Source organism: Netta rufina, assembly GCF_964035555.1.
Source record: "Netta rufina genome assembly, chromosome: 4".
NCBI lineage: Eukaryota > Metazoa > Chordata > Aves > Anseriformes > Anatidae > Netta > Netta rufina.
Genome location: NC_140127.1, coordinates 53,960,369 through 54,104,547, shown reverse-complemented (window position 1 = coordinate 54,104,547; position 144,179 = coordinate 53,960,369). Strand labels below are relative to the sequence as shown.

The window sequence follows — 144,179 nt, the reverse complement described above, 5'->3', positions numbered from 1 at the left end:
AGACTAGGAAAAATAAACAAGTAAAGCACTCTGTTATTCCATTCATTCTCCTGGTTATAGCCTGTAAGTGTAAATAAAGGCCTTTATTCTCTAAAGCACAATAAAACATGTGCTAAAGGTTATTGCAAACTGAAATCTAAAATTCTTGGCTGTTTTAAGTGAAAAACCTCAGTGATAGCAGAGCCATGTCAGTTTTCAGCAGTTAAAAATATGATTGAGGTATTTAGGATTTAGAATTACTCTTTCAGAGTCTGCACTTATAAGATAAGGAATCTTCAAGACAGCTTTTTCTAGAGACTACAAATCTCTATGGATGCATAGCTTTCAGTTGAAATATCAATTCATATACTTCCCTCTTTCAGCATTATTAATAATCAGAGACAGTCTGCTAACATTTAGCAGCCTTTTGGGTTTGTTCACATCAGATTAACATATCTTTAAGGAGAGCACTACATCATATTATTATTTCCAGCTAATGAATTCCTGGTTAGTAACAGCTTCTTTTATTTAGCTTCTTCGTTTAGCTCAATAAGCTAAACATTTCATAGTATACTTAACTACTTATTTATAGCATCTTTTTATTTGCTCAGTGATCAGTTTTGTACGATTCCTAACGCTTCTTCACACAACTCTTCACATTCCCTTCTGCACTGAAGATAGTCCATTTACATATATATGCAAGTTATTTTATAAACTTAAAAATAATATTTCCACATGGTCTGCAAACAAGCCTTAATTCTACTCATCAGCATTAATGTTTATATTCGTTTTTATTCACATCTTTTCCCTTCTCATAGGTACGGTACCATATGGTATGGTACCATAGCCCCCGTGGTGTCTCACAACAGGTGTTCAGCAGTGCCTGAGAGATCTGGTATTCCGGATAGAAACTTTTGCCTTTCCAAGTTTTTCCTTCATTTAAGGATAAAATTTTTAAGGTAGGCATGCTTAATGTGCTTGGATTTTTTTTTTAAAACCTGAATTTTCACAATGCAACATTTCAGGAAAAAAAAATCAGGCCTAAGGAAATTTAGGTTCTATGTGGAACCTTGATCTGCAGAAGGAACAAGTTGAAAAACCTTACTATGAGGGAGTACAAAATAAAAGTTACGTGCAAAATGCGGGGAGAAAAATTCAAGTTAGACTACTAACAGAGGTATCATCCTGCAAGTGGCATTCACACTGTAAACCAAGGTTATAACATTTGGTGCCTTCTTCAGTGATATTCCATATATACACAGTCTCAGCCTCGATCAGTAGCTCTATAGTAGTATTAATTAGAACTGATTGACAACTTCTGTTTTTTAAATGATGCATTTCAGTGCCAGGGCTGTGGAGGGTCAAGTCTCTAAAGAGAAACACACAGGAGCTGTCATAGGCATGTCTCCTGTTCCTGTCCTACAGCATCCAGATGCTGTCTCCCACAAGTGGTTTAACACTCCTCTCAGATTTGATTTCTCACTGCCTTTTCACAACACAATGACAGTGGATGATTAAAGAGTGGGACACATACACCTACCTTCCCAACCTTTTGGTTTGCAGGCGAACACTTGAACACCAATGAAGAACATTAACCCTCTATAACCCACAGCAAAGGCCATACAGATAATCCATTACAGTAAGCTGTAAACATGCACAGAAGTTCAAATCAGGCATAAGAGGAATGATTTCCACCTAGCAGAGCAAGAAGCTCCCTTCTGTCCAGTGCTAGATATTTATAGGGGGCATTTTGAACATTTAAAGTTATCTGTTTCTATTGTCTGAAAAAAAGTTTTCACTGTTCTCTAAACTGAAAACATGGGAACACAACCAAGAGAGTGTAAAAAACTTAAGCTGAATAAGAAACATTGCAACTGATTAGTTTTTCATGATCACAGCCCAGGCAAGCTCTGGAAGCTGTTCTGTGTGTTGGTCACCTCAGAGCTAACAGCTTCTGCCCAGGAATGTAGTATGTGGTAATAAGAAATGTAAATTCAGTCTGAATAATTGACAACTTTTTTTTTTTTTTTTAAAACCTCAGGCCAGCGATTCAAAACCATCCCAGCTTGTTAGGGGACAGAAGTTGTTTTAATTTACCATCTGTTGAGTGGCTTTCCTGAAGCATGTCAGTGATCTCTATTGAATTCAAAGCTGATGTGTCTGCATCACAGCACGCTCAGATGCCATTTGACAAAGCATCTTGTTGCCAGACACAGGCACAATAGGTATTTCAGGTTCTTCTTTTCCTTCACTAACTCTTACAAATAAGAAAGGGTAAATATAACCGAAATACGCATGCAAAGCTGGTACAGTGGGTGTCCAATTTTCTTTGGTTTCAGAGGAATATAAAGCACAAAGCATCAATTCATCACTGTTACCTGTGTGGTGCCCAAGAATCCAGGCAAGGGGGTTGTTCTAGTTGTCATCCTCATGTTCAAGGGGGTGCACAGTGTCAGGCCATTCCCAGCCCTCATCTGACTTCAAGTGCCCCTGGGGTACAAGACTCAAGGTCATACCCTGTAACCCTTTGGAATAACTCAAAGTTCACTTTAAAAAACTCACATACACAAAGTCCCAATGAAATCACCTGGTAAGATTCGATGGTTTCCTAACACTATTTTAAAATGTATCCTTAATGGAATATTACAGTATGTAATCAAATAAAAGGCACCTCTTAAGGTTTGCTAAAAGCCTTTGGTTGTTTTCCCAGAAAAGGAGATAGATACATTTTCCAAGTTTATTTGGCTGTCTTCAGTCACTTTCCATTTAAACCATATTTTAAATTGCATCAGGTTTATTTATGTCAAGAAATGGAATCAGATAAACAACACAGCTATGTGTATTCAAATTAAATAGCAGAAGTATCTAACTCAAGGAAGTAGTTGGAATAGTAGGCTGTTCTGAGCTCTGAAGATCTTGAAAAAGAAAACAAAGGGAAAAGTATGTAAGACCTTAAGATCTGAGTAGTAAAAACACAGATAATTAGGTACAGAAAAAGCAAACAATAGTAAATATCTGAGCTAAGTGTTGCCTCAGCTGCAGTGTGTTCAGGGTCTTCCAACTTTTCTTCCAGAAAACCTTCTGTTTTTATTTTTTCAGAGGCAGATTTGCACATAACCACTAACACCACACAGAGCTTTGATAAATAGCACTTCTGTATCACCCTACATGCAGGTCTTTAGATGTACATTGAGCTGCTTGACAGTTTGAGACAGAGGTAAATCACCCAGCTGATATTTCTGATACAGAGCTTTAACATCCTTCAAGTGCAGAAAGGGAAGGCCCAGATAGCAAGAATACCTATTTTCTTGTCCTTCACTTGAGCTGTTGGCCTTAGAAAGAATAATCCACAGTTAAATACCAGGGAGTCTGATGCAGGGTCACTGACAGCCTGTGCATATCCTACATGCCTGGCACCAACAAGGATCCAAGACTGCCCAGTTCTGGTGCAGATTCCTTAGGAGGCCCTAGATACCTGAACAGAATCTCCATGCAATTCTAGTGGACCAAAGGTCCACTATATGGACTCACTGTTCTAATCCTGCAAAAAGAAGTTGGAGCAGATTTTTTCCCATCACCTTCCAGAAATCTGAGCCTATGAGAACTACAGCCCTGAAGCTGCCTACAGACTTCATAATAAACCAGAGTACACTTTTCAGGTCTTCAATATTTCAAAAGCTACAGGAGTTATAATTATAATAATTGAAAGGTAAACAGCATCAAAAACACAGTATTTGTTTTAATACAAGATATTGTTGTCTTCATTCTCACATCCAGGACAGATCAAAACAAAAAGGGAAAAAAGTCAAGGAAAGAATAGACAACTGAGATACTAGAAAGGTGAGGTAGGTGACAATGGCTGCTGGGCAGCAGAATACAAGTCAGCTTTTGTTATAGCTTTGTCCTAAGTTTTGTCCTAAGTTGTGACAAGTTTGATGTTTCTCACTACTTGTGTCTCACTTCTCACTCTCACGTGAGAGTCTATCTGCTTTACACCTCCAATTCTTGATGTTCTCACACCTGTCAGTTCAGCCTTCTCTCCTTTGTCAACTGGCACATATTTTCAATGAGTGATAGCCAGCTAAATTTCAGTACAGACAAAATAGACCTATTTCTCCACCAGCAGCACCTTCTACATTTTTCTCCATGTTACTTTTTGACAAACCTTTTTTCATTATTCACTCCTGCAGCAAAACATACCCTTGTGTTTTATATCGTATCTAGTAAATTCTTGCTAACATAAAGGCTAACACTTTGTCTCATGGACAGTAGCAATCATTTTCTAATCATAACTTAATCTCAGTATCATTGGTTTCTAGTAATCAGCTGTTCAACCAGTCTTTGTTCAAACCACATCCATTTTTTTAATTTTTTTTTTTTTTTTTTTTTTTTTTTTTTACTGTCTACAGTACTTTTCCCTGCATTACAATATCAGGTTAGGTTTGGTCTTAAAGGCTTACCATCCTAAATTATTTCTTGGACCTCGCCTTCTGTCACGACAGCTTACTCAGAAATGCCTCTTTGCCTCCTTCTCCTGCTACTTTCACACTTCCTCCACACTGCCCACTTCGCAAAGAGAAAGCCTTCCACTCCAGTATGCCATCCCCCTCCCACACACATTCTCATTCAAATTCCTCCTGAGAGCTATTTTTGGTCAACCTTAAATAAGTCACATTGCTTCAAGCCCAATATTTAGCTGAGAAAATGCTGAAGATTAACATGAAAATCCAGCCACAATTACATTCCTATTTCTCCTCTAACAGAGTTCCTCCCTGTAGTCAGCTTCCCAAAAACCACTGCTGCTTCTTCCTGCCCTCTGAATGATACATTTCTTGCTTCTATGTAGTCACTACTCTGCCAATGCATGAATCTGTCTAAAAAAAAAAAAAATAAAAATATTGCTGTCAAGCTGCTTATTCCATCTCAAAAGTGATTTGTGATTTATTTACAAATCGTTGTAGAGCTCACTCGCAGCATTGGTACTGAAAGTTCTCAAAGCAGAGACAATTCCCTACATCTGCTGATGTAGGGAATCGCATCAGCAGATGTAGGGAATTGTCTCTGCTACATCAGATAGAGGAAAAGTTCATTCCAAGTCATTCAGGCCTACTCTTCATTTTTACACTGTACTTTTAAAAAAGTTTAATAATATCTAAACATTTATTACATAAATAAACCAAGAGAAATGAGATTCTCTAGCTGCAGAGGTAGATGCCTTTTAAAAAAAATCAGACTCATGAATGTTTCAAAAAAGGTAACAGAAACAAGTAAATGCTCCTTCAGGAAAGGGTAGACAGTGGGTTTAGTAGCTATATATTTGATTTTAAACCAGAATAAAAATATTTCAGTATGTGGAAAACTGATCAATGAGAACTGTAAGATCTTCTGTTGTACTACATGTGCAGACAGTAAGTTTTGTTTTCTTAGCCTTCCAATGTGAAGGCTGCATATGTCTACTCAGAGACAAGTGAAAGAAGTCCCTTCTCATTTGCATTGTAAATGCACATAGCCTACTCCCACAATGAACACCAAGAGCAAACCTTATATAGCAATCCCGAACAGATTTCCTTGCCATAGCAAATTCAGTGCCTGCTGTCACTGCAGCACTTCAGAGAAACAAGTTTGAAGCGTTACTCAAATAAGTTACAATCCATTTTAATACAAGAAATCTTACTACACTACAGTTAAAGTTCAGTAGTTCATTGTTCTATCACTTTATGAATTTCTTAATTCAAATGAATAGAAATTGCTTGCCTGTTTAACACCAGCAAGATGTCCTCCCACTAGTCCTCTAGGGAGGTAGAAGAGGGGCTACCCCACAAGAACATTACTATTTCTCCTTCCTGGATGGACAGCTTTTTGGTACTGAATTAAAAATAAATACAGACCAAGCAGGGTGTTCCAAAGAAAGGATTTCATAAATGTTTAGTTATATGATGACACAAGTGTGTTTCTTTTGATCCTGTGTATAAATAAATGCTATTAACTCACCACTCGTGGACTTTAGCTCAGAAGAGCTGCTGACTCCTTATTCAGTCTCAGCAGGATCTGTTCTTATGTATCACAAAAGCTCTGCAGTGAAAAAAAGTATAATGCAAGGACTAAAAAAAAAAAAAAAATCTAATGTCGTATATCACCTGTCCTCAGAGAAGTAGTATCTGCATGTTTTCCTTCACTCCTAAAACTATGCACACAGCATCTCATAAAGCATAGATTTTTTTTTTAATTTGTTGTTGCACAGAAACCATTGGTGTCTCACAGCAGCTACCATTTTGACACTACCTGAATACAAAGGAACACACTGCAGTTTTCTGCAGCTGTTGGACCACTTTTAAGAGGTCTCCATGAAGAACACAGATTCAATACACAAATCTAATCTCATTTTTACAGATACTCAGAAGTAACAGACCTATTCTAAACCAAAACTAATGCAAGTTGGGGTTTGACTTCATTTCATAGCTATTACAGCCCATTTGGGTGCACCCAAGCATTTAGTTGAGGAACAGATACTATTTCTCATGGACATATGCAAAGCATGTTTTCCAGGCTACTCTTCCATCATTAAAATGGAAGTTTGCAGTGTGTAAGCTGCCTACCTCCTAAACCCCTTGGTAGCATGGCAAGGCACAAGACGCCAGCCAAGCTGTCGGACTGATTCTTTACCCATTTACAGCCTCTTCTGAGGTGCAGGAAAGTCAAGTGTAAGGGCCATAATTCTGAGGAGACTTTCTAGTAGAATAAGTCATTATCCACAGAGGGAGAACGTACAGTTCTATGACTGGGATCACTAGGTTCAACACACCATAATAAATAAAAGCAGAAACTTCAACTGCTCACCAAAAAAAAAAAAAAAAAAAAAAAAAAAAAAGGAAAACCTTCCTGCTCAAATCCATTTACAGAAAATAGGGTTTAATTAATCTTTTTTTAATTAAAGTGCAAGAAGCTGATTTTTATTTATTTTGAAGACTGTGTGAAAGCTTTTGTGAGGTGAGTGGCTCTTAAAAGGGCATGAATGCAGCAGGCAGTAAGGTCAGAGTGACCTGATCTCCCACAGCCACCAGCATGCAAGAACATAAAATAGCATAAAAAACACTGTAGTGTCCAACCTACAACATTAGAACAACAAATCTGTTAGTGCAATCAAAGCCAGGCAACTTCAGTTCGAGAGGTTCTGCAGCTCCTCAGGTGCTCTGACTTCAGTGATGCTGGGGAAGATAGCACTAAAGACAGAGCCACCACCATTCTTGGAAGTTGATGGCTGTATGCAAGATCGCATGTTCAATCAGAGAAGGCAACATTAACAAGCTAGAACACAAACTAAAAATTGGGACCATTTACCATGGGCTAAGAAAATTAGCACATGTGGCCTGAGCCATGCGAGATGGTTTAATTGCCTTCGGCTGTGGCATGGGGAGCTAACAGCACGTCAATGAACAACTGCTGAACATTTCTCCAGACAGCATAATTTGATCTTGAGGTGAGGTCTGTAAAAGATGGACCAACCTTCCACAGTAATTTTTACTTGAAATATTTGAATTTATTAATAATGTAAACTATATTTTATTCTCTCTGCAATGCCTGAGGCACCCGTTGGAGGACAACACTCAGCAACAGTGACATGCCACAGTAACTCTACTGATGTTGCAGATTGCACGTTTTATAAAGACATTGTGTAACATCGCTCATGGCAACAGACAGCAAAATCTATATCACATGCCTGGAGTCACATCCTGTAACCACTGGAATATAAGAAAAACAGAAAATAAGAAGTTGTCAGACAGCTACTGCCACAGCTCACATCACACAAACAAATGCCGCCTGATGTCAGTGGATCTCTTGTACGAGGAAGATTACACTGTAGGGATAATTTCAAATGGCTTTCATATCTTACAGCAAATGTATTGGGCTCAACTCAAAAGCTACTGGGAAAGTAGCTTCTCTTCAGCTTCATTATGTGTAAATAGAAGTTATAAACCAGGACTTCAAAAACCTTTTTATTGGCTTTTTAGCTGTTGCAGCAAGAGCACTTGGCATCAGCCAATACTGCTTCTCTATTGCCTTGTGTATCACTTTGAAGAGGTCTGCAGAGCACTAACAATATAATTTTTCTTACCCAGGAACTTCTATTTTCAGCTTCAAATTCATATCTATTCCCATCCTCACAACTCATCTCATATTGCATAAATTCAGTAAAAAAAAAAAAAAATAGACAGGACTTGCTCTCCCCCAGCTGATGTAAACCCATGAGAGGTTTGTATCCTATGCAGGTCTGAATTCAGAGCTGCAAAGCATACACATGGCAGAAGGGGCACTGCCTTCATGAGGAACACTAAATTCTCTTGCCTGGTTGTATTGTTCAGACTAGCTACCAACAATCTCCCAAACCAACATATTTTTACAAATGCCTTTATGAAATTTGCAACTTGAATGAATGCATCCACATCTTTCTTCATCCCCTCCATATTCTGTATTCAGCACTTCACCTTACTCCTTCTCATAGGATTTTCCAGTTTAGCAATATTATTGAATTCCAAAGATCTTAAAAATCTTTATCATTACAATCAAGTCATCTTGCTGTAGACACTGGGAAAAACAATATAATGACAGATATACTGATTATGTCAGCCTAACCTTTCCATCAGATGCTTCAAACCACCCTTATTAGTCACCCTTTATTTCTGATCATAATAAAAATTAATTCTCAGAATGTTTATATGTTCCACCATTTTGCTCCTGTGAGCTGCTCTTCCTTTTTCTTTTTTCAATCTGTGGAAGCTTCACCTTAAAATTTTAGGTTCAGAAGATTTTTATTTTTATTTTCCTTTTTTAACTGCAATCCTTCCCCTCCCATTCCTCACCTTAATTGCTATGCCCTATCTGCAAGGCACATGTTTTGGGCATTTTCAGACAAAGTCTGTTCATACAACATAGTAGACTGAGATGCTTTTTGCATTTGTTATAAAACAAGTGACACATTTTAATAAGACTAAACTAGAAAAACCGTAAACAAATCTTAGTCAATTTGGCTTAAGAAAACTGTGTAAGAGGAATAATGTCTATTAAGAACATAACCTGATTAAACTATTCAACCTGAAGTAAGTATAGCAGGGACCATAACATGAATCAAGAATGCAAGTTAAAAAAAGAAGAACAGAAAGAAGGTTATAGGAGCTGAAGTCCCTGAAGTCCTGAGGGCTCTAGGGCATGATAAATATTTGGCCTGACATAAAGTATCTGTTCTCTGAGTTGAGGTTATTCAAAGTGCAGACTGGGAGAGTAGTAGACTGGAGTTCATACTATTGAAATACAGTACACATTCATTACAGTTATAGTTTTGTATTAGTTCAAACATTCTTTATATTTTTATTCTGAAAAGCCTTGTATTTTTCAAAGAAAGCCCATACTCACTAGTATCGCAAATTCCAGTCAATTTTTCAAATGATTAGAGCTGATAATAGACAGCAGCTCTACCACCAGCTCCACTACCAAAGCAAAGCCATAGTACTATAGGATGCAGCAGAGTGATTTTTCATGAGCAGTGAGGTTAATATATATATTTTAAAACTAATAGTAACTCATTAAGTTTGCCTGGGCCCTCCCAAACATTAAGAAATACTTGTACATTCTTCCATGCAGAAGACTTGGAGACTGTTCTATCTTGTATAAACATAGATATGAACTTAGGTGCATTTAGATACTTAGCAGGGAAAATGTTTAAGTATCTGATATCTATCTACAGATACACTTTGCAGTAGAACCAATACATACCTTTGGTTGCAAAATCAGTATGGTCATGACCAAACATGGCTATCCAATGCCTAAAATGCTGTTGCCTTAGCTTTATATCGTATGCACATTTTGTGTTGCATGTTTCTGTTATCCTGCTTTCTAGAAGTTGGGTTTTTGTTTAAGATGCAATTATGTGACAGTTACATAAGCGGAAGGTATAGAGAAGACTGACCCAGACTCTTTTGCAAAGCGTATAGAAACGGGCAAATTGTAACAAGGGAAGTTCTGTTTATGTATAAAAACTTTACCATGACAGTGGTCAAATATTGGAATTGATTGCCCACAGTGGCTGTGGAAACTCTCCTTGGAAATAGTCAGAATTCACCTGTGCAAACACCAGATTGTTCAGGGGAGAGTTTTGAGCATCTCCAACTTCCTGCTTGACACCCAAAGCGACCTCCACAGGTGTTTCAAGCTAAATTAGCTGTCAGTTATTGAATCAGATATGATCAAAGGACCATTTTAGCCCATAAATATATCAAATGGCTGCAATCTAAGCAAAGAGCAGGCTACAAATTACCAATTCTTCTTTTATGTTGGGCACTCCTGAAAACATGCTGCATCTTTTTCATAATCCTTCAAGGAGTAGCACATGCAAACCATTATCACAATCTGAAATAAGGCCATAAGGCTTGTTTTCCTGATCAATTATCTTTCATTTAAGCTTCTGTGATATTCTTAGTGATATATTCTTAGTGATATAAGAAACTATTCTACAGCTTTTTAACAGCATAAGTTCCAAGTGCCTTGCAGATACTGTTGGTTATTTTAATTCACGTTTGCTTTCCATGATATAGATGTTGATAATTCCTCATCAGTTTGCAGCAATGATCCCTGTAAAGATATAAGGTCTTACGTACATAGCACCTACATAATTCCTAATACTATTGTTAGGCACATGGTGAGGTTGTTTATACCACAAAGCATTTCAGCAGCCAGAAAAAGTCAGTTGTACCAGAGTTCTCTCCTAAGTTAAGCAACGCTGTGCAAGTACAATGCCTAGAAGAGATAAAACTGAAAACAAATCCTCAAGCACACAACTGGGACCAGAGGGTGAGCACCTGCACTCTAGAAATCAGCTACAGGAAAGCCATAGGGTGTTTTCTCGATCTGTATTTCTTTTTCTTCAAGGCCAATATTGTATATTTTACTAGAATTGGAACAATTATTATGTCATAAATTCCAAAGCATGAAGAGATTTAATCCACATTTTCCAATCTCTGAAAGTAGAAAGGAAGTTTTTATTCTCAGCATGAGTAGAGAGTAATAATAAAATTCAACTGACAAAGCACAACACATAAGTATGACTTGTATTAGCACCTGGTGACTTCAAAAAGTTATCTGTGATTGTTCCAGTTTGAATTTTAAAATTTGTCTCCTAAATCTATTTACACCAAAAAGCTGCTTAGGAATATTTAACAGATTCTTTTTTCTTTTAAATTATTTCACTTCTTTCCAACCTGGGATGAGAAACCCCTCAAGAGTTGAAACATTGAGGAAAATGTTTCTGTAACTTTCTCTTAAGTTCTTTTCTAGAAGTTGATTGAATTTAAGAGGCTAAGAGAAACAAAATACCAAGTTACTCCATACACACACTTCAAGCTCCTTCTAATATTTTTGTCTAAGCTTCAATGATAGGCGTGCCTAGCCAACTAGCTGAGCCTTTTTCTTTCACACCACCATAGAAATTAAGTTTGAGAGCACGCCAGTCTCCCCACTTGCTTTTGCTGAGCAATGCTGCTAAGGCAGCCAGTTGGCTCAAAGTTAAAGCCGAAGGCCAATGTGCAGATAATACAAATTCAATGTAATTTGGGTTAATTGCAAGTTGAAGCTAATGTACTAAGACAAATGAAGTATTTGAATCTGTTCCCCTTATACTTCAGCTCATTTTTCTGAGCACAATGGTCCCAGTCAGCTTGAGCAGAGACACAGCCCAACAGACCACACTTTTCTTCCAGATTCACATCTCCTCCATCCCTCTGGGAGGACTGACAACAATGCCCTTGTTGATTGGGATTCGCTTCAGCTAACTCTCAGACAAAGAGATGCCTCTGGTGTAAACTTCAGCGTTCCCCTTACCCACTTGTACCTACCAAAACAATGAAGTGAATCATAGTGTTTTCCTTTTTTCTTTTTTAAAGGGGTGATGAAAGAGGAGATATAAACTACTCAACCTCTGACTTTAGAAGGGGTGGCCTAACTCCTGCTTCTTCAAAACCTGACATTGGATGAGCTAGATCCCACCTTATAGAGTTGTCGTATGTCAAACTCAAAAGATGAAGGTAAAACCACATCCACATGAGGACAGAAGTGATGAGGAATCTGTCTTCCTGTAAGCTCCCCAAAGCAACTCAGTGAGGAGAGAGTGTGCCCCTTGAATAGTAAAGTGGGAGAAGAGGATCATGACAGCTCCATGGGCTCCTGTCAGCTCCAGTAACCTTCAGAAAGTAACTTAAGACAGAAAACCTCCCCATCCTCCCATTGCATACTGGTTGCCACTTTCTCACAGCCCTTCCACAGAGCTATCTGGACTCTGTGTTTAGGCATTTATTCTTTGTAGCTTCAAGTCCACAGTATTCTTGGCAATTGTTGACCATTGTTAAGGCCGCCAGCAGGTAAAAGGGCTCTAGGGAAACATTCTTTATTCCCTGCATCTGAAGTGTTGTGATACGCATTTAGTTACAACACATATGATAGTTGTCTGCTTTTTTGGTAACTGAAATCATTATCAGCAAAAATAACACAAGAAAGGCAAGAAATGAATAAATCACTGATTGCAAACCAGCACAAAGCCAAAAATACTATTCCGTTTTTCCCTTTAGGATCACGATTAAAATCCCCACTTCCATATGGGGGGGGACCAAATTTACTAACTTTGGGAATGTTAACAGAAAACTGTTGGAAGGATTAAATGCTCAAACATAAAATGAATTTACTGTAAGTGACTCATGCTTGCACTTCAGGAAGCTTAGGTAATATCTTAACTCATTTCTCATTTGGAAGTGAACTTTTTTGCTTATGAGATAATTATGAAAGTAGAACTATAATCCTAATGATGCTGATCCTAATCTTAGGGGGGTTATTTTGAGCATCTCCAAATCTGATTGCATTCAAATCTTTAGACCATTAAAGCAACCATTAATTTCACTCTATATTTAGGTCCAGATTTTTTGAAAAAAATTTTTTCCCCTTCTCCACCAGTTCTGGAAAAATAAAACTCTAAAGCAACCTGCATCAAATGGCACTTTTTCAGCTTTTTTTTTTTTTTTTTCAAATCATCTAAGCAATGACACCTATATACAAATATGGATTGGTTTATTTTACAGACATTTAACTTACACACAGGCACCGGGATTGAATGCACTAAGTCAACGCAACAGCCCCACTAACCATTTTCATATTAAGTGATCCCTAAGCAATGAATTAATTCCACCCCCCACGACTTCCATTAAAATTACTCCGAAGACTACGCTTCTATACATACCTAACAAATAAAAGGCTTCCACTTCTAACTTCAAATCCATCAACAATTATTTGGATCAGACATGCATGTATTATTCCTCAGCAAAGCTGTCAGGATAGGGACAGCTTCCCTATTTGCAATATCACGCAAAATAATAGCAATTGCTAAATACTGTGGCTATTGCGAAGAACAGAGAACACAGACATGCTTAGCACTTAGAACTTCCCTAAAAAGAAGCAGGTTCCAGCCTAAACCCAGCACAGGAGTCTTCACTGATTTAAAAGAAGAAACACAGTGGGTGAAGCAGCTGTTCTGCCTTTTTAGTAACACCTGTGATGTGTTATCTTTTTCCAGACACTGACATTTAGGCTGTATCTGAGAGCATATCCATACAATATGATGCAGTGCCTCTGTAAATCTGTGTGAGGGTGCTTAGATTATCACACAATTACAGATGCATCACAGGAGTATAGCATTGGGGATAAATAGCCCTGTTGAAAAGCAGAAGGTATTATTCACAGGACTGTTGGCTCCTTGTTCAGCAGATATGCCCTAAACCTGGATAATATTTAAAATACATTGCTTCTCCTTATCAGCCAAGAAGCTAACATTTTGCTAGCAGTTTCCACAAATCTTTCATTGAAAATCTGATCTAACAAAAGCATTAAATCCAGCTTTAACTTAGAAGATCAACTTTTAGAGCACCTTTGGTACCACTTTCTTAAAAAAAAAAAAAAAGAAAAAAAGCAGCAAATATTTTGGTTGTTGTTCCTGCTGTGAACCAAGGCCCTCTTGTGCTTTTAAGAAAGGCCATGCGAGTGCCAGGGATGTGTTTTCTATTGATGAGCAAACCCTCATTTCTGGTTATGTTTTACTAAGTGATATTTTTTTTCCATTCATACATGACATGAGACAATTAGAAAACCTTGTTTCTACTTGTACTAAATGGATCGACTCCACAAGCAAATAGATTTACTAAGGTCACCTCTTCCTGGCAAAATGTTGTATATGCATTTAAAATGTTTTTCAATCAAAAAAATCCATATCAAATTGTGAGTGATCTTAGCACCTTTGAGTTATTATCAAAATTACTTGGTGCAATCTGGAAATGGTATTGCTAGCAACATGAGAATAAAAAAATGGACAACTGATATGGCTGCAAATAAGTTCTGATTATAGATAATAAAGTTTGATTTAACATGTAAATATATTCCTACAAATAAAGTTCATCTGGGCTACTTGAGCTAGATTGTACCTATATAGCTAATCTATTTTCATGCTAAACTCCTTACTACAGTATTGAAACAAATGGAAGGTTGGCTTATCTAGTATTATGTTGAAATATACCCGTCCTTTATTGTATGTTTCCTCATAGCTTAAGAAATTCACACACAAAAAAGGCAGCAGGGACTACAGCTACTGAATCCTGCATGCATACTGCTCAGCACCTGCACACCAACGAGGAGATATAGCTGGCCTGTAGCTGCTGCATCGCATCCCTGACCTCTGGCACCTATCCCACATTTCTGTTAGCATGCAGGGCTAATTTTCAAAGAATTTCAGGGATATTTACACCATTAAAAAAGACAAGTCCGAAGAATTAAAGTTCGTGTCCCACATTCCCCCTGTATCCCCTCCCAACTTCTTTGCTGTGGCATATCCCTTCCACTTCAATCCACAGTTCCACTCCAGGGTGGAAGTAACCCACAGCAGAAGGTGGGAATATTTTGGATAGAAAAGCTTCTGTGGTTTTTTTGTTTTGTGTTTTTGTTGTTGTTTTTTAACTATGTGTTCTTTCAGGTTTTGTTTGGTTGCTTTTTTTGCTATGTAAACATATTAGAAAAGTGCCCAGCCCTAAAATTTATGCAGATACAAGAGTCAAGTCAGGGGAAAGAATGGATTGCCTCACACCCCTTCTTTACACAAGCATTTATGAACATTTACTACAGTATATCTGAAAGATGACTGAAAACAGACACAGCTCCTCCTGCTTGGACAGGATCCTACAATAATACAAATAAACTAGGAGTTGAATCCTCTACACAGCTCACACTCCTGACTGAAGCACAGCAGTGCTGCATTTCCTGCAGTTAAAAACTAATAGGAACTGGCAACCCTACTCCTTCTGGGTAGTTGAATTTTTATTGCCTCTAAAAGTTTGCTTGTCCGTTTGCCTCTGACATGACTTTCATACAGCTGAGGTTTGTACCTTCTTCCCCCTCCACACCCAGCAGCATTTACAACTAGTTCTGGGACAACCCAGCCACGATATCATCATGCATAAGAACCCTGATGCTTGGATTTTGCTCACATATCTGAAAATATTTTTTTGTCCTGATACTGATGAGTTTCCACCAGGTACATGAAAGCCCTCACTGAAGTGGGAATTTTGCTTTCCAAATTCTCTACAAACTCAACTTGTTTGTAGGCACCAATTCGATAGATGAAAATAACAATAATCTTGGGAACTAAGGAATACGACAAAAAGGTGGTACAAAGAACCAACATTTGATTTTTCCCTTACTATACTTTGTATTATTGATCCTTCTGCTGTTATTTGCTCCAGGGCTTTTGCAGAACAGTCCCATTGACCTACTGAATAGTTAAACTTTTTTGTTTTAATTAAAAACACTTCCAAGTCCACTGTCATTGAATTAACTGTTTGGTTTGTTTGTTTGTTTTTACTACTTAATTTATTCACAGCAACAAGAAAACAGGCCATGTTAAAATATCTGTGAGTAATTTTGTTGTTTTTCCCCTTATACACGCTTGCATGGTTTTCTAGCCTTTGTGAAAGCCTTGACCTCCCAGGAGGCTATGAGGCTTCTTCAAAAACTAGCCACTTATTCAAGCAACAATAGCAGCTGGAGTTATACTAATGATAGGAAGTGACAGGAGCTAGCCATATCTAGAATTAGGTAATTTCTGACTCAGCTGTGACAAGTTCATAAGTTCTTAGAAAAATATTACATAATGCCATGGGTACAAGTACAATCAAAGACAACTAATGCCTCCCTAAAGTAGCTAGTCATTGCCACTTAATTTTTAGTCCTAGACATGATTCAGGACACATCTGTTAGGCACTAGACAAACAGAATTAAATTCACCATGCAACCCACAATGAAGGGAAATTTTAACTGTTAAGAAGAATTTGGTAGTAATTGTGGCAGCAAACTGCCACTCAGTTTTGCTCAGTGCAATTAGATTTACTCATGTAAAGGTCAAGTCACCTTACACAAACTCATGAACCACTTCTACCTGTGCAGATGGACTGTGCTGTAAACTTATCAAAGCAACAGAGGCAAATATCCACTTTAACTTCTACTTAGATGAGTACCAGGTGCCATCAGATGAAGAACTAGGCTCATGATCTCTAGTGGTACCTTCTTTATTCGGTAATACTACAGAACTGTAATCCTTGCTTTTTTCTGCATGATGAAAAAAGTAGGGTGACATCTTCAAGCCAGCTCTCTTCACAATTCAGTTTCTGAAGATGGTCACTTCAGCAGATAATATGATCTGTGAAAAATAGCCTCTTAAGTGAGAGTTGTCAACAGCTCCTGTGAGAAATTAACTCCTTAGCAGATAACATTAGCATGAATACACACACAGCATAGATATTATTCTGCAGTCCTATTTTCTTTAGTTTTATCAGAAACGCTTCAGAGCAGATATTTCCCAGTGCTTTGAGCATCCATGATGTACAAATAGAATTTGAAGTACACATTAATATTTAGTCAGAAAAGACCATGCATTCTAACTAAACAGTACTTCTGGAAATATGGGAAGGGGGTACATTGCTTGCAGTGAAGGAATTTGAACTGTCATCCCCTGCATACTTTTCAGTAGGCTGCTAAATCTTTCACATGATCACTTAGATTTCAATGTGACAATTTATTATACAGAGGAAAATAAAAAAAAAAAAGGTAAAAAATCCCCCACGTTCTTCAAACGCCCTTCCTGGGAAATTATTCAGTAGCCAGTGGAGTTTGTCCTGAAACAGCTTCATTCCCAAGAAAAATGGCATCACTACTTCAGTTTTTTCCTATATCCTTTCCACAACTGCAGATTACATCTGAAAATTACGTCAGCTGAAAGCCATTTAAAATACAGAATTCAAATGCTGCCTTCATCCAACCTGAAGATTAAATTTGCTTGTTATTCAAATGCTACTCTTATAAAAAAAAAAAAGCACCACTGGAAGAAATCTTGCATTTTTCCCACACATCCTGTTTAATGCCTATAAGGTTATTTTTTTTACTGCAAAATGGAAGATTAAAATGGAAGCTTTACTGTAGCTTTGGACATGTATTAAAAAGGACTACTCTGCCAACAGATTCTTCATCTGGTCATAAGCATAATACTGCTAATTCAGTTATTAACTTTAGCTGTTCCAGCTAGCCAGGACCATGAGTTCAGGGACTTACAAATTAATTCATGCAACATCTGAGAGGACTCAAATTCTACTTCAGCTCCAGTTTAGATTAACATAAAAAAGCTTTGAGAGGTCTTAGAGTTATATAAAGTTCTACCTACAGAGATCTCCCTTAATTTATTTGGAGGGCTTGTAGCACTGCTCATGTTAGACCTGTTGTCTCAAATCTGTTCTTGTTTACAGTTGCTCTCATAGAAGCGTGTTTGCAACTGACAAACCATACATGCTTTGGTACTTGCCTCTCTTCAGTCCTAATCCTAAAAGTGAATCGAACGCAGTAATCCTTCAGTTCAAAAGCTGCCTCATACAAGCTCATAGGTTTCCCTACAGACGGGAATATTCTCTATTAATCTTCTGGTGGCTTCAGGACATTAAAGAAAATAACCTGCTTGTGTACCTGTCAGGCAGCAGCCTGATTCCCTGGCAGATACAAGCAGCTTTCAGTGTATGGCTTGAAAAGTCAGGATCTGCTCCCCTAGAGTTAAGGGACTCTCACACAGCATGAAGCTGGCTATTTCATTCATAACACATCCTTCACTAAAATCAGCACATTTTCTAAGAGATAGAAAAAATAAACAGAACGCTTAAGGAAAAGTTACTCTCAACATCTGTTGACAGTGTTTAAAATAAAAAAAAAAAAGTAAACCTTGGAGCCCTAACCAATTTCAATTGGCAAAGTAGAGCTGTCTCAGCAAACTTAAGTCCCTTCAAGCTTCAGGAAAGTCAACAGAAAGGTAAGTCTAATTCTCTGCTGAGCCTTCTGCCCCCAAAAAAGTCCTTTTTTAGGGCTTCTGACAGAATCAGAAAGCCCTAAACTTAGAACAGTTGTTGGGTATGTTACTCTTCAGGTAGAAGGCAGACCAAATCGGATGCAGTATACATTGTTGGGGTGAGAAGTTATGGGGACTACTAGAAACACAAAAAAAATGAGAGCATGGAAGCGCAGTCTTCATGGGGTTGCAGATTGCACTGTAGAGTTAAAGGATCTTTTAGTTGCAGCAGAAGGAACTGAACGCAAGAAGGAAGTGTAGAGCACTTAAGAAACCTCAGGAAGGGTCTCTTCATCCACCAGAGAGAAGGGCAGCAGAGAACTTGAGGTTAGCTTTTGGTAGTTGCACTTCTCAGAGGACTTTCATAGATGCTTTACAATAGCATAGAAGGAATCTTTAATTATGTCCAAAAGTAATTCAGCAAGAAACATCAGGAAAGAGTATATCCTATGAACATGTATGAAGAATCCACAATTTCATTTTTCCCTCACCAGTGAGGGAAAAAAATCAATACAAACAGATTTATAGCACAAGACTGCAGAGTAAGTCACTGCAAGGGCAATAGTGTTTGCATTAGTGAAATCAAGAGAGCACAGACCTTGCAAGGAAACAAAAGAACATAGAAGAGAGACAACCAGCTGAAATACACGTTGTCTTCCTGCAAAACTCTGAACAATTTAGCACAAAAATCTAAGTATAACATGAATATAAACAACAGATTATTGCTGTCTGATCCAACTGTAATAAGTTAACTTCATTTTTGATTTATAGCCTCCAAGTGCTTACATATGCAGTAAGCATCCTTTCATGCACTCAGGAGTGCTGTCTTACCAGCTAGAGTTCTTCAGGTGCAAGAGTATTCAGAAATCAGTGGATTTCCCCCCACTGATCTTGGCACAACATCAGCTGCACAAAGTCATGACTTTAGTTGCTAGAAAGCAAGCACACCTGCTTTATTACTCCAGCTACCAAAAAAAAAAAAAAAAACAAAGGCACTTTTAAACACAACTAGCTTCACCCCTAGCTAATTTACTGTAGAGTAAGTTAATATTTCAGAGCTAGCCAACCATGCACCTATCAGCACTGTGGCTGGTTACTCTAGATTTATTTACACGTTTATATCAAGACTGATGTGGCCCATCTTTTTTTTTTTTTTTTTAAATGACTAGCTGCTTGTGATGAGAGCTTATTTTCTTCATAGAAATACTGTATTTCATAGGCTACCCATTTGGCCCTGTTAAGGCAGCCTCACAGAAATACAGAGATATGGAAGTAAAGCTATATTTCATGGCTTAGGCCCATAGCACGAATTAAAGTTGAAACTGCTTATTCTACTCTTGAAGCTGTTTTTGAAAATATTTATCCCAACATGCACATTACTCATCATTTATAAGGCATTACACTAAAATGAGATTTTATTCTCTGTTAGGTGATGGCATCTTGTGACAAAATGTTCTCCAGCTACCAGAGAGTGGTTGTTATTCTATCTTGAATACCTGGCTTGGTAACTGACATTGGGAGCATTTGACATGAATATGTAGATATGTGAAAAAGCTGTGTTCAAAACAAGACAGACTACGATAAAAAGGTCAAGCTTGACAGGCTAGAAAAAGCCTTAAGGCTCCTCTTCAAATCAGGTTTGAGTTTTCTACAAAGGTCACTGTCACTGTGAACTATTTCAATTTTCTTCATTAACAGGCCTCAGGAACACTTCAAAATATTATTGCTCTAAGCATTTGAGGAAATCCTTAGAAGAGATGGAAATTTATCATTGCATCACCAACACAACACAGCCTCCATAGCATGTCAGCTCCTGAGATCAGAGTCTTTTCTGTATCATACATCTTTGTGTGAAAACCTAAAAGAATGTCTGAATGTTCCAAAAAACACCCTATAAATATGTTCAGTTTAATGAATGCTGCAAGTATGATGCAAGACTTTTATAATCAACATTCCAAATACTCTGGTATTTTTTAGTTATGAAATAAGGCAATGACTCTTATACTCCCAGAATACACCAATCAATGGTCATTACAGCACTCACAAGAGAAATCAAGATCCTACTTCTATTTTTGACTGCTTTTCTTTTTTCCTAAGAGACTTCTTCAAACATCCTGCTAAGATGGCACCCTGCCTCTTCAAGTCTAGTATAACAACTGGCATCACAGGTGAGATCTATAGCTATCAAGTAAAGGTAGCAATGAGTCATTTCCAAAAAATAACAAGATACAAATTTGTGTAAAAAAGCCTTTGATACCGATGTGTCAGCTTAGGAAGAACTACACTGATTCAATATCAGATTAGTCAGAAGTCTGGATAATAGAAAAAGAAGTCAACTGGTAGCTTATAACAACAGCTTGACAAGATAGTACTTACTGATCACTCATTTCTTTGCTCTTAGATGCCTACTTCAAATACACTGACACCAAAGTCAGCCATCACACCAAGTATGACCAGCATGAAGACTTCACAGATGTCCATTTCAACCAGCCACCAGGAAGAGGTTTTTGTGCCAAAGTCAGCATCCAAGACCATGTGATTGGATTTCATAAGCTGAATGCACTGCCATCATACCAGAAATAGCAAGACACTTTCTAAATAAACCAGATTTTCCTGAACTGTTCTTATGTGCTTCAGCCTGACTACCTTGAGTAGTCATACTTTACGTTGTGGAGGGAAGAAGCGCACTTAGATCACAAATTAACAGTCAATGAACTCATTGGAGGGGAAGAAGAAACGAAAAGACTGTTTGGACTTTTGAGCTTACTATGCCTGTTTGTCTGAAGACAATAACCTGAGCGAAGACCTTAACTCTCAACAGTTCACATGGTGGATGCAGCAGAACAGCCACTTCTCCAGACAGGTCCAGCTCAAAGTCTGTTTCCTCCACTGAAGCATGAAATGAGTATATCAAATATTTATGAGGAAGTTATGAAAAATCTGTTTCAGTATGAAGCTAATTTCTCTTTCATGTTATAAGTAACTGCAGAGTTCATTTTAGATCTCAGGAGCCTCTCATTAAAGTTGAAGTCTTCAAACTACTTTTATTTCAATTATTCCATATTGCGTTAAAAACACTAAAATCATCGATTCCCTTGAAATAACAGGAAGAGGTGGAAAGATACAGTAGGCATGCATGAAAAAACTAAGCCCTTCCCTAGAAGCCAATTAAACAGAAATTGAGTCTAATGATTTTACCCCCTTCTATAAACCTATTTAGGAAAGGATCTAACGCAGTTCACATTCCTACCCAGTTCAGCATCCTGGAAGCATGATAAAACTACTGGAATAGCTGCAGAGTAATACAAGTTAAAGAGCTTCCACTTCATCTACCTTAATAAATAAATATCAGTTATGTATTTGCTCACCCTGACAAAAGTAAAAGTTTATGGCAGGTGTCTCCACATAGGCCTAACATTCTGTGCTTTGTTCTAAGGCCCAAAAATCATACAAGATTTTTATTGAAACAAGAAAGACAATATGATATACTACCTTTTTTTCCCCTGTATTATTTACCTTCAAAAAGTATACAGCTCCTATGAAAATTAAGGGATGAAGTTCTTTATCAGTAATATGCATCTCAACTAGATAATAAAACATTAAAGTTCATGATCACCATACTCCCTGATGTACTGAATATAGTTCATCCCTTAATCTAGGAAGAATATTCATACTATATATACTGCAATAAGCTTATAAAAGTAGCATTTGGATGCTTTGCAGCTTCACAGAAGTTGCACAAAGGTTGAGATAAATGTTTGTATTAACGGTAGAATTGCAGAGTACAATTTAATACAAGATGGCTTTAATCACTCTGTCTGTAAGAGTTAGACTATACATCTAAACAGTAATGTCTCCACCTCCCACTAAGGAATAATTTTTTCTGTCTTCCAATCAAGTTCATTTGGGGACAGCACCTCTTTGCTTCCTACCTGGCTAATTTTAACACACTTGTTGCAAAACAGTTCCCCACACCATCCTGTTACATCAACAACATATGGTAGACACAGGAAAGCTATTACAGCAAGAAAACTAATTATTCCTCAGTTCAGATACCTGTGGACCACACAAAGCTATTTCACAGATATAGAAGAGATGTGGGAAAAGGATGGACATTCACAGACAACATATGCAACCAAGGGTTTGTTTGCTGGAGCTGGAAGTTCTGCTTGCAACAAAGTACCTTCTCCAAAAACATGGGGCAGTCCTCAGCAAGTTGCTGCAACTTCATTCTATATAACTTAAAACATTATCTCTATTCTTTCTTCCATGATCCAACCTCTAGATTCAGAGAGTCAGACATATGGCAGGCACACAGAGCAAACAGGACAAGCAAAGCACTTATACTAGAGGAGGGTTTACCGTACCTGCTTAGGAATCAAAATATCCTGAGTTGGAAGGGACCCATAAGGATCATTGGGTCCAACTCCTGGCACGACACAGGCCCACCCAAAAATCCAGACCATATGCCTAAGAGCACAGTCCAAACACTTCTTAAACTCCAACAGGCTTGGTGCCATGACTACATCCCTGGAGAGCCTGTTCCAGTGTGTGACAACCCTCTCATTGAAGGGCCTCTTCCTATGTCTAGCCTAAACCTCCCCTACCTCAGCTTGACACCATTCCCTTGGGTTCTATCACTGGTCACTAAGGAGAACAAATTGGCACCTGCCCCTCTGCTCCCCCTCGTGAGGGAGCTGTAGACTGATGAGGTGTCCTCTCAGCCTCCTCTTTTCCAGGCTGAACATGCCAGGTGACCTCAGCCACTCCTCTCTAGGCTCCACTCTTCCCCTCTAGGCCCTTCACCATCTTTATAGCCCTAGACAGAGGAAATCTGGACTTCAGCATAAAGTAAAATGTGCTGAATTAGAAGAGCTACCAGAAAGAAGTACACAAGGATTTCATTTCAAAGTTGTGTGAGGATAACTGGCTAGCCAGCATAACTCAGTATTCATTAAACTTGGTTTATAACCAAGCAAGTCCTCCTCTCCCTCACTGTCTCCTCCTGCTGGAGGAGGAGTTTTCTCTTCCATAGCACACAAAGAAGCTGCAATCATACCACAGAGTTAAATTCACTTAAACAGAAACTCTTCTTGCTAGTGGGATTAGGGAATTTCAAGGTCATCTCACCATGGTTCCAACAAAGCAGAGTGCCAGCACAAGAAGATGATGTTGTTCAATACCCCACAGTTTACTGAGATTCCCAGTCATTAAGGGACAATAGTAGACATGTTAGCAAAAAACAACACCAGAGGCTCCTCACATATAAATAAGATACTATAGCTCTAGTTGTTGTTTAAAGAAAGAAAGAAAAAAAAAAAAAAGAAGAAAAGAAAAAAAAAAAGCAGATTTTTTGGACTGAATTGCCTACTTGCATAGACTTACCTGTCTAAATTGGGACAATACTGCTAGTAGTACCACATAAAGACATCAGATTCATAGTCATATAACCCCTTTTTATTAAAGGATAACTATTTTACAAAGCCCATAAACCAGATATTCCATTTTTAGAACACCCTTTTAATTTATTCCTGTAAAAGGCCATTATTATCATTAAGTGATTTTACCTCAAACTGGAAATAATGAAAACTTTGTCCAGGAACACCTTTAGAGGCCTCCACTCTGGCCTGCTTCCTCTACTTCCACAGAAAGCCCCTCATCAGAGCCCAGCAGCTGACACTTACTTTATCACAAATGAGCTACAGCTTTTCTCACATAGCTCCATACTTAATTACATATCTCCCTGACTTCTCTTAATGGAGTCAGGTACTACCTCTTAATTTATCTGAAGATGAGAGTCACATGTTATTTTACCATTGACATACTGCTGGCTTATTCCCCACATTCCTCTAAGCCTCTGAAGTAGCATGGACATCCACGAAATACCTCTGCATCCTTCAGAAGCATGTATCAGAATATTCCTATACATACAACAGCAACATAAATATCCCTATAGTTTCATGATCCCCTATCCTTTTAATTATGCTTTTCTGAGCCTCTCTCCTAGAGCCTTTCTCAGTAAGAAAGCCGCACCCCCTACCTAGCAATTCCTGTCTACTTCTTTACCTTGCCCATGTTATGGAGAGATCAGTGAGCTCCCACTCATCCTTTTCTTCCTCAAGGGACATCTAACAAGCACACAGAAATTTCTGCCCCATCAAAAAAAAAACAAAGCCTGCAAAACTTACCTTTGTGAATGCAGGAGAGCCAAAAAGCATGAGGTAACCCTCAGGAAACCATACGAGTGGCACCAGGCCTTTCTTCTTGTTTCTAGGTGCCACCTCACACACCCACCTCGTCAGGGCTAGATGGGGAACACCTGTCCCATGGGGCAGCTGGAAGGGCTGCTTCTATTTTTCTATTCAGGCAGTAAGTCCACAACAGTTTCATTTTTGTGAGTGTCTAAGAAAGATCTGGAATGTCAGTAATAATCACTTTAATAAAATCCTGCCTTGTTTCCATAGGTATTTCACTTACAACGGAGGAAGCTGATGGTGATCTTTTTTAAAAAATGCTTGTATTAAATATATATATATATATATATATATTCTGGACCAAAGAGCTAATCTATGGTGTTTCCATGTGCCAGAAAGGGCTGAATAGTCTTCTTTTACTGATTTAAACCTTTCATAGATCCTGAAAACTTTGAAGATCTGTAAATAGTTTATGAAACTTGAGATACCAGAAAGGAATTGAAGGAATAAGACTTAGCTATGAAAACATGATGTGCTAGCATCAGGGCAAGTTAATCCAAATCAAGTCTAACCATCTAAACAGATGGCCTGAGCCACTTCTAACTGTAATTGGACCTCAGTGTTGTAGTTTCAGCTGAACTATGGTTTTGTGGTCTCTTCCTTCAGCCAAAGCAAGGCACTTACACGGGTCATTTCATTTTGTGTACCTCTCAAAAGATAATTAAAACAAAATAATAAAAAATAATAATAATAAAAAAGCATTTTGTAGTTATGAATGTGTTTTAGCAATCCTTGACTTAAAAATGCACAATCTTTATACACCATGGTCCAACTGGCAGCCCTGGCTTGCTTCCTCGTGCCCAGGGAGGAGGAAAGCATCTTGTCCAGTGAACTGAGCTGTAACTCCTCCTGGTTCTCCACCAGCAGCAGTTGGCCACAGGGTGCAGCGTAGCAGCTGCTGTGGTCAGGAAGCCTCGTGCCCCTAGGCACCAGCCCAGCTTCCTCCACAAGCCAGCAAGGCAAACCAGCTCTTTGCATTAGTTCTCCCACTCCCAGCAGTGAGAACCAAACACAGCCCACAAGGCATCCTAAAACCCAATCTGTCCCTCGCAGCTGACAAAATTGGACCACCCTACAGATAGGAAAGGAACACATTCAATGTGGAAGTGCCGGATATCTTTCCGTTAGATAACATACGTTTGGGGTTGTTGGGAAATGTTGCTTCTTCACTTCCTTGCGAGAAGCCTAGCTACCATATGTGCATTGACGTTATCTTATTGCCAGAAGCTAAAAAAGTGTGGGTGCCAGTGTGCAAATACCAAATAATAAAGGAATCCCCCAGAGACGTCTGATTCAATTTCCTCGGTAATACAAGACAAACATGAAAATTCATTGTCTTGATTAGCTTTAGTGCAGGGAAACATCTTTCACAGCTGATTGTAAATCTTCCGAACAGTCTCATTTAGCTTTTAACCTTCCTCTCTTTTTCATCCATGTGCAGATTATTCCAGCCCAGACATTCATTTATTTGAATAGCCTAAGACGTGTATGTTGGCTCCAGTCAGAATAAGAAGCCTCTGAAGTACACAAATAAGACCAAGAACATTGTGAACATACTTCAGAGTATCTTAGTACAAATGCATACTGCAGATACATCTTCGAAATAAAATGTCCCCATCACAAATAAAATACATTTTCTTTCCTTAACACTGCAAGTGTTCAAACCAAGGAGTGATGAAATATTTTAAAAACTGAAAAACGCATGCTGTGCTTTAAATCACCTTTCTAGGACCTTCATGTCACCACGATAACATAAAAACTAGTATGTGCTGCAAGCAGTGCCACTGGTGGTCACAGAAACAGGGGATGAGTGTTGTGCTTGAACAAGATACTTGCAGCACATACATACAGCTGCATTATTCCTGTAGTCATTGCATCTTGTCTGTCAGTGCCAACTTCTCTGCCCTTCTATTGTTTCCTCTGTGATTTTTGTCCTACAGTTACCAGAGGAATTCTTCAGATGTCGAGGACTGTTATTACCAACAAAGAAATCATTATTAATATGTTTTTCCAGATTTCTGTTAATGCAAATGATCGTGGAAATTACTGATCTGACTTCAAAAGGCATATGGGAGATTAAAACACAAACACAGTGCCATTATCTCACTCTGGTTCCTATCAGTATTCCTCCTCATAGGCTGGAAAATTTAAAATCAAATTGTGACATTCTTCACAAATGTGAAGGCAAAAGATAAGGAATCAAAATCTCACAAGATATAGTTCTGCCTTAGATATTCTTTGGCCTTAATCATGTTTTAGAAACATCTGTTAGCTATAAAGTTTAAAGACTCTTCATGAAATAACTAAACATTTTCATCTCAGTGATTCAAAACACCCCCAAAAAATCAGATTTTTTTTTCCACCATCTCTTCCTGATAAAAGTAAGAGGCAACAAAGATCAGCAGGAATATTTTGTTTCTGTGTACTTTGTTGACACACTTTTCCCACACGATCTTAGAAGAACTGCGAAAATTAATGCCTGCCTACAATTGTATTTTAAAGATAAAGATTCATGTTGTCTTACTTTAATTCTTCAAATTCAGATCTAATTTGATAGTCCCTCTGATGTCTGTGGGGAGACATGGGTATGTTAAACCAGCTATTCAATTCACCTATCCTAAACTCTCTCAGGTTGGGACATACAATCTGTGGAGATATTTTCTTTCATCATAAACAACAGCTCAAATAATTAATTTAAGTAAGAAATCTAACTCTGAAAAAACTAAGCCTACAAAAAAAAACTACCTAAACACTTCATCTTAGATTTTCCATAAAACTTCCCAGAGGGAAGAAATAATTAGCAAACAAACATTATCACCAGTACATAGTCCGTGTGTCACCACAGAGGTACATATTTGGACAGTTTTGTTAGCCGGCTGGCATTCAGACACCATGCTGACACATCCATTACAACTGCACAGACTGACCACCATTCCTCCAGAAAAAAAAATAAATAAATAGGAAATCATTGCATGATGTGTTTTTGGATAGTTTTAATTGCATTAAAAATAATGAATATTTAACAACAAAAGAACAAGTAAATCAGTTTTTAATGTTTTGTGTGTGTGTTTTTATGAATGCATCGTACATACCATTGTCCAGAACTTCCAACCAGAGGCAGAGGAACATTCCCATGCTCCTTAGGGAAAACAGAACAAAACTTCTGATCCAGTTTTCAGCATGGACTGGGATTGTTAGCAAAGGGCTCAAAGTGAAGTAGGACTCAATCTTCAAAACAAATCCTCTTTTGGGCGATTCTTTCAATTCATAACAAAGGTCACAACTTAATTTCTTATACATTTTGTCTTCTTCCAGCTCTTTTATTATCAAATCAATAATACAGAATACCAACGGTATTGGCACAGCCTGAAAATCCATCTCTAGACATCCACCAACAATTGTACAAGCATATCAATGCCTCAATGCGTATCAGTGCCACATATCTGGTCAACCTACATCATAGGACAAGTGTAGAGGGAATCAAGTGAAGGCTGCCACCTCTTGGTGAATTAAATAGCACAAAAATTGGTTTATCTGCTGGAAAATGACACACTGTGTGTATTGAATTGACACTTATTCATCTGAAAGTATGCAATCAGTAACAGGTCTTTTATGTCATACCACTGTAGGTTTTATTGTCATTAAAAAATATGTAAAATTATCTAGAAACTTCAGTGAAAGCCAAGATTACAAAATTCCCAAAAGATACGAGCTTCATGAATTTCCATCCTGAAGCATATCTAGAACTGTCAAATGGTAGTACTTGTGGTGATGTCTTGTGTTCTAAACAGACGATACACAGTGAACATCATTAAAACAGTCCACATAAATTTTGTATACATAGCATATCAAATGCATAAGTCAGAAATACTCCCTTTATCTGATCTAATGTCTAATGTGAAGTCATTGGTAAACTCCCCTTCAATTTGCTCTCTGTAAAAATAACCTTTAAGAGGTGACAATAAATGACTTTATATAGCATGCTTAGCACATACTCAAGCATGCTAGCATTTTTTTCTTTCCTTAATTGAAGTATAAGATTGATTTGTAAAAAGTTGACAATTCCTGTTTACTTTGGTTTATTTTCATCTATTTCAACACCCTGAGTTGACTGCTCCAGCCTTTTATTTTCCTTGGCAAAAGTTCTGGAGCTTTCCTAAAAGTTCTGTAACATTCATAAAATCCCCAAGTCAGCAACAGCACTGCAAGAGTTGCTGCTGCTGTTTCTATAACGTCCTTTATATTGAGTTAAACCTAATGATGACTCTGCAACATCTCAATAAATATCAGCATGTATTTGAAGTAACATTTATCTTGTATTTTACTTATATTACCTTAATCCAGTTTGTCTTCACACCTTGCCATGGACAGCAATCCGACAGCAACATAATCCATGTACTTTTTCCTCAGGTAAAATCAAGTAAATACAAAGTTGGTGCATCCAAATGCTATTTAACTTCATTTCTGTAATATTTCTGCTAGACGAAGAAATGATACATTTATTCATCTGACCAATACTAAGATCAAATTAAAATGCAGCTTCTATTTTATTGTAAAGCAAGAGCACTATGCATTTATTAGCATGTAAATATAATTACCACAAAGATACTGCTTCTGCTGACACTCTGTATTTTATCTTAAGGAGACGGAGACATAAATTCTGCCTGGTGACTGGATAAATCCCATTCCAGGAAACCTGAAAGAGTACAGTTTCCCCATCTGCACTTCTTCCCCTGATTTTGGGATATTGGAACAGGGGGAAGGAAGAAGGTTTAGTCTAGTTTGGGGAGGAAAAAGAGATGCTGTACTTCAATATCCACTGAAATTAATGAGAACCTCTCAGAAGAAGGTCAGCTGAGTCCTACATGTTGGCTAAAGTGGAAACTCAGTTCCTGCTTTATCTTTAATGCCCTTTCAGGTAATCCTAAAGGCCCAGCTCTTGCAGAGGTCAGTGCAGTTGGGGATTTGGGTCGAGACAGAAATGGTGGCTAAATGCTCAGGTAAATGCTAGAACAGCACTATGCTCACTGTTCTGCTGGGATTAGCTCTGCTAGAAGTCTCTGAAACAAAATTTAAAAAATTATCCATTATCTCTGATAAATCCATCTGTGGAAATGAAAAATTTATGTTGGGCCTCTGTTGACAGGTCTTTTAATAGGCCTACACAATGTATTAAAGAAAATTTTATCAAAATAATTGCTTTGAAGAAGGAACACTTTGACATCACTCATCATCTCTAAATTCAGAGCTCACAATGTCACATTAAGCAGTATATCCCACTTCAGTTCAGAATAAGCACCACCAGATATTTATGGAATAAAGAAAAATGTTTTAGTATAAAAGAAGTATTTAAGTCTTTAATGGGATGGATTACCAGCTCTATCTCAGAAGAGGTGTTCAGGCAGATACAAAAAAATTGTTGCTAAACTGACATTGAAGAATTATTCCTACTATAGGCATGTCCTGCAGAATAGAATTGATCTGCTCATAGTGCAAATATTTTTGCTTTTAACTACAGGCCTCATTTAAGCAGTACGGTAAGTTCTGGAGCTAATTTTTCATAGAAGGTCTGCACAGTATGATTTAGCTCAACAATACCCAACTCACCAACATTTTTTTCTTCTGAAGAGCTTTCTGGCTTCTAAAGAAAGTTTGCACTCAAAATTACATTTAGTGTACAGAAAAGAAACTTGGGTGTCAACATGGAGACTTTGGTTTCATAACAGCAAAGATAGTCCTAGGAGAATGAAACATTCTTGTAGCTTCTTAAATTCTGTTTTCTGTACTACAGAGTGTGAATTACTTCCACAGACATAGACTATATAGAGTATACCCCTTACATGTCATTTTCATATTATTTATAGATTTATACCTATATGTATAGGTTTGGCCTATACATACAGAGCTTACCTCAATGCAAGTTCAAGAAACACCCTTTCATTTGTATTGTATGCTCTTCCTCTTCCTTTCCTTGTATTGTATGCTAGTTTCTCACAACTAATTGTATCACAACTCCAAAATCGTATGTACTTACCAGAGTTAATAGTGTTACCACACACTGGCCTTGGAGTCATCTGAGCACACAGTAAAAAACATGATGCAGTATGAAAACTTTGTTGAGATCAAAACAGCTTGTTCTTCATCCAGCATTTGGCCTCCAGCATATTTGTGACTTGCCCTAAAGGCACATAATAAATCTTTTCCATCCTGTTTCATAACTTCTTGACAAGGCTAACATACTTCCTGTTAAAGGCCTACATATTTTTTGCCACACAGGCAGGCTATAACTACTCAGTAGGTATCTGTTTTAAACAGATTGATATATTAGGGGCAATTATAAAGAGTAACAACCAGGGCATGCATGTAGTTTTAGTTCAATCACCTTCTTCAAAAACTTGCTCTAACACATGGACCCATTCCATCTGGAATCAGCTGATTTGAGTTTGGGTGGAACAGATTGCTTCTGAGAGGTCAACAGGTTCCTGGATGGAAATGAGGGTGTTCAGGGATTTGGCAGGAGGAACTACTTCTATCTTCAGAGCAAAATGAGTTTTCAGTGTAGAGATATGAGAAGTAAATGTATCATTCATATCTGAACAGGTGTTTAAAATCTTATCCTCCAAGCAATATAGTAAAGTAGCTATGCTATTATGTCAGGCTGTGCTCCCACAGCAGAATCACATCCACAAGAGGCAATTCTGAAACATCGCTATCTCTATTTTAAAATAATCTAGCATGGAATCAGAGCGGGAGCTAGGGATGTTGTCACCAACAATTTGTGGTGTCTAGGTGGGTGAGGCAAAGATAATCCACATGGCAGTGATAACACAATATGGAACTTAAGCTTAATTCCCTAGAAAACCTACAGCTATCTACTATAAAAGTATTAAAAAATCTGATTTTAGGTGCCTCAAGGAAATATATGTTTGAATTACTGTCTACATCATTTATAATTAATTCAACAAAGAATTATCCTTGTTCATAAGCTGCGTTCTGAATACTGGAACATTCTGAATAATTTTTGTTGGACATTTCAAGGTCACTTTTCTCATAAAACTTGCATTCAATTCCAACAAGACAAAGCCACGTAAATCAGTCCAAAGTCATAGTGCAGTGGTTTTCTATATATATGTAAAATATGTAACTTGAATAGATAATAAAAGTGCCTTCACAAATATTCAGGATAATTACATGACATATTACCAATTCACTGGCCATTTTAGCCACTGCTCAGTAATTTTTAATATTAGCTTCTCTTGTACTTCAGCTAGCTATAAGCTGCCTGAACTAACAATAGCAGAGAGGATATTAATTTAGCACTGAAGATGCATGCTGTAGTTTGACCCAAATATATCCTATTGTTGTAGGAATGCTTGGTGAAATATTATGGCTCCTGTTACTCAGCAATTAAACTCACCGGATACATTTGGATGAATACTTGTCAGAAAATGTGGAACAAACTGTTTTAGTAAAAATACCTATGGATTGATGAGCTTTTGCCAAATGCTAAACAAGTGCTCTAAGGCATGCAACTCAGTGCAACCAAGAGTCCTCGATGGCCCAGATGTGCCCATCACTGGGACCTTCCCAAAGTCAGGAGCTTTTTTTTTTTTTTTTGATGTCCACACCTTCAGGGTGGATCTTTGGACGAATAAACCCAAGACTCTATCTCTGGAATCTCAAATCCCTACCTCTAGCCAAAAACATAAACCCTGGGATTTTAGACAGCAGTTCATTGAATTCAACATTCTTTTTATTGGCCACCACAAATTTGGCAAGAGTTTTGATTTCACACAATAGCTCCAAAGTATAACAAGCAAATTTAATCCTGAAAATACATTAATGTTTTTAAGAAATTGCATAGAAAATTTCAAAAAACATAATGGTTCCAGTCCAGTTCTTAATGTAGATTTAAAAGATTAGTCTGGGAATGGAGATCTGGTAGTACCTACCTCTAACACAGACTTTTTCATCAGCTGAAGCAAGCTGGTTGGTACATCAGTTTCTCACAGTCCAAAATGACAGCAGACATCCAGAAGTCACAGGAGCTAAGGAAAATATCCATTAGAAATGCAGAAAATGCAAAATATCCAGAGAAATGCAGAGTGCCCATGAGATGTAATAAATCAGCTTCTGAGTACTTTGTAAATAGGTGGTGTATTAAAGAAAACTATCCTCACACAATGCAATAACTAAGCAGTCTTAGAGCCAATTCTTGTAGTTTTCATCATTCCTGTGTTTAGAAATAATTTATCAAACTCAAAGATATTAAGACAGTGGAAAGAAAAATCAGGATTGGAAGAGAAACATGACAGATGTAGCAATCAAAACAGGTCACACACTTAACACAACATTGTTTTTTTCCCCCAGTCTCACTCAGAACCACTGCAGACTTACAATATGTTATATAATAAAAATGAAGCCTCTGTTCTGTAATTTAGCTCTATTAGCAAGAACATTAGATCTGCTGTCAAGAGCTTAAATATACAAAATCTCTGAATAAAAACTGTTGCTCAAAAGAAATAATTCTATGCCACTTCCTCTAAAAAAATCACAGTAGACACGTGACTTTTGCTTCAGACAACCAAAAGCGACCAGTCTCCAGCTCACCCTCCGTGAGGGCTAGGTGTGCCCCCTCCCTGTTTAATACCCGGATGGCCTCAGATTGAGCCTTTGTCTCTGGTGCCTCCTTCATCCTCAAGCTGCTCTTTGGCAGGAGCCCTGCTCCTCCCTCGCATCAACTTGTAAAGTCCCTCGGGAGTCTTCCTTTAGACACCACTCTGGTATCTGACAGCAGCCACCTTTCAATGCAAGGTTGTTAAGCAGGGAGGGAAAATCATCTCAGCGTTACCAGATGGGAAGTAGTTGTGGGATCAGGACACGACCTCCCTGCAGTTTTTACACTGTAGGAAGGTTGCTGCTACCTCCTAAGTCTCTGCAGGCAGAATGCCTCTAGGCAGTACTATTATGGATGTAGTAGACAAAATAGATCCTTGACTTCCATTCATACATAGCTGTTGTTTGTAACTTAGCTAAATGCTTCTGTGTCTCAATCATGGAGCTCCTGTGCATTCCTGTGCATTCAGCTATCTTTGTCCTGCCACAGCCATGGCCTCTTTTCTTCTCCATGACCTTCTCTTGCTTGACTTTGCTTGTTAAATTAATTCTTTTTCTCTTTTTTGACATCCTTCCTTCTCATTGACATCCAAGGAATCATTAGTATTTTCTGCTCTCACATGAAGCCCCTTAACTCCAATTTCTCTCTTCAGCCTTCGTTCCTACAATTCTTATCACTTGGACTGAGTGTGATGCTTTTAGGAAACAAATCCAAAATACATTTGTGATTCCCCTTCATGTTAAAAAACAAAACAAAACAAAACTTGAAAAGGTCATTAGCCTCTATTATACTCTCCTTTATGTTGTTTCAATACCTTTCTGGAACACTTCCAGCACACACCCGACATTGGCTGTGGAGAGCCACTTAATGTTACACGTTGATGTAAGAATAGAGCATGTCTGTAAATAGTTGAATGCTGGTGTAGAAATAAGTGTTGCAATAACAATATCCTCTTCAGCAGGATATTAAGTACAAGATGACATATGAGAGATCTCCTTGCATTTTTATAGATTTTTTTCCAAAACATTCAGGAGTTACTGGATGCAAAAATATTAAAAATTAATTCCAATTCTTATTCTCCACACAACATCACTATCCTAATTAAATGGCTCAAGAGTGAGAATCTCAACATGAAAAGGTGCTAGCTCATTGCCACCTGCAAGTGACAGACACAATGAAAAATGTTAGAGAAAAATGATTTTTTTAGGAAGCTCCTTTGAGTTATGGTAAAATATATGTGCACAAAAAAAACTTGTTCCGAAATCTTCCAGCATTTAACTGTCACCTCCGTGACCAGGGTGTTAGGCAGTCACCTAACCAGCTTGCACAACAGGGTCTCATTAAATAGATTCCAGACATTCCTTCAAACGTAAGCCAAAACAAGACTCTGGGCAACACCAGCCCCTTCTCATAAAAGTTACATAGAAGTGGGCCAATCAGTTAGTATAAGGAGCAACATGATATAGCTACAAGACTATCAGGAAGGATATTAGCAGACACAAATTCTTCAAGAAAACAATATCTAGAACAGTCATGGGCCATGGGGAGAGCCCTGAAGTTAGCAAAGACTGAGCAAAATGTCCAAATGTCCCAGAAATGGCTCACGCAGTTCATGTGCTCCAGTGCATGGCCCCTGCATCCTTTCATGGTCACTGCTGTAAATTCTAACAACCACATGGAACTAACAGATGGCTTCTCGTTACACCACCATCTCATTTTACATCACCAGTTAAATGCCATCATTTAACAATTGCCTTATTGTTATTGCCTGTGCAAAAAGACTAATTAGGCTCCAGGAAACTTTTCCTGTAGAAAACAGGACAGCTTGTTTCCTGGCACTTCTCAAGTTCTGCCTAGAAATGAAAGGAAACTACATTATGTGAGGTGTCAGATGAGACAGTAGTCCACAAAACTGAAGGAAAGGTTCTTCTATTCTCCTGAAGAGAATCTGAAACAATATCCTCCCTCCGCTTATCTCCATGACATAGAGCTGCAGAATGTGCAGTTCAGCAAACAAACTGAAACCTACTCTTTGAAAAGTGCTTATTTATTTTGGGCACTTGTTTTTCATTGCCCAGCTTGAGAAGACTGGAGTTAGTTTTCAGCTTGACATTTGCCACTCCGATTTGCTCAGTCCTGTAAAATTACAGACCTGATTTTGCAAGTATGCAGGGTCTCCCACAACCACCAGGATGCCCATGGAGAAGAGTCACTCTGTGAAGGCAGCTAGCCAGTGCTACATGATTCATGCTGCTATAGGGCGTCAGTATGCTGCGATAGGGTGCTCAGTTTTGTTTCTGGAATCCTGCCCAATAATTTCTGACAAGCTGGTTATAGTGTAATGCAACTAAAAATTAGGAGGTTTTGCATCAGTTTCTACAAATTTAGAAACATTGAGCCCTGTTGTTTTCTATGCCCCCGAGAAAAGTCCACCATGAAATCTACAGATCACACTACTCAAATGGTAAATTCTCCCTTTTATTTGGGCAAATAGCCAGGCAATGAAGCCTTTCTTATCCAGAAGAACTAACGGCTGCCTCTGTCACCTTTTCACTTCAATTATTTAGACTTCCCCCACACTCAGGCTGGCTTCCTGCTGGCAGCACTGTGGACTGTGTCTATTAATCATTAACTGTCATTGTGTTTTAAAAGAAGGAAAGTGAAAAGATTGCTCAAGAATAATAATAGATTTTTCCTTTTTTTTTTCCTGACAAATAAATGACAGCTTTATGCTACCTGGCTTTACAGTGTCTTCAAATATGCTTTCCTGTTTTTCAAGGAAAAAAATTAGCATTCTAGACACACAGAGCAAATTGTCTGTTCCCAGTAAGCCCATGTTTCAGGGCTACCTTTCTCCTGTCATATCAAGGTTTGGTAGCCTCTGTTAAAGCTTTGGAGTCCTTCTCTGCCACCACCGCCACATGACTATCAGGGGATGAGGACTATGTTCACAATGTAGTGCTGGAGACTTAGCCTCCTAAATCAATAGGATACCAGCAGTAAACCTGACCTGCTTTACTGTTTCCCAGGAATCCTTCCAGCTGTATGTATTCTTAAACCATCTCTCTTGTCCTTGCCAAAACAGACCTCTTTTAGACCATAGTCCAGATCTTCGTCTGCAAGTCCTCCCAGGTGGCCTTCTCTCTGAGGAGCCCATAAGGAGGTCCAAGGTCAAGAGTCTGTTTTCCTGAAAACTTGGATTTACCCCAGCTTGTTTTCCTGACAGGTCTTCCTCTTCCTCAGTCATGTGTTCATCTTCTGAAAACTGCAGGCACAGCTGAATGCCTGGCTGTACTGAAACAGACACCTCATAATAAGAGTATTTCCTAAGCCTTGTGCTTTAAAGACACATAAAGCTCATATCAACTCAGAAAATAGGAAAACACTTGAGCTTCTACTTCAATATATACTCTCAGTTTTGCTTTTTAGAGACTGAAAAGCCACTACAAGCAGAAAATCATATCAAACTGCTTCTATTCATTGCACACCGTTTTGCACTTACAATAAACTATTGCCACATGCCTGACCCAGTCACTCCAAAAATAATTCATGACATATCTCACTCTGATGCTTTCCTGTGGGGTACAAGAAAAGAGGGTTTCAGAGAAAATAACACGTCCTATAAAGAAATGGCCTTTTGAGTAATCATAATGAAAATACTCCTTGAGATGCAATACATCCTGCCAGACACAGAAGCCAGCCCCAGTAAGGCAGATGCTAGGACTCAAAGGAGCTGAAATTATATGGCCAAAATGTTTTGAAGTCAATGAAACAGTGGTTTATTTGGACCTAGGGAACAAATTTGCTCTTGCCTTATGAAGAATTAAACATACAGACTACACTTTCTCTGCATTTTGTTCTGTAGACACCCCATTACAGCGTGTACAAGGTGAAAGTTTTATGAAAAAGAATCCATTTGCCATTTGTAAGGCCTAACATTGACTTTATTCTCTGCAATATATTGGATTGATGTCATCAATCAGTATGGATTAGTCCTATGTGTATATCATAAACGTATATACAAGTGTGTGCATGCAGTTGTGTATTATGTAGTCCTCATCACCTAGTTTATCACCTATGTTTATCACAGCTGTAAGCAGACAATGCACATAGCTGGGCTGCACAGAACCATTATTCCATAAGTTTCATTATAGGTGATTTTGTTTGTCGTGAACAGTGAAACAGAGGAAACTAAAATTAAAAAAGTCAAAGGCGCTGACAACACAATGGTCACATTTTCAATCAAAAACTGATTATCTAGCAGTAGAGAGAAACTGGAGCAGCAGATTAAACTATTTCCTGGCATTCTTATTTCTGATCTTTCAATTGCACAAGAATTCAAATAGTGCAAGTTAAATAAATCAGCAATAATGCATAAGAATGCTATTTCTGTTCTGACTACTGAAAAAATACAAATCTCGAAGTCTCTGTGTCACTCTATAGATGAGGGATACTTTCTGTTCCCTGCTACCTGGAAATCATCAATAAAAAAAGCCTGTACTTTTCGCTACATTAGCAAGTAGTGTGGATGAAAAGCAGTAGGTCCATAGATTAAAACTGTTGATGCAGAAGATTTGATACCAACAGCACACACATTTTAGATTTTGGTACTTAACTTCAGACTATCTGGCCCCATGGGCTGAATGCCACAGCTTGCTGTTCAGTTTAGTATCACCTGAAAGGATTCCAATTCCTGCACCCCGAGACTTCTGACAATGCCAGCCCAAACCCAGGAAGTGGGGACAACTGGGAGAGATATCTCAAAACTGCAGTTGAGTTCAGACTGAAGCAAGAACATAGGTGAGCCCACCATAACATAGGGGTGCCTGCCCTTCTGCTGCTGCCACTTCCAGGTTGCAAAGTTAATTCACACCACATAAGAAAAGGCATCTCTGTTCCTAAGCATCCACTGGTTTGTTAACTATAGCATGGCTGTTTATTTGCAAGAGAAAGCAGGGCAGGTGGGACCAGAAGATATTGATTTAAGTATCCATTGAGACATTAATTAAATTATAGCGCAGGTATGACAGCAAAATAACTCACACTTAAGAAAACTACAGTTGATTAAACCTAATCCTGTTTATATGGAATACACATAAAATTAAATGTCTATGACTAAGAGAAAAAAAATGTCTCCATTGATCATTTGAGTGCTTCCTGGAAACATTCAGCAAGACTGAAATGTAGTAGCTGTGAGGTGCCACCTATTTCTGTATTGGTGCAAAATGCTACAAAAGCTCTTAAGTAAAGGGTATAGAATTAAAGAGCTTCATGCATTTGACTGTCATACCTGACTGTCATACCTGAGTCTGTAACTTCTGAGATTGAATTTTGTGAGATTTTACCATGCTCAGATGTTTCCAGTGATGTTTTCTCCTAACAGTCATGGTATCACGGCAGTCTGAAGGCAAAGCCAATTATTTGCTCAATGGATTATTTGGCAGAGAGCTTTTATCTCCTGCACAGTTCAGCTGCCTGTCTCCTCTGGAGATCAGCAAGCGACCTTTGTGATATCCTTAATATGAAGAGTGAAACTTTAATTCATTCCTAAATCCAGGAAAGCCCTTTGGGGAGCTACTGGCTTCCCGAAATGCCATCAGACTGTGCCCACGTTACTTGCCAAGCAGCTCCTCAGAGGCCGACAGAAGCAGCAATGCCGATAGCCTCAGCACCTGGGTCAGGCCCACACGTTCACACAGGAAGCTTGTGTCTTCAGAGGAAAAGGGGTGATCTGAAAAGCTCGGATTTGGTGTTATATCTGAGAACAACACAAACAAACCAAAAAGGAACACCATTAATACAAACGCACTGTCCCTGGAAGTGGTGTGTGTACTCACATGAGAGACACCGCTCCTCAAGGGAACCATGAGGTAAATCGCCCAGGAGGTGCCATGGTAACTTGTAGTGCCTATCTGCTCTCACTGATTCAATGCCACAGGATGAATTTAGCACAGCATATGGACTGAAATGCTGTTTTCCAGGTGAAAACCTAAATGACATCTTATGCACTTGTATTACAAGAGTATCAAAAGCAATCATCTTGAAAGTAGTAGATTTAAATCCACTGTCTTGGCTAAACTCTGACTTGGTAACTTAGATTATTTCAGTTTTAGTTAAATTCTTCTTTTTTATAGATCACAGTCATTGAACTCTGTAAGGACATACAGAAGTACCCAGAGGTAACACACTTCTGCCCAGAAAGGGACTCACGCTTACCTTTTCCTCATGATCTCTAATGCTTCCTGCACCCCTGTGGGGTGAGGAGGTACTACAGCTTGTATGTTAGTACCCTCACAGCTCATGAATAAGGAAACTATATAAGCTTACTCCTAAAGCTACTTAGCCCTCAGTCCCACCTTTAACCCCCTGGCTCCTGAAAATTCATGGGAAGAATTATTTTCTTGGGAATTTTACTCTCAGAAATCATACAGCTGAGTGACCGAAATTAGCAATTACAGAATAAAGGATTAAGCAGCAGCTGAAGAAGGATCGTCCTCACCTGGAGTTATAGCCTTAAATTTCTCTGCAGATCTAGTCCTAATGGACTTGCTTAGTCATTGCACAGGGAAACTCTGACAGGCCTGGAAATTAAATCCAAGGCTCCCGACACCCTGACCATGCCTCATTCAGTAGACTATTCTCTTAGTGAGCCGAAGAAAATACATAGTACATATTTGGAGCAAAGAAAACCTAAAAGGAAATCCATTTTACTGTCTACTTTATTATTACACACAATAACATATTTTTTTCAACTCCAGTAACAATCTGCAACCTGAATACTTTGTACAAAACTACAAAGCCATAAAAACTGACTCAGATTTAGCAATTCGTTTAACTGAATGTGCAAAAGCAAGATACAACCTAGCAGGAGGCTGAGGGCTTCATCCCAGCTCTAGCTGTGCTCCATCTCCTAAAGAAATCAACGGGGCTGCTCATGGCCTCTGAGGAAGGCACTTTTCCTAAGCCTGCATGATTTTTATGTGCTTTCATGAATAAAGGAATTTAGGCTGTATGATAAAAGGCTGTGAGCTCCTTTCACTCATTCTTCTTTATTTTTTTTTTAACAGAAAAAGGGTAAGAACTGAACTTGAGTTTCAGCCACTTCCATTAAGATTCATGAATGTGGGGCTTGGCTCCCAGACATGCCCCAAACATCCCTGGATGCTCAGCATCCCCAGGCCCCCCTCCTGCCAACAGAAGAGGGCCACAGAAGAGCCCGTAAAGCAAGTTGGTGAGCAGGCACCAGACATAATTTATTATTTTTAGGCTTTGTGGGTAGTTGGACACCTTAAAACAAAGCTTTTACTTGAAGAAGCACTTTATGAAAGATTTAAAGCTGTCCAAACAGTTTAAGCTGGCACCCAGACAAACAGAAGAAAGCAGCGCCTCTTGCAAAACCAGCTGCCAACCATCTCATGCAGGAAGCCTCAAAAAGGAGTGACTGCACCCACCAGACAGCCCAGACAAGAGAAGAAGATACTATCAAATCGCATGCTCAGCACACTTACCTGCTTGGAGCACATTTCACAAAGTGGGATCCAGATGCTTGTGCCTGAAGGAAGCAGGCGGTGAGTTTTGGAGCACTCGTCCCCATTTGGTGCCCACTGCTGCTCCCATCTAGCCCCAAACACAAAGATTTTCTTCATGAGAAAAGCACAAGAGAAGATCCCACACTGACAGCAACCTTTGATACAACCGGGAGCATGCAGCTGGGTCTCTGAAGCTTTTTTGGATGTGCAGTTTTGCACGTTGGTGAAAGGGCAGATTCTGGAGCCATTCCTTATAACAAGGCATACAGAACTCAAGAAACAGGCTAACTGAGTTATTGAAGTGGCTTACCAAAAATGATTAGCTGCTAACAATAAGTCTCAACTATTCCTGCTTCTGTAGGAAAAAAAAAAAATAATAATCATTCTACGGCAACAGTGACCCAAATGGCAGGTTTTATTTGAGAATAAAGCCTATTTCAAATTAAAACTCCCCCCCACATGATGATAGTTGTCTTCACGATTCTTCACCAAATGTTTTTACATTCGGGCTGCCCGAGGGCCTTCATAACACTTCAGAGCACAGCACTGTGCAACTGTGGCATGGCAGTGGTTACAAAACATGTCTGTGATGGCATTTGGTAATAGGGTACTGCATGCTCCATCAGCTTACAGAAATCAGTATTAGCTACAGTAGACTAGAGACAGAAATCCACTGCCATTATTTCTGCGACAGAGCAACTAGATTCACACAGAGAAACTCCCTTTTGCTTTCAGTGCTTGTCTCCAAGATTAAGCACTTTGTTCTGGACTTGGAGCAGGTGGAGAGCTTCCTTTTCCCCCAGCATAGCTGCAGTATCAATTCGGGAGCACGATGAAAAATGATGGCATATATTAAATAAGACTAAAAAAAGTGACAGCTGCTCCTTCAGAACCCCTGCAGGTAAAACAAAGCTCTGCAAGCTTTTTTTTTTTTTTTTTTTTTCTTCCTTCTTAGCGCTGAGATGACAAATTAATGTTACTACTGCAATCCCACTCTCCTGGGTCTTCATATGTCTTCATATGTCTAAAATAAACTTGCCATGTCAATAAATCCCATAAAATCACATTAACAATGGAGTGCAAATGGGTCTATTTTCTATTAGCACAAACAAATCAGAGTGGTGATTTTATTTGTCATGTAATGTGCACAAATAAATATATAAATTTCTATAATCAGATTGGTAAGCCTTATTCATCAACAACCTTGCAGCAGGAATATTTTGACTCTTCTATTTCAAATTTAATTACCACGTGCAGCAGGTGTAGTTCACTTAGAAAACACTCTCAAAATGCTGCACAGCAGATGGCCCTCTCTCAACTCTGCTGCAGACATGTACATGCTCACTTGATTCAGCCTCCCCCTAATTGCTGCTTTGAACATGAGTCCAAGATTACTTGCCACAACAATCTCTGCAAAGCAGTGGCACAGAAACTTGGACCGACTCTCAGAGAAACATCCCGGCCTTCTGTCCCTCCTCCTCCTTTACGTTCTGGCTTTTCTTTGGATTTCATTTCCTCAGAGGGAGTGTAATATTCTTTGCTGCCATAAGCATTTTCTAGATCTAGAAGCCATTCGGTATAATATCGAGAGTTCTCACCATGTGGAACTTTAGCTTGCATGTCACCACCACCGATACATATTTTTGGAAGACCAGAGCTCATCTTTTAGATGCTAGAAGCATCTACCAGGGAGCAGCATGGGCAGCAGCCATTCCACCACCCCCCTGCCAGGGAGCAGAGCAGGCGAAGGGGAAGGGGAAGGCTGATGGGGACCTGGAAGAGGAGCTCAAAACAACCAAGCAAAGCAATGACAAATAAAAAGCGCAGAGACAAAAAATCCAGGAGTGAGTGGCTGGCCAAAAAGATGAAGACAAGGGTCAGGACAAGAGGCAATGGACACAACCTGGAACACAGAAGGTTCCCTCCTTCTGTGGGAAATGTGGAAAGATCTGTGATGCTGAGCTGAGGAGGGAAATTACAGTTTATTGAATAAGAAGTTAAAAATGCATGGGAGGATATTTTGCCTGTTCTGTTGTAACTATGTAACCTTTAAGGATGAGGCAGGACTTTAAAACTAAGCAGATTGCTGTCAAAGGACCATGATTTATTTTTAGCTGAGGTTAGGAGGTGCAGCAATGAGGCAAGGAATTACAGGAAAGGAAAAAATCATTTCATGGCTAAGAAAGTGAATATTGCTCCAGAGAAAGGAGGGAATTTCCTTCCTTCCTAGCTTCCACCATGGACTTCCTAGGATGCTAATTACATCTTTTAAATTTTTCATGGGTGATCATTAATTGTAGGCTCTTAGTTTTCTGAGCACCTGACTTGAAAGTCTGAAGCTTAGAACACAAATAACCCGAACACTCTCAGCTACAGCTGATGGGGACAAAAATTGCTACTTGCACTTGGTATCTAATACCAGTTACTTTGAAAAAAAAAAAAAAAAAAGCAGTCCTTGGTATCTCAGAAAGGGCATCCAAAATTAACAGATACTTTTGGTATTAATGAGTGTGCTTTAGTAATGAACCTTTCTTTGGCTTGGGTGTTATGAGAATGAGTTCATATTTTGGAAGGGCTTATGTACTTACTATCTTTACTATCTTGGGAAAAGACATGAAAGAGCTGAGGAGAAAAAGGCTGTATCTATCTGCAGACGGGGTCTGAACAGTGAGCAGCAAGTATGCCACTGAGCACATGCTGACTGAGAGCTGAACACAGTAAGGAACCCCTCTTTTGCACTGAGTTATATCAAAGGGTGCTAAAACAGAGTACTGGGCCAGCTAGTTAAGGACTGCTATAATGTATATGTGCAACAAGGCAAAATTTAAAGTTACATGAACAAAGTCAAAAGACTATCTTTGCAATCTTAACATTGCATATCTCTTGTGTGAATTTAGCAATACATACGTCCTTTTGTGTCTTTTGAGCGTGTGTGGGCATTTGTGCACGTATGTATCCCTGGGGAGCGTACATCTATGTATGAGGATTCTGTGTGAGAAAGCAGGTTTCTTTTAAGCTTCCAGGAGAAAGTAAGACAAAAATAATTTCCATGCCTTCATCATGTTATTTTAGCTGCAAAGAACCCTTCAATCAAGTGTGACATAAGAGATAAAAATAAAGATGTGGTGTGGTGCAGCCACTTGTAATGTTTTAATAGAAAAGGCTATGTTTGCTTTGCTAGGTTGCAGAGTTTCTACAGAACCTCAAAAAGAAGAAAATGAAAGAAAAGCAAACCTCTCATATCCAGACCATTGTCGTTACAGGGGTTAAGCCAGGCTCCTGGTGGTGCACTGTTTTTAGGATAAAGTAGAAGTCCTTTTGCCGATGCCAGCTGGCAAGTCAGACTGGGACTTGGAGGTGAGAATGAAGTACTCCTGTGCTTACAAAGACACAAAACTAACCAGCTTGGAGGTATTATCTTCCCTTTTTCCTTGAAATATAAATTACTCTGTATACTGTACAAGTGCATAATTACACCACATGGCAGCTCCTGAAAACCAGGACTGTTCTTACACCTCTCTGTTTGGAAATTCTTACTCCAGGTTAGAGTTCCCTCCTCAGCACTTATGGAAATGATGTGGTTTGAAGGCTGAAATATCATGCTGGTAAGAACACAGAGAGATCCACCAATGGTGTAACAATGGCATACAAGGAAATATAAAGAAAACTCTGATGTGGAAAAAAATAAAGGAAGGATATTTGTCTCTTAATTGCAGGACATCCAGCTTCCTCCCTGCAACTGGAAATACAGTCTCAGCTGAGGCCAGTAAAAAAAGAGTATTTTGCACTGCAGTGATCAAAAAGCCTGTTTCTGATTCTCCACACTCCATGCCCTTCCTACTTTGAGAGCTGCCAGTCTCTGACCTCCTCCTAATTCCTTTTAACACTTACTATCATGCAGGAAACTTCAATCCACCATCTATTACAATACTTCCAAAAATGGCTTCTTCTACTCCAGCTTTTAAGAAAGATTGGAAGAAAATATTCACCCCGAATCCTGTAGGTTTTCAGATTGTATAACCAGTTGAGTCAGTGGCAAAACTCCCACTGCCTTCAACAAAATCAGGAGCTCATGCCCATTTTCTACTTAAGTTCAGGGTAGCTACTTTTGTACCTAGATATGTGCGTGTATGCAGACTTTCTAGAAGAAACCAAATGCCGGATGCTACATCCTTGTATTACATGTTCCATATCCTTATTTGAGTAGTCACCACCATCATGAAGTTTTGTATCCTTAAAACTTCAGGTAGACAAAACCTTATGCGCCTACGTCCAAAATCCAAATTTATTGGCAGAAAAATATAGGAAGCAACATTGGAGCTATGTCACTTGTACAATCCAGAAATTATTTTATGACACATATTCTGTATTGTATATTCAAAATACAAATGAGCAAAATGGAAAGGGAAAACTTTTTTTAGTATTACTATACTGTGCAGAGAACATAGAGGAAGAAGTTACCAGGATTTCATTACAGACTCACTTAGAGGAAAAATGTATTTGTGGGCTAAAAATGCACAAACTCAAACTTGTTCTCATTTTATGAGACCAAAGCCTATGTAGTTTAGCATCTTCTTTTGGATGTTGTCAACCAGCTGTTTCAGAGAAAGCTGAAGAACATTGCAGTGGGCCGATGTGGGCCAATTTGCCTCTCACAGCTCTCCTCATGATGTGAGGCAGCAACTGACTAAAGTTGCAAAATCTAACAAAATTGAACATACACGTATTTTCGGCACTCAGAACTACGTAGAAATGGGAAGTATAAATCAAGTAGAGTTAACTGAGCCCCGAAATGGCTATAAAAGGTCCTTACGGGAACCCAGTACCATGTAAGATCTGCTAGGGCATATCTTATTTCTTGCAATCAGCTTCTTGACATAAATATAAACCCAGTAAGCTTAGGCAGCCTGTCATTCCTAATTTGCAAGGATAATAATAACAGGGTTTTTTTTAGTGAAGCATGAATCCTATGAGCTCTCATCTCAGCACATCTGCCCCTGCTCTCCTGCCAATCCAACCACCCTTGCAAAAGCAACACAGCCCTGTTAAGAAGAAGGTGCAGAGAAGGAACACAGAAAGTTTCTCCCCTCAGTTTCAGCAGCAGCAAGCTAAAGCAGAGATGAGAACAAATAGCTGGGATGTTCAAACAACATGACCGTGGCCACGGTTCCTGTGGTGAGGAGCTCGCTCGGCCTTGGCACCTCGGCAGCTTGGGGAGGATGATGCCTGGGGGATGCACCGAGCCCTCATTAAACAGGCAGGAACACGCGCAGAGTCACAGGGTCTCTTTCTTGCTTAAAATGTGATTTTATTGCCTCCTTTCGTCTGTTGCTCTAGGCAACTGCCTGCTCCTAAAACTGGGCCAGCTTGCTAGGGAGCTGCAAAAACCGCTCAGCTTTAAGTTAGTATTCACTAAGAGGATGCAACTCTGTGCAGGAGTCCCTCAGCTTCTGCATGCAAGCGGTCAATGTGCTGATTCCTACACTTGGATCTTTGACTTGACCTCAAACTTTGCCCTGCCAGGCACTGCAAATAACTAGAGTTTGGGAAAGAAGGCAGTAGGAAGGCTGAACATGCTGCCCCTGGCAGATCCAGGCACTAAACACCTGAGGGAGTATTTTAAGTACCTAGGTCTTAGCTCAGCGGTTGTATTTTAGTGCAGGGCAAAGCGCTCCATTTGAAAGATGCCATAAAAAACTCAGCTATTATGACCCCGTTACATACAGAAGTGGTGACTGTAGGTCTGCCTCCACCTCAGCAGAACTGCTGAGCATGTCCCTGCTGACTCCTGTGAGAGTGAAACCAGACCACTGCTGAACACTTTTCAACACCCCACAACACACACTGAAGTACATATGCACAAGAACATAAATTCAGCTTGCAGGCAGAATAAATCAGTTCCTCACAGCTATTGCAACCCTACCCATAGCATATCGCCCAGGTTACTGCCCAAGCTCTTCAGATTACTAGAGCTGACCCTATAGTGCTCAATTTTACACAAAACCGATCTCAGAATGCCACGCTACCTCAGACAGCCGTCTGTAAGCTTATTCATGCTAGGTTTAAGCCAAACAACTTGGTGCATTTCGTATTGATCTCTGTGGATCAGTACTACTGAGCTACACTTGCCTCTGGGACTTCGCAAGAGGTAAAGCGCTGCGCAGTGTGAATTAATGCAGGATCAGGCCATCAGGAAACAAAATAGCTCGATTGTTCCCATGTGTTTTACCAAGGCAAGCTTTCTGTAGCTTTATTCAGACATATCTGAACTTGGAAGAAATAAGGCCAGAATGATAACCAAGAAACATTCAGGTAAAAGGGGAAGATGCATTCTGAATGCACACCAGTAGAGATCCTCTGCCACTTGGCTGATCTATGTTTTCTCAGGATCAAGCCAGTAGTCATGGGTGTTTATACACAGGCTCTTGCAGAATTACAGGTCTAGTTTTATTCCTGTTCGGCACAATGGTGAGCCATCAACCTCAATGTCAGACCCTAAAGACCTGCTCCATGACAATAAGGTCAGTGGGGAAGCCTGGGGACCAAGCCTCCAGGCAATGCTTTCAATGGTTCCTAAAGGATGCAAATCTGTGCTCATGCAGCTTCCTCTTAACCACTTCGGGACTCAGACACAAACACTGGCTCTAAAATGTGTCTTGTAAAGTAGTATATTTTGCTGAACTATAAAATGTAGAAAATCTGTTATTCAATATGCAATTTAATAAGATATTTTTGATGTATGCTTTTATAGCAAACACAGGAGGATCCTCTTAATGATTTGTATTTGAATGTGAAGGACATTCCTGAATATTCTTTTTGTTGAATTGAAAAAAGTTTTTATTTTTTAAGAGAAGCTACCAACTAATCTCCAAACTGAGTTAGCCTGGAGTGCCTTTATACTGGCAAAGTCTCAGGTGAAGCAGTAAATTAGTTTCTCTGTACTCATTTCTTTGCCCTCTCTGTTTCAGCCTCACAGTGCTTCCTTCCCGGCATTATATATACTCCAAGGGGCCAAATTGCAGGGTGCTGAGCCCTGACAGCAGGCGGGCTGAGGCTGGGCAGCTGAGGAGATGACCACCCTGAGGCACCTGCCTACTTCAGCCTTCACAGCAGTGGAAGCTACCACGGCAGGAAGCTGAGTCATGCATAAAGGCAACCCACTTTACAGTTTACAGCTCAAAATGGCAATTTTGGGATTAGCACAGGTTTGGAGCCACACGGCAGGAGCCTGCAAGCTGCAAGGACTGGTTGCTTCATATGCAGTACAGCTGTCCCTGCCATGGGAGCTGGCGACTGGGTGGAAATGATGAGCCTGGTCCCTCTTCATCCAACCTGGGCTTGTGGGATGATAACACTCAGTTAAGAGCCAGTGCTATTGTCAGTGATGTCAAAGACAAAATTCCAAAGGAATCCACATGATGCAAGCTCAAGTTTTCAACTTAGTAAAAATGACTGCCAAAAAGAGTTCCCAAAACCCACTGAGTTATGGCTGGCAAGGTAAAGGGGCAGCCCAAGGAGTCCAAAGAAGCTGCCTGAGAAATTTGTTGGTGACAGCTCTAAGGCAGCAGCTATATGAAGTGAGAGTGTGCGTCCTTACCAGGGGCTGCTTCCCCCAAGAAATTTGTATTTAGGGACTGCCTGGTACGTTGTGCCAGAGGAGCAAGGCAGATAGCCCAGCCAATAGTCAGTCCCAGCAAAGTACGTAAGATGTAATTCAGCCTACGCTATAAATCATTTCCTTCATGCATTCATTAACTGTCTGCAGCCTCAAGGAGCTGCTTTTCAGCTCTGTATTAAAGAAATTACCTGTTAGTGACACAAGCCAGAAAAAGGCACGTCTAAGCACAGTGGCTACACAAAGGGTAAGCGAAGCGCAGATAAGCCCGATAGTTGTGTAAACAGTGACATATATGAAGCCTCATTTCCTAGGGAATTGCATCTCATGACTGTCAGATTTTTTAACTGAATTATACCAAAGCTTCAGGCTTGTCTGATATGGAGCATCAGGCAATCCACAGAGGAGGGAAATACGCACGCCTACCACAAAAGGCTTCAAGTGAGATTTTATCCTTATTGGACACCCCAGAATCCTACAGGAATAGGCTTTTTGATTGAAAGGGGGATTTTCCAATTCCTAGGCACTCTGAAATTGTTCCACGACTCCACCACGGGCTTTCTGTCCGGTGACACTGCAATACTAATGGCTGAGATGTTCACTGTATACTTTTTCTCTTTGCACATAAATGCACTCTCCTGCCCAGCCAAGCTCCCAGGAACGTTACCTGAGAGTTAATATCTTAAAATTTGCCCCTCGGTTGAAATTGGCCCCGAATGTGCTGGGTGCGGAACTGATAAAGAGCGAGCAAGCAGCAGCATTTCTCCCTTGCATGCACACATGCAAACACACACGGTGTGCAACTTTGCACGCCCTGCAGAAACCAGGGTGAACGAGGGTTGTGCTCAGTGCCCCGGGCACCCCACGGCCCCCACGTCCATTCCCCAAGGAGAGCCGAGTTCTTTGCTCCCCTAGTCCGGGGGTTGCTGAGGGTTGCCCTGGGGGTCCCAGCAGGGCAGGGCCGGGTGGGGAAGGGGCCGTGCCTTGAAGCAGCGCTCAGCCGGGCACCCACCACGCTCGGTCCGTAGCACGCCACGCACCGCGCCCGCTCTGCCACACGCGCTGCTGTCCGTGCACAGGCTCCGTGCGGCGCTGCCCACGTGCGGTGGGCTATATAGGCAGCACCGCCCGCCTCGCACACTTCTCCCTCCAGCCCCTCCAGCGCGCTCAGGCGCCTCCACAGCCGCCTGCCCAGGCGGCACTGCTGGGACCGGGACCCCCCGCATCTCCCCGACCCCAACTCAACCCCAACCTATCCCAAACCCATCCCCGACCCTAACCCTTCCCCAGCCCGGCCGGGCCCCTCCCCGGGCGGTCCCTGCGCTGTGCAGCCCGGCCCGGGCCCGCCGCCCCCCCGCCGCCCGCCCCTGGGCGCCGCCCGACGGGACGCCCCGCCGCCCGCTGCTGCTGCACGGGGGCCGCCCGGCGCCTCTCGCTGCGACCGGCCCCTTTCATTCTTCAGAGCAGTCGTGCCGATTAAATAACTGATTAAAAAGGCAAAGAACAAAAGGAAGGGGGAAGCAGCACGAGCATCCTGCCGTTGTACCTCCGTAGCTGGGACTCCTGCGCGGGCGGCTCCAGAAGACGCAAGGAGGGCGCTGAACTCTTGCGAGCCCGGAGGATGCGCCGCCGGCACTTTCCCTATAAAAATCCGGCCCGGGGGCCCTGAAGCGCTCGGAGGAGAGCGGGCGCCGCGGGGCTGCCCGCAGCCCACCCCGCCGGGACGAGACGCGCCGCCGCCGGGCTCGGCCGCCAAACTTTCTCCCCGTCGCCGAGGAGGAGGCAGCGCAGGGGCCGCATGGCCGCCGCCAGCATCATCATCATCAGCAGCAGCAGCAGCAGCAGCACGGGCCGGGGACTGCCGTGAGCCCTGCGGCGCGGCGCCATGTGGGCGGCCGGGGCGGGCGGCAGGCTGCCCTGCCCGCGGGACGCCGCTCTGCGGCGGGCGGCCTTCGCCGGCAACCTGGCGGCGCTGCCGGCCCACCTGGTGCCGAGCGGCAGGAGCGTCCGCGTCTTCATCAGCGCCAACCCCGAAGGTAACCCGGCCGCCCGGCTCGGCACGGCACGGCTCGGCCCCGCCGCAGCTCCCCCTGCCGCCCGCCGGCCCCTCGGCCCCCGTGTCCCGGCCCCGGGGGGGTTCCTCGACATCCCGTCCCCAAAGGAGCCGGGAGGGCCCGCAGGGGTGGTGGTGGTGGTGGTGTTAGTGGTGGTGTTGGTGCTGGTTGTGTTGGTGCTACTGGTTGTGGTATTGGGGAGGCTCTTTTGGCCAGAGCAGTTCTAGTGCCATGAAGTCAGGGTCACATATTAGACCTAATTAGCTGCCGAAAGCCTTTTTTTTAAGGTTAGCCGTGGTACCAGCTGTTTGCATGCGCTCAGGAGGTGTTGTCCCACCCGTAAGGATGAAGTTGCCGGAGCGTATTGCCACCCGGCGCGAGGAAACCATCACTCAGGCAGTGGCACCTCTGACATTTCTTGCCTCTAAAGATAAGCCGGCTGTGTTCACAATTCTCCCTCACACCACCACCCACCACCGTCCCCCCCAGCGCTTCTAATTCAACAGCGTTGTCACCCTCTGTGCAAACACCGCAGATCTGAAAATCATGCCTGCAATGACAAAAACCTTTGATTTCCGAAGTGAAAATTGCCTTGGCACGAATACTTAAATGAGCAAAAAAAGTGGGCATCGCACCGGCTTGAGTTAATCCCACACCTCCAGCTCTCCCAGGTTGCTCTCACATCCAAGATCCCTGCGTGCTTTAAGAGCCCTTCCTTTAAGGAGGGCATTAAAATGCTTGCAGCTCATTGTTGCAAGCTAAGCAAAGATATAACTAGTGATAATCTGGGAAAATGTTTAATTGGCTCCGAAAGAAAACTGGTGTGAATTTTTAGAAGGGATGTTACTCATTGGAGATGGGATTTCTGCCAGCATTCCCTCCACGGTGCCGATGCCTCCGTATTTGACGTGAATGGCATTTATCGGCAGGTTAGCTTGGTATGTTGGCTGCATACTTGTGAAGCTAAAAAAACACTAAACTCATTCTGAAAGTGCAGTTTTGAAGCCATGTATATCCATTTGTAGGATTTTACCCTGGTGGTGTCATTTCCAAATTTTAACCTGAGAAAACCCTAAGAGGCAGGAAATAACTCAGTCGCCTGAGAATTATTTGCACTGGCTTCTTTGTAGCCTCGCATGGTCACAGCGATCAACACCCCTCATTTCCCAAATGTTATCTGCAGTGTTCCTCCTGCTTTTAGAAATTATAGTGTGGGATAGAAATTTCAGAGTGGGTATGGATTTTAATTACCAAAATGAGACACTTGGGCAAGGAATTAGGGGCTGCAAGGCATGAGGAGCAGCTATGGCTATTTATCAGTGATAGCACTGACGCAGAAGTATTACTAACTGCATGTGACCTTATGAAAAGACTGTATTGATAAACGAGCAAAAGTGATCTACGATGGGAATTAGGTATTATCTAGTAAACTACTTTGAAGCAGAAGTGCTCCTTGCAAAAAATCACGAAGAGTTGAAAATGCAAGAGTGCTGGGGGAAATAAAAAGGTTAAATTCTTCCTACTCGGTAAAGCATCTAGCATACTCGAGCTACAGCAAATGCCTCCGAAGCCTTCCTTGTTAATTTTCAGCCCATCAGTGCCTTGGTGCCCATTCCTTGTGGCACTGAGGGTGGCAGGACAGAAGGAGGGGGCTGCCGGCCCCCCACCTCCATCGGCAGCTGTGCGCGGCAGTGCCGGAGGAGCTCGGGGACTAACACTGCTGCCGCTCGCAGGAAGACTTCCAAGTTTGCACAGACTTACAATAACACCTCTCTTGAATTGTATCCGTTTAATAAGTGGATATTGGAGAACTCTGATGAATTAGGGCTTGGTCCGTTCTTTAAGGGCAGGCTTTAGTATGACTTAAATATATTTTTATAATGCAAGTAGGAAAGTGGTTATTTGTAAAATAGAACAGAAAAAAATAAATAAGAAATCCTTAAAAACAAAAAGCAACAGTGAGCATGACTAATAGGAACAGAATTACTTCATTTTACAGTCTCTTGTTTTCTAAACCAAATTTTGTAGATAAGTGAAACGGTGTTTTTCTCTAGCAATTAACAGTATTTTCTTGCTCAAATTGTTGGCATTAATTAACCATCCTCCATATCACTGAAGATGATTGGATCCTTAGAAACACTAAAGCTCCTGTATTATTTGAATATAAATAGGTCTGTTTTCTTGATTCAGTAGATATAAGCAATCAGGCATATTTTAAATACATATTTTGGCTGAGAGACATTGAAGATTTTGCTTTAAATAATCTATCGCTTGTCGTAAGATATTTTGGTTGCTTCAAGCTGAGAGGGGAAGTAAGTTACATTCGTCTGATTGTAATAAGTGCTTTTAGTGTTTCCTGTCGGAATCTGTGGACTGTCACGGCAATCAGATAATGTCCGCTTATTTACTGCTCAGTAGTGCCTATGTGATGCCTTCCACTGATGTACAGCTCATGTTAAGTCTGACAGGTGCAAACTTCCAGACGGCCCCCCTTATACTGAGCGGTGACAGCAGCACTGTATGGATTCAGACCATCCCGGTGACTCTTGTCACTGCTTGAAGCAGAAAATCAAGCTGTTTAGAGAAATTATGTGAGGGTAGAAGGTAATGCAAGTCCTGGTTGAAACTGACGCCTTCAGCAGAGTTAGGGATTTCCCTTTTGGAAATGAAGTCCTGTGAATTGGGACATGCAGTCAAATTCAGATCATTTTAACTCCTTGTGGATCTTCTGGCAGCAGGGAAGTTAGCCCTTTGTTGGTTCTAGTTAGGGTCTAGTTACTACTTTAATTAGTTAAGGCATCAGTCATTTTTTACTTCAAGCTCTTTATGTTTTAGTTGGGAAGGAGCCTTTCATGTCTGGGAAGACTGTAATATAGTAGAGAGAAATGAATACATTAAAGAGGGGTGTGTGTAAAGCCAAATGCTACACACAGGTGGTTTCACAGAAGACAGATTAATAATGCCTTCATGTAGCATCTGAATATGTCCTGACATAGGTGGTGTCAGCTACGCTTACCTGACAGTGTAGGTAGGGCTAACTTGCACCCAGCACTTCACGTGGGAAGGATGCTGACTTTTCCATCTATTCGTCCAGCTGAACACAGCTCTCTTCTCCGTGCAGCTCCTCTGAATACTCCATTTCTAAGTTCCAACATGGGATTTCTTTTTTTCTGGGTCTGCTGCTTTTTCAAAACATTTTGTCTATAGCAACAGAAGCAATTGTGTTGAGATCATGAACAAACTTTATTTTAAGTACTTTTTTTTAATGCAGAAAGGCTATGCTCATGGGTTCTGTTCCTCCCAGAGCCATTTAAAGTTTCAAATATTAAAATTATTTATAAAGTTAGAGGGGTAATAATAGATTGCCAAAGTTCTTTAATGCCTTTGTACAAACACACTATAAAACTAATCTGTACAGTTTGAATTTCACCAGTTTCCCCTTAGACTGTCTGAAATTTCCTTGTGTTACACTATTGAATGAGTTTGAGTTTCTTGAGTTATTACAAGTTGTCCAACTTGGCTTATTTTCCAGTGATTCGCTTAATCCAGGACATTGTATTAATATGAAAAACACTTTGTTGGAATAAAACACAAATGTTCAGTGCCCAATTTATGTATTTTCTCATGATACATAAGGCAAAATTCTCACCTGCAGTTAGTTTTGTTGACTAGACGAGGATCATTCCTCTAACTGATGACTGCAGAAATGAGTCTTAGTAATGTTTTTGTTTGGACCTATTGTTACAGGCTGCTTTGCAGGAATTACATGTATTTTTACGCATGTTGATGTACACAGGAAAGGAAAACTAAAATGTTGTGTGCGTTTGTGGTTCACTGTTAGTGAACATAAGGGTGCATAACTCATAACAGATGAAGAATTGTGCTTGCTTTTATTGCTATGTAATTGCCATATGTGGTAAGAGAAAGGTATAACTTATAACTGATTCTTAGCATATTCCAGGCACATTATGTTATCTTTACCTGAAATCTTGTGCTTCTCATAAGAAAAATATAACTAAGGCAATGGTAATGTTAATACTCCAAAGCCAGAATAATACCATTAATGATGGTCCATTTTGTCCAGCCCCAAAATACCATATGGTGTCCCTGCTTGGATACGTTGCATGAAGATCTTTTTATAAAGACAATTTTATATAATCTGGGTGGAATTTATTCCTTAGCTAAATTAAAACACAGATGTTCAAGTGTATGAAATTGCAAGGGAGGTGTTGCGGAGATGTGGAGACAAATAACTCCAGGACTTTTTTTACGCAAAGTGTTAGTTCTGGTTACCTAACTTAGTACCTATTTATGGTGTTACGTGACACACATCACTGCAGTGTTTGAGAGCTACAAACCCAGCTACACTTGGAAAAAAAAAATCAACACTTTTAAAGGCAAACTTGAGTAGATATCTCAGTGTTAAGGAGAGCAACATGATTCAAGTATCTGGTTTTGGTACGGGCCCTGATTGAAGTATGCCTTACTTAAGGAGGCCCTGTGGTCAGACACCTGCAGTTCAGTAGGCTTGGAAAAGAGCTGGCCATTTTTAGTATTTCTACTTCTATACGAACTTTTATCTTTTTCTCTTAATGCCGCAGAACCACCTTTGTTGTCAGCATGGTTGAGCAGAAAGCAAGGTCTGGCTCTCCTTCTGGTTGTAGGACCAGGTCTCACATCAGCTATAACTCTTGCAAGGCAGGGGAGGTAGATCTGAACCAGACCCAGTACTAGACAGTCTTTTGCTGAGCAAAACTACCAGAAAACCAGTCATTTTCCTGCTAAGCAGCATCCGATATTCTAAGCTCCAAAAGTTTACATTAGGTATTTACCCCACCCAGGTAAAAAAAAAAAAAAAAAAAAAAAAAAAAAAAAAAAACAGGACTTAACATTTTTAACCCCATGACAGTTATTTAAATACATTGAAAAAAATACTTAACTTTTTTTTTTTTCTATGCAATCATATAAAGTGTATAAAATGGTATGAATGTATGTACAAAAACACAGACCTCACTGTTGTGGGCAGTTTTCAAACTTGCTGCCAGCACGTGAGAACTAGGTATTTATGTTCAAAAGGCAACACTCACAGCTGTAATACTAGCAGTACTGAAGAACAGACTGGGTTGTGTTAAATGCTGTTGTAGCAGTAAGAGCCTTACAGATGAGTTTAGATTTTATCCAGAAGGACACTTGTAAACCTTCAGGTTTGTATGCATTTCCAGCTTAGGTTCTATAACTATTTTGTGTGCCATTGAAGAAATCATATTAAAACAGAGCAGAACCTACCATTACTTTTTATACTTTGTAACTTTACTAATACTGTTTTATTTCTTTGGATATCTTTGCATGATCAGTTCCATTTGTTGTATGCCCACATCCTTTTATTAAACAAGAATACAGCACAGTCAAGGTGCCTGTAGGACACTGGAGCTACTGTTGAGCAGAATGGTCACCCTTGCCATGACAGGTGACGAGGAGCTTGAGGCCCCTGTATTCTTCATGCAGTTTGTAAGTAGAGTGAGGGAATATGAAATGTGGGCAGAAGTTCTGTGTGATACTGTTACCTCAAATGCTATATTAGGTGATGGACTACATCAGTATGGAGTGGAGCTGTTGCTGTGAGCCTCTCCCCCAGTGAGGTGTGAGACCTGGCGGGAGACGAGAGGCAGTGATGCGCAGGCAGCATCGTGCCACCTTTCCTGGTCTGCACCGAGCAGCTCCTCTGCTGCCCGGCCAGGGGCAGCGGGTTGGCCTTCAGCTGAGCAGCAGCCTGCTGTGCAGCAGGCCTGCAGGGATTTCTACGGCTTGCTTCTAAGAAGACCACATGTCTTCTGTGGTGAGATTTATGTCCCACCAGGACGAGAACAATTTATCGCAATGGGTACCGCATTTGGTGTCCTCTCTCTGAAGCCATGCACTGAAATAATTCCGGTTAGTAATCCTACATGTTTGTCTGCGTGGGCACATGCATGTTCACAAAGTGTGAACACACGAGACAAAATCCTGCACTAGACTTTAAATACTTACTACAGAAAGAAAACTTCACATCAAGAAGTTACTGAGCTTCTAACTCAAGCTATGACAGTAGGTTTTTTCATGTGAAACAAAGGAAATTTCTTTGACTTTTTCATCTGAGTGTTTTATGATAGGATATCCTTTCAGGCTGCAGTCATACTACACTACCAATATTTAGCCACCAATAATTTACGGTTTTCGTATACTGAATGTGGTAGGTATAATGTAGTTGTAGACAGTCACATGTAAGGAATACAGAAAATTCTGGCAGTTTTTAATGCAGGCAGTGGGGTTCAAGACAGCTGCTTTATCCCCTTACTGGAATTTTAATTAAAGAAGGATAATAACAGATAGAATTAGAAAACCCAATTTAATCATGGTTGTACCAGTGCAACTCTAAAATAACTCCACTGGCCTGATGCTAATCTTATTAATTTAGGTCTTGTATCAAAGAGAGGCTCTTACTTCCAAAATCTTTAGCCAAAAGCAGAGTAGGGCTAAATCAGTGGCAGCAGAAAGCGGGGAGTGCAGTGGGGTAATGTGGAGGGAGCCCCGCATCTGTGCAGGTTGTGGTGTGTGTGCCTCTGCATCAGGCAACAAGACGTGCCACACACCCCTCTTGCAACACCCCAACACCACCACGATCACCTGTCCCTCATCCACCTGCTCTTAAACTGACTCTGTGATCATGGGACTGATCACATAGCTGATGAGATGAGATTTCAAATTGTCAGAGGCTGGAAAATAGGATTGTACAACCTGCTTGTTGTGTTTGCTTGGGTGGCATAGCTGCAGTCTTCAGTATAGTAACATGCACCTGTAGTATAGTTAAATAGTCAAAAATGTTTATTAATAGAGTCCATCTCACTCTTAACAGCAATTAGGCTCATCAAACAAGGCTCATCTCTGCATTGTAAATTTCCAGCTTTGTCCACCAGCCCTCTGTTACTCTTCCTGAAGCAGGTATTGAGACACACCTCAGTGCAGTGCATATATGATGCATAGCAATGTTATTTATAAGATGAATATTTAGAGTCTATAATGAGTAACATTTTACAAAACATTAAGATGAAATGAGAATTAATGACTGAGAGCCCTGTCTGGACAGCCTTCATTTCAAGCAATTCCCCAGCTGTAGCGTTGCCTCTTGGCCAGGCAGTGCTGACACCTACACCCTTCGATGTGTTTGTGTTATTTATTACAGAGCAGTTGCATTTCTTAGAAGCCACAGCATGCACTTCATAAAAGTACCAAATAGGCATTCAGAAACATACATGTAAAGTACAAATTTTTAAAAAATGGCAAACTCGATGTCTTGTGCAAAGCCTCCAAACCCCCTCTTTAGGATGGTGGTTCCAATATATATTATCTGGTAGTTAGTATTATTTATTTGTGTTGTACAAGGCTGATGCCTGACCGTGCAACATAGGCACTTCAGGGTGAACCTAACAGAAACCCTGACACTGCCTCAGTTTGCACATGTATTCACAACTGATCTCACCGACTGGGTTTTATTAGATTGAGATTACTTTTAAGATGGAGAGCTATTAAATAACCATGTGGGTTTAATACTCATAGATGAGACAGTTTATCCATGTTTGTAGTTATGCACATCAGCTATTCTAAGATAAACAAGAAGCAAATGCAGTAAGATCAGGCATAGTGAGCCCAATGGAGCCTGCTATTCTTCCTGACAGTTTCAGATGCACAACAGTAGAAAATGAGATCACAGGGACAAAATGACAAGGATCTTTGTGTTTAATAATCCGTGAGATCCTTTCCTTCCATGAGTTTGTCTAATTGCTTCACTAATTAGTCAATAGTCTTGGTGTTAGCAACAACCTTTGAAATGTTGGAAGTTTTGAAACAGTCTGTTGTTCTGAAATGCCTTACCCTACTCACTTCAGTGCGAATTTTGTACAAGCATGACAGTGCATATTCAGCCAGAGAAGAGATCTCAAAATACAGAAGTAGAAATATCTGTGGAGTAGGCGTACCTAAAAACAAATCTCCCTAAGAGAGTAATTCTTTCCACAAGCATCATTGTAAATGATCCATTTTTGTCTATCTTTACATAGGGAGCGAGGTTAATTGTAAAGACCTCGTTATCTGAATGTTCTTATTTCCATATACAAAAATGTAGCCATACTAAGAAATAGGTAAGGAAATTACAGTGTTCAATAATGTCAGGAGTCTAAGGTACAGAGTCTGATCTAAAGGAGTCCAGTGTGTTGTGTAGGAATCAAATCTAAGGGTTATTTTGTTCCTAAGTTTTCCTCACCTTCCTGTGCCAGCATGAGACATCTGGAGGATCCTGCCGTTCCGTGATCATCAAACATAACATAAATCATGTGTGACTGCTTTATAAATGCTTTCCTTAAAATGAGATTCATCTTTTTATTTTTTCATACCTGCTGTGGTTTAATAAAGGCCGTGTGAATTCTAGAAATCAGAGGGAAAATATTTTCTACCTTGATAAATAATCCTGGTGGCTAGAGTCATACAGAATTGTCTATAGTGTTCTGGCAAGACTGTTTTTTTGTTTTGTTTTGTTTTGTTTTGTTTTAAAAAAAAAAAAAAAACAGCTGTTTTTCTTCTTCATTTTCCACCCCATCATATTTGCAATAGCTCAGACACCAAGACCAGTGAACAGTAAGCAGTGTCTTTCTTTTTGGTTTTCAGATTCCTTTTTAGTTACTGATAAATGTTAGGAGAATGATGAGATCCCGTTACAGTTTGGTAATGGTCTTGATTTACTTATATATTTATTGGATTACATTTAAAAGTGATGAAGATTTATGCAGTGTTGTTGAAGCATTTCTATTTATGTAATCCTGTATTTGGCATATCAAGGCAGTAGCAAAGTCTGTATGATGATTTACTTTGAAATACAAGTTATTTACAACATGGGATTATAAAGAACTAAGCATTCTGTGGTGAGCAAAATGAACGCAGTTGAGGTACATGACATGCCATTTTAACCAGAAATAGGACCACAGCACCATAGCAGAGGTTAAAGGACTTCTGTTACAAGGACAGAGGACCCCAGGCAGAGGACAGAGGGCCCCAGGCTGTTCTTTTGTTATGCAGCTATTTATTGTTTTACAAATCTTAGAAGAGGAGACTGGAAGGGACCTCTTGTGGCCTTTGGATTTCTCCTCCAGCCTGCGGCAGGTTCAAATATACCTGTGCCATTCCTCACAGAAGATGGTCTAACTTTTCATGACAGCTCCACTGTCTCCACACCAGTTAAGGAAATACACAGGAAAATGAACTATGCAGTGTACAGCTGCACTGTTTCTTCCATAGCACTACTGGTAGTGCTTATAGCAACATGTACAGGCACAAAATAGGCTCATTAGTCAGTAAAAACTACCAAAAATAAAAAAATTCCCTGAAAATTTCCTTGCTTGGAATGAATTTCATTACCTTTCACTAGTGAATGTCATTATTCATAAATTTTTCAAATCCAGTTTCTGCCTGTGCATTATTTTACCATGTCAGGAAGTGGGTCTATGCATCCAAGCAAAATATAGATAATAATATAAAGCAATAATCTGCCATAAAGATTATTTTACCACAGATGTATGTCCTGCAGTGGACTGCATGTTTCAGGTGAAGGTTTCCCTCAATTGAGACATTTTTGAAGTGTCTAATAGTTCCTGTTACAGCTTTTCCTTTGATGGGTTCATTTACAAATGGGAGTAGGAGACTCATTTACAGGATTTCTCTTATTTAGCTGATGGTCTGTTCTTATCTAGGATCTTCATAATATTTGGGATTCGTATCATTTTGTCAGGTCTGTAATCAGTCAATGAGTTAAAAACATTTTTACAAAAGACAATGGAAGAAGCGTGTAGAAAAGAGATCATCATATATTCTTCCTTCCTTTAGAAAACAGAGGTAAAAATGATCTCCTTATACACCACCTGTTTTAATTATGGATTTTCTGTTTTATGCTTTCTATAATCAACTGTGCATAATACTATGTAATTCCATTGAGCACTTTCACCGCTCGTGTATTATTCTAGCATTAATACCAGTCAGCTCCTCATAGTCATTATGCAAATTCAGAATCATTTCAAATAAAAGATATGAGATCCCAAGTTGTGGGCTTGACTGTGGTTAACCGTATGTGGGTGCAGAAGGAAAATATGACTTGCACATTGTCTTTTTATCTATTCTGTGGCCAAGGTACAAATACCTTCACAGATTGTGTTGAAGACTGTTAGTGTCTGGCGGTGCTAGAAATGGAAATGAAGTCGAGTCTATCCTTTCAACCATCTCCCACACTGCTGTTGAGAGTATAGCATCATAAAAGATCTTTATCCTCCTTTAAAGGTCATTGTGGCTCATGGGGTAGCATCCATCAAAATTCCCCAGTCAAAATATTCTGTGTGAATAGGTCGGTGTGCATCTCAGCGCTAACTGCTGCGTTTCTTTCACAACTCCTTCTGTTTGTAATGGTTTTCCTGTCTGTTTCAAAGGACTTTTGGATTACAGTGCCTTCGCTTGTCTTTCTTATGCTTCTGCACAGATTGTGAGTTAATGGGATTGTTTTCTGTATGGGAAACATAACATTTTTGCTCACATCATTTTGACACAAAGGGGCTTAGCAGAAAACTTGAATTTGTGTTATATGGTGCACGGAACGTGCTGCATGACATTCCTGCTGCAGTGCAGTTGTGATGTCGTGGAGGGGCACAAAACACCCGTAGCAGCAGAGGGACCGAACGCACCAACCTGTGTGCACTGAAGCATGACTGTCCATGTGCCTTCTTTACATCCCCTTGAGTTACTGCAAACAAGACCATTGTGAAAAATACAGTCTGAGTACTTTCACGTTCCCCTCTTTAAGAATAATAGTCAATATTCATATCATTATTTTCAAAATATAAGCAAAAAGCTGGGAAAGACAGCTAAAGCCTTTCCAAAGCACTAGTTTGGAAGGTAGCCTGGAGTTTCATCACTGAGTAATCAACTTGGTATGCCACCTCTAGATGTTCTTCAGTTGTTATATTCTATATTGCACTTGTGAAAGGTAAATAAATACCTTTGGGAGGTGTTTGAGACAAGTTGAACTTAGTTGTTTTGATTACATCTTCTCAAAAGGAGCAAGTGATTGGTACACATACTGTTCTTTTTCAGTTGCTAACTCCTCAAGACTATTAAAGTACAAATTTGCTCTTATCTTAATATGTCATCAACTAACTGTGGGTAGCAAGAAAAATTAATAAAATCAGGGAGAAAACAAAATCGACTCACAAAAATAGTGTAATCATAAAAACAGATGCATTAGGAAAAATATTAAAAACGTCCCTTCCAGCCAGATTGTATAATCTTCACAAAAGATCATGCCTAAATGAATCATGAGAATTGAAAGGAGGGAATGGGGGCAGAAGTCAGTCCATCCTGCTGTGTCTGTCACTCGCTGGGTGCCTTTCAGGGCTTGCACCCCGTGTCGGGGGGAGGCAGCTGTGTGGGGTTCTGGGTCTTGGTGGCCTCTGCCACTGGCCCTGCCTGGAGTTCTTGGCCTCAAAGCTGGGCGTTGTCATACGGCACCGGCATGGGGGTGGCAGAACTTGGCTGTGTGCATGGGGAACAAGGGCAGGAGAAACAGACTGAGACACTCTCCTCTAGACAAGGCGTGGCTGAATTTTGACCCCCCCCCCAGGCCTGTTGTCTTGCAGCTGCTCCCCCTTGCCAGCAGTGTTGGGTGGTTTCTTCATCTTCAGTAACTGCTTCTGTCGCAGCCATGTACTGCTCTTAATGTGCTGTGATGTTACTTGCTAGTCCTCTCTGCATAGTATTAAGAAAAGAACTGCTGCAGAAAGAAAACTCCTGCTTTATTGATGTAGGCCTACCTCATAGGTAGCGAGTGTCACTTCTGTGGGTATCTCAGTGCCATCACTCTTGAAGCCCCACGGTCAGCTAGATTTGTCCACCTCACTTTCCCAACTGGCCCACCAGGCTGCAGCCACGTTGTAGTGACCATTTTCTCCAACCTGAGGTCAACAAGTTCAGAGAAGAAGGGGCGCAGCTTTACCAAAGGGCTCACAGGGCTCGTCCTTAGCCTCATGGTGCCAGGTGTAAAGCCACGCAGGAGCGTTTATAGGAATTTCTTCAAAATAAGATGTACGTAATGGTCCTGTACTGGTCTGTACCTTGAAACGTATGTGTGGCTCTTACTTTCACTTGGTTTTGGTTTTGTTGTTTTTATGGCTCTCCTGTTTCATGCCTTCTCAAACCCTGCAACACAGTATTTTGTTTGCCTCCAGCACTTGACTCTGCAGGGTGGTGAGGAGACTAAATGTCTATGAGTTCCCATGGTCATATCGATCGCCACCACATCCTTCCCTCAAGCACTTCGGTAACATACCCTGATCGGTTTCTCTTGGGTCTAGTGATGGCAGATAGAATCGGTACAGCTACCACTGCACACACAACGTAGTTGTTTAAAACATTTTCCAGTATTGTACAGCCTTTTTTTTTTCCTGTTGTGGAGGTAATTCCATAACTTGTTTTGCTATGATGGATGAGTAGGGTTTTTGCATATATCTTTGTTACTGCACTGGTCCTTTGTATGTGTTCTGCTACGCAGCTTTGTGCAGTTCACTCAGAGGTCCTCTTTTATATTTCAGAAGTTTTTCTTTGACATTAATTTTGATTATAGTTGCAAATTCCTGTCCTTGCAGGCTTTGCTGTTTTCCACTGCTTAGTTGTAATAAGCTTTGGTGTTCTGCAGAGGTAATTTTCAGACTTAATTTTGGTGTCTCTAAATGTGCTGTGTCTTCAGTTTCTCCTGTCACATCATTTAATTGTATGACAATAATTGCTTGTAAATTGTCATGTTTTCAAGAGCCTTTCCTAGTTTGCATTATTAAATGAAAGAATTAGATTTTGTTGAATTCTTCCACTTGTGCAGTTTGCAGAATGCAGCATTCTCCCTCCTGGAGAGATTCTGCCTTCAGCCCATGGTGCTGCTAAAGCTCCCACTGTGCTTTGGCATCTGCATGCAAATATTTGCATTTGCACGGTTTGCTACACGTCATTTCTGAGGGATGTAAGGATGCTTAGGCACCCAAGCTACAATACAGAAACTGTTTGCACGATCTGGAAAGGATTGCTGGGCAACCTCTTTTTTTTTTTCTTTACTTTAAGAACATGGAAGGGCAGCTCTGTCTCCCAGGGGTAATTCAGCTTCAGAGTCCTCACCAATACCATACCCACTAGATTTCTTGTTTATTTATTTTTTTTTATGAATCAAAGGGTTTAATCCAAACTCTTCGGGAGTCAGTAAGATATCAAAAGGTTTTGGATTCCAATTTGTGCCACAAGTACAGAACCTCATATAGGATTCACTGAGACTAACAGATCTTTCCATTAACTTCACTGACCTTTGGATCAGGCTCCAAATTTATTGCGTGTAAGCATATTACACCCATAACAAAACTTAGAACTCTCAGCAAACAAACATTTGTTTTACATTAGAACATTATCTTGTGTGAATAATAAGTATATTAGTGTTGAAAGACTGCTGGTATTTGGATATAGGAACAGCTTTTCCCTTTTTTCATGTGAGTTCCATACTGATATTTCCCTTGAATTCTGTATTTTAACATGGGTCTTGACCTCTTGTATTTTACTAATTGCCTCCTTTTTTAATATATATAAATTGACAGCTGGGTGTAATTGCTAAACCAATAGGTGGCACTGGTTAATCACATTAACAATCAAGATGCCGGGTATTCTGTAAGTAAGATGTCACTGTGAAGTGTAGCCAACTATTAAAGTGTATATTTTAAAAATTAATAAATAAATGTTCTACATATGTTTTAAATTTCTCAATTCACAGAACTGATAGAAGGGAAAATTTCAAACAAATATGTTTAAAAACTGCATCTCAGTATAAAGGGTCATAGTTTGATGTGGGGCTAAAAAAGAAGAGCTTCCTTTTGGGAGACCTGAAGGTAGACACCTGAAGCTTGGTGGTGGTGTTTGGGAAGGGGACACTGGAAGAAATAACTGAGACCAATCTGTTCCCTTCCCAGTCTACCTAAACAGTCTTGAGGAGCTTTGCATGTTTATTGTAATGTTCTCTACACACAGAAATCCCAAGGGAAGCAAATGCCAACAGTGTTTAGTGTTAATTTTCTAGGAAGTCAGGATGCTGGGAAACTCAAGTCATTTTTCCCTCTCTTAGCAGCTACATGATTCAAACTCATTGTTTGCAAAGTGCTCTGAGATTCTCAGATGAAAGGCACTATAGAAATGCAAATAAGTTATTATTATGGTATTATTTTCAGAGACAAGGTTTCCATAATATTTAGGGACATTTGTTACCTATTGGTATTCAAAGCTTTTAGTTACAGGGGTAATACACAATGCTATTGTGCAGTATTAGTGAAAAAAAAAAAAAAGGCAGTTTAAAAGGAATAATTCAGTTGAATAGTTGTATGTGACAAGAGCATACTAGCATTAAGAGGTTTGGCAGCCACTTCCTTGCTTGGTATGGCTGCTAAGTAATTTTTAACCTTATTTGCATCACATCCTTAGATAATTCTCGTACAGAAATTCTCACTGCAGTTAGTAGACAAAGGTTATAAAACACACATTTTTAATATCATAATGCATTTAAAAATTCCCATGGCAAGAATCCATCCTGCCCACCCAGCAAATGTAAGCAATTAGAATACTTCAAGGAAGAGAATAGAAGGTTTCTTAGTGGGTATGCATTTAGGACTGCTTCCAAGATGCCCTCTGCTCATCCAGGGTTTCAGACCTATGTGGATGCACAACAGATCCCAACACTGTGTTAAAATAAACTTATTTGTGTGCATTTACACCAGCAACTAAGCTAGCAAAGAAGTAGGCTGTGAAGGAAGTGAGGTCAGGATCTCCATGCAAGCTTTGGTACTGATGCATTGCAAAACGCTGGGACACTGAGCACAGAGAAATGACACAGGAATTGTTTCTTTAGGTACGTGCAAAGGTTCAAAGGAGCAAGCAGCTCTTCCCTGGGTGACCAGAGGTGTAACGATAGTGTGCAAACACATGGTAACAGGATGGGGCTGAGCAACCTCCTTACAGAGCTGTGTCAAGCCTTGGTTGGATGGAAGTCATATATGTTTTGGAATTATCTTCAGCTGGGCTATCTTCCATGACATATTTTATCCCAGAGATTAATGTTCGGCAACTGTTTGTACATACACATCATCTGTTTACTAACACGAGAATGTAATATGTACTTTCCCTATTAAAAATAAAAGTGACTTTAATAGGAAAACAGCTTGTGTTTGAAGGTCAGACTTTAGCATGGAAATAGTTCACACTGAGAAGGAGCACCCTGGAGTACTATAATGAAAATTGGCAGTGATTTGACTGAGCTGCAAGCCTTCAGAAATCACACCTCACACAGTCCTGCTTAAACAGTGATTGCCTATTATTTGGCAGAAAGGCTATAAATGTGTACGTGGCTAATTTGGTGCTGTCCTCAGAACTCTATTAGGGATGCACAGAGAGCAGGAAGGCCCTGATGGTGGTCTCAGCTCAGCATTCAGCCTCATCAAAGCATCTGGTTTCTAAGGGTCTCCAGTAGGTCTAACCCCACTGGAGCCAGCTGTCATTTTTCATTGTCTATACAGCACGTCAGGAAGAGCCTGTCTTCTACCTAAAAGTAGTCAAGAAAAAAATAAAACAGATTTCAGATCAGCTTTCTAATCACGAGCACTGACAAAAGGTTAACTGCAGCTGAGGCAAAGTGCAGGACAGGTAGGCAGGACAGCGTGGCGGTAGACTGGCTTATGAGGCAGCAGTCAGCAAGAGCTAGCACCTGTGGGAAAGGTGTGTGCTCACCAAGACACTGTCTTACTTGAGACAATGCCATTTTTGTGGTTGCTTTCAACACTGGAGATGATCTTAGGGTTATTATTTTTATGCCTTGACTTACAAGTTTGCAGATACAGTTTCATTACCACAGTTTGTTGTGGGCCATCAATTGGATTTCAGAGCATCCAAATTACCATTAGAAGGTGCATAAAGCTCATCTCGCAGCTCCTGTCTCATGTTGTCTGCTAGAAGAATGTCATTCAGCTAATCCGTTCATCTGTAGCAGCAGCCTGGAAGCTGGAATTTGCCTGCGTGACATTCTTGTTGTTGGGAACTGCCAGCTTCACAGATTTGCTGTCACTGTAAATCAGGTTAGATTTTATTTAATTAAACCAGCTTATCTGCCATCCATACTAATTATTGTAGCTCTTCTTAACTAGATGCAATTCTGTTTCCTTAAAGTTTCACAAATTATTATGAATACAGCAGTTCTTCAGTTTCATTAATGTAGTCACCAGACTCAAAACTCCAATTAAACAAGCATATCCCATTAGAGTTGGAGGTAGGGATTAAAATACAGGATAGGTATGCTGGGTGTTTTATCCAGAACACCTTTCTAGTTGAAGGAACATTTTATCTCTTTTTATGTGATTTACAGGGTGTTAGAAACATAGCACTGCTCTTACAGTGTGCTGTTTTGTTTTCTGAGCAAGCCTCTGCAAGTGATGCTGCGGGGAACAGTACCATGTCTGAGGCTAGAGCCGGTGAGGTTCTGCTGGGTGCCTCCTGGGGGACATAAATGGCAAGCGGCAGAGTGCGGGCTTATCTGTTGTATACCTATAACAGGGTATTTCCCATCTATCATTCAGTCACATTTCCTCTTAATTTCTGCCTTTCCTCAGTAACTTATATTTTTGTTGTTGTTCCTGCAACTTAGCTGATTTCAGTTCCCTATTAAGACAGTCTTCTGTCACGCTGATCATTTAAGTAAGCACATATAGTAATAGTGAATTGGTGCTTCCTTAACAATAAAGCTATAGTTGTGACTAATTTCAGATTACAAAAGGGCAAGAATCATTTTTATTTTAGCTCAGTAACCAAGTAGTAAGATGGTTTTCAACAAAGTTTATTCTCCTCAGTTGTGAAGATACAACGCTCTGTGTTTTGGTAGACTTGGGTGAGAAAATGTGCCTGTGTTAAGGCAAAGAAAATAAAATACATTGTCTTGTATCAGTGCTTGATCTAAGGGCTTCAGTAGCTGTGAGGGGAAGAAGAAAAAATGTGAAGTATGTGAAATGAAGCGAAGTACACGGGTAGCTTTTATGATAAGTTACAAGAAACACTGTGCAGTACAATGACTCCAGCCAAGTACTGAGCAAAGTTGCTTTGGAGCAGAAATAGCACTGCTGCGTCGGCACACTGCAGCCCTCAGGCTAATTAGCCTTGTTAGCTGTGTACTACATCCTGTAAGAAAAGGTTGACTTAGGCACTCGGGTATGAGAGAGAATTAATGACTGTGGATCCTAAGGAGGGAGCAACTCATCCATCCTTCGTGCTCATTTATGCAGATCTGGGCTGTAAGCGTTGGTTTTTGCACTCCTTTCCTAAAGATTTGCAGGATGCATCCGTGTTCATCCAGAGCTGGAGCACATTTCTGAGATCATCACCATCTAATACACTTCGACTCACATCACTGAGCAGTCTTGGTATGCATGAACTGTGTTTCTTTTGGATGAAAAAAATGGACAGTTATGATGTACTCCAAATACTTGTGGGGGTTAAGTCCAAATGGGGTTGAAATCCCCCAAAACAGGGAGCCCAGATGACTAAGCCTGTGGGTTTTTCAGAGAGACTGGATTGCTGGTTGCAAGAGGAGCTCAGGAGGTCGTCTGGGCTAACTTCCCTCTTGAAGAGTGCTGCCAGCATCAACTCGGTCAGCCATGGGCTTGTCCAGCTGGGTTTTCTAAAGCTCCGAGGACAGAGAGGCACAGCCCCCTGGACAGCCAGCTCCAGCTTCTCCTAATGTCCATGTGAACTTCCTGAGCTGTAGTACATTGTTGTTGCCTTTGGTGTGCTGGCACTGCTAAAAAAGCTTGGCTTCACCTGTTTGTAACTGCCCTAGAAGCAGCTGTAGGCTGTTGCCCAGAACTGGGTGCAGCACCCCTTGTGTGGCCTCTCCAGTGCCAAGGAGCACTTCCCAAATAACTTCCCGAAAGGGAAACGAGAGAGTGAGATCAAGCTTCTCAGTGTAGCTCAGAACAGGGTATGCCCCATTTCCAGTGTTCACTTCAGACATAAAAGAAACTGCACTGCAGATTTAGGATCTTCCGTTGTGTGGTGTGCCCACAGCCGAATAGAAATTTTGCAGTGGAGCAACATGACTTATGCTTCTGGATCGTTCTTGTCTTCAGAAAAACGTAGCATGTCTGGTGGATTTTAAAGCTAGAAATCATGAATACATAAAATTGTTGTTCTTAGAGAGGATGTTTTATGAAAACTGCCACACCTCTGACTTTTTTCCACATCAAAGGTTTGTGGAGGAAGGGTTGTGGTAAATCAGATTGAGTGGATTAAGCTTGCGGTTGTACTTTTGAGCCTTTGTGGTACAGCCTTTTTCCATGAATGCAGATTTCACCATAAATAATTTCTCTGGAGGTGTTCTGGATTATTCTCTGTTTATAAAGAACAATAGTATTTTTACCACACATTTGTGAAATCCATAATTTAATTCAGTACGCTAAATTCTTAATCTCCTCCTTGGTATTTTAGTATACCTCTGAAATATTACACAACCTCCTAGAACTGTCAAAATTTAAAAATAAATAAATAATAATATAAATCTGTGGCCTTGGTTCTGTGAACAGACCTGTGACTTTAAATGTATCAACTGTGGCTGTAATAAATAAAACATTATTAGACTTGAATACAAGTCTCTGGTTTACAACAATATGGGACTTGTTAAATCAGTTTTAACCTATTCGTTTGTTTCAGTGTAGTTATACAAACACTACTTTAACTGCATTAGGTGTTCTCCATCATTCATAAGTCAGCGCTTTTTTTGTATCCCTTTTTTTGCAGTACGTGGTTTACAATAGTTGTGTTTTATTTGTGAAAATAACTTCTTAACAGTGTCAGCCTTCTGCGTCTTAACGCAGGCAACGCTGGCCACAAGCTAGGCCTAGTAAAATCTATCACATATCTTAATCTTATTTGGAGGGACAATAAAATATATTATCTACACAAGGTCTAATTACAAAACAAATCTACTTCAAATCTGACTGGCTGTTTCTTGAGTGATATGTTTTATATGAATGTGCTCAGACTAACTTGCACAGACAGAACATAGTAATAATTTTGTCATCCTATTACGATATTGTACTTTATTATCAAAATACATCATTCTGCATGAGGAGAATAACATGATGTCAGAACTGCACATTTAGTATGCTATCAGGAATTACCTGGACCAAAAAATACCATAAGTAAGATGCTATTATTTCCTTCTGCCTTTTAAGGTACTATCAGGTTGAAGTTGTTGAGAAAAGTGATAGCATTTGACACAATGTCATTAATTAACGTTACTAGTTTATTTCTAAGTGCAATAGTCGGTTTCATCTTTGGTGTATCTCTTTGTTTTATGTTTCTAATTAGTAAAATACAACTTCCTAAAAATTAAATTGAAGTCAAACTGATAAATTCTTATTGCTGAATGGCAAAATGAATTCAGCTGCACTTTACTGAAATATACACTGCATATGAAGATAGGTATTGAACCTGATGTTGCACACATAAATGCAGTTATGTGAGACAGAATAAAGTACAACATACAGTTTGGAGATCAAATCCCAACACTAGATTTTCACCGGGGGTGTGTTTGTGAATTTTAAGTGCTCTTTTTATGTGGATAAATCAGTATCTCTGACTGAAAGAAAAGTGTTCATACAAATATTGTTAGTAACATCTTTTTCCCAACACAGATACAATAGCAGAAAGGAATGCCCTGAGAGAGCATGTGTATCCTAAGCTGAGAGAATTCTGCAGGGAAAACTATGGCCTGGAATTTCAGGTAGGTTTCATTGAATCTTGCATTATGATAAATACTATTTCTTGCAATTAACTCTGTTCAGAATGTATAACATTTCTGAATATTGTATGTGTTGTCTTATCACTGGTTAAATAGAAAATTACAAAAACTATATTTCATATGTATGAATTGTACTGCACTGATGTACCGAAACTATCTTACAGGCAAATTTGAGGTAAATCCAGAACAGATGAAAAAAATGCACAGTTTTACAGCACGGTATCTCACTGTTGGTACAAGTAATACAGCAACCAAGTGACAACTTTCACATTAGAAACTTAAAAATCCACCTTCATTTTAACTGTTTAAGGATAAATAATATCAGAGCTGAAATACTGTGCTCAGATTCTAGAAACCAACGAAAGTCTATGTCTTCCCTTTGATATATTTTTAATTTAATGTCATCAGCATTATATTTCATCATCTGCATAGTCCCCTAATTTTTTTAGCTACTTACCAGTTTGTCTTCTACTCTAATGTGGAAAATGATTTAACCAGGTGAGTATTGAAAATCTGATTTTAAAAAATGAATGTGGAGTATTTCAACAAAATTCCTATTGTGCTTAAATACTATGGGATTTGCTTCCTTTAGTGTCAATCATAACATTCCCACTGCTTCATTCAATTCAGATTTTCCTTTGTACTGTGGAAGACACATAGACAAATTTGGTTAGAGCCAATTAGTAAATAAAAACAGTTACATTTGATTTAAAATGCATTGAGTTTGGCATCACAGTTACATTACTGATGGTTTTAAGTCAGATATATCCTCATTCACAATCCAGTAAGGTCAATCAGACCCATTTATGTCAGCGAGCCTTGAACTGGCTCTCTGTTAAGAGAAACAAATGCGGCATGCAATGTTGTAAAAATGTTCAGTTTTTCAAAAAATCTGGTTCTACATCTTCAAGCCTCCGTCACATATTAATATTAGGATCCCATGATCACTGACCCCAGAAACTCATCTCTTCTGAGTATAGCTTCCTTGACAACAACTATTGCCTTTTAGATAGCATCCTGTTCCTCACAGTGCGTTATTCCTGATGTACGTGCAGCTGGCTTTTAGTCAAAATAACAAGTTCTTGAATTAGGATATTTGGTCTTAATTCCCTGAGTCACAATGGAGTTGCTGAGTCTGCATGGTGGTAAATTCCAGAGTGATTTCTGATTATGGCTATATAAGAACTTCCTCTGAAGGTCCTAGCTCATCAGCTGATTGGGGAGCCCCAGGTGCAGTGGTACATGCAAGGAATATCAAAAGATACTGAAATAATAAAACATTTCTCTCCTGTTACTACCACATGATATTCTTGGAAAATGCCAATATAAACTCTCAGCATCTTAATTTCTCAGTCATCTTTGAGGAGACATGTCAGGGAGAGGAGGGAAATGTCTCCTCCAAACAGATCATAATGCCATGAATTCTTAGTGGGAGAAAGCATGTCTGTCTTCAGCTGAATTGTAATGTAGTCTCTAGGGGAGGAATAATTGAGTTTACTCTAGTTGATATTCATGGAAGCAAATTATTTTATCATATAGTTTCAACACCAGGAGAGTCCATATGTGATATGAGGTCTGAGAGACGGCTCCACTGACACATTTCTGGAAACAACTAGAAAGTTATCACGTTACCGAGGAAGCACAGTAGAAAAACTTGCACCCAGAATTACCAAGGGAAAATAGTAAATTATTCTGCAGGAGGCGCTGAGGTAGACTTTATCAAAGCATTTTTTCTGCCTTTCCTACTCCTGATGGATTGCGTTTCTTCTGTTAGCATGCAAAATAAACACTGCAGATGTTAGTGCAGTGGTGTCCAGAAAGTACTATGTACTTTTCAGTTACAGAGTTACATTATATTTCTCTTTGCAGACCAGAACACATAATGTTGCATCGTGTTACATGATCCTGTACTGAACAAATATGAGTGACCTAAGGGGTGGCTACCACAAAGGCATTACAATATAAGCTGTTCTGAAAACACCCTCTGCATGATAAATCATGACCTAAGTGAAATGTTCCAAGACAGTTCCAAGTTCCAAGACATTCATTGCTCCACCTACCACTGAGTCATCTGGCTCCACTGATAAGTGCTGCAGGTGTTGCAAGGCATGAGATCTGTCAGGCATCCTAAAGTTGGTGGGAGCTGTTAGGGAAGATAGCAACCTGTGTGTGGAATCAGAACAGAATGTGTTAAATCACTCTATGGATTTTATTGCTCAGTGCACTTCATTTTCTATTGAATCAGCAAATATTGCTGAAAAACAGGTATTGGTTAAAACAGAAATAAAGTTAGCAGAGAAACACTCTTCCAGAATGCATGGTATTTTATACCTGGAATATAATATTTTGGAGGCGTGGGGGAATACAGAGTAGTTAAAGAAAGTAGTTATAATACAGAAATTTTGGAAGGTAACTAACAGTAGTTAATTAACAGCATATTGTTCTTTTGTTCTTGAGAATAATGGGCTGTTTCAAATCATTTTCACTGTGTGAAAAAAGTAGAGTCTTTGTATGAATGAAAACTTTCAGTGTCTGTAAGCAGTCAGATGCAATAGAGATAAAATTGTTCCATTTAATTAGAAAAATCTATGAAACTATCACAGCGGTAGGACAAAAGCTAAAACAAACAAAAAGAAGCACTGGATTGTGAATGAGAAGTCTCCATTAGGTGACTTGTGTGGAACTAACCTCAAGCAGTATCTGCCTATCTTGTTGCACTGGCTTTTGCACAGAGCACTGGTTGTCATCTCACTGTGACAGCCTTACTGAATGTAAAAGTGGAATCAAGCCATTCTTCCAAGTGTAAGTAAAAATACACTTCAGTATCAGACACAGATGTCTTCCTGTTTCATTTCTTTCATTTAGTAAATCATATTTATTTTAGTTGGCACAAAGAATAACTGATAAGCTTCTCCATTTGAAATTGGTGGTGCCTTCAAAGGTTTGATGGCTAAAACATTTGTTTTTGCAGGACAAAATTATACATTAAGATATTATGTACCAAAATTATGTTACCCAATAAAAATAATCTATAACCTTATAACACTTGGAAGGCAGGTGCCGAGCCCCTACAATACACAATATCCCAGAGAATTTCCTCTTCACATTTACAGTGTTATCAGATTTCTGAACAGTTAATTAAAATAGAAATTGCCTTTATGTTTCAGATGAACTTGAGCAGCAGAATAAATTTCTTCAACCACTAATTCAAATGTTTTTGACTGTATGCTAAGATGCTCTAATTTTATGACTAGAATACTTAAGCTCTATCATACATCATTCAAGTAATCAGACAGCTGAATACAATATGAAGTTCAGGAATGAAGTCATGTAGCTAAATAACAGACAGAAGAGAGAAAGCAGAGAACACTTTTTTTTTTTTTTTTTTTTTTCCTAATCAGATTAAAAGAGAAAGGGCAGAGAAGAAATCAGTGAAAATGAGGGAGATAGGAAGGCTGTTTGAGATGTGATATTATAAAGCAGAAGACTCTTGTTCCAACAAAATTTTGGAACGAAGAGTCTGTAAAAAATAAAGATGCTAAGTGTATTTTCTTGGCAGCATAAGCTACAATGCATTTATACTTCGGGCTGTTTCACTCATGATCAGTATATTACCTAGTGTGTTTGGCAACAGAGCTCCTACTCCAGCAAATGCTTATACAGGTCCCAAACTTTTCTACCTGAAATAACCAACAAGGCTGTTGGTAGTAAAATTAAACATGGGCATAAATAGTTCTAGGATTAAACCTTGTCATTTATTGTTATGAGAAATTTCCCAAGGAGATTAACCAGCTATACACTGGTGAATTTTACATCAACCCACTGTTAGCTCTTATGTTAGATCTTTGGGCTGATTTTTTGATCTGTTTAGACAACAATCAGTGGTGTGTTTGTGTTTCTCACAGCAAGAGCAGGGTGCTCTCACAGCACAAATAATTTTATAATAGGTAATATTCATGTCTCAATACAATTTTGATTTTATTTTTTAAAACTGGCAGTTTGGACTTCTTTGTTCAAGGTACATGTGTAATGTAAGCTATCAACAGCAGCTTAAACTAGGGCGTAGTAGCATGTACCATAAGTTTTATTCCAAAATCTATAAATGCATACATATGATCCCTATTCTTTTAATTTCAGTTGTCCACAATAAGAATTCAGCCTCTTAGTTAAAATGTGTAGTGAAATCACACTTTATCACTTAATTTCTTTAAATAAGTTTAACATCCCTATTCCAGTTTCTGTCAGGAGTTTGTTTGCATCCCATTACCATCACAAAGCTGAGTCTGCAGCTATAAATGAAAGGCTGAGCAGCAAGCTGTCTGCCATTGCATATCTGTACAATCTTTGCTTCCAAAGTGACAAAGACCAGCCAACAAAGGAAGCACGATATTACAGAACTGCACATATTCTTTCTTTTGAGCCATGCACACAGGATGGTTTTATATCCTGTAGCTACAAGTGACATGGGGTGTCAAGTCCTAGTCTTGAATATGATCTACAGCAAAACTCCCATTAATTTCCGTGAAGCCAGGATTTTATCAATGCTTTTGTCATTATTCTTACCTATCCATTACATGCAATCTAGTAGGAAATAGAGACTACATCAAATCAAGATCTTGTCATGCTAATCTCTTCACAAAAATATGAATGTGAAATGAGAGCCTGTCCCAGTCCTAGAGTGTACTTACAATCTAAACAGAAAAAGAAAAATCTGGGAGGGAAAATAGAGGCTCAAATTGTTACTACTTAAGGAAACCCTGTCAGCCTACATGAGGACTGGATATAGATCTCATTGCCTTTCATAGCAATGCAGAACATGCTGTCAAAATTATTTTTTAATTTGATAAGTAGAAAGAGCATATGTTACATTAATATGTTACATATTATTATTTTCCAGGTCATAGACTTATACTGGGGAGTAGAAGCAGATGAATGGGACAGTCCTGAGCTGCAGAAGACTCGCATGAAGTTGTTAGAAGATTGCCTGAAAAGTTCTGCAGGTCCATGTTTTGTTGTGGGTATAAAAATAATGTTTTCCTTTACAACAATAGTAGCTGTGAGCTATCCTAACATGTGCAATAGTAGCTTTGAGCTATCCTAACATGTGCAATTCAGTAACAAATGTATTCTTTTCTTCTTTCTGAATATTTGATATTCCTCACTGTACATCTGCTGTACTGCAAACAACAGTTTCCCTACACAGCACTGTACAGTAACTGTGACTATTCCCTATGAGTGGAGAGGAGGGAAGGATCTTTCATGAGCAGTCCCTATAGCAAGTTGTGTTTAAAAACCACGAGATGTGATTTTACTACCGCCACAGCAAAAGAAGACGGACTGCTTGTGTAAGGAGGCCACCGCTAATTAATTCTTGGCACTTCTCAGACATGAATTATTGGCTGGCGTAGAAGGACTTAGCTGTAGAAGCACAGCAGCAGGCAAGAGCTATCTTCTCTCATCTGGGTTTTGCTGTTTTGTGTGGTAAGCCCAGGACAAGTTAGGATGCCATTTGTTAGTGTGTTGAAAGAATGTAGGTTAGAGACAACCTAGAGAATCTAATTCTTTGATTTTTCCTGCTCGCTGCCTTCTCTTCGTTGTTGCCAGACTACTGCTTTTAGGATTCTTAAAAGAGTCAGTAAAACTGACAAAAAGGATATATTTTCAGTGGCTGTTTTTATTAGGCATAAAGGAGAGACAAAAACACTTTTACAGAAGTGCATTATAAAGCCTTAGCTATCTCTTTTAATGTCAGAGGTATCTTTCAGTAGATGAACCTGTTGTTTTCTATGAAGCTCAACAAACAGTTTTCAGCTATTCCTCACAGCTTCTTCAGCTGAAGCAACTTGAATTTATGAAGTCATGCCAAACGCCACATAGGGCTGAATAACTGAAAGGCACTGACAGTAGACTGTATATAATCCCGGTAGGTACGATTTTCTCCCTCCCAGTGAATCATACACAATAGATTTTGCTGTCACTGATTTTGTATTAACTATACAATTCAGAATAGCATGAATTGTTATCTCTGCTGTGCTTAGAAAGATTTGTGCCATGTTTTAAGATGAACATAGGTCACTTGAAAAATATTTTAAGAGCAGTTTAGCGCATGGTATAATGACTGTATTAATTTTCAATGCACAGATAAAAAGTATACAGGCTTTTGATAAACACATTGTTTGCAATGAGTTTGGCAGTTTATTCCCAAACTTATTTCATTCTTTATCAGCTGCCTTGAGTCTCCATCTTTGAGAGAAATACATGGGGGAGTTATGACATTTTTTCTGTGCATAGTTGTAGGACTGTGGAGACATTAGGGTAAGTTTCCAGTTAAATTGCCCTCTATCAAAACTCTTCATTTGCATTTAAGAAGACAACCAACATTATTTTAACTATTGTAATCAGACCAGATGTTTTCAAGTAAGCATGCCTAATCCTGCTCAACTGCTTTTGTCAGTTATTATACTGATCATTAGCAGAAGTTTCACTAAAATACAAGCATTTTGTTATTACAGGCCTTTGTACCAACTTTCAAGGACTGGTGTGAAAGTAAAAAACAATGTTGCTTCAGTTTAGCATACTACTGAGTTAGGCTTGACATTTTTCTTCTAGCAATACCTGCAATCACCCACGTATGTAAGCATGCATGCTCTGAAATCTCAGTGAAAGAAATGGCTGAATACACCATTGCTGAATAATTTAGCAGCTCGGAAGTTTGAAACTATTAAGAACTGCCTGCATGATGTTGTTTCTAAAGAAAGAAATCAAGCCAAACCAGAAATTTTAAACAGAATAAAACAGTCAGCAAAGAGGTTGCAATCAGCCAAAGACTGATATTTAGTCCAATTTTTCCAGCTATGGACTGGCGTAATAGCTCTCCCAATGTCTAGACTGGCAAAATTACATAAATCTCTTTATGCACATTTGTTTTTTCCTCTGCTATACCTTTGTGGGATGGGTTTTATTTCATTTACAACACAAATTGAAGATGATTCCATTCCAGAAAGCATAATTAGTTCTGATTTATGGTAACATAATTAAAAACTGACTTTGGCAATGCAGACTTTGGGCAACTTCCTATTTCTTGAGAAAGTTCTGAAAAGCTTGCCACTTCCATCTAGCTGGGTATTTTCTTACTTTTCAGTTGCTGCTTCCTTAATTCAAACTCAGATCTGGGATTAAATCTGAGTGTTCAGAATTAACTAACAGATATGAAATGATTATAGCAAGTGTGCCTGTATTGTAATATCAGATGAAGAGAAAATGAAATTAAAGTGCGGAAGTTAGAAATCTTAAGCTTTTCTTCAGACAGAAAACAACAAAAAAACAAATGCAAATGTATTTATAAACAAAAAGGAGGAAGCAGATCTGAAAAAAGTAGGTAATTTGTTTCCTGTGGCATTTTCTTTGGGAATGTATAGTCTCCAACTTACCTGGTACCCAAGCTCTAGATCCAGTTAAGGGAGAGGGGAATTGTTGGGGCTTTCATTTGTGTTTTTGTGTTTGTTTTTGTTTTTCTATGTTAAAGCAGTACCTATAATATGTGATCATTTAGAAACTCATAGTCTTTACTGTAGGTGTACACACATACTATGCTATTTTTGAACTACAAAGTTATCAAGATTTACGAGGGAAAAAAGTACTATTTCTGTAGGAAAAATATTTTCCATGCAAGTTTTGTACAGAAATCACGCTGGTTGTCTCTGCACTTTAGATAGGGAGATTGAAATGTGGCACATTTATTACATTGTGAACTACTGAATTCTGCAGTACATAATGATAACCAAGATCAAATAAATATGTTTCCAGTGCATCACTGGAACCTTTACATTTTGTTAGGTCATGTTTCCCAGTAAATTGATAAGAGATGGCAATACAGTCAAGGCATTAGAGTGACAATAACGGTTATGTTATCATCCCCTAATTATGTTAGTACTGATCATGAACAGGATTCATCCATTTTGTATCTAACTTCAATCTAGACTACACAACTTTAACAACCAGTAGAAAGGTGTAGTTACCTCTAGTAATATCTAAGTCAGATTCTTGAGATGCACCTATTTCTTCATTGGCAGCAAAGAGACATTAGAAGGTAATTAGTTGCTAATTGAGGAACACAAGTGAAGTGTTTGATATTAAGGCTGTGCAGTGCTTGATATTTAGAGTGTTATTAATCTATAGTGAATATTTGCAGAAAGAGTTTACTGCCCTTTTTCTGGGGTTCCCTAAGTAGTAGCCAGTACTAACCTGCTGTTGTTTGGCCTTGGTACAGATGAAAGAACTGGCACGTTCCTCTGCCCTCCTCTTCAAACGCACCCTGCAAGCTGTAACATGTGGGTGCTCTCGTCCAGCTGTGCAGCACCATGCAGTCTCTGCCTAAGCTCCTCTTCTTGCATAAGCACATCCTGAGCAGTTGTAAAATGAAAGGGAGAAATAGCAGTAAAGTGTGAGTTTGTCCCCTATAACAGTTTGCTCAGTTCAACATGTTCAAATTTGTGCTTAGATGCTGGTTACACCAGCACTTTCAAATTGAATTGCAACATATGAGACACAGAATCCTCACGTTTCAAAAGTCATTGGAAAATGCAATCTGAATCACAGCACTGAAAGAATACTACTAATATTCTGTCTTTAAAACCTGAGCACATTGTAGGAACTTCTTGTTCCTCTTCACCTGAAGCATTCACTGAAGTCCTAGGCCAAAATACAGGCTTTTTTGGTTATAGGGTAGGTTGTAATCTGCTTGTTAAAAAGAGCAGCCAGATTACAAAGTTTAGCAGGTGTTCCCATTCATTGCCTAAAGGGAATACTTAATTAGCTTTTGATAATCTTTGCTTATTATTTGTGTTTAGCATTACTAATGATAGTCTCCCAAGACATGGCAAAAAGTCGAAGTTACTTCCTTATTTGTAACAGGATATACAGCAAAGGACTCTTTGTCCTTTGGATTGTGTCTTAGTAGAATTACAGTCAATGCTGTACAAAGACTAATACCAAATTTTAGCCGGCCTAAGCATGTGTTTGTTTTTTCTTCTTCAATTAAATATTTAGTCAAAAGAAGTGTCCAGGATTTTGGTGTCATATGAATATCATCAGAGCCCTTGGTCACTGACTAATTCGCTTAGAAATTCAGTCCATTTTTATGGTCAGATAGAAGGCAGCTACTATTTAGCAAAATCATGTAGGTAAAACAAGATCCCGAATGAATAAAAAATAATAATTTATTTACTCCTGAGATTTTTTTTCTTTTTTTATCGCATACTAATGATACCTGTTCAACTTTACTTGCTGTCCCTTAAGGTCAGCATACTTATAATAGTATAAGGAAGGATACAGCTTAGACATATAATAACTTATTTGTTGAAAGTTGGTTTTGGACAAGTTCTCATTACAGTGTGTTTCATTTGGACACATTTATACTGGAAAAACAAAATCACAACTTCAATGCAATTTGAAATTGACCAGCAGTAAGGATGAGGGACAGATTTATGAAGCAGATGTATGACTGCTATTGCTTAAGCACAATAACTAAATCAAATAACAGAAAACACTGAGTAGATTTGGCAACTGTCTAGAAATGAAGCAAATAAATACTTAAATGAATCCAGACTGAACTTTCAGCTTTGACAGGTACAAATCTAAGAGATTCTCCCCAGCCATCATTCAAATCATCTGGTCCAAAGAAGACCAGACCTTCTTTTACTTTTTAATTTTCTACCTGCTCTGTACAAACAGACATTGTAATTCACATTATCCCTCTGAAATTATTGACAGCTTGTTGTTAATTTCAGCATTAATGAGCTGTTAAGAAAGTCCTATTGAGATTCCAGTAAGATTTTAGATGAATATTAGCAATTTACAATATTTGGCATGTCCTTAAATCACCCTGAAGTGAAATAGAAGATGAAATATGGTAAAATCAAGAAGCAAAGTAGTTTTAACATTTCCAGATCTTTTTGTTCCTACAGTATAATACATGCTTGAATCATCTTATGAAGCACACTGCTATGTGGTTTTCTTTGCTTGGTGCTAATGCTTGATTATTAATTCTAAGCGCATTCCAGCTCAGAGAAAAATCCAAATTGTTTTACTCCCAACTCTTCTGAAAATATTCCACTTCCAGTTCAGTTCTGGTATTACCTTAGGATTTATTCCTGATACAAAAACTTAATACATACAGGCTCTGGAACATCTGATATACATTTTGCTTTTGCTCTCTGGGGAAAACAGCCTCATATGTAAAGTTAGGAAGACTGAAGTCAGGAAAATGTGTGTATATTAAAACAGCCAGGTCGGGCTAAGCACCAAGGAATTCAGCAGAAGGTAGAAAAGCTTAGTGCATTTCAGATTTCAATTTTCCTCAAGGAAGCAGATCTAGATTATAGTTTTTAAATGAATGAGGAGAAATAGCTGAAACCAGATGTAAGCACAACAGCCCACTTCTCCCAATAAAGTTTACTCAAAGGAAGAAGTATCAAACCCTGAATTTTCTCATTCAGCATCTGATTTGAAATCCATCCAAATAAGAATTCCCACTAATATAAGTGGGTTTGGAGTCATACATCATATCAGGAACTGCTCAGTATGACTTGCTGGCATTAATGTTGGCATTAAGTAGGAGGTCTGAGGACACTAATCCTGTTTTGGGATAACTGACAGGAAAGACTTTTTCGTGAACGTCAAAGGAGAGCTCTGTGTATTTTTTAAAACCCTTCCAAATGGAACCAGTAATTACATTTTAAAGGCATAGTATGTGACTTTCCCCTGGGCAAGCCTTGGTCTTCATTCAGACTAACAGGCCAAGGGCGGATAACCCTTTCCGTGGTGTTTGTCTCTGAACAACACATACACACAAAAAGTGGAATCGAGGGCAGGATAATATTATATGATTAAGCTATTGTAAGTGACTTCCTTGATCTTCTTTAGGTCTGTGAATATATTTTCCTGTGAATCATCTCTGATTCTCTAAATCTAAAATTTAGGGTCTAAAAATTGTTATCCATTTTTCAACCATAACCCATTGAAAATAGCTACAAGATTCATCAGGCAGCTTTTGCATGCAACATCAAAACTGCATGTTTTTCATTTGTTTCTTGATGTAGTCTTTAAATAGCTTGCATTTTAAGCCTGCAGAAGATTGTACATGATTTGTACTAAGTCACTGTGTTTCTTTTTTGGGACATAATTGGAATTTTTGGTGCTGCCTTCCAGAAAGGTTAAGTATGATATTTAATATGAATGACCATATTAGTGAGAATGAGATTTGCGTAAACTCAAATTTGCTTCATTCTGTTCATAATGTGCAGATGAAGACATAGGCTGCCTGAGATTTATGAGATCTATTTTTCTTTGGAGCCTCAAGAGCTGTACCAAACCATCTTCTGAGGTAGTATTCTAATCAACTAGATGTAATGTTCTACTCTGCAAATGAAACTGTATATCAGAAAGCCAACATCAGCTATTCTGCACGAGCGAGAGGGGAAAAAAAATCCTAAACTTTACTATCTCACTTCTATGTAAAGGAACAGTGTACTTTGCAGTATGTAGCAGGCATACTACTGTCAACTACATAGTTGATAAGTTCAAAGAGAGCTCTTACTACTCTTGCTTGTACCTAGCACCTTCCATTTTCTAAAATCCAGAGATTCACTTCAGGAATGCTTAAATTATCCAATAACATACCCACAAACAAACACTACCCGGCAGGTAACAAGTTCACTTTTCAGTCTGAATATTCTAAAATGCTGGTATCAGCAGAAGGGTCTTATTTTAAAGATAATCGGAGTGCTTATTTTTTTCTTCAAAGATACTTTTTCCTTCAAGGAAAGATAATTTACAAAAGTAAAATAAGATAAAGTATCAGTGATGGTCATGGTGATGCTGGTATGCATCCATACAATATTTCCTCTTTTCTCTTGAAGTACCTGCTTTCAGTGCAAGGTGCTTATTTTGAAGTTACTATTCTGTTAGTGTGCCATGTAGCAGCTAAATATTGTATGCTTCTTTCTTTCATAGCTGGAAAACTTAACACTAGTTTTTTATTCTATTCACGTTGGAAAAAATAAAGCAGAGAACACTTGCTTAGAATGCTACAGAGACCACTATTATTATGAGTAAACTACATATTCTTTGTCAACTATTTCACAAAGTATATAAACTATTTTAATACTTAAAAGTTTTTAAAAAGACTACAGAGTACTCGTGCTACTCGTAGTTGGAACAACAGCATATCACCTGGTCACGTCGTTTAGCAGAGCATGTACTCTGCCTCATTGTCATGCTATTGCATGGCATGGGCAAAATAGTATTTTTACTGAGGCAAGTGTCATGACCCGAAGTCCTTTGCTATCTTTTACTCATTTCCATACTACAGAATGTTTAAACATTTGGCTAACGAGTTGACATGTTATCTGCAGTCAGTATTTAGCAAGTAGTGCTTGTACACCATTTATTTTAGTTTAAAATTAGTGTTAGAAAAGGTGTAAAGATAACCCACTAGGAAGCTACTAACACTAAAGTTTTATTTTGACCTGTTTCACTCTTGAAGTAGAAGCCAAGAGGATTTATAAAGGTGTTTTCGTTAAACTATGTTATAAATGAAAAATTAATATTGGGTAGTGTTGAAGAACAGCAGATTTTGAAATTTAGCAGTTGTGAAGCTGACTTTATGAAAGAATGGGTTTATATTTCATATAAACTAAATTATTAGGCTTATCATTCTCATAACATTTGGTAATGTGAATTGACTAAAGATTGCTGGCACTCTGAATACTTCAAATAATATTGTTTTCATAAGTCACAACCTTTGTCAGGTGTCTAAAGGATGTAGTTTATGAAGGCAAGGAAAGTTTTAATCTCAGTTCTCACAGTGCTTGCTTTAGTCTGCTTTTGATAGACATCATTAAATAAAGAATAAGAGTAGAAAGAGTAGAGTGAATATTTTAAGACACTTGTCTATTTGATGTGGCTTTTTTAAGCTACAAAATAAGATGTGTGAATTTTTATTTTCCTTAAATACTGTTTTAGATTGTTCAAATGGGATGAAATAGTTTTAACATCCAAAATCCCTAATTACATAATTGATCCATGATTTTTTCAAATCATGATAGCAGTCACAACAGAAGTTACAAGACACTTCAACTTAAAGCAATCACGTTTTCATGCAGTAAGTAACATTCCAAGTAACTAACATTTTCCATGGTTAGTCTGTGACCACTGGTGATTCTACGTTATTGAGAAAAGATTTGCTGTCCTTCCAATTAAAAAAAAAAATAAAATAAATCTTCAGAACAACAACAAAAAATGTTGTCAGATGGCCAGTGATGCAGAATACCCAGGTGACTGGAAATCCAGCCTTTGTGAGTTGTTCAGGGTCCAGTCTGAACGTGATTAGCTAGCTTGAACAGAGGAGGAATATTTGAAGACCATACCATGCCAGAGGAAACATGCTAGCTCTGTCCAGACACAGATGAGGCGCAAGCATTTTCAAAGAGTATCACACTTATATTTTTATTGGTCCCTGACTGGTGCACAAAAACTAGACCTGAGCGCTCTTCATTAGCCTGCGCAGAGAATGGTAGAGGCCTTTGGGTGTCAGAACTTGAGCCAATATGCTTACTTGAAATGCCAGCTCCTATAGTTCTCCAGCAATTTCCCACTCATCATCACACTTGCTGTCATTGTCCAGTCAGTTTGTTCCTCCAGCCATGAAATGACAGAGCCTTTTCGCCTCTTTTTGTCAGTTTCTTTGGAGATCCCTTCCATATTTTTACTTCTCCTCCTTAACTGTTACTGCAGTTTAAATTATTAGCTTCTTCCATAGAGCCTGCAGCTATGCTAATGTCCTGTCTAGCCTCCTTCAAATATATTGCAATTTAATAAACCAGAAAAACAGTTCATGCCCTCGAGGTGTGTGAAAGGTAGGGAACACAGATTCAAGTTATGTAAGACCATGCAGAATTGACCAATACATCTATATCAGTCTTGTGTTTACTGGGCCACCACACTGCTAACGTTGTGGAGAGAATTATCTTTCTGTATGCATCTTGTCATGCACAAGGAATTATCTAATCATTTCTTTTCATCGATGAAGACGATTGATGAAGTATCTGTTCAGAGAGTACCAGCCGCCAACTGTCCAAACAAGGCCTGAAACCACTGCCAGCTGGCTTGGGAAAGAGAATGTTTCATTACAAATGGCAAATAAGGACACAAAAAAATCATAAATAAAAGTCATCAAAATCCAGAAACTAGTCAAAATTAATAATCTAGGCCATTCCACATGTACTTGCAAAGCAGATTTGGTGTTACATCAGTTCATAAAAAATCCACAGAAATAAAAGTGGCCCCCTACCCAGGATGTGCCTTAGGTGCAGTATATATAGCAAGGCTTATGCTCAGAAAGACTAATCAGATAGTGATTATACTGTACCATCCTCAACAACTAGAGAGGCTTAGCTAAGGCTTGCCCATATGAGAGTTCCTGGTTTGCCCAGCTTTGACTATTGTTGGATGCCTGCTATCAGTTGGAGTAGGAGAAAGCCAGTCTGTTTCTCTGTATGGACTCATCTCCAGTCTTCCTGAAGAAGTCCTGTTTCTCTTTTACTGAAGGGATAGAAGACTATCCCTTTGAACCCCGTTTCTCTTCTGCTGACACTACATACCAGGAGGAATCATAACCCCAAACCATTATTGAATACAGCTTGCCATAAGATCAGCAAAACCATCTAAAAAAAGCATTTAGGCCAGATAAGTGCTAAGCAAGGTTGTTAACATCATGCCAAATATTCATCATCTTCTTACTTCAAATATCAATAATGTAATCAATAACAAGAAATTCTTACTCTGTCATCAGTCACAGCTTTTCCTAGCAAAATTTTGAGAAGTTTGATGTTCTAAAATCAGTGACTTTCTAAAGACATTTTGAGTGTTTTTCTGTTGCTGAAAGGACCTACTGGGATCACTGGAATCTAACTGACCTAACTGACTCCACAGTTGTGAACCATTACATGGGGGGAGGGGGATAAATTCACCTGTAATATATCAATTTCAGAAAAAAGTGCATCACAATTCTACAATTCTATTAACTCTATTAACTCCTCCTTTTTTTTTTTTTTTTTTTTTTTCCTTTTTAACTTAGAGGTAGTATCACTTTTTGTGTGAACAACGAAGTACCACCATGTCATGAGCAGCATCTGCAATGAAGAGAGGCTGACAGTTGTTCTTCTCCGGCCTCTTATGTTCCCAAAACATCAGTGATAAAATTTCCAGTTGATCTTATTGGAGGCAGGGAATAATGTCCTGAGATGATATCCCTTCAAAACAAAATGGTTTCAAGCTCTGTGTCTTCCTGAGAGTTCTTCTGCATTAAATCCATTCTCTGAAGTTACATCATCTCCCTCTTAAAAATATATTAAATGACAAGAGCATTATTCTTTTTCTTGCTTCAGTCTATTCTAAATTCAAATTAGAGGATGATTTCCTACGTCTGCCAAGTCACATAAAAGATGCAGTGCATAGGATGGAGTACATCAAAATAATCATTTACCCCTGCCGCTTTCATTTTAGCTTCTTTTGTCAAATCCATGTGATTTCTTGCGTAAACTTTGGTTTGGTCTTCTCAAGTCCCAAAAGAGCAGACATTTCTCTTTGTGATCCTGTTTCTCCACGAGAGAACATCTAGATTTTTACTGTTTTTCTGTTTTCCTTCAGAAGGAAGAGATTTCCTTTCCTGACCTCCTACAGTCCTATCTGGAAACAGTCTCACTCCTTGTCACAGCTTTTGCCTTTATGTGTTTTTTGGTTTTGGCTGGGAGGGAAATAGAGACACTGGGATAGGGTTAAGAGTCTCTCATGGAAGAGACATCAGACATAAAATAGAAACAGATTTTTATTACATCTATTTACTGAGTCACTATTCACAGTGTTGAGAAGTTTTACAACAGCGTGTTACTTGGGTGTTTGAAGTCACCTGTCAAAACATGCATGCAGTAGACACTACAAGTACCACTTACTAGAAATCCTTGACTAACGTAGATCATAGGGCACACTACACCTCCTTGCCTCTGACAAGAAAGCTGAAAAATACTAATTTTAACTTTGGCTTTCTTCTCAAAAAAAAAAAAAAAAAAAAAAAAAAAAAAGGAAATTGTGCATTAAAAAAAAATAAATCACTTCTCAAGTTATCAGAGAGGTCATTTAACTGCATTACGTTGTTTTGCATACAGCGATAAACACTGAATTCTGGGTGCTGTGAAGAGGTAGCATTATTGCCTGCTAGAACTAATGTCCCCTACACTAAAAGCTTGCCTTTGGGCCTTCATTTGTTTTATATCCCTGCAAAACATGTTTATTAATGGTGTTTAGCTGCTTTACAACGCACTACACGGTCATGGGTCGTATCAGGCTCATGGGGACTCTATTATTCTCTGCAACTTGTGAAAACATTTTCTTGACATTTAATTACAAAATTAGGTTTTCATTTGCACTCTCAATGAATACCAATCTGTTTAGCTCTAATAAGAAGGGGAAAAAAAAAAAACAGCAAAAATAAATTTGCAGTGAAATGTCACATCATATTAAAATTAGTTTTAGGTTTCCTAAAGTTGGGGGGGGTTAGTAAAAATGTTATCCCATCAGTGATCTCTGCATCTGATGATGCTCATTAATTAACACTTTCTAATACCTTTATAGTGGCTATATATGTTACTGAGAAACACAGCTTAATTATGTTACTGAACAGAAAGATACAGGTCCACTTCCAGTAGAGTTCATGTGCCCAACATGGAGAGACTTCGCAGTCCTAAAAACCCCTCCTCAGCTGCTGCAGCTTTGGAGGTGACTACAGACTAGAGGCCTCTGTGTTAATCCCTTAGGTACCTTATTCATCAAAAATTACCTCAGTCTAAGCTCTTTGGCTCATCACTTACCTTAAATACCATCTCAAAACAGGAATTTAGAAACTAAGCAAAACTTCCTGTAGACATTAGCACAGTCGTATTTCCCAGAGTATAAAAAAGTGGCCCCTTCCTTCTAGAAGGTATATGGGTACAGCAGGAGGCAGCAGCATTTCTTTCATATGAAGCATACCAAAGAGGGCAGTAAGAGTCCTAGATTTTAATTCCTTGGAGTTGGTGTCCAGAAGCCAATGCCCTGTCCTCCCAGCCCTAGGCTCAGGGTATCCTTCCTCTCTGGCTCCATGATGCCTGTCTGCTCAGCGAGGCACATCAAGCAGCAGGAGAAGCAATTCTCCATTAGCGAGTCTTCACTTAAGAGATGCAGGACAGGATTTCAGACCCTTTCTTAGTTCCTCCCTGCTTGGGTGAGTGTTGTGATGATTTTACAAAGTGAAGTTACACTTACACCACCATGCTGTCATCTGGAAGACAGGGTTGATCTTCCAGGGTTGATCTTCCAGGACAGGTACTTTTCCCACCCACTGCAGGAAGGGTAGGGATTTCCACAGGCAAGGTTATTGACTCCAGTCCAGGGCTGGTTGCTGAAATCTTCTAGCCCTTGTAGTTTGTTTTTCTATCCAGCTCCACTATTACAAACTGCTGTGGGACCCATCAGGGAATTTACAGGAATATGGGCTTGCAGTAGAAGTCACTTGCCAGATCCCACGCTTTATGTGAGAGGAAAAATGTGCATGCCCATTAAGAAGATACCCACCCATTTTCAAAAAAAGAGCAAAGCAAAAATGATTCATTTGTTTGAAGGCAAATCAGAGTGAGTGAGAGCTCAAGTGTACAACCAGAGGTAGGCAAAATCTTCTTCAGCCCTTTCCCCTGTCTTTATTCACAGACATTATCTTTATTTTACGCTTCTTGACTGAATTTCTCACCTGTACCCACACTCAGGGAGATTAAAGACCTAGAAATGGCAATGAAAGAAGAGGCTACTAAATGAACTAAACTGGTGTTCTGTGACCACACAGGAGATAGAAGAGTGTGGAAGAAGGAGACCATTGATATTTTCACATCCAGAAGAAAGGAGAGTTCTGATGAAGCAAAGTGTGTCAGGGAAGTAGGTCATGAATTTCTTCTGAGGAAGCACATCTCCCTGCATGATGGTCTGTTAGCTCCTACCCACTGCATCCTGAGAAGTCTTTCACCATTATTTCATATCTCCCTACCACTAGGGAGAAGCTTTGAGATTTAAAAATATTGCACTGTGGGTGAAGTTCAGAGCTGAGGGAATTGGTTTACTCGGCTTCAGCTGTTCTCTTTAATTTCCTGAAAGACAGACTAAAGATCAAGTGATTCCACCATCATTCTCACACCTCATGCAAGGTACATTTCTCACAGCAAAAGACTTAAGCACTTGCACCCCATACTTCCAGCCTCAATTACAGTCGGTTTTCTTACCAGGCAGTTCAACAACGCCTTTTTGCTTTTCATGGAACTAAACACAATATCCTTATGAACTTCCTGAAATACCTAGAGCTGTGCCACCGCTACCACCACCTCCATGTACTTCTGCAGTGCCTCAGATAAAAAAAAAGGGGGAAATTAAGGCATACTTCTGCAACCCAGCACACAGCAATATTTCTCAAGCTGGGCAGTGTAAATGCGTATCTAGGCAGGGCAGAAAAAAAAATCTATTTCTCAGTGCAGAAATATTTTTATTATACTTTCAGTTTTCCATTCACTTTAATAATTTCAGTAAGAAAAAAAATGAATCTCTTCTTTTATGTTTTGTGCAGTCAGACAAAGTTCTAAAAATAAATATATTTACTTGCAAGCTTCAACCAAAGGATTGGAGTATGGACACTATTATTATCACCAGGTGTAGGGAAAAGCCAAATTAAATTGTTTGCTACTGTTCTGAATGTATCATTTTTCTCTTAAAAACAAACAAGACAAATGTAAAGTGACAGTCCCATCCCAGCTGATACATAAATACACAACATCCTTTGCTATTAGCAGTCAAAACAGAAAAAGGTTTTTGTTTGTTTGTGGGTTTGGGGTTTTTTTGGTAAGCTGTCATTATCCTCATTTTATAGATAGTGAATCCAAGTTAGAGGCAAAAGTCTTAGGAATTTACCAGCGTCTACACTGAAATGAAGCAAAATAGGACCAAATTACTGCAATTTAAGAGGTCTGCACCAACTCTAATGTTCTGTCTCCTAAGTTCCATGGCCATACAACTGCAGGCAGTAAGGCAGTTGGACTAGAAGGTCCCTTCCAACTGGACTATTTTACTTAACAACAAAACAAAGTTGTTCTGAATGCAGTTACATCTTGGAAATGACAGGTTACAACTTTTTTTTGGCTTTTTGTTTTTTCCTTCATATTTTTGATTTGGAAGAATATTCTGTCAGTGCACATCAGTGTGAGAGCATCCGAAGGCACTGACACTGCACCGCATTACAGGTAGAAGAAACAAAAGTAGAGGCAACTATTTTCAGGACAACTTTTAGCCCCCAGCTACCCTGGGGTTCCAGCTTCCCAAAGCTTTGTTTGGATAAAATGCCTTATTACAGCCTTCTCCCTCTTACTTTCAGTTCTTCACTTTGATTCAGCTCAGTTTAATTCAATTCCTTGCAGTTTAGCCTAACAAGCAGTTAACATGTATACTCTATTGAGATTTTCAGTGGATTCATATGTTTGTTTTTCTTATTGTTGAAATCATTAGTGCATTGAAAATAAATTTAAGTAAATACACTTTTCTTGTTTCAGTTCAGATGATTCACTGTTGTTTAGCCATTAGCATTTTTTTGCTTTGATTTTGAGAATTGGCTATTGTTCCCTCAGGGAATAAAAGAACAAATAAAGGGCATTTCTCTTCTGTTTGTAGCAAATAGTAGCAAATCAAATAATATTTATTTCTCAAAAACAAGGCCCATCTAAGACTGTTATATTTGTGCTTTTTTTTTTTTTTTTTTTTTTTTTCCATCCCCAAAAATATCTCTGGCTGTGCCTAAGATATTTTAATCACCTTATCTTGCATATATAGTTTCTATAGGATACTGCTACAATAGGGTTACAATACACTGGCAACAAACCAAAAAGACCTCTAGTTGTACTAAATTTCTTTCAATGGGATGTTAAATAAAAGGCCTTTTAAAATTGGTATCCTGACCATTTTGTTCTAGATTTTCAAGTCATTATTTACCTGTCTATTTGCTTATATCAGTTAAGCCCACGTTTCGGCAGACCAGGAGGGTAAACAGGGCTGAGGTCCTTTCCTGACTTGGAACCAGCCTTCTGGGCAGGATAGAAATGGGAATGCGCTGTGTTATCTTGTGGAAATTCAGGATGAAAGATAGGACGTAGAATGTAGCCACCATAAATAGAAAAAATAAGGTTTGAAAGCTCTAAGAAAGCATTTTCTGTTGTTGTGCTGGTGATTTTGTCTTCAGTTTGCACATACATATATGTGTACACGTCAATTGAAACAAATTGTTGGGTATAAGCATTTGATTACAATAAGCATACTTTCTAGACAGAACATTTAGAATGTCTGAGGTCTTTTAAAATTGAAGTTAAATAGAAACGTTAATCTACTTACATTTTTGTTATGTCTTCTATCCATAGCAGTAACATACTTTTTATCAGCTAATAGATAGATTGACATTACAGCAAGCATTAGTGCAATAAGGACATTTCACTCACTGGCTATTTGACTGAAATGTGTGGCTTTAAAGGGGAAAAAAAAAGGTTTTATTTCATAGAAAGATGTATCCACCAGTGGAAGGAAGCCTAGAAGAGCACACTCAGGCAGCTCTCCAGCTTTGAAGAGGCCTGATGATTTGGGTACGTACCTGCTGACCACAAACTTGCCCTTCTTCCAGTTCAGGAGAGATTTTGAAACAAACCTCTCTATGCACAGTGAGCTGCCTCATTACCAGCCTTGCTGCCAGTCATGCCCCACAAGCTGCTTCTCAGGCTGCTCCCTGCCCACAGCCTCCCTGTGAGACATGGTGTGAATTTCTATCAGCCTGACAGCCACAGTTCCCTTAGGGATGAGTGGAAGGACACCTCTGGGACATCAGTGAGAGCAGCCAAAGCCCTAGCAACAGATGAACAATGTAATGCCCTAAGGCACTTTAACAGCACTTAAATCCCTACAAGTTTGGCATCTGCCTGAGGAACCACTTAGTGGGTCTCAGTGACACCTGAATGCTGATGTTGGGTGCCTGCAGGCAATTTCCAGCCCAGAGTATGAAGTATTCACTACCATTCACTGCATTCTCACCGCTTTCTCCTAAAGGAACTGCTCCACTTTGATTAATTGATCTCAGTTTGAGCTTACATGAATTTAGCAGGCTGAAATGTGAGTCACTCAGGACCTAACTCACAAGTGGGCAAGGCTTTCCTACTTCAGCAGTAAGCAGTTCCTGTGGAGAGGGTAGGGCTGACAATTAGAAACAATAGCTTCTGCTATCCCGTTACAATTAAACACTGCAGACCTGTCACAGCTCTGAATCGCTGCCTAGACTTAATTCCCTGCACCTAATTGCTAGGTGAAATGGGGACAATATACTTCTGAATCTCTCTTGGCTGTTGCCAAAACAAATTGCTTAAGCGCTTAGGTCTGGACAAAAAGAGGTATCTTAGGTTAAAAAATTAATTATGGTTTAATTTAATTCCTTCAAAGGCAATTTCTTGAATATTTATTCTTCAGAAAGTTGGCAATCAAGGACTTGTATGAGATGAGGCAGAGAGGACTTTAATATGTTTCAGTGTTACAAGCGCAACTTTACAGAAACAAAGCAGTAAAAGTGGTAGGACTGATCCCATGAAGCCCAGCAAAAGATCATTGGATCACATCATTCACCAGCTATAAATCTGAGTTTTCAATGAATCTTTAGCTTTCTCTTGGCAAAAAGGCAAAATAATGCTGCTCTTAAGGTGGAAAGTATCTGAAATCACAAAACGTTACATACCTGACTTTTAAAGTGACATTTTCAGATGTTAATGCATAATTTCCTTTAAAAAAAAAAAAAAAAAAAAGAATGAAACCAAACAGTAATAAGTCCAGCTTGCTATAATAACTTGATCTGGTGCTTAAGTACATGATTTAGTGGGTGACATTGGGAGTAGGGGGATAGCTGGACCAGACGATCTTGGAGGTCTTTTCCAACCTTTATGATTCTATGATTCTACAATAATTTGATGGCTTGGTTTTATCTACCACTAAATCTACTAGAGAAATTAAATGTCTTGGTTAAAATTAAATATATCTAAAATTTCAACCTGTTCTTTATTGATATAAGGTATGGTATTAGGGTTCATGAATGTTTCAGTAATGATGTCTGAACTTAAAACATGGCATGCACTATGAATCCATCATATCTCAAGATCAAATCCAAACCTCATTAGTTCCCTCCTTTTGGTCATTATTGTGACTATGCCTGTAATTTTTTAATCTGTCTTTAATAATCTTCCTTTAACTTCAGCCTCAGGCGCAACAAAGCTAACAAGACTATTGCTGAGGTTGCTCTGTGTTAATTCTATAAAGTTTTGTCAGACGCAATTCTTTGCTGAGGGTTTTATACATGTTTGCCAGCCTGATCGCTTTAAACAGCTCAATCACCTGCAATCTAATGAATCTTTAATTTGTTGTTTTACTATTAAAGGAAAATGACTCATCAGGTGGGACATTGAATTCATAAGTCTGCATATAAAACCGTCTCTTGGTACTGAATGTGGTGTAAACATTACTGTTCCCTTTAAAAATAATTTCCTATAATAATCATCAAAATGTTCCAATGTTGTTACCACAAATTGAAGTTTTAGTTTATTACTGTAGAGTACTGTGGTATTTTTCATAAAGGGTGTAAATGACAATATTCTTATTTGCATTTAGCATGAAGCAACATGAAGATTGTGAGAAACTTTATTTTCTTCAAACTCATTTGTTCTATTTTTCCTACTTGAATGTATAGGGAATACAGAGAGAGGGGCAGACATCACCAGGGGCTGCTGCAAGCCTCCTTTGTAGGTGCAGCTCGGACACAGAAGCCCCTGGAGAAAGATGTGTGATTCTGAGCTTCTCATTTAGGCAGCTGAAGTTTTGGGTGGTTTTATGGTATCCTGATAGGATACACTTAGAGACAGATATAAATCAAAAGGAATAGAGGGGAGACGGCAAGTCCCAGGTACCAGCTAGAAGGAGATAACGTCCATGCCTCATCACCATGTCCAGGCACAGGAAGATAGAGCTTTCATGGCCTGTGCATGCAAATCATAGTATCATAAAATCATGTTGGAAGTTGGAAGAGACCCACAAGGACCATTGAGTCCAACTCCTGATTACACACAGGACCACCCAAAAATCAGACCATGTGTCTGAGAGCATTGTCCAAATGCTGCTTGAATTCTGACAGGCTTGGTGCTGTGACCACTGCCCTGGGGACCCTGTCCCAGTGCCCGACCACCCTCCGGGTGCAGAACCTTTCCCTAACCCCCAGCCTGACCCTCCCCTGTCCCAGCTCCATGCCGTTCCCTCGGGTCCTGTCGCTGTCCCCAGAGAGCAGAGCTCAGCGCCTGCTCCTCCACTCCCCTCGTGAGGGAGCTGCAGGCCACCATGAGGCCTCCCCTCAGCCTGCTCTGCTCTGGGCTGAACAAACCAAGTGAATTCAGCCACTCTTCATACGTCTTGTCCTCTTGACCCTTTACCATCTTTACTGCCCTCCTTTGGGTGCTCTCTAATGATTTTATGCCTTTCTTATGTTGTGCAGTTCCTGAGATGAGGCCACACCAGCACAGAGCAGAGCATGACAATCCCTTCCCTTGACCTTCCCGTGCCATGCACCCCAGGACACAGTTTGGCTGCCAGGGCACATTGTTGGCTCACATTCAAGTTGATATCAACCAGAACTCCAAGATCACTTTCCATAGGGCTGCTCTACAGCCTCCCATTCCCCAGCCTATAGGTACAGCCAGGGGTGCCCCACCCCAGGTGCAGCATTCAGCGCTTGCTCTTGTTGAGCTTCATGTTGTTGGTATTTGCCCTGCCCTTTAGTTTGTCAAAATCTCTCTGCAAGGCCTGTCTACCCTCAGGGGAGTCAATAGCTCCTCCCAATTTAGTGTTAAACTGCAAACTTAATGTTTTAAGTTGTGTTTCAGTACCTCAATTAGATGGCCAATGAAACTGGGCCGTAAATTTAGGCTAGCCTTGAGTTATCAAGCAGCAAAGGAATGACTCTATGAAGAGTTTTCTACCAAAGAAGTTTTTTTACCAAGAATATTTTTGAATGATTACACAGAATCGGATACTAATACCAGAACATTAGCTAATTTCTGCTGGGGTTCCGAGAGGAACACAATGCAGTGAAGTGCCTTGGATTGCCCTGCTCTAAATGGTAGACCTACTCATGGTTTGCTGTTTCTGCCTGCATAATCAATTCCGTTCATTCCGGTTCTGTTCTTTTTTCTTTTTTTTTTTTTCTTTTTTTGTTCCTATCATGTTCCTATTTCTATTCCTCGGTATTTACTTGTTAATCTTACAGTGTAAGAACCTCTGACTTATTAATGCATTTATTTGCTTTTCTAAATGCACATATTCACCAAGTAGGTGCCCCAACTGTCCTCAAAATTTCTGTTCTGCTGCTCCTTATCTTTAATTACAGAAATGGCTATGTTTTGATTAAAAAATGGAGTCCTTCCTTGCTCAGACCAGCCACATGAAGCAGTATTCCTGCATTAAAGAAAGCCAGGTTTCAGAGGTGTGCTCTGAGCATGGCTAACTCATGCAGCTCATGAAGCACTTCTGCCAAAATACCCACAATGGTTTTCTGGCATGTAGTGGGCACAATTATGGAAGACAGTTTGATTAAAAAATGTAAAGGCTTTCAAATAATACTTTTGCATAGGCCTCAGTTTTATTTAAAAGCTCATGATAAAATCATCCGCAGTGATACTACTATTCTGCTTGTGTTAAGAATACCTTTTAATGTGTTTCGCTTAACTGGTCAGGAAGATGTTCCCTTGTGCAAGATTATTTACATAATGTCTGTTGCAATGACAGATAAAATAGAGCAAAAAAAAAAAAACTGTCTTTCAATTTTAAAGTAATGCTTTTCTTTACTTATCTCTTATTCAGTGGAGAGAGAACAGCATGAACTGTACCAGAGAAGCCAAAAAGTACACAGAATAATTCCAAAGCAAATTTAGTTGATTAAATGCAGTACATTACAACAAGACATTTTAATGTTGACATTTTAATATTGTTAGTGAAAGGCCCAGCTATTGATCTTTGCTCAGGCAACAATGAATCCATTGGACTTAAATTCAGAAAAAGTGTAGCCTAATGAATTTTAAGTAACAATTACTACAGGAGGTAATTGCAAAATTTGCATAGCAAAGCTCCACTGAGAGAAATTTAGGAGATTTCTACATCACTCTGAATGTGCTAGGGCTTGCAGTTCAGCATGATAGAGTTATTAACCTCACTTGAAAAAGAAAAAGGAAGGAAAATAATACTATATTTTGTTTAACCTCTGCAGCTCCAGAATTCCAAGATTATTGGGCTCTCAGGCCAACTACTCGCCATCAGAGCCAGCACTGTACTTTCTGTGAGCTCTCCCCAGTCAGCTCCAGGCAAAAAACCAGCCAAGTTACAATGTGAGCTATGGTCTAAGCTAGCCCAGGTGCTTTTGCCTGAAAGAGGTTAGGAAGTGTTAATGTAAACTGCACGGATGTCTGTGCTCTGAGGCTGAAGCATCTAGCAGGATGAGCCGCCTGAGTACCTTCTGCCAACACAACTGGCTTCAGAGAAGGGTATCTGCAGCATCACGCTTTTATAATCTGTGCAGCAAGCTTCATCACCATCAGTTATTGATTTTCAGGGTTTAGTTACAGCTGAAAAAGTTTAAAACAGCTTCTCGTTATGATGAGTGGTTTAAAAATGAATATTTAGATTTTTATTATTTACAAACAAGGTCATTTACATTTTTAGGGTACTACTGTATTTGCATTAGCATTACTTTGCTAAGAGATCTTTCCAATTCAAATCATGATGCTGATACCATTGGTGCCTCTCCACATTAAGTACTCTTTCTCATTAACTCAGAATCTTTACTGCATACATTTAAGAGAGGAAATAAATTAAAAAAAAAAATGGAATTCTATTTTAAATGAAGTGAGAATTCTCACTTACTTCTGTGGACCAAGATTTAAATGCAGAATTAATCAGATAGTCACAAATGCGAGAAAGTTTGTAGAAAGAATGCAGAAATGTCTTACAGCTCTATCTTCCAAAAAGTTTTTCCCAACCCTTTTTTATTTAATATTTATAGGCAGCAAACTACATAACTAAGTTATAAAAAAAAGTATTCATAGTATCATAACCAGTATTTTAAACTTCGGTTACTTAGGTAACATAAATCTTACATGCCACAGTTTAAGAAAAAGAAGTGGTCTAACATCCACAGACCTTTACATTTATACCAAATATATGCACTTAAGTACTAAAATGAGCTGTGATACATTTCTATTTGGTATTTGGTCAAAACTCTTTTCCTTTGCCTCACTGTTCATTCCCTGGACAGCTACTGGGGCAAAGACATTAAACATTGTTTGCAGTAAGGGAATATGAGACAGCAAAGCAGCTTGTGGTTCTCCAACATCGATCTTGGTATTTCGGGTAGAAGCCACATTTTTAATAGTACTAATGGGAATTGTACGCAAATTCATGTCAATTTTCACCAAATAGGACATAAAATCTTATGTTCCATTGCAGTGGAAACCAAGAATAAAACCAAGAGGTAACGAATTCAGTGGTGCATCCTTAGCCTGTAGTCCACAGAAAAAGATACCTACATTCCCTTTTACGTGTGTGATTAATGCCAACTAATGGGAATCAATAATACACAAGTCAATACTGTGATAAAAAAATATGTTGGGTGTTTTTAATTACATCTTTTGAATGCCTTTGTATTTTTATTACCAGTTAATGTTAAGAAAGCTAATGCACCTACTTGAAATTCTACCAAGTCATCGTAGTAGGATGTAGCTCAACACTAATTCATCTTCCACTGTGTCTGTTTGCCTTTCTAGTAATTTCAAAGTCGTGAAACTAGTTACCACACTGGTTTTTAAGAAATTCAGATCCTGAGGAGGGTATTGGCATCACTAAAAAGAAAAATGTAATCCCTACTTTCCTGCAAATACACAGGGCTTACTGGGAGAGAAGTATGGCAACATCCGAATACCAGGGGAAGTCGAGTCAGCCGAATTTGAAATGATCCTGGACGCTGCCATAGAGGCTAAGCTAGAGACAAGAATTTTAGAGGAGTGGTACTGCAGGGACGAGAATGCAGTGCCACCAGCATATTACCTCAGGTCAAAATCTGAAATGCTGAAGAGCTACCAGAATACGGTAAGTCACATTCACCACCTAAAACATTCCTGTCAGTTAAAAAACAGCCTTTCAAGTGTCCTGAAGTGCCTAATGCTGTCCCTGGGCAGATCCCATACTATTAACTTCCTAACCGTATTCTAAGAGAAGATTTTTGAACACCATTAATTATCATTTTTAAAACATGCATTTGTCGTTAACTGGTGACAGTAAAGACTGTGTATCACCCAGGGCTCAGTTCTGCCTTCCTACACATCCTATATATCCAAGGACAGATTTCAGCGTAAAGGAGAGAGGTTCTTAACAGAGCAAACATTCATTTTGAGCACTTGCTGTAGTGCAAAAGAAAATGAAATGAAATTGTTATACTGCATTCATCCATCATGTAGCAGAATGTAGTATTTGTTGCATGAGAAAACACTGAAAACATGAAACACGTTGACACAGAAACGTTTAATGAGCTGAATGCAGTGTAATGTGTCCAATTCTGACTTATTTACCACAAGGGATGAAGCAAGTTTTTTAACTTTATGCGTTGTTTTGCTAATGTCCAGAATGCCCTTTGAATAAAGCTTGACTTTTTTTTTCTTACTAAAACTCTATACCTTTCCTCAAGCTACTGACACAACAGGGGTAGTCAAAAGGATATTCATAACTTAACGCTAACACAGTTACATCTTATAAACTCACTGGAAATAATAAAAGACATACCGCTCTGAACACGTCGAGAAAGAGTTGCTAAGGAACGTAACCCTCAAGGCCACTCTCTTCCTTATTGCACCCTCCTACTGCCAGGAAAACTGGAGACCCCTGAAACACGTCACTTGCAGTAGGTCATGCAGCAGTGACTACCAGCTGCCTTAAGGGAAATTTATGTTTTTCAAATATAAGGTGCTTATTTAACACTACCAGGAACCTCATTTTGGATTTGAAATCCAAGCTTTAATTATTATTATTATTATTACTTCTCTTGAACAGGAGAAATAAGACTGCTTCCTTATTATAATTATTTCAGGTTTGGTTCTCCAGTTCTCAAAACTCTTCTTCTATTAAGGTTTTCTCTGTCTTATTCATGAGGAATATTGCATCAGCTACCTACAGGAGGAACTGAGAAAATATTCAAAGTAGATAGTCTTTATAACTCTATAAAAGAATACATTATGGTTATCTGCAGTATAAAAAGTTGAACGTATTAATTTATTTTTAATGCGTGTGTTTCTCTGTTACCATGTTATTTATGACCTTAAATATTAGACCTTTACTTTTTGAAGTTGTAGATGTATTACAGCTACTGTTTAACTATGGATATTTTTAAAAGATGGAATCTTCTTCAAACTCCATGAATGAGAACAAATGGCAAGATATATCAGAAGAGATAAAGAAGATTTTTAAGACTGCTGTGAAATTGCTGTATGAGAAAGGAAAAATGAAACACAGCCAAGCAAAGAGATACCTTTCCTCTGGTAAAGTTCAGACTAACTGTTTCTATATGTACATTTATTATCTTTTCTATCAGCCTTTCCACAAGCATGAAAATATATTTCTGTTGGCATTTCTCACCTAACCAAAGAGGAAAATGTGCTTGTTGCTCTTGCTTGAGAGTTTTTTGCTGTGTTTTTTCTTCTTTTCACAGAAAAGAGATGCGATCATTTAAGGGTCTGCATGTTTTGGGGGTGGGGTCTTGAACTGTTTATAAAGAAAAGATAACAGAGACTCTGCGTTCTCTTTTCATCCTTAGCTATTGAAGATGAACTTGATTTTGCCTTGGGTAAACAAACACCAGCTTTCCTAAAGAAGTGTGTTTGCTACATTCGGAAAATTGCCAACATCGAGCGTTTTGTTAAAATTCCAGAGATGGGAAAATACATGGATGTGGTACATACAGCTGGGAAGTTTCTACGAGATCCTGAAGCCCATGAGAAGCTGATCAAGCTCAGGGATGAATTCATTCCTACCATCGTCGCATCCTCCAATCTGAGAGTGTACACGTCCGTCACTCACTGTGACATGAAACTGGGCTACTCCCAAGAAGTGGAGAATCATTACATTGAAGGACTCGGTAAACAATTCTATGAAGACATGATCGATATTATCCAGGCAACAGTGCAGCAGAATTTTGACACAGAGACAGACTTGTTGTATGATGAAGTTCTTCAGCATTCATCACTATGTAAAACATACTCCACTTTTTATGAATACAGATGTGAGGCATTGCATATAGTTCACAAATACGTTCTACCTAGCAAAATAGGACACATTAACCCTCTTATCATATACGGAGGACCATGCACAGGGAAAACTCTTCTATTAGCCGAAGTGGCAAAGAAGGTAAATAAATACCTTACATAGTTTGGTGATGTCAAGGGCATTTGTGCATGAAGGCTAGCTTTTCATTCTTCCTCTTGACAATATATCAGTCTTTAATACATAAATTAAAGATTATAAAACTGACATACTGCTTATTGTTGTATACATGTTGAGAAAAAGACTCTTCCTTTTACTAGCAACATGTATACATAATGCCCAACAGAAACAAAAGCTTATAGAGCTTTCAAAAAACTAGTAGGGATCAACATATTTTTGAATCATCAACCTGTATTTCACAATGATCTTTTTCCCTTTTGTTCCACAGAGGTCCTATGAATCTGGAATCGTCTAAACATCATATGCTGGTTTTAGTCTTATTCACAAATACAGCATGTCTTTCCAAGTCATGCTATCTTGTTTTATGTTCTCATCAGAAATTACTCCAGAATTAGACTGATACGCTTGCTACAAATACACTTGCCAGAAATCTAACTGCAATAACCTGCAAAAATACCTGTGTTTAGCTGACATATGCTGCTTCAGCCACTGAGCTGAGTACTACAGGGACATGAAGGAAACTGCGCAGTGCAGGACCAGATGCAGGGAAAAAAAGAAAAAGAAAAAAAAAAAAACAAGCTGGCATCTCTAAGCCTAATTCTCAAGCTAGAAGTCACAACTTTGAGTTCCCTGCCGTGTGCTCAAAGAATTTGGCACAGTAGTCTGGGAAACAGCCATATCAGCCAGAAGGAAATAGAGAAGGGAACAATAATGTTTAAAATCCTATCTCTTTCCCAAATGTGACTTCCTAGATTCACATCAATTGCGTACATGAAATTGGGATTTGCAGTTCAAAATCTCATTTCAGATCCCAGTACATAACCTTGAGGCACTGGTTATGTTTTTCTTTTAAAATATTCTGTAATATCTTAAGTGAGGGGAAAAGACTAAGCACGTGAGAGAACTGAGTGAGTTAGCCTGCACAGACTGAGAGGATTTAGAGCCACATTCCTCACTTGCTTAGAGTATGCTAACCAAAAAAAAAAAAAAAAAAAAAACCAAAAACATTTTATTATGGCAGTGTGTAAGAGCCACAAGCGCTACAAGAGAAAGCATAGTTCAGTGGTCCAAGAATTAAGGTAACCAGCTAGGAATGGGCAATCCTGTATTCCCATCCCTGTCCACCAAAATCATCAGGGCATGTATTTATAACTCTCTTGCAAATGAATATTAAGCAAGCTTTGGTGCCAAGCAGGTCTGCCTGGCCAAGGACGATCACTCAGTATCTAAGGAAGGTTATTAATAAGAGCATCTGCCTACTGACTTTCAGAACTGAGACACTGATTTTGCAAAGAGTACCCTGGGACTTACAGAATAAATTCTGCTCGGGTCCCCATAGACATAAGATCTTCTTTGTGGATCTGCGTCTTACTGTTTTGGGATACAACCTGGGCTAAACAAAGATGACATATGATATAAATTTCACCCAGTGCACATAAACCAAAGCAACCTCAAACTGCTAGTGAGAGCACTTCACTCAACCACTAACATTTAAAAGACATTTATATATATATATATATATATAGGCAATTACTATTTATAAACTCTGTTACTGTGCTTCATTTAGATACTAACTAAATCGTGCTCTACATTCTAGGCCTATTCCTGGCTGCAGGAAGAGATGGGACCTGATTCTGACCCTGTGGTAGTTATACGATTTCTGGGATCTACCGAAACAAGTACTGATCTGAAGAACATACTTCAAAGCGTTTGTGAGCAATTAGCAGTCAACTACCGATGCCTCGTACAAAGTTACCCAAAAAAGATTCATGACCTGCGGGACTTGTTCATAAATCTCTTGAATGAGTCTTCATTCCACAGGCCACTGGTGATAATTTTCGATGCCCTAGAACAGCTAACAGATAGCGATGATGCTAGGAAGCTTTGGTGGCTTCCCATTCACCTCCCCCGCTCAGTACGAATAATTTTGTCAACACTGCCAAACAAGCATGGGATCCTGCAAAAACTGAGGTGCCTTATTCATGAAGAAGACAACTACATTGAGTTGACTGCAAGGGACAGAAAGATGTGTAGCCAAGTGCTGAAACATCAGCTGCTGCGAGTTAAACGAAAAGTAACATCAGGGCAACAGATCTACGTCAATGAAGCGTTCTCCAAGTGCACACTGCCTATGTTTGTGAACTTAACCTTCAGGGAGGTCAGGAACTGGAGATCTCACAAAGATGTGGATGAGTCCTCCCTCTGTGTCACTGTACATGAAAGCATAGAACAGTTGTTCTGGTCGCTGGAAAGCAAGTGTGGATCACGACTACTGTCAAGAGCACTTGGCTACATCACTATGTCCAAGTCTGGTCTGAGTGAAATGGAACTGGAAGATATTTTAGCCCTTGACAACAGCGTTATGTATGAGCTAAGTGAGAGTGTCCGAGAAAGCAACCCACTGAGAATTCCCTACATATACATTGCGAGGCTTAAGGAGGGTTTACAGGGATACTTAATAGAGCGACAAGTGAAAAATGTAACACTTCTGCTCTGGGCAAATAGGCATCTGCAACTAATTGCCCAGAAACTGTACCTGAACAATGAAGAAGATTTGCAGGAGATGCACACAGTCATGGCAGAGTATTTTCTTGGTGTTTGGTCAGGTGGGCGAAGAAAACCTTTTTACAGCAACGACCAGTATCTGAATGGCTGTCATGACCACGACAGCAGAGGCCTGAATGAAGACGAAAAGCACTGCATGGATCAGATTGCTTTTGACAGGCAGGCACCTGATCAGCCGTGGGTTTTTCAGTGTAATCCCTTAGAGCCCGATATCTTTTTTATCAATCACAGGAAAATGACAGAGCTTATTCATCACTTGACGAAATGTGGAAGAACAGATGATCTTCTCTACGGAGTCATTATGAACTTCAGCTGGCTGTACACCATGATTAGGATAGGGCAGTTTGATAAAGCGATTTCCGACATAGAACTGGCTTACACCTGCTCGCAAGAAAAGGAGCTGAAGTTTCTGGCCAGTACCCTCCGCAGTATAAAGTTCAAAGTAGTAAAATACCCGGGGTCACTCTCCGCTGAGTTGCAGCAGAGGCTTCTGCCAGTAGTAAGCTCATTGCCTAAACTCAGACATCTCCTCTTAGAATGCGACAAGGATGGGCCCAAGTACTGCTCTATCGTCCCTTTGCATTCATCCATGGACGTGACTTACAGCCCCGAGCGCCTGCCGCTGTCATCCAGCTGCATGCACGTCACGGAAATCCTGCCCACTTTTAATCCCAGCACAATCATCGCTGCTTTGGAAAACGGCTCCATCAGCACCTGGGACGTAGAGACCCGCCAGCTCCTGAGGCAGATTACAACCGCTCCGTCTGTCATCTTAGGGATGAAGCTTACTAGTGACGAAAAATATCTTGTGGTGGCTACAACAAAAAACACCCTTTTGATATACGATAACATAAATTCCTGTCTTTTGTCTGAAATGGAAATTAAGGGGTCAAAACATTGTGGAATAGGGGGGGGCTCCAGTTTTATAAATGGATTTACATTATCGGTCAACCACGCGCTCGCGTGGCTGGAGGCCAGCAAAGATGTCACTGTCATAGACCTGCTTTACGGCTGGCCTCTCTATCACTTCCACTGCTGGTACGAAGTGACCTGTGTGCAGTGCTCTCCGGACGGAGTTTATGCCTTCTGCGGGCAGTATTTGAACACCACAACCATTTTTCACTTAGGCAGTGGAGAGAAGCTGGCCACTGTAACCTCTGAATTTTCTAGTGGCTTTGTGAAATTCCTTCTCATTCTGGACACAGCCCAAGAAATGGTGATGGTGGACAATGAAGGTAGCCTCTCTGTTTGGAATACAGAGGAGATCGCAAATCCCCAGCTTACGGATGACTTTGACTGCAGGAGAGAAGACAGCGAGGTTGTCAGCATAGAGCTTTCTGAAGACCAAAGTGCAATTTTAATTTGTAAGGCTCTCAGCATTGAGCTCCTTGACACTCGTGTGTGGAAGGTGGCCGAAAAGTTTAGAGCTAAACACAATGAGCGCTTTATATCTGCCGTGTTGTCCAAAAATGGCAACTGTATAATTGCTTCAATGGAAAATACCTCAGCCATTTTTGTTTGGAGAAGAGATACAGGGCAGTGCATGGCAAGCTTACAGGAAATCTCAGGAACTATAGTCAGGCTAATTAAATCAAATCATCATAACATGCTGCTATCCTTATCCACCAGTGGTGTCCTTTCTATCTGGGATATAGACATCATAACTGCTATGTCCAACATCGACAAATCTGGCAAACCTATCCAAAGACTGGTGCTGCCGGCCAGAGGGGAATTAATATACACATTGGACGGATCGGATTCTGTCCACAAGTGGAACTTCAGCACTGGATTTATCGAAGCTGTGTTCAAGCACGAAGGAATTGTTGAAAACTGTGTGCTGACCTCTTCTGGAGAGATAATGGTTACATCGGATGATAAATGTAGCCAGTACGTATGGCACACTGTTAGCGGCGAAAATATCTTTCGCATCAATGGGCAAAAAATCTCAGAGCTAATGATCACTCATAACGACCAATTTGTAGTCTCCCTCTGTGAGCAAAATGCATCCAGAGTTTGGCGACTGGCCACAGGACATAGGGTTTGCAATATTTTAGTTGCCTTACAGAACGCATTTATAACAACTGCAAATACTTTTGTAGTCGGAATGGCGAAGAATAAAGTGTTGGCAGTGAGCCTCTGGACAGGCAGTATAACCAAGAAGTTTTGCTGCGATGATGGTGCAAGCATTGTGGACATCAAACTGATACCAGATTGCCCAGATATTATAGTATTTATAACATCTACTGAAACAGTGAACATCTGGAGCCTAACAGAGGAAGTCATCTGCAGGCGTGTACAACTGCCTAACAATTTCTTAAAAAATTTGGAAGACTTTGAAATGTCCCCAAATGGCAAGCTAGGAATTATAACCCGTGGTGATGAGAACATCAATGTGCTTGATCTACACAGCGGAAAACTTCGTGTGGTTCACGCTCCCGGTATCATCTGGAGGCAAAGGCTGTCTCGTGATGGCCGCTATCTCGTGTACATTTGTTTTCGTGGTGAGGAAGATGATGACAATGGTGCGATCTCCAGTTTAATTGTAATGAGGCTGGCGGATGGCAAAAACATCGGTGCCTGTTCTCTTTATAAAACTCCCACTTTCCTTGCACTCTCGCAGAGACATTTAAATATTATTATTGGATTTGATGATGGAAGTATAGGCACTTACACAGTAGTGGATCGAGTCGACGCTGCACTGAAAATTAAAATTGCTACTTCAAACAGCCGTCAGATTTTCAACAACACGACACAAGTGATTAGGCCAAAATGTCACAATTATAGCTTCAAAGTGACTGCAGACTGCATTTGGAGGGAATCGACTGAAGTATTTGCAAGGGATAGCCCCATTACAGTTACAGAGCCGGAGGTGAGTGAAGCAACACCAACCAAAAAACACAACTATTGCTATGAAAAAGTGTGCTCGGCCATAGACTGCAGAGGACACAGTTTTGCTGCTGACAACTGAGTATCCGTCTGGACTAGTTTACCTGAGTAATAGTATACATGCATAGATTTGTCTTCTGAATTCAAGTAAAAATCAGTGCATTTCTTGGAAGACAGACAGAAACAGCAGAGGGCAGACCAGCTGTTTTTTCCTCGACAAATATTCTAAGATTTACGTACACACACAAAAAAAAAGCAAATATATCAGCAATCGGCTGCAGGGTTTTTTTTAAATTTCGGAATACAAGGTTCAGTCCAAGATTTCACCAGGGCCTTGATTAAAAATTTCTAGCAATACTATCAAAATTGTTATGCTATTACAGAAGTTAGGTGATCTTACGTGGAATTGACAAACTGTTTCAACTAGAGCTAGAGCTCTACCTGACCGGTGAGAAAGGCAGACCACTGTTTTATAAACCAAGTCGCCTAGAGGTGGTCAGGGCTGGATCTATAGCTAACAGCCAACTTTATACCCACCTGCAAAAATGAGTTTCTCTTGCTTGATGGTGCAATGACAAGATGTCACCTGCCAACCTGGAACACTTGATACATTCCATCATCATTTAAAAAATACCTACTTTAGTTATTTATTTTTTAATTGGGATTAATCATTGGGTTGAAAGGAGTAGGCATCAGTCAGCTGCAAACATGTCAACACGTGAGGTGATAAATACTTCACCTCGGTGAAAGGACTGAAAGATTATTTTTTTTAATTGCATGCAGGGATTTCAGGTTTCTGTATTGTGATAAAAAATGATTAAAAAAAAAACACTAGGTCATAAAAGGAATATATGGCTTGGGTTTTTGTTTTTTGGTTTGGGGAATTTTTTTTGTCTTCGCAGTGTTTATTAGTACAGGTCGTAAAGAAAACTTTTTCAAAGAGAAAGGGCATTGCAGATAAACAGTTAAACATATGAATTTCTTAATGTTAAAAGGTGGCTATCCATTTTCTTGTAAGAAAGTCTAAAATATCTCCTATGTCCCCAAAGTAATCTTAATAGAAAGCTTTCAGACATGCCATGTTTTAATCTTGATAAAATTTGCCTTACTATCATTTCTATTCTTTCCCATGATAAATGCAGATCAGATGACCAAACACTCTGGGACTGCTTGTATATGTGCTAAAATTCTCCACTAAATGCAAAGGCTGTCCAAAGGTTCTTTACTGTTCCAATTTGTAATGGGTTTTTCTTACTTACTACCTTCACTTTCTGCTTTAGAACTGTTCTGAGCCTTTTGTACAGTTTTATCAGTTTGAAGGCAGAAACTGTGAAATAATTACATGAAATAATGACAAATGCTTAAAAAAAAATCATTTTGCCCAAGTAAAAGAAATGCTGGACAACATCTGAAAGGATAATTTTTTTCTCTACTTACGTACCTTAAAGATGGCATATCTGTGGAAATTTTTTCAAACTATGTAAACAAACCAATTTTATTTTTAAAATGAGAACTCCATGCCACAAATTTCCAAGAAATGAATGCTAAGCTAGAACTTAATGTAGTGTGTGAATGTTCTATGTACAAGCCAATATAGTATATTAAGTGACTTGAATGATTTTTCCTAACTTGTTTGCAACTAATAGATCATATTGAATGTTTTTATGTAAACTTTGTAATGTTGGGAAAACCTACCCAATCAGAGATTTATATTTTCATAAATGTCAAATTTAGTTAAATTTTGTTACAGAGTTGTTAAATTAGAAATCTATTGCAGTCTTCAAACAATATACAGTCTTGTGTATGCATTGTTTGTACTAATAAACTAAGGAAACAGACCCCTGTGTGTGTTTGCAGAGTTTTAATTTTAGGGACAGCCCAGTAGGAGACTGCATTTTAGTGTGGCATTCTCAGCTCTTCTTGGGACTTTAAATGAGCGATGTGTAGAATTTATATTGGCTATCTGCACAACAGCAAATTTCATGTTGTCAGAGAGACACAGCTGCACATATATTCAGCTCTCATTAGCCTGTAGTTAAGTGTTTTTAAGGGTTATGTTTGTAAGGAAAATTCCAGTATTTTTCACCCTACAGTTAACTAAATCAAACATTCAAAAGCCACTGAAATTCACAAAAATAAATAAATAAATAAATAAATAAATAATCTATGACTAGATTGCACACTGCCAGTGTGCAAGTCAACAGACAAAACTTGTGTAACCTATCTGTTAGCATAGAAGAGAGGGGGGCACCTGAAATCCTGCTCCCCTGCAGAGCCATGGAGCTGCAAAGGAATGGCTCAGGGATCTACTCCTAAGATCCTGTCCTGAAGGTAAGCAACTTCCAACTTCTTTCAAAAACCAGGTATAACGCACCCGTGTCAATCTTGAAGGAGTTAAAATACGTGGTCTCCTACCTGCCAGGAGTGTGGCTAACACTGGGTAGTAACTGAGCGTAGCATAGAAACAGAGCAAAACACAGATAGAGAGAAACGCTCTTCCTGGTTGGGAAGCAGTACCAGAGCTCTGCCCAGCCCACTTCAGCTGAGTGGTTTATTGCTGGAGAACACAGATTTGTTCCTCTTGTTTTCTGCCTCAATGCCCTTCTGCACAGTGGGACGGCTTCTTGGGGCAGGAGGTAGACCCCAGCAAAAGAGGTGATCAGCCCACCGGTGAGACCAGGCTTCCCTTCATCTCAGGCCAAAGAGGGATTTTAGGCCTTTGTCTAGTAGGTCAAAATGATAAGCTGGCACAAGAAAGTGTTAATGCTGTACCTAAAAAGGTACAGGTGCTCTCAAGTTTTGAACCTTAGCCTCACATGTTCTGAAGAATGACAGCAGGTGTGGGGCAGCACCACTATTTCTCTTTGTTGTAAACCAGTTAGAAAGATGAACATGACTCCTACTCCAGTTCAGCCCTTTTACCCAGGATTGGGTTCATAATCTCACTGAGAATTCTGTTTAGGTCCTGCCCCTCTTTATAGTTTCTCTCTGTCTCAGGACATCTGTACCTCACTCCATTTTCCAGCTTTCTGAATCTCTCCTCTGGTGTCAGACTCCTCACGTGCACTGAGCTTCGGCAGCAGACAGGTTTCTGAATGCCATTCACCTGCTTGGTAGCTGCTGCAAGACCAAGTTCTCCACAGCCCATTTGCAAATCTGACCCCAGTACCTCCATGCTGTTGCACACAGAGAAAATAATTTCCCTAAGAGTGAGCAACCCAAGCACTATGTACTGTTCTATCCCTTTGTAGGAACAGAGCAATTTACTTAACTTTCTCTTACGGAGCACTATTTGCATATCCAGAACAAAGCTTTCATTCATTCTTTATCTAAAGTGCCTCAATAAACGGGCTCAGATGGGGTCCATATTTTCTGACACGCAAGACTCTAGGAATAGGCTGTAGCTGCAAGAAAGCTTTAGTGGGGAATTAGCCGGAAATTCTTTGGCAGACAAAGGTAAGCCGGAGGTCAGCTAGAAAAAATATTTTTATCAGTCATTTCCTTTGCACCACAGCTGGGGAATGCACGGCCCGTGACTTCATTTCATAAGGCCTGTGGCCATTTAGCTTTTTTCATGTTACTGTCAGATAACATCAAAATGTGAGTTAACAGGTAGCCTGGAAAAGGCATTCAGGTTCCAGTGGTTCCTCAGCCCTGATTTCTTCATGCTGCACATGCAAGTTCAATACAGAATCCTGTGGTAACAGAAATTTTAGCTGTTTGGCAAAGGTCTTAAAACAAATATCCAACAAATATCCATCACTAAAAGAGCAGTCTTACACCATGTGTGTGTACACGCTATTTCAGCCTCACATCAGCTTAAAATCCTGAGATTTCAACTTGACTTTATAAAAATTACTGAAAGTTTTTCAGGGCAAGTTGACTGCTATGATGCTTCTTAAGTGTCTGTGTTATATGTCATAAAATGGGTCCTTTGGGTCAATAACATTAGGCTGGGAGCAACAATCTACATTGCTTTATTTTGTTAATTAAGAATAAAATACACACACACACACACACACATATATATATATATATATATATATATATATATAGCATATCTACCCAGGCTGGAAACAGCTTTTAACAAGGGGCAGCTCCTGGAGTCTTCTCACAGGGGCCACACCTGCAGCGCCCCTGCTACCAAAACCTTGCCACATAAACCTAATACATTTTAACATAAATATTAAGAGTGTAAAAAGAGAAAATTTGGAAATGTATTTTTATACATTAAGGCACCTTACTTTTTCACACATTATTGTTGATGTATTCACAAAAATGATCGTGTAATCATCGTAAGGTGGATTAGGGCCTCTAGATAGTTTGGGTTATCAAGGACATGTTATTAAGAATCATTATCACATATTTATGCTACAAATATGACCTACTTTGAAGTTGTTACACCCTGTTAAGGATGTTACTCAACACCTCTTTTTGGAGCACCACCTGGCTGCAGGGAAAGCAACGGAGCTGCATTTTTTCCCTCGGTTTACCTTCCCAGCCTGGTCACTGAACACCATTCCTTGCATTTTGGAGGTAGTCTTGTGACTTTTACAAAGCCACTGATGGTCTCAGCATGGGTCTAAATCACAATCTGTGTTCTCAGTTTCTACACAGAGGTCAAAGGGTGAAAGAGGGCAACAAAGATGGTGAAGAGCCTGGAGGGCAAGGTGTATGAGGAGAAGCTGAGGTCTCTTGGTTTATTCAGCCCAGAGCAGAGTAGGCTGAGGGGAGGCCTCATGGCGGCCTGCAGCTCCCTCACGAGGGGAGTGGAGGGGCAGGCGCTGAGCTCTGCTCTCTGGGGACAGCGACAGGACCTGAGGGAATGGCATGGAGCTGGGACAGGGGAGGGTCAGGCTGGGAGTTAGGGAAAGGTTCTGCACCCAGAGGGTGGTCAGGCACTGGGACAGGCTGCCCAGGGCAGTGGTCACAGCACCGAGCCTGACAGAGCTCAAGAAGCCCTTGGACAGTGCTATCAGATATCTGGTTTGATTTTTGTGTGGTCCTGTGTGGAACCAAGCGTTGGACTCCATGACCCTTGTGGGTCCTCTCCAACTCAGGATATTCTGTGATTCTGTGATCCTCCCCAGGGCAGGATGTGGCACTGTACTAGACACTTCTCCGGGAGGGGCAGTTTGCACCACCAGCCCTCTCTGGAAAAGAGATTTTCACTACGGAACACTAAACTTTCATCTACATAACAGTAAATTTACTTGAGAACATAGGGCAATAACCAGAAAAGGGTGAGAGAACGTTCTCCCAAGACATCCACTCCAGCAGAATATCCTCTTAAAATCACAAGTGGTTCCCAAACCATTACAATTTGCCCCTAGCAAGCTCTTCTCCCTGCCTCCACTGCCCTGTTGTCCCAGGCCCACGCTGCTCCTCCTTGCCTGGGTGGGAATGATCCTGTCCCACTGGCAAAGCCCCCACATTACACCCAGCCATGACACAGCCCCCACCTACAGTGCTTGCCCTTGTGGCAGCACGGTGGTCCCATCTCCAGCCTGAGCAGGGAATATACAAAGGCAGACGTAAGGCATGTCCACATGTTCCCGCCGTCACAGCTTTCACCACACAGTACCACCACACCAACACAACTCTTACAGAAATATGCAACAGAGATAAATAAATCATCTCCCTGTTTTCATGCCACCGCTCTGGTTCCACGTGTATTTTGGGATTTAGTCAACAGACTTGAAGTGAAATACATGACACTCGCAAGGTGAGGGATGAAACAAAAATCCAGGCACCCTGTAGCACAGATGAAAACAAAAGATCCCAAAGCAATAGGATGGTTTGCTGCTGTTTGTCTCCATTATTCCACTGTCTGTTTGGAACGTGCCCAGTAGTTCCTACTGTAAGATAATGTTGATGGTATCTGAACTTACAAACTTAACCTCATGGGCTGTAACTTTTCTAGGTAGACTACTATCTTAACAGGAATGTCCTCAAAAAAAAAAAAAAAAAAAAAAAAATCTGCCAGCCAAAGAGCTGCTGCAGAGCTTTGCTGGAGCTCGCTAACTCCCAGCCTGTGGATGCTGTTTGGCTTTATGTTCTGACACAGCTCTGCTTAAAATGAGCGCACCCAGAGCAGCCTTTACACATTTGTTCCCTGCACCTGGCACCACGTGGGGCTGGGAGGTGCAGTCGGTGCTCCTGCTGCCCCAGCACAGGCCTGAGGATCCCATCCTGCTCTGGACACGAGTTTGGCAGACTCACATTCAGCTCACTGCAGGGCATAGGAGGGGAAACACAAGGCAAACCCTGCTCACGGATGAAGTGGGATTTTAGGAGAATACTTGGCATGAGGAAGGCAAGCAGGACTCCAGCAAGTTTCCAAGCCCCGCCAGGCAGGGGGGGCAACCTTAAGTCCACAATTATTTGGGCTGAAAACAGCACACCTACCAGTACAGCAGCTGAACCTCATATAACCGCTTCAGTAACCTCACATAACCACAGACAGGCTGAAGATTTAGCAGAACATTTCCAAAGTGTTATCAAGTAGGCTACCTCTGCCTGCACTGCTTGGCCCCCCAGCCTGGGACCCCTGCAGTGAGCTGCTGTGATGTTAGTGCCAGGTCTCTCCAGGACTTTTTTTTTTTTTACAGTTTTCAGGTACACTGATACACGTTAAGCTTACAACTGGGAAATACCTGATCCAGCTGCCTGCAGATATTGCTTAAGTTAAATCTCACCTCCTGCACAGGGAACACTGCCACAACCGGGTTGCAGCAGCAGAACACCTTCCATAGTACATTTGGAAACACCACACCCAAACCAAAAGGAGTCCAGGGAAGTCAGCAAGTTTCATCAGTAAATACGATGGGGTGCCCGCAAACACCTTCCTTACAGCCAGGTTCCTCTACGGAGCATCGCCCAGCACAGCGGGGATTAAATTTCACTGCTAAGCAAAACTCTGGTGTAACAGAGGAACTTTCTGCCAGAGCCCTTCAGCACCGCTTGTGACATGGGGAGATTTAATTTGAAGAATATGCAAATGACAGCATTAATGTACTGTCAGCCTTGGACTTTGTTGTGGTCGTAAGCGGGTGTCCCAGAGGAAGGGAACTGCTTGGTACGTGTTCTCTTCTCTGTCCTCCTTCTAACCCTGGCCACAAAGCAGCGAGGTCTGTCAGGGTTTTATCCAGCTTGCAGGTAAAGGGTTACAGATTCTAGGAAGTATTAAATGCAAACTTTAAAGGATTTTATTTTCATCTGCAGTCACATGACGCCCTAATACCCAATGACACTAACTACAGTGTCTCATTAAGAGGTCATGCGAACTCCCAAGCTAAACAAGGCATTCTTACATATTTAACATTCAAATGCAGAAGCCACGCTAAGCCATGGAAGATTGCAATCAGAAAAAAGCTACACTTCCTGATCAGCACAGAAGCTACAGGTAGGAAAAGTTCTCGTTCCTTTAAACTTACAGCACTGTTCTTTCGAGAGAAAATGTTTCCAGGGCATATCTTGTACTCTCCTTCTTTCTCAGCTTTCAGAATAATCTAATACTTTTATCTGGAAATTACCTGATCCCACTCGTTTCACCTGTTGTAGAATCAGCAATGTTTTTATGCTCGGAAACACAGTTGGCTCAGCAGAAATCCAAACAAAACAACGTTCTTAAACAGGATGTGACTGCAGAAAAAGTCATATTTCTTTAAGATTTCTCAGTTATTGAAACAGCTGCATTAGAGTATGTGAGGTGAAGGGGGTGTTAATGCGTCTGATGTCTGAATCAAAGGGATTTGGAGCTCTTCTGACTTTACTTATGCCATGAATTGCACATTGTTTCAGCCCCTTCAATGAAAGCGTATTTTAATGGATGTGGCTTCCTTGCTGGACTTTCATGATTTTTGAGTTCTCCTCCTATAATTTGGTGCATTTTAAAGGAAAAAAAATAATAATCTTGCAAAAGCAAATGAAAGGCAGATGGGGAGGGTTTTTCAGTGCTCTACAAAAGGAGAAAAATTTACAAAACGGGGGAGTATGAAGCAAGTCAGTTAAAACCCAGATAATTGAAAATTTAAATTGTATTAAAGCATAGCCGTTTTTACAGTAAGTGATAAAGTTTCACTGAAAGCTGCTAGCAAAATTGCAGGAGTTTATTTTTTGTAACTTTTGCTGAAGGATTTTTCCAGGATACAGCATTAATTTGTATCACAAAGATCTTTTTCTCATCACAGCTTTTCTCTAAACTGTAATTGTTTTCAGGCGGGTTTCTACAAACTCGTCATTTTCATCCCTTTATAGGATTTTACTTGTAGACTACATTCTGTAGAGCTACAAAATCTATATTTACTTAAAGATCTCGAGTGCATCAGAAGGTTTCCACCCCCTAGGGATTCCCACTGCATGAAAGGAGCAAGCAGTGTTTATTGTTTTACTCCTACAATGGTTGGGTGGTGATTGCAAGCAATGTACTTTTTCCTCAGTTTATTCTATAAAACCCATCTCTTTTTCCTCTTCCCACGTAATGTTAGTGGATACCAAAAAGAAGTGGAGAGTAACAATACCTACAGCACTTTGCTTCTGATAAGCTGTCAATTTTCTCTGCTTTATCATTACCAGTACTTCCAATACATTTAAGAAAGGCTGAGCCCCAACAAGTTTATCACTAGTGCTTAAAGAAATAAATAGCCAGGCACTTCCAGAGTGCCCATCTTGAACTACAGTAGGTCTAACATCAAGAAGGGCCAAGACCCCACTTTGTCCTGGTTTGTCCAGCCCAAGACATCGAAAATCTTTTACCAAGCCAATGGACCTGCTCACCTCCCAGCAGAGGAGTTCACCATAGTGAATGTAGCAAGAAGCCACCACGTTTTACCATAACTATACTACGTTTACTGTAACTGACCTCTGAGCTTAAATTAGTTTTTAAAAATCTATCCAGTAACTCATATTTGCTAAGCAAAACTTAAATATAAAGGGAGTAAGGGCAAGACATGAGCTCCCACCCAAACAGCTGCCCTGTGACACAGGCTTTCACCGACGAGGAAGGCTGCACCTGCCAAGGGAGGAACAGCCAGCCCCGACTAGTCTCTTTTAGCAAATGTTTGTGCAAATCGGGAGGGTCATGGAAAGCTTAGTAGCTACGGAGTTAAAGCTGCTGAAGGTTGATTGCACAACATGTCTTTGTAGGATGGGAGATACAAGGAATGCTAAAGTTACTCTGTGGGCAAACACACTCTGAGTGAGGTGAGAAGTTGCGCATTTCCAGAGGGGAGGAACACAAGTGAGGAGTGTGCTGCTAGCACTCTAGCAGTTCAGATGTTCTTTATAGCAAAAATTTTACAGTCGTTACAGGAATCTGCACTGATTTAATTTCTGGTGAAATAATCCAACCTATTATCTCGGTTTGTCACATCAGCATAGTCAAATGTAGTGTTGTTTCACGGTGGGGGCACACAAATCAAAAACTTCCTTCTCACGCACAAGGAAAGAAAGAGATGATTGGAAACTGAGATCACCGGAAACCCAACAGAATTTTTCTCTTTGATCCCGGGGAGAAATCAAGCAAACAGAAAAACAAAAACACTTCCAGAACTCTGGAATAGTTTTCTTTCCCCTCAAACCAAAGCTAAGCAAACCACTGCTCAAGAGCCAACCCACCTCTTCACAAACGCTTGCAAATCTCAGGAAACTTGTACCAGATTTAAGGTTCATGTTGGAAATCTTCAACCTGATTTTATCACAGCTCTAGGCAGGTGGGAAGACAGAGCAAAACTTGCAAGCGGAGGGAACTGTAGCATCCTCAGAAAACCTGCTAGAAAGTGGTCAGCGAGCAAGGTAAACATTTCTGAGTGCTGAGGCCCTTCTCTAACCACATAGTTGTTTTTATCAGATCTTAAGGAAATACTTACAGCAAGTATTTGCTCTAAGGCTTTAACTAAATGAAAGCCAAGGTGCCTCATACAGGTTGGGGTGCAATCCTTTCCTTCCCACTGTGGAGAAACAAAGAGCAGGGGGGCTTGGAGCAGGCAGGGCCCACACAGGAGGCCAGGGCCTCTCCTGGCGCCGTCCTATCGTATCACCATAGGAAAGCCTCCCTTCATGTTTTTTGGGAAGGGGTGGCCTTATTCTGTGTCTGCACAGTATCCAGTCAGACACGGCCTTGGCATTGTCTGTGTCTTGCGCTGCCACTGTTTCACGGATGACTTGGTGGGGATGGAACTTGACACACGCAACACATTGAAAGGTGATGAGATTTAGTCAGTTAATAAATATTTGCTTCAAACTTACAATTCCTCCTCCAAAACCTGTTCAGCTGAGGATTACACACAGTCACCTTACAGCAGAGTGTGACTGAGACTTCCACCAAAAAAAGTTAACAGCAAGAAAATGTGCGTGATCTCCGGGCCTCCTTCCTTTCATGAGAGAAAATATGCTGGTGGCTTTTTTTTTAGCAGAGGTTGGTTGTTCTAGCAATCCCATGGGGGGTCCATTTGAAATGAAACAGTGAAACATCTGGATTTCAGTGGGTGTGCAGTGCTGAGATGCACCACAGGGAGGCCAGGTCCCAGCTCCTGGCCTCCTCACACCTAAGCTAGCACCGGAGTGTGCTCGCTTCATGTGCAAGCAATGATGCATGGAAAATGTAGGGTTTTGCTGAGCTATAGAAGAAGAGTGCCAGCAAACAGGATGTATTGCCATGGAGAATAGGTATGAAACATGATGTAGTTTTACCTATTAAAAGTTTGATATCAAAATGGACAAAATACATGAGTTATGGTAGCAAGGTCAAAAGGGATTATTGCAAAGAGGGAACAACACAGCAATTTTCCTTGAGCTCCCCTCTGAGTCACTTTCACTTGGACATATGGAGGAACTTTAAAATTTTATTAAGAGCTGAATACATTGTTTGGAAACTAAACATTTAATCAGTTACAGCAGGAAGCAGGGGGGGAAAAAAGACCTACGTTTTCTTTTGTGTGTGACATTTTTGTCTGCAGTTTCTATACAAGTTTATTTAACTTCCAATTCTTCACTTTAACCACAGATGTTTGCTGCAAAGCCACAGATGCTTTCTGGTTAGAAAAGTATTTGTGGTCAAATATTCTATTATTAATTCACATAAGTTACTTTTCCATTTGGGAGGAAGGAATAAGCCTTCTCCCTGCAGCTTACTTTTTTTGGCGTTACCAAATGGGCCTGGCTCCACTTTGAATCATTCCCCAACTATTAAAGAAAGATGTGTGTTGCTATTAAAGAGCAGTTAATCTTCTGATTTTATGTAAACAAGCTCCAGTGCCTTGCTGTAGCCGCAATCTGCTTTTTCTCTGCAAGAGCAGAGTCACAGGAGGAGAGTACCCCTAGTGAAATAGGAAACACACCCACAGAATGACTGAAAAAACTTTCAGCCTGGAGTCCACCCTGGGACCTCATCAAACCGACTCCAGTGGGAACAGTGTCAAATCCTCACACACAGGCCAGGAGGAAAATACACAGCCCACTGCGCCTGGGTGCGAAGGCACTTTGCCCAGGCAGGTTGGCATTAATGCCCACAGACGATTAATGCCCATGCACTCTGATGTGGAGGCTCCAGAGGCTGATTTAAGGCAGGAGTGTCCCAAATGAGCTGCATGGAGCCTGGGGACTTACCAGGCTGTGGGTCCCCTCCTCTGAAAGTTCATCCTCTCCCTGTATTTGTTGCAATGGTTGCATTTACTGCCTGAGCTGTATTTATGGCATTCCCTTCCCCCTTCATCCTGCAGCCACTTGGCAGCTCTGTTTTATCAGCGTTAGGTTTGGGAGTGTCCAGCATTATCTACCTTACTAAGCAGCCGAGCTCTGTGCAACAGCCGGGGATGCAGAAAGCAGGGCCTGTGCCCTGACACAGCTCGACAACAGCCCACCAGTTTCTCCATCTCTCCCTCCGTGCCCCTGCCCACACTAAGGCACATCCCAGCTCCAGGACCAAGTCACCTGTGGTTTCTTCCCCTGCCTGAGCTGCTAAGTAAGTGTTAGCAGCTCTTACTCTTTTTACAGCACACAAGCCTGATAGCAATCTGATTTGGGTGATTTTAACGTGGCTTATTTCCAAGGAGCTATTCCTCTGATCTACTCATAGTAAAAGTACTCTTCTGACCTACTCAGAGTAAAACAGGCATAAGGCTTGGATGGTGTCAGGTTGTTGTAGTAAGCTGATGGTCTTGCTCACTGTGTAGAGCTCAGTGGGGAAAAAAAGAAAAAAAAAAAAAAAAAAGAAAAAAAAAAGGCAGTTCTGTCATCTTCCACTTACATGAATAAAGCTTTGTTAAGGTCCTTTCCATCTCTATTTTTGGTTTGGGTGTGGTGTGGAAAAAACAATATTTACCATCTCAGTGGCTGTGCCCTTTGTGTATTTGTTTTCATGTTCCCTTTCCCCATGTGAATTCAGCAGATGTTGCATGGCTTGATAGCAGCCCTGCATTGCTGTTGCCTGAATGCGTGCGTGTCTCCGCTGAACATTAGCAGTGAGCGGGCTGTGTCTGTGCAGCAAAGATACAGACTCAACTGCCAGGCACTGTTTCACAGGCAAACGTGCATAAAGAAGAAAAATACCGTAAGATTTCATTTGCAATGTAAATGAAACAGAAGCTACAGTCATCAGCCCTAAACTGAAGGCCTCCAGGGGCCTGAGATGTTACAACCATGTACAATGTCCCATTTCCATCCTTAACATCTCTTTTTAAATTGAAATCACTTGAGAATATTTTCCATTGCATTGGATGAATAGGCTCAGATTGCTACAAGGCTACTCCATATTTACCAATATACATTAAAAACTAATGCTCACTGCAATTATCCAATTCATTACCTTCCATAAAAATGTTTCCATCCATTCTATGTTTATGGAGAGTACAAACAGACAGACTTGCTGATGCACAGATGATCAAAAAGCCCAAAGACCTCTTAAGGAGACAGAACAAAGACAAAGAGCTTGAGCTAGGGGAAGGAAAGCTGCGTGCCTTCATGGCCAATACCAGCATCACGCATTCATCAGACTACAGCAATAGTTTTGTTTCATTTCTCTGCCATCCTTCCACAAAAAAAAAGCTTTACTGTGGCACCACTGAAAACAATGTGGCTGGATTGCCTCCTGGAGGGAGACAGTGAATCCGTTTAGCTCAGAACCCACACTGATATCCACGTTCTGTATGGGGGAAGACCAGGTTTGAGAAGCAAGGAGCTAAATCAGCCCCAAGCTCTGTACAGGAGGCAGAATTTGTATCCAAGTCTCCTGAATGCTCTAAGAGGCAAATCTGCCTCTAGAGAGAAACCCTTTAAAGTCCCAGCCCACTGTCTGCAACTCTCCTGTCACAAGGAAGCATGTCAGACAGGCCAGTAAATGAGGTTCTTACCCACAGGCAGCAGAGGTTTGCCTTACGATGGAGCTACCTGAGACGCAGCGTTTATAGCCGTGGCGTAAGCTGCAAAGGCAGAGTCCTACAAATCAGACTTAATTGTGCAATTTCCATTGATAATTTTGGTGGATACAAACCATTCTTTTGCACAGGAATAAAGGGGGAAAAAAAAAGACAAAAAAAAAAAAAAAAGGATTACTCAGCTGGTCTGATTCCAGACAACCCCAAGTCTTTCCCAAGTCTTTCAGAGGAATGAATACCTTCCTATAACTTTCAAGTATTGTTCTACAGTGAAACTGAAAAAGGTTGCAAATGCAACCAAGATAAGCAATAATACTGCAGAAATGCATCTGTATTTCACTGCTACCTCACCGTTACCATGTCTTTGCCATTTGGGGGCCTTTTTAATGCAGTGGTTAATGCCTTGGACCTGCCTTCTGCTGAGAAATAATTATTGTAATCACAACATAAAAACACTTCACTCTTGTTCACAAAATCATTGTGCCAAACCATTCCCTTAGCCACCCATCATCACTCAATGTCTGCTAAGGAAATTGGCTTAAAATAACCAAATGGAAAAGTTCACAGGCGCTCTAAACAGCTCTAGATTAAATTATCTCTATGCTTTACACATTAATCTAAGTGCTGTATTTAAAAGAAAAGAAAAACCCTTTGAGTCGCAAAGAACTCATGTAAGAGAAAAAGTCACATCACATGAAAGGTTCTTTATTAAGGTATTGTATCAGAGTCTTTTCTTGAAGATTTTTGAGTGTGGCTTTAAGTAGTTTTAGTGTATTCTGTATCTTTCTGTTTTAAAAGGTTTGTTAACCATTTTCACAGTGCTTTGTAACCATGGCCCAAACAATCCTCTGCTTTTCTGCTTTCTGCCCACCATTCTTCATGTGAAATGTTCATGAACAATGAGGTAAAAAATATCATTTCCCATGTTTCCCACACTTATTAGATAGAAGCAGGACCATGTAGCGGGAGCATCCTGAGGAATGGAACAGGGGGAAAAGGACAAAATAAAAATAAATAAATAAATAAAAAATAAAAAATAAAAAAGGCAATGGGTGCATGAGGCTATGTATATTCAAGGCTATGTTAGAACTGAAAACTGTCTGATACAGGTATTGTCCTGACAAAGAAATTGATTTATGTGGCTTAGACTGTTTCCAAATTATTCCTATTATTATTCTACATATTTGATCCTCAAGCATATCCAGAGCTGAACAGGTATAAGCAGTTAAGGCTGCAAAATAATCTCAGAAAAAACTGCTTAAGCCAGACACAGCAGAGCCTTACCACTCACTGAAATATCACTAAATGTCTGCTACTCCTACATGCTAGTACTGGCAGTCATCTGAACTGTGGACAACCAATATCTGACATAACTATCAATGCTACCTCTTTGCCCACTGAGTATGTCATCTCTGCACCCACAACATATCAAATTCTTCAGAGAAAAGGGTCTTCTCCAGGTGTCCCCATGCAAGCTGTATTACTTAGCGGCACTTCATCTTTTGATTCAATTAAACACCAGCAAGGACAAGAAATCATCAAAGTGATCGATATTACCAGTGCTTTTATACAGGACAACAAGTTGTTGTCTTTGCCCATCTTAAAACCAATCTTTCAAACCCTCACCTGTACCAAGTACATTGTTCTCCAGTCTTTACATTTATTTTTCCACTCCATCCTTCTGTACATGTCTTAGCCCCGTGACTTCTGATTCTCAGACCCTCTACGCTGTCTTTGGGCAATAGCACCATGTTCATTCATGGTGCTCTCTTTCAGTTTGGCCAAGAAAAAGTATACTTGGCTGAGTAATAAATTTACAGCACACATTTTGTGGACCATACCTAGTCCTCTGTGTAAGATTCACTTTAGACTGGCAGTAACAAACCAAAGATGTAACTCTTGCAAACTCAAGCTGTTTATAAACGGGCTTCAGTATCCTTTATTTCTGTTTATGTTCCACTTTGAAGATCCAGTTGTAACTGTAATCTTCCCAAAAGATTTTCCAATCTGCCAGGCATACCAAATGCCTTTTTTTTTTTTTCTTTTTCCTGTATCTAACTTAATTTTCCTTTGAAACAATGAAAGCAACATAAACTCTTTACCCTATAATTTCTGCTTGCCTTGCAAGGAATGCAAGTTTCATGTTTTTCTCCCAAACCTGTTAAGCTGCCAAACATGTTAAATTGTCTTTGTATCACAGTGTTGGAGTCCATAAATCATTGATTCTTCTAATCTTAGAAAATTCTTTTCTATTTTACATATTGTTGCTGCTTGATGTAAAAAGATAAATTTGCTAACAAAAACTGTTTCATGGGGCCAGCATCTGAGATGAGCCCCCCAAGCATGGCTTATTGCAAATCTGTGGTTTGCACTGCTGTAACGACTGCATTAAATGAGCACTTGTCAGGACAAAGTAAACCTGACGGAACTTCTCTAAAGTATGTTTAGCGCAGATAATCCAGTCGTGGTATGCTCTCCCTGCTACAGGGCTTGTATTGTTCGCTATCGTGCCATGAAAGAGCCTGGATCTGCTCTACTCTTGACTTGAAATAAAGTTAATCATAGACTGAGATTTCTTTGTTCAGTGAAACAGATTGATTCTGGCCTGTTCAGTTTTACTTTATCTCACATTCCTGCAGCCTGCAATATTCTTCTGTCCACAGAGCTCACTGTACAGCACGGTGTTAGTGCAGCTGAATAGCTCACCTATACACTGGCACAAAATCTCAAATCCAAGGTCTGAGACCATCAAGAGCCACCTGTTTTCTAGGTTTGGCCTTCTGTTTCTCAGTCTGTGCAAGGCTCTATTGTTAAGGTGCGGGATTTGTACTTTATGCTGGTTGTTTTGGTTTTCCTCATTTCCATGGCATCCCCGGTAAGGAGCATAATATCTGAAGATATAAAAAAGCCCTTTGTGCTCCAGGAGATATACAGGGTTTCTTGAATAAGGCTGCTGGAAATTTTGCAACAGAAACTGCATGAGTAAATATACTACCGCCCAGAAAAAGCTGGGCTCCCTTTCCCAGGCAAATGGAAAGATTAACTCCATCAGGCCCTGCAGACTCAGGAGCCCTCTGTCCTCAAAACTTCCTCATCACACAGCTCTCGTAGCTCTTTTGACAGAAGGAAAACTAAGCTTAAACTGGCAAAGCCCCCATTCATTTATGCCAAGAAAATCCCACACAATTTGGAATTAATCAATAGCACAGAAATCCCTTCCCACCTACCACATGGAGCCCAGTCTCCAAAAACCTGCAGTGTCTCTCTAGGGTGGCATTTGAAAGAAGCCTGTTTGCAGAGCTATCTTCACCCTCCTCTCATGCCACCTTCCCACACAGAGATCTTTTGCTACTTTCCTCCTCTGGAAAAAAAATAACATACCCATGTAGAAAATAAAGGCTAGAGCACCATAAAACCTGGAAAAGCCTGATTTGAGAAAATCTCTTCACCGAGTCAGTACACTTTCCCCCCAGTAAGAAAAGCAGTGTTTCTACTCCAACAGTAAGTGACACAATCAAGACTTAACACTTGACTCAATGAGCACTTATGAAAGGCCTGCTAACAAAGGTATGCCTGAAGCAGAGCCTGGCCTTCACCTTTCTTCTTTCTCCAGGCCTTTCTTTTGCTTTCCAGGAGGCCTGAAGACCTTTTTATGAAAGCAAAGATTGCAATTGATTGCCACAAAGCTTTCCACGAATGCCCTTTTTTGAAGCATTCAGGCGAGATTCAAGAGAGACAAGGGAGGTGTTCCCCAGTGGCAGGGCGCAATCACCCAGCTCCCACCTCAGAGCCTTGCTCCTCCAGGAGCTTGTCACGCAGCTGCCATACAGGATTTCCCCTTTTAACAGGGCTGCAGGTAATTCACAGATCAGTTCATCAAGAACAAGAGAGCTGCCTTCATTTTTTTACAGTATTTCCTTGGTTGTGGTACAGCAGCACCTAAGGCCCCGGAGGTGATGAAGGCCGTGTTGTGTCATGACGTCACCAGTATGACATACCCTATTTCAATATTGCCAGATTAAATAGAAAGTTTCAGGCACCAGACTGGATCCAGACTTCTGGTATCTGCTGCTGCTGGGACAGCAAGGCTGAACAGCCTGATCCCATTCTGTGTATTAGTAAATGATATCCCACCCCTGAGAAGCAAAAACTCTGAGTTTTAATCCCTTTTTATTTAGAAAGAAAATACAGGCATCTGAAATCCCAGGGGATGGGTGACCTCAGGAGGTTACCCCACAAGGTGTGGGGGCCGCTGCCTTGGCAGCAGTGGGGTCTGATGCCTGCTGTGTTCCTGAGGGGGGCCAAAGCTCCTCCAGCAGCAGGGGCTCTTCAAGGCCAAGGAAAACCCAGGCTCATGAACCTCAAGTTGCCTCGGACCATCAAGCTGCCTTGTTCAGACAACAGGCTATCAGCCACCTGCAAGCCACCGTCACATCCAGTAACAGGACTTTTAGCAGCAACACCGATTTTGTGGGGCAAGACCTAGTACACAACAGGCACTAAGATAACCCAAACAGCACAGTAGGGTGGCAGCTGGTTGCTGCCTGAGCTGGGGGCCGGAACCGTGCTCTTGAAGCCCACCTGGGGCCAGAGTGCCCACAGCAGGGCCACGAGCAGGCTGCCAGGAGTCAGTCAGGCCTCTTAGCCACAAAGCTGTCCTCCCTAAGCATTGTTCCACCTGACCCACACAGCTAATTACCCTAATATTAATGTTTGCCACCTGTTTCCTTCTCCTTAGACTTTGCCCAAGGAGACATCTTTTCCCTAAGCCTGAATTTCCAAGCTTCCACACTCCTTTCATGTCTGTAAAACTTTCTACTATATGAAAAAGCAAAAAAAATATATTATGCATATATAAATATATAATATCAGGGATCTTTCAAAGTAGTACACACTAACCAAGCTTTGCTTCTTTGGTACAACATTACACACAATCTACTCCTTTCTAGAAGGAGGCAATAGCTATGACAGGTTTCCACTCCCCCCCTCTCTGTAGCAGGGCTGGCATTTTCTCTCAACGTCACAAGAGCGTAGGCATTGCACATTTAACAGTGGACTTGTTTCGCAAACTCCCTTATTGTTTTCTCAGTATTATTTGCCACCTGAAAAGGGAGAGTTCTTGTTTGAGGAAGGAAGGAGGAAATCAGTGGAGTGCTGCCTCTGTGTCCTCTCACCTTTCAGGGAAAACCTCTCCACAGTTGCTGGTGGCTATCAGAGGCTGTGTCCAGAGCCGATGTCCAAGGGGACAGCATTTGGGCACCCTCTCCCACTTCTTAGGATGGTGCAATGGTTTCAGTGCTTTTGAGGCCTCTGGTCCACAGGCTCTTCTCACCTTGTGAGCTCAGAAGAAGCTTTAGCCACAGCAGATTGTCCTGTGTTTTTTTGTTTTGTTCTGTTGTTTTTCCCAGAGGGCACTTCTGTCCATCATGAATTTTAAATATATATTTTTTTTCTTTTTTCACACATACGGAACAGCTCAAAGAAATTGGTAGGAGCAGGGCTGTCTCTTGGCAGCAGTTCAGCATCACAGCAATTCAGCTGTGATGGGAAGTTACACAAGTCACTCATACATGACTTTTACTGAAAGAAAGCTTTGCTACAGAGGAAATAAAAAATATAAGCTTTATTTAAAGGTTTTCAAGAGGTAATAACCTAGATAACATAGTGTGAAAAAGCCTGTAAAGGACACAAATATCTTATTTCTTCAGACACCTTCCACACCTCACCACAATGAGCTGCGTAGACTGAAACTCTATCAGATAGCAGGAGGGTTAGGAAAGCAACAACTACATTTTTATGCAGATTTGCCAGTCTATCTTAGCTGAAATGAGTTCTAGTGCCTTTCTGACATGAACAAGGCAGGATTTGATAGAATCTGGCTGGCTATCTGCGTCTCCATCAGAAACTCAAGCCCTTTCCTGTCACTTCACCATCTCTTCTTACCAGGACACTGATCCAAACCAGGACAGAAGCTCAGGTCTTTGGCAATCAGCCTGCAGACTGACAAAGAACAGAAAAAGTAAGGGACCACACAGCCCTCTGCATGCCCCTACAGCGTCCCTAGGCCATACAGACATTCCTACCAGTAGGGCCTGCAGAAACTTGAGCAGTTGAGGGGAAAGAAGTTATTGGGAATAATATTCATGTTAGTTTATGCAAATTACTTAGACCCTATATTAAAGGTGATTTGTAAAAGAAAGGCTGTCAGTATTGGCTTTGGGATGTGTTACCGAGGCCCAGGATTTTAATTTTAACTGTTTTTAACATTTAAAAATGTGAGTGTTGTAAAATCCAGAGAGTAATCCATTGCGAGAAACAGATCTCATGACTGAAGGACTGCTATCAGTCTTACCTGATGAGAGTACCTTCAGTAATGGCTGTACCTCGCAGAAAATGCAAGCCTCTGCTAGACATTAACCATCCTCAGCAACCCCAAAACTTAAGTCAAGCTGATCTAAGATGTGTTACATAGCATTAGTCAGTGTAAAATCAAAAGGACTGCTGGCTAACCTTCACGTTGTCTCCTTACAATCCCAGGAATACATACGAATCATGCTAGTTCAGTCAAGTTAAGCCTACAACAGAAAAATAAATGCCTAAACTTGAGGCCTTCTTTATTGACAATATAATCAAAGACTGCAAAAAAAAAGAGGATTCCTCTCATCACTTAAAGCTAACACTTTTGTCTCAATCCTGCGTGTGAAGATTGCAAGGAAATGCCAACACCTCGCAAACCTAGCCTGGCACCTGGGCACCGTGGGTGTCCCAGCAGAGTAGAGGCGAGCATCCAGCCTGGGTGAGGTGCTGCAGTGGCACTGCTTCAGCTGCAAACCCGCTGCTCGGAGCTGCTCACGGAAAGAGTACTGCATACTACACACGCTGCTCTAATGAAAGCAGGGCGTTGCACTGGCAGAGTTAAACTGAAGCAATTTTCTACATAAGAATGATGCGCTGATTTAAAATTGGCTTACATTGATTAGTTTTCTCTTGCTTCACAACAGTGCCATTTCTGTGGGCAAACAAGGCTTCAGTCTTAAATAGATGCTTGGACTATCATTCTCATAGGATTAATTTTAAATTAAGGAATAGGTGGCAAGAAAAAGTAATTTCATGCTCCGAAAAGAACTTTTTTATATTTCAAAGGCTTGGAACCCAGAAACATCACTCCATAATCTTATCCAAATGTTGATGTCATCAATGCATTTTAAAGCAGCTTTTAATTAAGTTAAATAAAGAAAACAGATGCTGCTGAAGAAATGCCCAGTAAGAATTTCTATTTCTAGATAAAACTGCTTTAAATGCATAAGTAATTCTGCTAACTGTGGGATGTGATGCACACAACTAAGTGGATAGGTGTTTAGTGAGACTTGTGTGCCATTTTGTGTGTCATCATGAGCAGTCAGCACAGAGATAATGATGTAAAATATAGCAGAATCGGCCTATAGCCTCCACTTTTAATTAGAAAAAGTAAACAAATTGCATAAATCAAAGCCAGTAGCATTTACTCTGGACTACAACAGCATTTACTTTCCTTTAAAAGGAGTTTCATCTGCCCAAACCAAAACGGTTTTCCTTCAGTTTTCTTAGCTCAGAGAAGCATGCACACAAAATACCCATTCTGACAACAGCTCCTGTATTTAAACTCCTGCAGTCAGTGGTGCTGTAACCCAAATCTCACCCAGGCCACAATGTGGTCTTAAAGCTAAATGGTATCAGTGTGGAAATCAGCAGCAGAGAGAGCAAGAGTAAAAATTAGATCAGTCTAATTGAATTGCAGTAGTTTGTCTGAAAGACACCTTTGCTACCCACTTTGAATGGGCTTTAGAGACCACATTAGGGAAATGGTTTGTTGTTTTTTTTTTTTCAAAATCTTCATCTTGGTTCTTTCCTGCTTTGCTCAGAGGATTCTCTACTGATACATTCTCCTGGGCCTTCACTTGGCTTCAGGCTGCAAATATTGCTATTATTGAAGCTAGAACTTGAAAATGGACCCGAAGTTACCTTTGGCAAGTTTTTGTGCACCTTTTAGACCATTATGTGTACATTAAGATTTATCATAAACACCTAGATTTCTCAACCAGAAGAGCTACCTACTGCAGGTTGGTCCTGGTCTGTTGTATGCAGCATGTAGCCCAGGAGGAGACGAGGGAAGAGCTGTCGACTGCTTTGGTGATACCGCTTTCTGGCCTTTGGGGACAGCTGCTCTTTCTACCTGGAGGGGAAAAAAAAAATGATAAAAACTAACTTTGGCAACGTAGGACTTTCCAAGCACTCACCACAGCAACAAGGAACATATGTACACACATAGCAAAAGTGATCAGGAAAGCCTGCTCCCAAGGCTGTGTTTGATAGCACTGAATCCTTAAAGTGGCAGCTGAAGTGCCGCTACCCCATGTCGCTTCGCTCCTCAGCTACGTCAGTGTGATATTCACACCACTGGGAACTGTAGGAACAAGTCCCACTCCGAAGCTGGGGCCTTAAAGGCTGCATATGTTACCCAAATATATGAATGAAAGCTGAGCACAGCGGGCTGCTTCCAGCCACCCATCTACATAACGCCAGTTATCTCAAATATTGCGCTAGGAGAGTCGTGTTTAGCTCAGAACATTTTGTTACAACGTCTGCTCACATAGGAGACACCATTCCTGAGAGTTCCCCCATCTCCCTGGCCTTCAGCACAGTGTGTTTCTTACCTCTATTAGCACAATCTTCGCTGCTAAGCCATTTATGTAAGTTAGTATCTGACTGCATCTCTAATCTTCTGACTGACAGGATTATAGACATTATGTGTTTACTTAAGGGATTTTTCTACTTATGGAATCAGTCTGCAATCTTCTCACTGTCTAAATTATAACCCAGGATTTAGTGCCATCCATTTCCACATCCTCAGAAATGTGAACGGAGGGAAATCCCATTTCCACAGGAGGCTCCCCATGGCTCTTTGCCTGCTGAAGAGCTTATGACAGTACATTCGCTCTTCGGAAACCTTCGGAATTTTTGTAGCTAAATTAGATTCTGCTTTGTCACCATCGCCTGAAAATAGTCAGAGGCTGGGGGATGACTGGGTGTCTGGGAGTACTTCTTGCAAAAAGCCAGGTCCTGAGCAAGATAGCTGCAACCCAGATCAAAGCTGGCAAGGCTGGCTAATCACACAGACATGTTTGCACCCGGCACTACCAGACAATATTAATGAAGGCAGTGGAAAAAGGCAAAGCAGGCAGTGTACCTACCTCCCCTTCTCCCCAGCCAGTAAGATCCATAATCTGTTGCAAGAATGTAGAGGACGCAAGCAAGCAAGGAGAAGATCTGCAGCAAATCCACGCAGAGGGACTGCAGATCCATGGCAGAGCATGCAGCATGAAGGTTAAGCTGCCATAAATTTGGGTGCACCTTAACGTGTGCTGCGAACTTTGTTAGAAAAGAGTAGAAGAAACACAGACGCTTCCATCTTTCCTTACTCTGAAAATGGGCCTTATCAATAATGAGAGGAGACCAACAGCAGGAAAAACTATTTCCTTTTTCAGCCATCCTTGTGAAGGATCCCAGAGCATGCAACGCAGCCTTTCCAGGCAGTTGTGCTGATAAAATTGGGTTGATGAAGCTTTTCCACCTTGAAGTGCTGCCAGGTATAGCTGTAATGCTAACTTCAGAAATGGCTGAAGTCTTTTGGTTAAAGCTGCTATATATAGACAGAAAACTAAAATATTTATTCTACAGTTAGATGAAAAAATGCTCTCTTATAACAAACACAAAGACCTGGTGTTTGGCTTTCTTCGTGAACATTTCACAGAATCACCAATGTCAGGGGCTGGCCAGTACAGTCCTAAGTGTGTTTAAACACTTAACCTTAGTGACGAAGTCACATTTTGTGACTGAAACTTGTTATGGATGTTCTTGTTTTGGCAAGAGTGTTTAAAAACTGAGAGTTGTGAATCTTTTCAAGGTATGTCAGGGAAAGGAAGAGAGGTCTGAGGTTTTTTTTCCTGATTAAAATGTGCAGCAGATTGCACTCAACACTCGCTCTGAATCCTAAGTTCCACATAAATATTCATAAATGCACTCATCGCAGGTCTGGTAATCTTGTTCTGAAACTTACAGGCCTGATTCTCCTCAAATCCCCAGTCAGGTCCTGCCCCCAAACCCTAGATTTAAGGAAGACAAAGACCAAACAGCTAGGACTGATGCTGTTAGCACGACATCTCAGGGTTCAAGTCATCAGAGCAGAATGGCACTAGAGCTTCCAGGGTATTCTCACACCTGTAGACAACTCAGGGAATAAAAGGCAACATTCAACCATTTTCCTCTATTTTCAGGCTTATTTTTCAGTGTTTGAATAAAGCACCATTGTTTTTCAAATGTCTTTGCTAGGAGATTAACTCAGCCTCTCAGAAACATCCACGCTAGCCAAAACCACCAACCTGTATAGGTCAAATAATGCTCTGAAAAACTGTTTCTTCCAAAAAAAGCTGTGTTTTGTAGTGTATATTTTTCAAAGTTCTCTAGGTGCCTTGAGAGAGGCAATGAAAACATATACTGCATTGTAGACTAAAGGGATAATATGAAATCCCTTTATATAATGTAGGGTTATATAATATAAATACCAGGAAACACCCAAACAGATCAAAAAAAGGCCTAATTCAAAATCAAGCAAACAAAATTATTCTTCTGGCATAGATAGCCTGGGCAATTCGTATCTATACATTTATCTCTGAGGGAAAAGAATATAATAAGGTTTCTAGGGAAAACCACAGACTAATGCTACAACAGGGAGTATGACCAAGTCAAATGTAAGCTTTAAAAAGATTGATCTTTTAAAAGGATGAAAGTCTTCAAGCTCAAGAGACGTAAGCCACATTTGATGGATGTAAAAGTTGCACCATAGCAGCTCCCTGACAGGCATTTTCGCAACTTCTTCTGAGGTATCTGATGCTCACTACAGGACTGAACTTGAGTCTGATCAAGTTTGACAGTTTCTGTGTCTCTTTACACGTAACAAGAATTAAAAATACAAGAAAAAGCAAACAGTACAGTCAGAGAGATTCCTGATGATCCACGTCATGGACGACTTAGAGTAAGCTTTTGGGTCTGTTTACTTAACAAAGTGGTAGGATATATCTATGTGATTTTCAAAAATAATTTAATTCCCAATCATGCAAAGCAGCCAAAGCCCAGCTTTTGTTGTCCCCACAGTGTTCTGCAGCAGCCATTACCGATGCCTTTGTTGAGCAGAGCTCGGGTGGAACCACAGCAGTGCCATGTCCAACCTGCTGCTCCTTTGTGGCTCCGATCTGGGTGCCCAAAGAACAAGGATTTGCTGCAGTTATTGGCTTGCCACCTGCCCGAGGCATTCAACTGTGTCTAGCACAATGATGCTGGGAGGCATTCATGAGTAAATACACAATAACATTTGTATGTTTACAGCATCTGTGAAAGGTGTGGAGGGGATGACTACTGTGTGTTTCCAGAGCAAGTCAAACCCATTAATTAAATTCATGCCCTTGCCTTGTTTCAAAAGGAAAAACACAGCTGATTTATGGGCACTGACAGCTGCAGGAACCAGGAGCTGGCTTTGCTCTTTCTGCCCCGAATTAATTTTTAAGCATCTGGGTAGGTTGATTTGTCAGATTCTGATCATATGAAAGGCTGTGCACTTCCTCATCTTCTAGAAAGAAAATGAAGATGCTCCACACAGCCCCACACACTCTGTCCCGCTGACACGGCTTCTTCAAGCTGCCTCAATAGTACCCGAGGAGCTGGGTACCCGAATATCTCTGTGCCCATGCAACCAGCAGGATGAAGCTCCCAAAAGTCCCACTCACAAGACATCGCTTACCTACTCATTATTTTGCTCATCTTGATAGTAACTTTAGAATGAGAAACAAATGGTATCTGAGGAAAAGCGTAATCTATTGCAACAATGACAAAAGTTCTCATTAAAAACAGACCCAGATAAGTTGCCAGAAATAGAATAGAACAGAACCTTTTTCTAGAGGGAAGATGAATGTCTGTGTATTGCCACAGCACATAAAATACACGCCAATACCGATATCCAGCAAGACCTCAGTATGTTCTTTTATTCTTTCAGGTTCTTTAAAGAGGAGACAGATTGCTAGCATTTTGGGCTGAAATCTGGAGGTAAGGAACTGGAACACAAATTTAACATCCAATCTAAGAACAGGGAATTTTTATAGGAGTGGAAAACCTCAGATGCTGAACTTTCACCCCAGACTTCTGCGAGCTCTTTGCTAACAAAGAACTACACAAACATAGACGGAGTTTATTGATGCCACACCACCTGCCCAGTGTTTGCTGCTGTCGTGGACACTGCCAATAAAGATCAAAGCTTTCCCTGCATTAATGAGCTAAACGTATGTGTTGCATGTTCTGCAGAAAGCTGTAGACCTAGGTTGACCTCTGCTGAGTAAAGCTTGGGTCAGATGAACTCCAGAGGTTCTTTCCAATGAAGTAGTTTATGATTCTGTATGACACTTCATGAAACAGAAATTTATTTTGTTGTGATTCATGGTCCAAGAAGCAGAAAACCTTGTATGACAGATACCACCATATGAAACAACTCGTGATCATTACTTGCCGGGAAGAGATAGAACACAGTAGCCAGCATGATCTGCAAAAGCAGTAGAACAAATGGAACATCAAAATCTCTCTTTGCACCAGAGATCTAAAGCGGCCTCACTAAAAGATAGCTACAGCTAAGACCTGTATCTGGACACCAATAGACTCGTGATAATGGACTACAAGATCAATTAAACAGACAGCACCGTCCTAAGCTGTCTTAGCTAATGGAAAGGTGATAATTCTCCAGAAATCCCCACGCTTATTTGAACGTACCATTTCTTACCATTCAACACACTAGCAGTTTATGACCAAATGAGCAAAACTCAACCCGTCCTGCTGGCAACTGGAAGCTCAACCCACGCACCCAGAAAATGGCAAGACCACAGGGCTCTTCTGGAAGACTTTTTCTATTTTCGGCCTATCTTCAGTTGTGGATCAAGATATCTCCTCTCATCAGCTTGTTTTCGCTACTTGGGAAACAGCTTTTCTGTTAATGCTCAGGTTCTCCACAAATCAAGCAGATCCTTCAGATCTTGGATAATTATTAAAACGTGCTCATTTACATGTTAACTGATACGTGGCATCTCTCCTGTTTACATATTTCATGTTTTCAGTGACACATTTCATATTTATAAGGAACACAATGACAGCATTCAGGAACTAGCATACTGACAAATACATTAAAAGCCTTGAAAACATTTTTGAATGCAAGAAAGATTGCAAAAATAGCTAACCTCAACCCAATTTGACTTCTTAAGTGTTTTTTGTAAGAAAACCGACTACTCATTTCTCTCCTTCTTCAGTTTCCTTGTAAGCCAAGACATTCAGTTTTCTACATTTTTAGTGTTCCTCGTCCCTACTCCCTAGCTCCCTCTCCCTAGGGGAGAAGTGTGCAGTCCCCCAGTTGAAAGGCTGTTTCTAGACTCCAAGCATTCACAGGAACAATCTCGGGTTTTCAAATTCAGCTTTGATTTCACAACATTTCCCCCTCTCATTATCTTGCAACAGACTCTTAAAGGCTTTGATTCCGCTCCTAGCAAGGGCAGCCACAGTTTTACCATGAACAAGCAGCGGGTCTATATTTCATCCCTTATACGAAACCCATCTCAGCTTGTCTTCAGGAAAGAGCACATTAATACAACCGTATGTAAATAATTATAGAGAAACACATGGGCAGAAACACAAAGAATGCATGTAAATCAGAGGTTCGTTCCACTGAACTTTGAATTGAGATGACGAGTAGAAATGATCAAAAAGATCCCCCTAAAAAGCTATTGGAGTTTGCAGCAGAGAAAATATTTGAACAATACGACAAAGGCACACAGGGGGCAGGACCAAGACTAACAGAGTGGGGAAGGAAACTGTGAGGGGGATGCAAGTCTCAGGGCATAAATTAAAACCACGGATGACAGCTGAACATTTTTTCAGAAACTGCTGGGGACAGCACTGAGTTCTATTACTTGTGACCAACAAAAGAAATGTCTACAGTCAGCTGAGCTCCAGATCAGCTTGGAGGAGCAGGTTATGGCTTCTGGAAAGAATAAGTCAATGCCTGTCTTGCTGTTCTGAGTAACACAGACATTGTTTCTCTTTGATCCATAGGGTGAGGGTGTCTCTTTTCTTAAGAAAAGTACTGCCTGGCTTCACACAACATTTTACAGCACAGGATCTGTGCATGGTGCTTGAAGACCTCACGCTGGGAGCTCCTAATGGAGTGGGAAAGTATGTAGATCGGAGAAACAGCTGTCCAGCATTTAAAAATGCAACTTTATTAAACAATAAGAACAATAAAATTTTAAAAGCAAGCTTAGCAGAAGATTCGACTGCAGAACTAGAAGGTAGATCTGGAAAAACTGCTCACAGCATCCCAAATATTAATTTTGTCCAGCAAAAAGCCTGCTCAGGATCAGAAGCATACCCAGGGGCTATGCCAAAACAGGCCTAGGGTATTGCACTTGAGTTTGACTACATGACTTTGAAATAGCTTGTTTTCAGCAACCAAACAAAATGGAAAATGCAAATAGTTTCTACAACATAAGTACAGAGAGCCTAATTATTTTGTTTAAATTCCAGGTTATTTGGGAATGTGAAAGCTCCTTGCTGCTTGGGTGCATGACAAACACGCAGATGCGATTCATGCGCTGGAACAACCCGCACCACCATGGTAAGCCGTGCTCCAACAGCTGGGGCCCGGGTCATTTGTAGTTGTGTCCTGCAACGTATTGGAGTGAGTGGGTGTGTGAGGCTTTGTGCTTCTCTCCCAGAAACAATAATATGAAAAGTATTAAACAATGTAAGAGAGCAGGATGTGGCGACATTCCTTGATTTATGAACACTGTTATACACATCAGACAAGTATTAAGTTTCCAAGAATATCTCAAAAGGGATGTTGCTAAGCAAAGATGATGGTAAAAAAGAGTAGTTAGTTAAGATGTCTGAGTGTAATTTGCAGGAACAAGAACCATTTTCCAAGCTATCACTACGTAAAAGAGGAGAAAGCTCCGAATACAATGAAAAGAGGATATTTTTAACTCATGTTTCGGTATAAACATAGACTGGTTTATGTCTGATCCTGGCTGACATGGAAAATGAACTACTGATTCACTTGAAATCCTGCCTTGCACATTTTATTCCATTAAGCATCCAGCATTTGATGCTGAGCTTTCAGCACATTTTTAACATTATAAGCAGCTTCAGTAATTCATTCCTTAAAACAAACAAGCAACTCCATGTTTAGATCAAAAACCAGTGACACACATCACAATGAAATCAGTTATCACTTGACGATATAATGGGTAAGCTTACAAGTTATAGTTGTTGGTAAGTTGTATCAGCTCTCCTTTTTGGCATTTTCCTTTTCTAGGGAATTTTAGAAACATATTTCTTAGTAGACTTAAAATAAACACACAAAACCCAATTAAAAATTAATGAAAACCCTATAGCTGACCTACTATTTCAAAATTTGTTCAACAGACAAAAGCAATTCACAGGGGATAAGAATGCTCTGTAAGACTGAGTTAAACAGGATACATCTTTTGCCTTTGTTAAATAAAATCTGCATCCTCTCAACATGTGGCAAGAGGCCACGGATTTTGCTTTTCATTTTTGCAGGGATTTTTGCTTTCATTTAGGGCATGGCTTACACAAAGCAAATAACGACATCGAGACAAAATTACACTGCAAGAAAGATTAATTAGAGAACAGAACAAAAAACTAAATGGAATAAACTACTTTGTAATTCATGATGACAGCTATATCAAACAAGAATGTAATTAAGGTAAAAAGAGACAAGAAGACCGCCAGAAAAAAGTCACACAAAGATAGGAAGACACAATGCCTCAGTCTTCGTAAGCTTTATTTTTTACTCCACCTAAAGTACCAACAACACCTTTAGCAGATGCACAGAAACCCTCTCAGCCCTTTGCAACACTATAATGAGATGGAATAGCGCCATAAATCTCCAAAGTGCTGCACAAACATTAAGCTCTGAGAAGGATGTGAAATGGTAGCATACAAGACAAGTTAAGTGGCTCGCTGTAGGGCAACAGAGCTGAGCAATGAATCAAAAGTGCTCAGGCTCTCCTTAGCAATGACTCACAGCAGATATTGGGGCCACCTCAATTTGGTCCCAAATCACAAGCTGCTGAATTCGGCAGAGAGCATTTAGTTTTCAGCCATATTTCAGGCTTTCAGAGCTCTGCTGAAAGGGATCTCAAAGCCTTTGGAAGCCTCCCTCTTGGTGGTACAAGCGTAACTACCTGGAGTTAAAGCTTATAACATAAGCTGCACCGAGATTTTTCAAGTTATTGCTACCAAGACAGAGAGATGCTAAGGATGAAAGGAAGCACATAGCAAAAGTTCTGAACCCACAGAAAAATACATTGTCCATTTCATAGATCTGATCCTGACTTGGTGATTAATGTTTGTTACAGGTTTGCGTGTAAACACACAGCCACGTGGGCATATGTCCACATTCCCTTCCCTAACAAAAAACACACCCCCCAACAAAAAAAAATGTTTTTAAAGGAGAAAAAGCATCCGCACCGTTTCAGTTTAACTCTATTGCTATCTCTCAAATTTATCTCTTTCTAAATCCGTAATAGAAAACATTTTACTGAAATTTCTATTTAGCCTAGGCCATGTGTATCTGAAAGAACAATAGCTTTACCAGATATCTTGAACAAACTGGTGCAATGCCAGAGGCTTTTCTTAAATTTCAAAGTTCATGAAAATCTGAAGGAGAACCTTCTAACAAGGATACTGCAGTTTTAGCTGATACTATAAATACCCTGGCTGCCAGCAAAGAAAAAAGAATTCCCACGATATTTGAAGATTTGCTAAGTTTATTGTTGTTATTATAAATGTAAACATTTTACATGAGCCCTAATCCACTGGAGCAGGCAAGCCCATGCTCACTTTAAGCAGGTTAGCATTCCAGTTCAGCTCAAGGGGATGAGTATATTGCTCAAGTGATTTGTTTGGTCATTGTGTAAATTAAGAAATTACAATGGCATGAAGAGGAGGATGTTATATTTCCACACTGTTTGTGGCAGGCAACCTGCTCCTCAGAATATCCTACTTGTGCAGACACACCAAGAAACCATTCTCAAAGCGTTGCTTTACTATTGCAGGATGAAGATATCTAAACCAAACCTTTCCAGCAGTCGATGGAGTACAATCTGAAAGGTAAGACTTATTTTTTATTCTTCTTTTGTAGCTTTAAGACTTACTGGTCATTCACTGTTGTAACTTCAGCACTCCACAAAGGAGAATATCCCCAGATTATTCTTCTCTCTGCAGTACCTTATTTTTTAATGATGATGCTTTGCAGCTATAGGCACTGGTGACAGAGCAGGTTCTGAACTGTTTCTTTCCAGCCTCTAATATTTCTGTTGTAACAAGTGACAGATTTCCACTTTGAAGTTTAGAAAAAGTTAAACACCATAATAAGGAAATATAGGAACACAACATTGACAGGTCAGTTAACACAGGTGAAAAAGGAGGAAGGAGAAAAAGCAGAAAGGGAGGCAAAAGGTGATGGGAAGAACAAAGTAGTGCAGTGTGGGAAAGAAAGAGGGGAATCTGGGGAAAGAGAACAAACTGGCAAACAAGAGAATTGATTTGGCTGAAGAGGGAAAGCACGCTGACTTCTAGCAGCCCCCTTTCAAAGAGCTGAAGGTTATTCCATCAAATGGTCAAACCCAATATCCTGACAATTTAAAGCAAAGCTCCTTGAACCATTTGTTGTTGTTGGGTTTAGGGTGTTTTTGTTAGTTTGTTTTATTTTCCTAGAAGAGAACCACTGCGTCATGCTAACTGCTTAGGGCTTTATCCAATTCTCTTCGTATTAAGCAAGGCTGATGTTCAGAACAGTATAGCCCCACTACAACACCTGCCACTAGCAATACTTCGGATGATGTAAACAAACCAGAAGCATTTGAAATATTCAGGGCAAAATAATTCTGGGGACTCAAAGCTACAATTGAATACCACAGCTGAGATCACATATCCTACCTGGCCTCGATCAAGCCTAAAGGCATATATGCAGTATCTATTTGAAGCAATCTCCATAGGCATTTGAGCCCGCTTTCAGAATATTGTTCCCTCATGTAAAAATGCACAACACGATTGAAGGATAAAGGCCTGCTAAATTCCTTCAGTGTCTCTTCATGCCCACTACCAAAACAAAAAGGAAAAAGAAGCAGTGAGCCTATCAACAAAACTGCTTGCAAACAAAAAAAAAATAAGCTTTTGATAAGCCAAGATGCCAAAATTGCATATAAATTAACTTGTACCATTAAGTGCACTTACTTTTAGTAATTGTTTTCATAAATTTTATATTTTTCTTCTTTCAGCTTACAAGAATTTTATGAAATCTAAAACATGAGGTCTCCACTTTCTCACCTTTTTCCTCTTTCTCTGTTCTCCAAGTGTTTCCCCGACCACCTGAAGGCTCAAAGTCTTACAGAATTTGTTTTTAAAGGTTCTGCTATTGGTAGCCCCCCTATTGCTGCAGAAGGCCAGTACTGTTCCCTGGTTTTTTGCTCACAAAGCAAATAGAGCAACGGCTTGCAGCAGACGAAGGATGAGTTCTAAGATCCAGGATTTTGATTCACAGTCATGTACAGTGTGCTGCTGTGCTGCAAGCTAGTGGCAGCTATGTGGCAGTCATAGCATAATCACAAAATATAGCTGGGAACCAGCCTGGCCTGCCAAGTTGTTCTCACAGACCTCATCCTGTGGCAATAGGCTTTAGCCATCACACTCACTGTCCGATATTTTCCAGTTTCCTAATGTCCAAAGTAGAATTTTCTCATTGATTTCAGTATCCATATGATTGACATAATAAAAATTAAATTGTTCCAGAAGGTACAAAACAGAGCAAAATAAATACTCACTTGAGAATCAATCCACATCTAGAAAATACTTCCATATGTAAACAGGCTCAAAGTCTTTGGCTGACTCTGCAAATGGAAGTCTAAGGAAAAATGACTTCTAAGACAGGAGAGAAGAAAACGAGCAGCCCCACAGCCAGTTGTGCTGACATACGAGATTCAAGTCAAAGGATTTGTTTGCTTTCCTGTCAGTGTTGCAAAGGAAATCAAACTGTGCGCTTTCTGGTTCATTCAGCCCCAGAAGTAATAAATATTCTGAAAGGCAGGTTCTGCCCTTGTTTGCATTCTCCAGGTCCCCTCTGGTGAGGGTGCAGGAAGCTAAGGCCACATCATAGTCACAAAAGAACCAGGAGAGAATCTGCTTTGTATTCACATTACCACATGGATCCTGCGTCACTACAGGATCTTAGGGACTGCCATACCAGTTCAAACCAGCAACTTGAGTGACCAGGCGTGCCCTCATCTTCTGCTGAGTACCTGAGTTTTGCACTTCGGGGTGCTTCAGTCGCACATAGCGATTGAGATACCCTGACTAAGCCTCTTTAGGCACTCTAAATTCATCTGAGTTTCCTCAAGTCACATGCAGCCAAAAAGGGACATAGCCAAAGGACATAGCAAGTCTGTCAAGGGCCGGATACAACTTCAGCCCCGACATACTTCGTTTTCCCCAAAAGTACCTTTTCTGACCACAGCATCTGCCTATCCTCAATTTCAACTAACTCTTATCTTTCGCCAGGGGCAGCAATATCTTTCAACTGTTACTGTCCTTAACAGATGCCTTTGGCATCTCTCAGCAACTGTTGAATTTTCTGTGCTCATATAATTTACCACAGCTTTTAATATACTGATGAAACAAGCAGAGTGTTTCTATTCTCTCCATCCATGCTTCTATCCTCTCTGTCTCCTGGAGACCTAAACGCCCTGAGTCCTGTAAAGTTTTTAAGCTTTCTTCTTTACTTCATCTTCTATCCAGAGGCTGAAATTGCACTCCTCCACCTAACCCTGTACACAGAAATAGAAGCGTCTGTAAGGAGGCTATCACAAGACCTTTAATTTAGGTCATTTCTGTATTATTTTAAAGATAGCTCTGATGAACCTACTGGGAGAGAAAAAAAAAAAAAAAAAAGTGGGAGGATAGGGGAGGACACCAAATTTTGAACTGTATGTAGCTTTAGGAAACAGTTCAGTTCTTAGCTGGAAAAAAAATAAAAATAAAAAAGTCTAAAGAACAAGAGCACATATATTAAAACCTCGGTATTTCCAGTGACATAGACAACTAGTCCTAATTAGTCAGTGGAGAGACTCACCAAGATCTCTTTTGAAGGAGACCAAAAGGTCTCCACTGATTTCAGGGTAAAATTGCTTCTCTTGTCAGCACGCAGAACATGGATGCATGCAGGGCAAAAGGCTCATGGTCTTCAGGTTGTTCAGGCCGGGTCATTGAACAGGAAGGAAGTTAAACAGAATATCACTGAAGCAGGATACAGCAGTTAAAACTTCAGGTATTTGATCCTCCAGCTGATATGTAGAGGGGGAAACCACCTAGTGCAGTGCACGAAGGACAAGCCCTAAGTAACAGCTCAAAGTAAAGATATTTCTAGCAAGAACCAGGAAGCAGCCTCCTGTTACCACCTTAAAATGTGTCAGCAAAACACCTCCTGCCAAGCTTATCTGGGCACTGTAAGGTAAGAAACTATTGGTATCAAGCCTCAGGAAAGGCTGCCCAGCCAAATACTCGATAGGACAGGGAGTCCAAGAGATAAAGGGTTATAATCGATGATCTTGAGGTCTCTTCCAACCTAGAAATTCTGTGATTCTGTGATAATCAAGCATCCACATGCGTGGAGGGATGAGGCACTTCAGCTGGGTTCCCCTAAGGGCTTCAGGAGTTCTCAGTTTGCTGTAGGCTGCCACTGTGCCAAATTTCCTGTGGCCTCAAACTCCATGCGGCTGCTGAGGCCACAAAGCCGGGCAGGTACCTTAGGGCCTCATCTGGCTGAGACAAAGAGCACAATGTTCAACCTAAAACACAGCCGCCACCACAGCTTCCAGTCAAAACCACTGGGGAGGCTGTGATTATTTTACCTAGTATTCAAAGGATTAGCAAATTGCCTCACAAATTAGGAGCCCTGGTTACCTTTGACCCTCATTTTCAAAGTCATGTCCTTGACAGCATATGAGGAAGGCTCAGGCCCTGCTTTTAGGGCTGCTCCTACGTTAAGAGTTTTAAAAAGAAGTTAGATACAACCAGGGATTTTCAGACAAAGGGCTGGAACCCCAGACTCCATTCTCCAAAGCGCATAGTTGCACAAAGCTTGCAGAGAGACACTTTAACATCCTGAAGGAGATCAGACTCCAGGCACAGTCTCTCTCAGTTGCATAAAAATTGGCTACAGCTATTTTGAGGCTCCAGCTGTGTCCCTAAACAGTTTCTCTGCCGATTGCTTCTTTCACACGTACATGACCATCTGCTTATCACACCCAGTTTTTGCCTTGTCACACATTTAGACCACGCATCCCTTGGGAAACTGCATTCCTACGTTAGTGTCTGCACAATATGGCCCTAAATACGACTTGGGGTTTGGGCACCATTACAGAACAAATTAGTGTAATATATAAGATTAACGACTTTAAAGGACAGGAAACATGAACTTCGGTAACTTAAACACCAAACAGTGATGTAAGTTGGGGAAGAACAGATGCAGGGAATAAGCTTGGCTGAGGAGGAAATGAGTGTTTTTATGCTGCAAGCTATATTTGTTTTTCCTTTGTGCAAACTGGCTAATGATTGTGAGAGTTTCACCCTTTGCCCGACTCTTTCTTTTAATCACCAGAAATAAAACAAACATTTTCTGTGGTAAATAACAGCGGTAGGGAAGTGCTCCGTGACCCAGTGCTGCGAGCGACGAGGAACTAGCCAGAGAGAATGCATTTCCTCCTAAAGGTCTTCTCAATATTTAAAATCAGTTGTGAGGAGGGTAACAAAAGATAAAAAGGGCACATTCGGATCACCTCGAAGTCGTGCCCCACGTGCACCGCGGGCCTGTACACCGCATTAACAGGGGCCTCACGAAGAGCTCCACCTTTCCAGAGGAGTTTACAGCAAAGCCCTGCGGTTACCACAGAGATCAGAGAACAAAGTAGTAAAAGAACGACCTCAAAGATGGTAGAGAGGAAGAAAAGGAGTGATCCTATCCCATTTTACAAACCTCAGTGCCTCTCAGAGGCCAGGCACACCAGGGAGCTGAGAGAGGTGTGAGCAGGGCAGGGGCTGCCCACAGGCCTGCTGCTCCCAGCAGCGGGCACCCACAGCACCAGGGCCAGTTTGTTGAATGTGGACCAGGATAACAGGCTGGAAAAGAAGGAATTATTAAATACAGGCTGGGAGCTGAGCACCCAGCCCTAGCAGGTGAGAAGAACAGCTTCATCTGCACGTAAGGGCAATGAGAGGCAGAAGATGCTGGGCTGGGGCACATCTCATCCTTTAACAGCGTGCAGGAGAGGGGGGAAAGCTGCCTGCTGTGAAGAGGAGGGCAATGGCTATGATGAGAATGAAACAAGGGACTTCACGTCCTGCCCAATGGCACCCGGGAGCCGCTGGGGGAAAGCAGAAGATCTGGCTGACCTTACTGGCTTGGGAAAAAGGACTTTCTGAGGAGGAGCTAGCAGGACTTAACACATCTACGCATATTATTACAGTTGGTGGAAGGTTTGCTTAGGCAATAGCCAGCAGTCACAACTCAAAACAAAACACCTTTTGTAAACCTGATAGCATCAAACTTTTCATTCCTTTCCCGTCTGGCAGTACACCTGCAAACAATAAGTGCAGGTGTGCTCACACTGTGCTGGCAGCGCTCAAACCTCCCTGCCCTGGGGCCTGCTGGCCTCTGTGCCTTCCTTTGGTGCAAGGCTGCTGCCTGGAAAACCAGGGGCAAGGTGAGGGCAGAAATATTATCAGGACCTGATAAAGACGTAGCTAGGTGGCTAGGGGCCTGTGGAGAGCTGTGGTAGGGAAGGGAAGCATTTCTGATGTTGCGTTTGCGTCATATCAGGTGCTCCCCATTCCAGCTAAGGTATTTACACCATCACGCGTTGCTACTGCCAACTCTACTGGTATTAGGACTATGTGTACATGAGCTAATTAGCACTTCTTTTTTTCTGGTGTCAGCAGAGTCAGGCTAAGTCTGACCTTTTCTCAGCTCTTTAGTAGGCATAGGAACGTAAGGAAAATTGTTCTTCATGAGGCTGTAGCTGGACATCACTCTGGTAGGATGCTTTTCCCCAGTGCTGAGAAACGCCACAATTAGAGGACATAGTTAACTCCTGCACAGGAGATGCACCTCTCAGCTAGGTGACTGCTCCCCCCCTTGGATGCTGTTATGAATAATCCAAGGATATAACACACAGTTTGCACTATGTTGTGTATATAGTAATTAATGTCTACTACTAACGTGATCCCACTATGGAGAGCAAATTTTTTGTCAATTATTATTGAAAATTTTCTGGAGAAACACTTGAAACACGTGTACACTTTCAGATGCCACAGGCAGATAGATGTTAAGATCATGATAACATTACTCCCACTGGTTATTTGGTGAGTAGGACGTAGTTGGTGATTAGCTGATGCTGGAGTGATGGTTCATCAGGCAAGTACAGCATTTGTTATGGGAGTGTTTCTTCACATTAAATTGCTTTGCTCTAATTTCCTGAAAAGTATGGGGCTAAACTAATTAGAAACAGTTCTCTTTAAACGTGACTTGGTTTGTTTTTACCCTTGCTACGACTGCTTGCACAGCATTGTCGTTTAAGGATTCTGTTATTATGCCAGCTGTTACCTTGCTGAAAAAACAGCACTGTGACAGTGGAGCTGCTTCTTCAGTGAGAGACCTATTCTGTATCAGAACACAACCCATCAACATTTATGGAGCCATAACAGAGTCCTGTAACTCCCAGATAACGAGCAATGCACGATTCTGAGGCACAATTTCCAGGTTTTGATACCTACCTTGGAAAAAGCCACTTTTCTCCCCTGGAGAAAAAACAACTACCAGTCTAAATCACTTTCTTAACTTCTTTGGGAATAAGCAAAAATAGAAAAGTCCCTACACAGAGAAACAACTGTACAATTTGTGCCCTGAACAGCACACAAAATACTCAAAATTCCTCCTTCACTAAAGCAAACAGCTGCTGTTTGTACACAGCTCTAGAGGGTAACATCAGCCAGAAATTTGCCACTTCGGTCGCAGGAACACCAAGAATCAGGTCACTGCCCCAAACAGCAGACCGCCCCGAGGCTCAATTTAGTTGGGCAAGGGAGGAAAGAAGGGAAGCAACAGGGAAAAATTCATCATTGAATTGTACATGTTAAATTTTGGGAGAGTCACACTCATACAATTTCTGTGTCTTTCAAGAAAAACTGAAGGGTGAGGGTGTGGATATGAGCATTTCAGATATATTTGAACAAATCAGTAAGTGATCTGTCAAAAGTTTGAAAAGATCCTCTAAGCATAGATGAATGAAATAAATTTGGATGACAGCAGGTGGTAGATACTTTGGGTATATACCATGTCACTCAACAGGACTGAGATTTTAATTTCTGATTTTTTTCTGAAGTTTTTTTTTAAATAAATGCGATCAAATAATTTTGACTTTTCCTTGCCAAAAGCAAGCCATTAAGAGTATGTTTTATAAAAAAAAATATCAACAAGAAGAAATATCAACAATGCAATAGAATCATGAATGATATTTTCATAGGAAAACGTGTTTACATTTTTTATGGGAATTTTTAGAAGTATTATTAATGTGCAGTCACCTGTGTGACTCCCTTTGACACCCTTTTCAATTCTAATAATCATCTTAAAAAATACATAGAGATTCTTCTCTACAGCTGCAGATCGTGTAAGAAGGATTGCTTGTGTTCATGCAATGATGACATTTACTGGTGAAAACCAGGGGAAACAACCTGAAAATGAACAAGCAGAACACCAACAGACACGAAGAGCTAAAGCTGGCTGCCCTAAGTTACCACCGTGGCTTTTATAGGATCCTCAGCAGGTCCCTCTGCCAACTTATCCTCACAGTTAGCAGTACTGGCAGTGCATGCAGACAGGTCAGTGGATAAATGCGGCCTCAGTGGAGAAGGAAAGTGGCTGGTCAGCCGAGCAGCTCCCTGGCTTTGTTTGTAAAGTAAATGGAAAGGAGCTCGTTGGAGAGGGAGGAGTAATGAGGGCAGGGCAGGCAACTGCAACTTTGGCAATAACCTTGTGCTGGCAGGAGGATCTCTCT

General features: G+C 40.2%; 2 protein-coding genes across 2 annotated transcripts in view; both read left to right on the top strand.

The window, feature by feature from the left end:
* Positions 1-50,336: 50,336 nt before the first annotated feature.
* NWD2 (NACHT and WD repeat domain containing 2) lies at positions 50,337-105,632 on the top strand (the record flags this gene model as incomplete). The annotated part of the gene is made up of 7 exons (XM_084285937.1): positions 50,337-50,487; positions 70,326-70,414; positions 75,330-75,446; positions 97,553-97,756; positions 99,054-99,198; positions 99,474-100,063; positions 101,697-105,632. The coding sequence occupies 7 exons, from the start codon at positions 50,337-50,339 to the stop codon at positions 105,630-105,632; spliced, it is 5,232 nt and encodes a 1,743-aa protein (XP_084142063.1).
* A 30,533-nt stretch (positions 105,633-136,165) lies between these two features.
* Positions 136,166-144,179, top strand: part of PGCKA1 (PDCD10 and GCKIII kinases associated 1) — a gene marked incomplete at its 3' end in the record, with an annotated part of 16,598 nt that continues 8,584 nt past the window's right edge. The window contains exon 1 of the mRNA XM_084286667.1: positions 136,166-136,185. The remainder of the gene's footprint in view (positions 136,186-144,179) is intronic.